Source organism: Centroberyx affinis, unplaced genomic scaffold (genome assembly GCF_046629955.1).
Source record: "Centroberyx affinis isolate AG114_WGS23_722 - 3 ecotype Tasmania unplaced genomic scaffold, CSIRO-AGI_Caff_v1 ptg003464l_1, whole genome shotgun sequence".
NCBI lineage: Eukaryota > Metazoa > Chordata > Actinopteri > Beryciformes > Berycidae > Centroberyx > Centroberyx affinis.
In genome coordinates this window covers 1,519-145,697 of record NW_027281427.1, presented here as the reverse complement: position 1 = coordinate 145,697, position 144,179 = coordinate 1,519, and the positions used below count along the sequence as shown (strand labels likewise).

Below are 144,179 nucleotides of genomic sequence, written 5' to 3'. Positions count from 1 at the left end.
TTCACAACCTGCTCTCCTCTCTCTCTAATGGACTGCTTTCCTATTGGCTGACATTTGTGCCAGCACAGCTTCAATTTGAACTCCATCAACCAGAATCAGAAGGTCAAGTTATTACGCTCCTGAAGTCGTTCATCGCGTTGTGACCGTCAGCTGAATTGTTCCCTCTTTTGCTTTTCCACAGTCTGGAGATGTCAGAAAATTGAGGCCTAAGTAGAAGAGCTGAATCTGAAAGTCTATTTAGCGTTATTTACTTCAAACGAAAAAGTTCAATGCAAGATGAACGCAATTAAGAATCTAGTTCAATTTCAAACAAGTACATTCAACTTTAGATTCAACTTGTGCAATGCAAATTCAACTTTTGATTGCAATGATGAATGCAGTTCAAATTCAAGCTGTGGCGGTGCAAATGTCAGCCCATACGTTCCCCTCGCTGCTTTCTTCTCCCTCTTGGTTCAGACTGCAGCTTAAATCTCCAAACAGCATCTCAAACTGCACTTAGGCTAATTCCCCAGAGAGAAACCCTGCATTACTCTCCCACTTTTTCTCCTCCAACTCCCTTGCTTGCTCTCTCTCTCTCTCTGTCATCATTGCAAAAATAAATCAAAGCTACAATAATTTATGAGCGTTTAGAGTGTGTGTGTGACTGTGACTGTGCCTGTGTGTGTGTGTGTGTGTGTGTGTGTGTAGGGGGTGGGGGACTGATTTTCAGCGAGCACAAGGAGTTTTGAGGAGCGTTAACTCCATTTTACTGTGTGCAGAGAGAAGACAGGAAATGGAGAAATAAAGATTTTGGATTTTCAGTCTCACAGAAAGGAAAGGCTAAAAATCAGGTTACTGAAAATGAATGGATATCACTCAATATGAATTAGGCTGCTGCTCTTGACAGTAATCAAATAATAGTTAGCAAGAGATTTACGAGATCCAAGACAAAAAGCTGTTCACAGTGAGGATCAAAGGCGAAAAGAGGTTTATGCGTCAGTGTTGATAAGATTTCTGCAATTATGGATTGACAGCAAAACGGCAGTGAAAAACCACATGCCACAATCAGTGCGGATCTTAAATTCCCAATCTCCAAACTGCCTTGGAAGAGGATGGAAGTTAATGAGGTTTCTTGTCAACAATGACTTGAGTGCTGCAGCCCGACCTCTGGGCACCTTGAGTGATTCTGCTGCATTCGGCTTAGTGACCTGTATTATTTAAAGGGCCAGGTCATGTATATCAAAACTATTAAACAGGCCTCTCATGCATGTCAGCTTGTGCACAAAACGCTACCAAATCCTGCTTAAAGTACCCGCTGGCTTTGTTACAACAAATGTGAAATGCAATACGACGCCTTCGATTTATTACCCTTGATGAATAATGAAGGCACCAACGAAACAAAATCAAACAAACCATTCTTACGAGTAATATACTGCGCAAACATTAATAATACAAAAACCATTATATCGAACCATGTCAGCACTGATATTCTGCAGACACACAAAGACACACACACACTACACACACACAGGATAGAGAATAAAGTAGGCATTTTTTTGTTGATTTCACTGTTTTATTTATTCAAAATAGGGATAGCATAGAGACAACAACCTGTAGTGACCAGCTGGCTGTCTCATTTTCACCTTTTAACAGTAAATCCATATATAAACATATGATAACTATCCCTAAATTACCCGCTACATCACTAAATACTTCACATTTACCCAATACATTTATCTTTTCCATGCACAGCCCACTGACACTCACCGGCCACCACTCCTGCCATGTAAAGCAGACTTATTCGTAAGATGCCGTGGACCATCTCCAGAGGAACGCCAATCATCAGCTGGAGTAAAGCGTTGAACCCCAGCTGCTCCAAACTGAAGAGAGAGGACAGAAAGACAACAAGTGACGGTGAGGAAGGAGACTTTCCCGTTTATCAGCCTTCATCTGCAGTAATGATCTACTGCCATCCATCCCTTCTACCCGTCTGCATCACTTGCAGCCAGGTCGGGCTCGGTGGGAGGGGGTTTCGTACACTTACCCAACGTGCATGAACATGTAGCTGAAGAAACGCCACACTTGCGCCCGGTGGCCAGGGTGGTAGACGAGGGGACTCTTCATGAAGTCAGGCTGGTAGGTCTGCAGAACCCACTTGTTCAGCATGATGCCATAGCACATGAACACAATGATCTGCGGTGAGAGAGAAACGACACAAAGCCGGAGTCAGTTCTTGCTGACATCACCATCACACGCTCTCACTGCAGATTGCTGTTACAAAAAGTGAAGAGATTGCCCCCGCCAAAACAAAAAATTGTCGTGGTTTATGAAAGACAGACACATGATGTTTTCTTTCTTCATACGCCTCAGTTGTTGACTATTGCACTGCTGGAGACAATTATTGCATGCAGAAAAAGACACATCTGGTCCAATTCCATTAGCTTCTTTTCATAGATAAATGAATCATTGTCTGTATGAATTAAAACGAACGTGAACATTCATTATCATATCCCCATTGTCATTACAGGCCATTCAGTGCCATATGGAAGTATTTTAACAGCACTTGGCTTTCTTCAGAATTATGATGAATTCAGGGGAAATGATGAGGCTTTGTTGAGCAGCAGTAGGTTATATTTACTGTCTAATCCCCAGCCATTCAACTCTGGTCCGCGCAGGCTGCTGTGCTTAGTGGTTTTCTTTTCTCCAAATGAACATAATTGGCCAATTAATGCCACTGTGGTGGCCAGAGCGCTTCCTGACCTTGTTTCCAAGTTTCAAATCAGTGGCGGAAAAAATCCCTGCATGCAGGCTGACTGGAAGTTTCAGCTTGGAGGAATGGCATAAAATGCAGCCACTAAGCCCCTGACCCCCAAATGGGTTACCAGCTCATATCAAGCTAAACTAGAAGGGCACTCGGAGAGTGTAGGCCAGTAGTTTTTCCGTAATCCTGCTAACAGTCAAACAGACAGACAGACAAACAAATGGCACCAAAAACATAACCACCTTGGCGGAGGTAACTAAAAGCGTGTGATCAAAGGCCACAAATGTGTCAGAGGCTGTGTGTCAAAGACTGAGCCAACAGAATAGGCTAAAATCATTTACCAGCACATATGAGGCTCAGCTAAATGTTTGTGATTAGAGGCTACATCTGAACCAATAGGCTGAGTTAGAGGAAGAGACTATACACTACACAAGATTTGTCTAATGATCTACTGAACCTACAACCGCATCTCAGTCTCACCTGGACGATGGTGATGATGGCCATGAAGACAGGCGGGGGACACAGGCGGTTCTGGTGGAAGTACCAGCGCCGGTCTGTCTCGCAGGGCAGGATCTCATAGGCCACATAGCGCACAAAGCGCTTGTACACACCCAGCCCCGTCTCGTCCAGCAGGATCTCCCTCTGCAGCGTGCGGCGGCCATTGGCGATGGCCCGTCGGAAACTGCTGGAGCGCTTGCTGCTCATCTGAGGAGAGGCAGAAAAACAGGAGATTCGTGAGATAAATGTGGAATACTCCTTTGAATTGGTCCAAATGGCCTTCTTCGTCTAAACAGTGTAAAGAAAAAAGAAAAAAAACCTTCAATAAAAATGGCCTTTCAAAACACCAAACCATCATTAAAAATAGTCTTTCTGAAGAATGTTATGAAATCAGCCTGTTGAAAGCAACAAGGACTGAGATGTAGACATGCTAGGCTTTCAAACTACTTGCCCTCTCTCCCAGTTTCAAGAGGGGAGAGAGAAAACAAAGTGTTCTGTTTTCAAAGTGGCAAATATTTAGTCACTGCATTGATTTCATTCAATCAAAACACCAGAGTTTAGAGTTTATTCACTTGCACTTGCAATCAAAATTAAGTCAAATGGAGAGTGAGTGAGAGTACGTGTGTGTGTGCGTGTGCGTGTGCGTGTGTGTGTGTGTGTGCGCGTGTGTGTGTGTGTGTGTTCAAACAGAGAACAAGGGAGAGAAAAATGTGTAGACTGTTATTGAAGGAAATCATTGAGCAGTTTGGTTCATCAGACAGGTCTTAAGTGTAAATTTGAAATTGTTGATGTGAAGTTACAGTGGGTCGTCTGGAATCTGAGAGGGTGCAGGTTATTAGTGTTAGTATTAGTGTTATATGCATGAACTTGTGCACTCAATTGAAAGTACACTTTACAGGGAAAGGGAAGGGATTATAGCTGATGTATGTACATTATTTCTAAATAAAAATAAATATTATTATATATTATTATATTGAAGATGGACAGAACATTTAGCTTGCAGCAGATACATGTCTGATGAGCCAAACCACTGATTGTCCCCCACAATGAAATTGAGGGAAGGACTATGGATCGGCCCCAGTCCGTCTGTCCGTCTGTTCATCATGCACAATATCTCATCTGATTGGCTACTGATTGGCTTTTGATGAAACTTCGGGGAATGATGCGTGCCATTGCTCCATTCCAGCATTTTTAAAAATACACTGATTAGCCTTAGGAGGGCACTACAATGTTTGTTTACTTGTTACTGATTGGCCTATGGGCGCCTGCATCATTCGTGCGGGACGACGTGTTTACTTCTTTTGATGATACCAAGACACTTTTTCATTTTATTTCAGAATAGATGAACATGAATTTTCCAGCTCAATCATGACTCCAAGGAATGTGGTTGATGAAACCTGGCTACTTTCATTTTTTCCCATGGAAAAACGGGTGTTTGTTCGCAGAATTCGTTTTTTGCAACGTCACGTTTTTTTTGGAATGATCCTGTTTCCAGTCAGTTTGAGATCATATATCTGTCAGCGGCTTGAGAATTCAAGGACACACACCTTATTTACCAGAGATGAGCAGATCTCATCATGGCCTGCTGCTGAATTTCTCATCTTACCAATTATATCCATGACTTCCTCCTCAGTAAGTGGATCAAAGCTCAGTAAAGAAGGATAGCTTCTTTTCATATAATCTGAAGGCGAGTCATCAGTGTGACTAATCGCCCCAAACGGGGACGAGCCAACATTCATAAAGTACTGAGTTCACAAGCGTTACCATGACGGTTTATATAAGTTTTACTTTTATCATTAAGTTGTAAGCAGAAAGGTTGAGAATACCTTTTTCTTGTTTCAGGAACAGACTGATAACTTTTCATGTTGTTCTGATATTGTTAATGAACCTTTTAATGAAGTAATTTTTTTGTTATTCTTGGTAAATGGGTGTATTTAGGTAAACTGGCTGGTTGTTAATACATTACCTGTATATTTGTACTTGCATTCACATGTGATGAACCAAGGTTTCAGGTATCCATTAATTTCTTTTTGCATGCACTGGCTAAAGGGAATCATTTATAAATAACAGACAACCATGTGTAGCTAGAAATGACTTATATGATAATTCTACATCACTGATTTTGTAAACTGTTTCTCATGTGGGATCATCAATGTGCATCTTAAAACGATTCAGATTTCTCTTGTTTAACATTTTGCACTCTGACGATCTCTACATTCCCATCGGTTTGATCCAGAGACAAAATATAAAGGAAAACATCTGAAATGTCAATGTACAGAATGTCAGTCTTGAAAACATTATGCAGACATTTGGTAAAAAATATTCTATAATACTATAATAGTTAATTAGAGCAGCAACTGAAACCGGTTTTCTGATTAATGTAGAAATGATTAAGTACTTAGATTTCAAGAAATCTGCTTTGAGTCTCATTTTTGATTAGCCTGACATTAAAGTCACCCAAAACAAAACAAACTCTACTTTCTTTTCCCCTATCTAAGCAAGGCTGCTATTAAAAGTATTAACATTAGATGCATGTGGCGAGTATAAACAACCAATTATCACTTTTTCTGCCACCAAAGGGAGAGCAGGGAGAGAGAGTGATCACCATCAATAGCTAAATTCTCAGTAAACCAGAAATCTTTATTACTGAGAATTTCACACTCCAACTCCAATTAATGACTTCCTGCAATAATGAACAGTATTACTGTTAGTGTGTGTGTGTGTGTGTGTGTGTGTAGGGGGAGATGGGTGACAGTCTCATGTTATCACAGACTCCAGGTTTGCTTAGTGAGCAGAGGCACTGCAGCAGCCTGCAGGGTAGCGTGACCCACTATATTAAACACAATTGATACTTTCTTTAATAGAAGCTTAGGATGAAAAGTACCTTGACGCCATTATTTTGACAGCTGAGGCAAAGCGCTGTCAGGATAACAGCACAAAGAATTCATGCGTCAGACTTCGCACCAAAAATATTGATGTCTGACCAGCTTCTCACAACAGGGATCCTTCACAGTCAATATCTGCGTTTTCTTTACAGACAGCAAGAATGCATGGCTCAGAAGCAACATTCACTTAATAAGGCGATGCCAGATGCCTGATGTCTCCAGTGCAGCTAAAACAATATAGCTGCAACTAGGACAAATGGCTGACTAAGCAATTATCTGTATATCAAACCATATCTTATGATGTGATATGACACTGCATGAAAATGAGTTTCACAGAAAAAAGGGGGGTAAGGGAAGGGAAAGAGGACAGCAGCTGCTACTGTTCAAACCTTATGTATGAGTATCTCATAATCCGAGATGTTGCCAAGACAATATGGCAGCTAACAAAACTGCAGGTCAGACAGTCCCCATGGGCAGTGGGGCCCTCCAGTTAAAGCACACCAACCGTAATTCATTAGCTGGGTGCCGCTGTGTGCAGACTCATTACATGCGGACACTGCAGGGGGCATAGTGAGGGAAACTGTGGGTCAATATCTATAAAGGCTAATGAACAAAACAAACAGGGTGACAGCGAAAGTAAATAAATGAGCAAATGATGAAGAACTAATGAGCAAATTGTTCCACAAATGGAGGAACTTTCTTTTTCTTTTGAAGAAATTGTTCTGGAAACACAGAAATAGTGCTGAGCTGTTGTGGTGTTGCTGAAGTTAGCAGAGCAAGATGCTATAACTACCATAACTACGGGTAATTATGACACTGGTGTTTGAACAATGCGGGTGTGAGGGCCTGTGGCACAGTGATAACCAGAACGAAGCTGAGCTGGGCTGCTGGCTCTCCCATGGATGGAAGGATGCATATTTAGTATGGAAATCAGGCCTAGAAAATGCAATTACACTATACTTGAGGCTGGGAGGAAAAGCAGAAGGAGAGGAGTGGAGGGACATTAGAAGGGAGAGAGGGGAAATTAAGGAGGGAAAATGAGATGCCTGCCTGAGTGAGCTCACTTCACAAACTCTGGAGGCCTCTTTTTGAATATCTTCATCACAGTGTGCTGTTGAATTGACAATCAAAAGGTGGAAGTGTGTGTTTGTGGAAAGAGGAGGTGGAGGAGTGGATAAGAGGTGGAAAAACACAACTGAGTTTTTCCCTCCTCTGTGGGCTTTCTTCTCTAAACGACGACTGTGTTTCTGAATTTGTTTTATCTGTGTTTGCTCACTGGAAACACCTGCTGCCTCTCCACCTTGCACTGTGGGCTTTCCCATTCGAATTCCCCTTCTGAGATTTGCGCTCCTGAACGTTCCCCGGAGACACCGTTAGACACAGTTGTCAGTCCGCTCTGCCTCCTCTGACACGCGGGACTGCCGCCTCTAAAGTGAGTATTAGCAGCCTTTGAAGTGGGGACAGGAGAGAGACGGGAGGCAGACAATAAGGCACATATAAGCAGCCGAACTTGAGAAGACACACTGAGATGAGCTGTGAAGCAGGGTGCGCTGAGAATCACTTCACATCGCGAAACACGTTGGGGGGGGAAACCTCTGACTTGGGCATCGGTAACTGAGGAAGTCCCCTGACGAGGCAACGTCTGCCAGGGAATAATTGATGCTGAGGCTAAGAGCACAAAGAGCTAAAGATAGAATTCCCCTTTAGGGACAGCTGAACGGGCCAAACTGACAGCAGTGTGTGTGTGTGCGTGTGTGTCTCCAACAGCAAGGGTCCATTCTCCTCTTCTTGGAAGCTGCATGTAGCCTTACTGTACATGCTGCTCTCAGCTCTAGTCAATGTCCTTGATGGCTTAATTAGCCTTACCACATGGTCAATACCTTACAGCTGAATACTAATTAGTAAAAAAAATTGGTTCAAAGGCCATTCAGGCGTCAGCACTACAGATACAAACCTTACTTTGGATTATTATAAATTATTCAGATTTTGCTCCGAGTTTATTAACTCCTCAGCTGTTTGAGAGGTGATCTCTCACTCACTCTTTTCCTCCCTGACACACACACACGCACACACACACCAACAACCCTGCAGGCATGACTTCAGAGAGGCCTTGTCATTTATTCATAACGATAACGTGTTTATCGTTACTAAACTGTGCCAATTAACGAAGCTTAGTTAGTGATTCGCCACCACTTCGTTAACAGTGTCAGTGCAGCATTTATTCAGTCAGAAGACCAAAGTGTCTCTCTCTTTCTCTCTCTCTCTCTCTCACATACACACACACATACACACACTCTTACAGCAGAATCCAAATCACTGCGGATCTCAGCCCTGCGTTTGCTGATTCTACCCTGACCCACATTCTCAGGTTCTTTTCTGCCCAAATCCTTTTAAAATGAGAGTCCACCTTTTTCCCTCAGCAGCCCATGGCCACCACCCTCCCTCATGGTTTAATCATTGTAGTCTAAAACCGGAAAAACCTTCACTCCAGGACACTTAAGCAAAGTGCACCAGTTTTAGCCAGCAAACCATTTACAATGGGGAATGCTTTGACTGGACGTTTGTGGTTGCGTGTGTGTCAGTATGCAACAGTGTATGCATGTGTGAGGTGATGTTAATAGGTCAATCTGTGTCTTTGGAGATGGATGAACTGTGGGCAAATAACACGACAAAAAAGACACCACTTGAAACCTTTAGAATACAAAAAATGACTGTGCTGCAGCCACTTAATATCATAAATATCCAGACAGTGGACACATAATACTATCATGGCCATAGGTGTCCTGCAGTCTGTTAACTGGGGCCTTAATCCCAAAAATTTTGCACAAAAATTGAGCACAAAGCAGCACTCTTAAAATCCTCCAACCGGAACAAAGAGAATCCCCACTATAATCTCTAAAATACATCCTCCTCCCCCCCGTATAATTAACCATGGCAGCCATCTTGGATCTCCGTCGAACATTAGCCAAATTACCACCCGGAGGAAAACAATGACACACTTCTTCAATTACACAGTTGGTACATGATAGCATCAGAGCGCTCTCTTTAAAGAAATCGATACGTGCAATTACACACGTAGAAACACACCGGCTCCTTAGGCGGCAACACGGCCCCGGTTTTACCCTCTGCTCGCAGATACACACCAGTCTATCACAGACAGCGTATCGTTCCCCCCAGAGCTCCTGCCAAGTGTGAACTGTCTCGAAGTCAGTCTCCTGCACTGAGACAATGTCTGTGTGTAATTGTGTGGAAATGTGTCACTGGATGTAAAGTCTTGCAGCAGCAGCGTGATGTGTGAGATTTTTGTGTGGAAAGTACTCTCTCTACTGTGGGTTAGTTGTACAATATGAACCTATCCTCCTTGTGAGCGTATGTGTGTGAGTGAGTGCATTAACCAGCGCTCGTGTGCGTATGTGTGTGTTTGTGTGTGTGTGTGTGTGTGTGTGTGTGTGTATATATGTGTGTGCACTTCCCCAAGAGAGGCTTTAGAGGAGCGTTACTTATTCACCCCTCAGGCTGAACTGATGGAGTTCTCTGGCTAGGATCAGCCTGCATGAATAACATGAAAGATGTCAAAAACAGTTCCACATACACACACACCCATAGAATCTGTTGCCTAATGGTGCGATTCAAACACATTTATGCCCACTCAGGTCGAGAGAGGCATCGTGGACCAACTGCTCTAAAACTCACTGAGAGAGAGTGTAGAACAACAAACCAGAGAAGTGCTGCACACACTCGTTAAAGAAACAAATAAGTTGGAATCACAATGGCCTGGGGGCTGAAAGAGTTTTACAGGGCATGGACCTATATTATACACACACATAAACACACTGACACACACACAGACACACACCCTGGATACTGCATACTAGTCCAGAAGCCAGACCTCAAATCAAGATAGACGGCATACTGTGGACACTGGCGATAATATAATGGCAGCGCTGCACTTTCCAAGTAAAAATATCAGTGTCATCTGTCGCATACTAACTATGTAGTCATACCTATAAATCAGCCAGAGAGACAGAGAGAAAGAGAGAGATCTGGATGGAAGAAGGGGCGGCAGACGATAAGAAAATGGGAGAGAGAGAAGAAGAGCAAGGTAGCAAGAGAGGGAGAGAGAGAAAGATGGGTTCGATAAAGAGCAAAGAATAGGGAAATGAGAGAGTGAAGAGAGGGGATTACTGGGAGAGACAAAAGTGAAAACAAGAAAAGTGAGAGAGCGGAAGAGAGAAAGGAGAGGAAGAGAGAGAGCAAGGCCCGGGGGACTCGCTGATGACCTGGTTAAAAATGTCATGCTATATGCGACACGTTCCCCGTGTCGGCCCGCAGCGCGACCCAGAGAGACAGAAAACCTGCGCTCGCAACTGAGCACGCATCACTGGGAGACCAGATTCACATCAACATCTGAATATCATCTAAATTAGTCAGCAAATTTGTACCGGCAGCGCTCATGTGTATGAATGAGAGTCTGTCTGTGTTTCTGTGCACATGGGGAATGTGAGAGTGTGTGTGTCTGTGTGTGTGTGAAAGAGAGCGAGAGAACGAGAGAGAGGTGTGGGGTGGGTGTCTGCAATAGTCTTTGATCAAACGTCTGCATATAGTTAATATATGCAAATTGCATGCATGTATAGAAAGCTGCGTGTGTCTGTGTGTGTGTCTGTGTCTGTGTCTGTGTCTGTGTCTGTGTCTGTGTGTGTGTGTGTGTGTGTGTGTGTGTGCATGGGCATGTGAGTGTGCATGTATGTGTCAGACAAATCTTTAAAATCAGACTTGGGGGTCGATATCTCTGTGAGGTTGGGCGTTCTCAAATTGCCTCAGATTACTGCCTGCTACTACCAATGCTGGGCTAATCGAAGGCAATTTGCATTTGGCTGATGGGCAATGTTAAAAGTGTCTCCCTGATGCCGTCGGAGGTGAGGCACGTTTTTTTTTTCCCGCACCTAACATATGCTCACAAGGAGTTTGGAATCAGAGAGAAGGAAATGAGATCTGAGGGTTCAAAGAGGGGAGGTTCAAAATAAGGGGGTTGATATTATTTGGCTTGACAAAGTGAGAGGTGAAGATGAGGATGCAGTAAAATGAAAATACCACTTCAAGGATGGCGGAGGAAGAGAGTGGTAGAGCTCCAAAAAAGGAGGAGGGATAACGTAAAGGGGAGGCAGCCCTGTGGGAACAGCACCTCGGCAGCGCTTTCTCTTTAGTGGCAGAGACCTCAGGATTTGGACCTGCTTCAAATTGAGTGGCCTTCATTACAAACCACGGGTAGCAGAACACAGGAAGAGAGAGAGAGAGTGAGAGAGAGAGACAGAGCCAGAGAAGAAACGAGCTTAAGGAAGTGAAAATATGCCAGGAATTGCATCGCGTTGAATTAATCACGGTGCTTACACCCGTATGCTGCTAGGAGCGGAGGCAGGCGCTCATCTACCGTCTTGGGGAGAATCAGCCCTTCTCATATAAGGCTCTACATGAATTTATAATGGGAATGCAATTGTAAACACAGATAGGTGAAGAAGCAGTGAATGAATAAAAATTGAAGGACCTGACCTCACTTTCAACGCACAGGCAAAGGACAAAAACATAGCAGAATAGGGTATATAGCAGTATACAGATTATTCTCACGTCTCTCTCGGTATACAGAATATACTCTTGTACAGTATCGGCCTTATTGCCATTGGAACATATAGGATGGCTTTATCAAAGCAGACCCAACTCCCCTCAGTGTTATTCCACCCTAAACTATTACTACAACTTGCATATATTATATATGCAGTAGCATATATAATGTCTTCATGATGAAATATGATTGTATGTGTATCTGTGCGTGTGTGTATGTGTCCAGAATATGTCCAGAAGCAGTTGTGATAATCAAAATTCGTTGTTCTGATATTGTGCCTATCAGCTTGGTTTGGGTGTTTGCTAGTACATTGTTTGCGAGGTTAAGTGTGTGGATTTACTGATAGATTTAACTGGAAAGATTGATCCCGCTTTTGCAGGACTAAAAGACTTCAATGGTCGAGTCAATTTTGCCGTCGTGAAGCGCTGGCTCGGTGTGCAAGAGACAGAGTCAATTCCCTAACCTTTCAGAAATCAAACAAAGGTGTGTGTGTGTGTGTGTGTGTACATTCGGGTCTATGCTTCAAGACATGAAATGCCTTACGTGACTGTCAGTGCATGTGTTTGTTTCTGCTATGTGTGTACTTGTGTGCAAGTGTGTGTGCTGTAGGCCACTGGATGTGTGTGTGTGTCTGTACCGGTTTCCACTCACCAGCTCGATGAGCTCCTGGTAGCACACCTGCCCGTCCTCGTTGCTCTGGACCAGGGCGAACAGCATGTCCAGTTTGGATGGGTCCAGCTGCAGCTCATGGTGCTCCACCAAACTGGTGAAGTTCTCCACTGCGATGAAACCGGTGTTCTCTGGGTCCAGCTGGGAAAACACAACAGTCTCAGAACAGTGGGACGAGAACGGCATAATAGCGGTCCTAATCGTGATGTCGTTTCTCCATTGCATCTTTGTGAAACACACTGTTTTACAAGACTTTTTTTTTCCTGAAGTACACGGCGAACAATAGGCTGCACTGCAGTGATGAGGAATGGTGTCAGTGTGTCCCGCGGGGGAATGCGTCAGTAATCAACTAGGTTCATAGACAGCTGAGAAGTCAACAACAGGAGACACAATAGATACACACGAGGACAATGGAGAGCTCAGTCAAAGACACCGGGATTAATTAAGCAATGTTGCCACCATGATGCAGATGAACAAATTAGACCTGCCTTAAGAAACAGCACCATTCGACCTCATTAAAGGAGCAGGTCTGTCGAAGAAACAGCAGGGTCATTGTTATTGCTGGAGCTGAGAGAAGATGAGCTGACAGGTCTTTCTAATAGTATACGGTGACCTGCCGTTTCCCTGCAGTCAGTTGGAGCAAAAAAAAAAAAAACCTCAACACTAAATTAGGTTGATTTTTTAGTCTTCGTGTCTGAGTGGATGCTTCGTTTGACTGTGTGAGTCCGTCCCCGGCCACATTTGCAGCTCCCAATCAGTGTGGTTTTCATTAATCACCACTCACTCACTGAGACCCACAGCCCCATGGGTTATTACCGCTGATGCCTGCATGCCACTGCTGCTCCTCATAATTGATTTAAGCGGGGGAGTGTCATAAAAAAGCCTGAGTGTAGCGTCTAAAATAGTACCCGGTTAAAATGGGCCGTAAAATATAGGGTGTGTATCTACGTGTGGTTTATGTAATGTGTGTTTTTTGGGGGGCAGTTTCAGAGTTTCAGCATACTTATTACTTCATTTTCGTCCCTTACTTTTTTTTACCTAAATGCAGTTCAATTTCTTTCCAATGGCGCGTTAATTTCTCATGCCAGCTCTCTTTAGTGCATCTGACTGTGTTTGTGGGAGTGTGCCTAAGGACAATCTGGAGCAGTACAAAGAGACCACATGGGAAGAGCCCTTGCCGCCTCTCCTTTTACTGTTTCCTGAATGCTAACACAGCCTCATTAGGCTTTGGATAGTAAACCAACAGCCTCTTGTTGCCCCGGGGGGGAGAGTGGGCTTTCAGATGTTGCGTCAGTCTGGAGTCAGTCGCGCCGGATCATCTTTGCCCATGTCATGAGTCCACGAGATGAATCTGTTGTAAGCCGCCTCAGTCTGGACCCGGTCTGTTCTGACACGGTGACACAAAGGCGCTTCACTGGATGCAGGAGAGCTGCATTAAACTACGCCACGCAGTGTCGGTCTCTACAGCAGGAGCAAGCTCAGAGCTTAAAGCTCTGCTGCTCAACTAAGGAACAAGGAAGATCAATCAGAAAATCTGTTTGGTGTGCGACTATGTGTGTGTGTCTCCCTCTTTGCAGGATGTTTATGTGTGCTGTGGTTTCCTTCTCCCCTATATTGTTCTCAGAGGTGTTTATGGCTGTTTAATTGAACACAAGCATCCCTTTAATTCCATTTAAGCTACTTCTCCCACTGCCTTGATCACTTATTATCTATTTATTAACCTGGGACAGTGTCCTAGAGGTAAGAACTAATGGATTAGTTTCGATGATGCTTCACTCAAGTTGAATGTATGCTTCCCTACTGCTGGTATGTGTAGTGAATAGTTTTTCCTACTTCATGATACTTTTACACTACTATTCTATGTCACAAGGCTCTCAGCAGCACGGAAGGTTACTCAAAGCCAAGGTTAATCAGACATGACCGTATGGTTTTATATGAATACACAACCATTGTTGTCTCTAAGGCATTCACTGGGTTGGAGAAGCGAACATACTGCAAACACTCTTCATATCACGTACATTTTTGAAGTGAGGAGTGTTCACACATCAAGGGCAAAATCCATACAATACTTGAGTGTGCGGTTTGGCGACTGTCCCTACTCATATTCTCTCGCCATTAGATACTGGCACATAAGCACATTTGGTCCATCCCACCCTCACTGTTCCCCACACATCACACACACACACTGTAATCTCTGCTGAATGGCGAGCTCCTGGTTGGCCGGGCCTGGCAGCCACCAACCTCAGAGCGGCTTCCTGAAATGCATCTGAAACCAAACACATGTACGAAAACGAACCAAGAAGGGAAAGAAAATGGGCCCAGGTCTATTTTTAGATAATCCCCTTAACTGTGTGTTCCATGGACGTTTGTTAAAACACGGCCCATTCTTCCCTTGAGGCACACAGAGCGAAGGGTGCTGATACGGCCAACGTTCCCTCAGGATGTGTAGGGCACCGGGATAATACGAGAGGAACAGAGGGGGAGAGAAAGACAAGACTATCACAAAAAAGAGATAGCAAGAGAAGGAAAATGGGAGACAGACAGTGGTAAGGGGGGGGGGTGGAGTATGAAAGAAACGACGAATGGTGAAATTGGAGGAACGGTTGAACGAGGAGAAGGTACACGAAAAGAGAGGTGAGAAGAAGAAGAGACTGTAAACCGGAGAGGAGATAGGCACGAAACGGAGACGCACGGTGCATAAAAATGCCCGGCCACTGTCTGCTATTCTGTGTGCGTGTGTGTGTGTGTGTGTGTGTGTGTGTGTGTGTGTGTCTGCCTAGCCCAGCAGTCTTCTCTCGCAGTCTTCTCTATTCTATCAGAGGGCTGTGACACACTCCACTGCTCTGCATCCACTTGCCACTGAGGGGAGATAGATCAGATTCTAATGTGCTCCTGGCTCGGTCCGGGCTGACAGGGGGAACACAGAGCCACACTGGGGACGTCTGATTACTGTCAGCCTCCATATGTCAGCACATCACCACACATACAGCGGCCCCAGAGATCGCACATACACACGCGGGGCTGTATGGTATGTAGCTGTGCACCATTTACGCAGACACTAGTGTTGACACCGAGCTGTCATACGGTACAGAAAACCATTCGCTTCTTTGCCTGACCTTATTCAGAAAGAACATTACACAGGGGAGACTCTCTGTGGAGAAAACAAGGAGGTGGAGGGATTGGTCCTTGTAGCCAATTAGGATTATCAATTAGCGAGATGAGGTACGCGGAGATGAATGAGTGTTGGCAAGAAGAGGCTGTTTGCGCTTGGGCAGGCTGGTGACGCTCATGAAAGAGGGAGGGAGAGACAGAGAGAGAGAGAGAGAGAGAGAGGGGTGCGGGAGAAGGAGGGGACAGCACTGAAAGGGGCGCAGTTATTGAAGCGATCCAACACTGGCGAGGACGACGCTTTGACAAGCTGCATGCGTTGCCATGGTTACCGGTTGCCTGCGTGTCATCGCTTTCTCGCATTTTCCCTTTTTCTTTTTTTTTCTTCCTTTTTTACGAGGTACTGGTGTTCAAGAGGCAAAGGAAGGAGACAAAAAAAGAAGGGGAGAGAGAGTGGGGGATACAGATGGACGGCAAGAGGATAGACCGATGAAAAAAGAATGAGGCGGTAATAAAAAGATGAAGGCAGGGCTTAGATGTCGGAGGGTGGGTGGGTGCGTGTCTAAGATTATGGATGGAAGGTGGAGGTGTTAAAGGACAGAAAGCAACTGAACTGGGCCGGTTGAGGAGCAAGTGGGAGGAAATGGACAAGAAATAGGGGATTGTGCAGAAAATGAGGAAGAGGAGGAAGAGGAGGAGGAGGAAGAGGAAGTGGAATGCTGACTGCGGGGTAATGATCTCAGTGTTAACCCCCAGGACCTCTATTACCGTCAGCTACTCCGACTGACCCCAGCCCAGGACTGACTTGACTTATCAGTCTCTTCTACAGGGGCGAGGGGGGACCAAACCCTGGCCTGGGTGCAGCCAGTAGATGCTGAAATGGCAGAGCGAGAGGTCTTCTATATGGTGTTGTACCAGGACCGTGTCAACAATATGGACTACTTTAGTGTCCGTAAGCATGACTCTCGAACCTGACTAAGGCCCTGTAGCTGCAGATGGCGATGGCATTTACAGGGCAGAATATTATTTGCATGGCATTGGATATAACCCTTTGAATCATCTCTGCTACCCTCAGGTCCCACTGCTGTTCACCAACAACTGGGCCACTGACTCTAATTATCACATTGCATGTTCTGCCCTACTGCTACCATCACTTACACTTCAACTTTACTACTGTGGCACTGCAAACGTGATGGACGTAAGAAGCAGACAGCCCTCTCTTCAGTACAGGTGGAGATTATTGAAGAGGAGACATCCAAGGAAATTCTCCTTGATGTAAATAATCATCTTACTACATTTCCTGGCGTTTAACCATAGTGCAAACAGCCGGAGGCATTTCTTAAGTGCAGCTGAATGCAAATTGGCATCAGAGAACGATGAAAGGCGAACGTGCATAGGAGCCTTATCCTCTCTGCTTGACATAAATATGTCAGAATAGCATTCAGATCCCCCAGTCCTTATGGGAGAGATATAAATAAGATAGATAAGAACTGTATGACATGGTGGGAGATATTCACAGACTAATGATGGCAGGCCTCAGTGATGGAGTGCTGCCCACCAACGAGTTTTCTTATCAGTGACACTGCTATAGAAAGACAATCAGACAAACTGTGTGTGTGTGTGTGTGTGTGTGCTCTCATCATGAGCGTATGTGTGTGCTGCATAGGCCAGAAATAGCCTGAGCTCAGCATTGCTACCTCCTGCAGACAAAGACTAATAAACTCACTCATGTAGCCACTGTTGCTTTCTTTCTGTCTCTCCCTGCAGCATTTTCATGTGGTTCAATGTGAGCGGGCTGCAACAATACCCCCTCTCCTTTAGACCTGCGGTACTCATGTAAGCCAAGGATGCCCAGTCCTTTTTTTGGCCAAAAAAACCCCCATACTGAGATTGGAAAACTCCGGCATCCCCAAAATGTAAGATACATGTGCCTTTCACATCTATGTTTACAGGATGACTTAAGGAAAAATTAGATCCTGAAGGAGGCAGAAACCACACTGCTGTTCAGTGCTGGACACTGGGGCAGTGATAGCCTAAATGTTAAAGAAGTGGAAGGTCACAGGTTCAAATCCCCAGACCAGCTGTGAAAATGCAAGCAGGGAAAGTGAATGAATAATACTCTCCCCTCCCAAAACAACTACCATTAATATGCCCTTGAGCAAGGCACTAGGCAGCCTCCAGTGTGTGTAACTATATACATCTGAAGCAGGGCAGAGCTGAAAAAGGAGGTGTGGACTGCAAAAGTCTTTCCAGGATAAAAGGTGAGAAAAGCAACAACCATGTTTAGGCAGGCAGCATGGCTTTCACTGTTGCCTCTAAACCGTCTAAAAGCTGTTGGCAGTTCTCACTTCAAATTAACAATCAGACATTATCGTTGTCATTCTTGTCTAATTAGAGAAACCATTTTCAAATCAAAAGCCCCAGTGTGGAAATCCCAACCTGACGGTGGAGAAAGCCTGATGTCAGCCAATGTGAGTGATTTGGTCCAGACTTCAGCTAATGAGGACTGCAGTCTGCTCGTTTATGTTCATGCAAACTGTTGTCTACTGGAACATACTGGCACACACAGAGCAAACCCAACAATCAATAAGACAAGCAGCCATTTACACTGAGGAAATATTGGCTTCATCTCCACTCCAGCCCAAGGTCTTGCTACATAGAAAATGGATATTGACGTGGATGAGTGGGCTTCTTTTGTAACGCATTAAAACTGTGTCTGAGAGGGAATGTATGTATTGTTGAGGTATCACAAACCCAAAACAACAATATGCAGTTATCACCTGAGCACTTTCACTGAAGTGCTCGTACAGTAAATGACTCACCAAGCTTGGCTGCCGCCCCGGAGGTTTCACAGACCGCCGCCGTGACCACAGTGCACCTTCTCACCACATTGAAATTCACTCAACCCACACAGGCTTCCTCCACTTAATAGAAAAAACGCGCACACACATACATTCATAAAAATGCATCTGTGCCTGCTCTGTCTCTCTCTCTCTCTCTCTCTCTCTCTCTCTCTCACACACACACACACATGCACACACGTCTCCCCTAGGCTCTTAAGTCTGTTGATCAATGTGTTGCTGATGGGCCACTCGTGACCCCTCCACCCTGCAGCAGATAATCGATTCCCCCCTCTTGGACAGAATGATTGCCCAATCTATCTGCCAATCAGCCCAAACCCCTATGGGCCAGTTCATCATCAAAAACAGAAGATAGATTAGACAGCCAGGAATTAAATACCAGACATGAAATAGGACTGGAAATATATACACACTCAAACACACACACCTGCACAATCACACACAATCGCATCTGTCTTCAGGGAGCTTGAGCCGAAAATATCTTTTTTGGGTAGAATTTGCCTTCAAATCTAGTTTGGGTATGTTAATTTTGGAGATGGCAGACCAAAGCTAAATTCAGACACAGATTCTGTTGCACTATAAAAATATCTCTCTGGCTAGAGGACTCTTTGAAACCAGATGTGAAAAGGCACTTTTTTTTTCACTGGCCTAAGTATGGCCATCAAACATAGTGTTTGTTCTAGGCAATAATATTCAATGTCAGGGCCCAAAAAGAAGAGAAAGTTCAAAGCCATATAGAAGCTATTTTTCTAGTGGAAAGCCATGACCAGGACTTCTGCCTCGTTGCTAGACCCTCAGAAATGAAGAGCAGTACAATCTTGCAATGTTTGATTCCTGTGAGCCAAAGACTGCAAGACTGGGAATATGGCAAGCAGAGTAAAAACAACTCAAATGACAAGAGAAAAAAAGGAAGATTCAGAGGCACAGATGCACACATACCCCCCCCCCCCCACACACACACACACACACACACACACACACAGACACACAACATTTGCACAAACACACACTAGCAATTACTGCCAAAGATCATGCAACAGCTATGTGACCACTCTTGCTTGGTTGACCATTATCGCAAAGCCTTTCTACTATACAATGATAAAGAATACATCAATTCATCCATCTATCCATCCATCCACACACGCATCCCTCCCTCCCTCCCTCCCTCCCTCCAGGTAAACCATGACAGGATGACCCCCGCCCCCCACCCCTCCTCCTCCTGTGGCTCATGATCTGACCTCACACTCTCGGGGCCCAGATGCCCCCATGATGCTTGTAGGCGTCATGTCGTCTCACAATCTCATTTTGCCCGTGCAAACAGCCCCCGCTATCAATCCTAACATCAGCTCTCACCCCAGCCTCCTGTCTCAATCCCTGGATAGACGGCGAGGTGGCCAGGAGACTGTAACCATAGAAACCTCTGCCGCTGCTCGCTCGCTCGCTCGCTTACCTGCTCTTGTATGAGCTGAAACAGGGAGCTTCTATCCATATACTGGCCAGGGAGTTGAGAGGAGCCGCCGAGGACAAGGGCATAGGGAGGAGCAAGAGAGGGGTGGCGGTGTTGGTAAGGATGGAATGGGGTGGGAGGGATTCGGGTGAGGTAGGAGCTGGTGCCTAAATCGTAGCGTCAGGCCCCTTCATAGCTGCTGCGTCCCCCTTTGCCTTGATGGAGAGAGAAAGCCCCGTGAGCCTGATTCCTGGTGGTCCCTGGTTTTCCTTGCTGGTGGTGTCGCTGGAGTAATTGGTGCTGTGGAGTCTGCGGCGGTGCTGAGTGTGCGGACTGTGTGCAGGCGGGCCGTGACTCTGCTGTGTGCCAGTGCAGCGTGGCGCGGTGGTAAACCCAGCTTCAGCAGACGGCAGGCAGGCAGATCCAGCAGCTCTCATTCACTCTCCTCCTCCTCCTCCTCGCTCTCCTCTATCCCACTGCACTGACTGCTACCTCTCTCTCTCTCTTTCCTCTCTTCACACACACTGCACTGCCTGCATACCAATGAGGCAAGGGAGGGAGGTGGCCTTTCTCCGCCAATCGGAGCCGGGGAAGGAGTGGCCAGTGGCTGCAGCTCCTCTCCTCACTGCAAGGAAGGCATCTCAGGGAGGGAGCAGGGGATGGGCTCCACTGCGGCTGTGCACTTACTACTGGCACAGACCCCCCTGCACACGTCTGGTCTCTTACTCACAGGCACACACACGCACAATTGCACACATTGTAAACACTGAGCAAGCTTCTAATATGTGGGCATACGATGAAAGATGAAATTATAATCATGTAACTATTCTGCTAATTATCAAGTGTTATGTAGTACAAAGTAGATGAATGAGTCAATAGCAAAATTTGTCAAACGGACAATATATTCACGCTACTAATTAAATCAATATTACTGAAGCTCCTAGAAAACTACATATTTTCCTGCTAATTATATGCACAAGCACATTAGCACATTGTATGCACTACTGCACAATCAGGCACATTCCCGCCCCCACCACACAAGCACAAACATAAAATTGAATTAGACTGTTTGGATGGCTCACTGAGCCTCCAATGCGCTCAAATGAATGGCACTGCAAAAACACATTGCCAGAATTCTCCTGTGCACAGTAGTTCATTATAAGTAATACCAGAACAAAGGGCCTTTTATGTTAATCTGATGAAGAGACCGCCGTGCAGAGACCTGAACGCAAGGGTCAGAACGTATGAATTGATTGATGAATAGAACTTGTTACTGTGCGTGTGGGCGGCAGGTAGAAGCTGTGCTTTATTATACTGAGATCCCCCTTCAAGGTGGTACATTTTCTTTACACGCAAATCCGCAGTGACCCCTCCTCTTAAGGACAACGGTGATAGGGAGGGGGTGTGGGGTGTGGTGTGGTGGGGGGACTTAACTCATAAAAAAGTGAAATGGCCTTGAATGCTGTGGAGCTGAAGGGAGGCAGAGCTGCCCCAGCTGTGACCTGGTGATGTTTTGAGCTGAGAGCTCATGGTTGAAGCAGGGATGCTCCCTGTCCCCTGCATTGTTCCAACAGCCTTCCTCAACCTCTGGCTTTGTCACAGTTTTAGTTTAAATACCATGATTACCATGACCATGACCACATGTTTGGACTTCCCTTTTTGTATATGCATGTAGGCTTGTAAATCCTCCTCAATGTGACAACAATGTTAAAAATATCCCGACCGACTCATTATAGCAAGCTTGTGCTTCACTGGCTCCATTTAATGCTGCTGGCTATAGGCTAATTGAAGGCTAATTGGCGGATTTACGTCCTAATGATTGGGAATAAGCCATCTTGAACATGACCTGTCACCTCCCATCATGCCCATTTGACACACACTCTTGCCAAACAAACCCTCAATAATGACCTTCAAAGTCTACGGAAAAGACACGATTTCTCTCTCCTGGTGGAGGGATTGAAGTCACTGCATGGTATTCTTTGTTCAACTGATAATCAATATTAGCAATTCATTTGTTTCCACTACCCTTTGGTTGTGAGCATGACTAGCTCTAAAGCTAATGGAATCTTTCCAAGGTCACTGCTGGAGGATTTTCAATAAGTGAGACAGATTGAAAGCACAGGTTTTCAGCCAAACTGAGATCAGAGTCAACTGTTGCCTTGGTAACCTCAAAAAACTCCTGTCAAACAATGATAGAGAAGGGCCATGAACTAAAAAAATCCAATGCAATAAAAAAGTGGAGACTGCAGAAGATCAAACGCCCCTGCACTGAGGCTGTACTCTCAGTTACAAAAGGCTAACATAGCTTTGTGACCATATGTTAGTCAGAGGAACGAACAGAAGGGCAAAGATATTAAAACTGCGCTGGGCCCTATGGATGACATCAACACAGCGCGTCGTAGTTTGTGGTTGATCTAAAAGGCTTGGCTCTGTTTCGAACGGACTAAAAAAGAAAGTCACACACATTAATACACGTGTAACGCATATTGAATCACACATTATTAGGTTAAAATTTGAAAGCGGCTTTGATGGAGCGGAAAGGCCACTAGAAGCAGGTAAACATCAGTCCCAAATATGTCAATGGGATGGGAGCTAGATTGACAGCCTCACCGCCCTCCACAACAACCTCAATATCACTGTTTCTATTAGATCGCCGATACATATATAGATCGATTATACAGACAGCCGATAGAGCGAGGTAAGCCTCCAGTGAAATACTGTCCTTGCTGCTTGAAGTGTCCCTTATTTTTATTTTATTTATTTATTTATTTATTTATTTAAAAGGGACAATGTACAGTTCAAACATAAATGTCACTATTTGATGCACCATACCAGATTATAGCTGCAAGCTAATTCACATCTGTAGTCCCTTGGCAGGTCAAAGCAAAGGAACAGCCCAAAAGCAAAGGAACAGCCCAAAAGCAAAGGAACAGCCCAAAAGCAAAGGAACAGCCCAAAAGCAAAGGAACAGCCCCTGACTGAATGGTCTCTCTTGAGCCCGACGGAGGCCCTCCATGTTCTATTCACCCGTAGTGGATGGATGCAGACGGCGAGACGGAACGCAGGCAGCCCGCTCGTCCTTAACAAGGCCCGAGAGCATCAGACAAAGCACCGGTCCAGCCCCCGTGTGAGACAGGGGAGAGAATAACGAGGCCTTTCAGGGAGAGAGGAACGCGCATTAATTAGACCGCCAGTCTGCACTCTTGTACACCGGCTTAATGACCTCCAGGTCCATAAGGCAGGTGCTTATTTATTGGCGTTTTCTGTGTGAATAGTTGTGTTTCTGTCGGTGGAACGGATGTTTATGGCCGCGGAGCTGTAAATGCATGCCTTGAAGTGTGTCTTAATTCAGTGTGTGTCTTCATTATACACTGCCTTTAGCATAAGAGGGAGGTGTATGTTGATGTATGTTTGCACAGCAGGGTCCTAATGTACAGTATGTGTGTATGTGTGTGCATGGGTACGAGTGTAGGGATTTGTTTATGTGTATAGTAAGTTCCTTCAACTTTATAGTCTTAGATGCAAGGCATACACGATGCTACACCTTGCAGTAGCTTCTTATTCATTAGACCAATAAGCTGGCCTGTGACTCAGCTCTCACTTGGCTCTCTCCCTGTGAGGGGCAGAAAGGTACAAATTGTGCAAGAGAAACCAATGACCAGTAATTACCTTATATAAACTTAAACCTGGCCGGCATGGTGGCTCAGAGGTTACTGCTGCTGCCTCGTAGGAAGAAAGACACAGGTTTGATTCCCGGTCTGGAGTTTGCATGTTCTCCTCGTTTTCAATTTCCTCGCACCTGTTAATCTGTTAACCGATACAAATATGAGGAGGCAGCTTTCAGCTCTTAACGGCCCAAGGCTCAGGAACACCTTCCCAGAAAGTCTTAGAGCTATTGAAACACTTAGTACTTTTAAAAGAAGAACTTAAACCCCATCTTTTTTATCATCGCCTTTAAGTAGGATTTATTTTCTTTCCTTCCTCTGGTTTCTTATTTTAACTTGCATATCTCTTTTATACATTATGTTGGATTTCATTTTACGTTTTAATAATTTTAACTTGTATGTATCTTTTTATCCACCATGTTGGTTTTAATTTGTGTAGTATTCTGTTGCAATTTTCTCCTGCTTTAAATATGAGAACATAGTCGTGGTTTTACTTACTTACATTCTGTGTATGAAATGTGCCATACAAATAAATGCAGATTGATTGATTGATTTCAAAGACATGTAAGTCAGGTGGACTGGGGACTCTAAATTGCCCAGAAGTATGAATGTGACTGTCTATCTGTGTTAGACCTGAGATGGACTAGTGATCCGTCCAGGGCGTCTCCCTGTCTTCTGTCCAATGCATGCTGGGATAGGCTCCAGACCCCTGCGACCCTGAAAAAGATTAGGTGGGTAGAGAAATTGAATGAATGAGGGAGACACAGGGAGACTGGTGAACAGACCAACGCTAAAAAGAGGAGGGAATGTAATTACAAGCACCTGACCGCCACATTGTGAATTCAAGGGATGATATGGCTGGTAAAGATTATAGGCTGTGTAATACAACTAACACTCAATTTGCTGGATCATAACATTACAGCGTCGCTCTATTCTTCAGAGCTATGTCTCTTAGCTGACCTGCTGTTAATGTTTTGTGAGATAAAGAGACAAGCTGTTTTGGGGGGATTTCTGGAGCCTGTTGGTCTCGGCTGATAATATGAATTAAGATAGATGAGGCTTGACCCTGAAGCCTCTGAATGTCAGGCTGTAGTGATTGTGCAACGGAGGGAATCACCCGTATGATGAAAACGGCAGAAAAACGAATCAGGTCAGTGAATGACACAGTTTTACTCCAAACCGCTCCATTTATAAGATCTCGTGGGGACATAAAAAGGAAGGCGGGAGGGGGCAATGGAGTGAGTTAGAGGAAGGAGATTGAGAAAGGGGGAAGTGAGCAGAGCAAGAGAGGGGATGGCAGAGGGGAATAAATCTGGAGAGATGCAGGGCGGCTGACAGAACATTCAGTCTTAGCCCAGTTCATTGTGGATTAATATCAAATTCTACAAAACTTTACCAAGATTTGGATTCACATGGGAGACACATTTTTCAGCTCCATCTCTGCAATATTCACATCTCACATGGGGCCGGTTTTGTCTGTCAAACATCAAAAAGTGTTTTTGACATTATAGTGTCGCGCCTGCAAGACTTGCTTGATGAGTTGTGTGCAGGCTCATCCTTTCTGAGCAGCCTCCGATGATTGGTTTAGCGGTGGGAGGTAAAGTCGGCTGTTTAAATTGCAATGAGGTTAAAGTTGAAGTGTGGGGAGACCTCTAGTGTCTCAACCTGCTGTTACACACTAAACTGACGGCACTCGTCTTGGCCTACATCCATAGAGGTAAACCACAGAGCAGCTAAGGAGTGTTGACAAACCAGAAACAACATCCCACTTGAATAATCACAGCTCATAGCTCCTGTGCTCTGATTCACATCAGGTTTAGGCTAAAATAACATAATTTGGTGTCTTCACTGCCTGCATTTACTGTTCAGTTTCCACTTTTAAAACTATCTAATCTGGTGCAAACATACATGCTTGTCTCTTGTACCAAGCACATGACTGTAAATTCTCAGTTTCTATACAGGGCCTAATTTCTTACAAAGTGAAAAATCTGTGGATGGTAGATAACAAGATTAGTTATTCATCTTTAGCTGCTGCTGCCCTCTGTTGGTAAAAAACAGCTCCCACCGAGAGACAAGAAGGGACTCCCAGCAAATGACCTCTGGCTAATGGTCTTTGAGATTTGACAATTATTGTGCATTAAAGTCTAGTGACAGCACAGGAATGAAGAACACTATTACCAATCATCACTTGGTAGTTATATTGGAAAGTTTTATCATGACAACAAACTTCAAAGATAGCCAACGATCCAGCAACTCAGAAGCTATGCACTCCAAAAGTAAACAGATACCTGTAATCAAGGCCTCTGTGTCAGTGAAATGGGGAAAATATTGTCTTTCATGGTTGCTATAAGAAGACTTTAACATCAGTTTTATAGTTTTTTTTTATAGTTTTAGTTCCAGCATATCTCACACAAATAACACAATTATGCTGTAGTCCCCCCCTTTATTCAAGGTGCTACATGTAGCATTCTTAACAATACAACTAACACTCACTTATCATTGTCAAATTAATTGTGATACGTTGGTATGATTACTTTAAACAAATGAGACCACGGTCAATACAACTGGTTGCCTCTATCTCACACCAGTGGAATTGTTAGTGCCAGTGTTTCTCAAAATTTAAGGCCACATTTCCCATAAACCCTATTGCTTCCTGTTGCAAAGACTATGTTGCTCTGTTTGCCTTGGAAGAACAGCGCCCTCTTCCTGTTTTGTCACAAAGCAAACTCCTTTTGTGCCATAAAGCAATACAGCAGATTTCCAACTAAATCCGACCCCGTGACACACACGGTGTAAAATGCAGTTTGGAGGCCGCTGACTTTCTCAGCGATGGTCTTGTGCATGTTTCAAGGATTCAAAATTCAAAGATTATTAATTTATAATTAATATTAAGTAATTTACCCAGGTGACGAACAGAATACAAGTACAGAACAAAAGTGGAGGCTGCAAACTGAAAGTTGCTCCCAAGGTTTATGAATTTATTAACATCGATACATGTGATGGTTTGAGCTCTGTATTCTATATCAGATGAACCACAATAAAAAAAAAAAAAATCCAACTGTTTTTGTCTGAAGAATATGGAGCTGAAACATCACATGTATAGGTGTTAATAAGTTCAAACAACTTGGAAGCAATTTATCAGAAACATATTTCTCCAGCCTTTTCGTTTTTTTTCTTAATATTCAATTTTGAAACATATAACGCTTATTGACTGCTTGAGTTGATTTTCCTTGAACAGATCACTAACATCCAAAATCCAACCCTGTCCAAACCGTTTACTCAAAGCGCTATGTCATCTTGTGGCTTGAGAGACAGACAGCACACTGTTGTGTGAAGGCACAACCTACAATAGCCTCAATTAGAGTCATGTCTGCTGGCTTGACTGACAGCTCACAGGTGCCCGAGATTGCATCCAATGAGAAGACTGTCATGCGTGAGGTGGTTTGACAGCTGACATTGTGGAAATAGTTACCTGCTCTAAATACTGAGGTGAGGGGAGGGGTACAGTCGGGGGGTGAGGGAGAGGGGCAGGAGGGGCAAGATATTCACAAAGAGAGCCTTGGTGTGGGGCAAACTGATGGGCTTCTGTTGGCTGGGGCCCCAGACAGACATACTCTGTTCATTGTATGTGTGTGTGTGTGTGTGTGTGTGTGTTGTGCAGCAGTCAGCAGAGCACTTGGCCGCTGACACCTGCTCACACATCCAAGTGTTGTCACAACTGTCAAAACTGAACTGACACACTACCTCAACAGTATGCGCTCACACCATGGCTGGCCTGAGGACAAATATATTAAACTGCTAGTGTCCTGTCCTCACTTTCTATCGCCTCAACACAGTATGGGTCCAATCACCAAGACAAAAACTGTGTGAGTGTAACTGTGTAGTAGGCAACTCCACTAAACGGTGATCAGCTCAATGCCAAAATTTGCATTTTACAATAGTACATTGGAATATACTGGATATCTACTATGATAAGGCTGAGCATGACACACTTGGAAATGTCTTTTACCAGAACCCAATACTTTTCTTTCTTTTCTACTCAAGGTAGTAATGTAGAGATAATGTGAAAATGTATGCTACGACTGAAAGATAAAAAAAATTCAAACAACATAAACATCTAGTTTGAGGAAGGTAAAGATGTTGCACCTTTGTTTTGGGGGTTTTCGTGGGAGTTTTTCCTCGTTCCCATTGAGGATCGAAGGTTTGGGGGTGCCGTCTCATTTATTTTCATAACTGTGCTGTGAAGCCGTTTGAGACTGTAACTGTGATTAAGGACTACACAAAATAACTCCGACTTGGACTAAATTGCCTTACTGACAGAAATCCCATATCATATGCAACTCAAGACCTCATTTTCATGTTAAAGTTGTCTTATTTATGATCTTTTTACTAACGTGATATTAGGTTCCTTTAAGATAGATTAATGGGATTTTGGCATGTACACTGAGATGGACACAAGAATGCTCTAGCATACTATAGTAAAATACTGTAAGTGATTCACTTGTGAATGCCATTCAAGTCCAGTTCCTGAACATTCACTTTAAAAAAAATCATTACCCTCATGCCATCACATGCAAAAATATAAAGGGGTTCACTTTCAATGCACTCTCTCTTCTAATTTTACTGGCAGTAACAGGAGATATTGGACAGGAATAGCTCACTGGAAAGCGCGTCCTCTATGATTTCAAATATACTGTGGTGGCAGAAGGGGGATTCATTTATTTCTTTGAAACCTCAGACACTCTGAATTGGATTTGAATGTCATCTATTAGTGAGACACATATTCTAAACTGTGTATGCTAATGCAAAGTCCACTTAAAATCCAATAGAAAAAGTGTTGAATAGGTTTGACAGCTTTAGAACAATTTTGAAAGGACAGCATTGCTTAAAATCCAAAACTTCAACCAAAAGATGAAATAGAAATAATAACAGTTATGTACAGCTGCAGTCAAAAGTGTGTATACTCCTTTATCTATCCTTCTTTTTTTTTTTTTTCTTTTTTTTTGGGGGGGGGGGGATTTTCTTGCCTTAGATCTACACAAAGTACTCTGTCCTACCAAAGAGCAAACTCTTTATAAAAGTATGTGAAGGCGTACAATGCATACAAATGTAAAACCTTATGTGCAAAAGTGTACACCCTTACTATTTCAAACTGCAGCACTGGCAGATATTTATTCAACATGTTACTAAGAATTCATATTTATGTTGCAGTTATAGGTTTTGACCAATATATTTGCTTAAAAACTGCTCTTGCTCTAATCTAACAGGACTGTAGGGTGCAGGATGGTTTCTAGCTCAGAAAACATAATGTGGAATATCAAGAATTGGACTCTGATGGCACTTGAGGAAGATGTGTAACGTATCAAGGGGGATAAATACTTTTTGGGAAACTGTAAATTTAACTTGTCAAGTGTAAAGAAACCGTAATGTTTCAAAACTGAAAAAGTAATAATCTCATCCAAACTCTGCTGTCTGACCTCCCGTTCAGTCGCCACTTGATTACATCGATATGATCTGATTTGATTTAAGCTTATCTGAGTTTCAAAGCCAAAGCAAACAACTGTTCACAAAGTCTGCAAATTAGAGCAAGTCAGAAAGAAAGCGTTGGATGAAGTACAATGTGATCATGTGCTATATTTGTTCTGGACCCTGAGACAACTGATCCACAGCACTGATACAGAGCACACTGAGGCCTTCAGTAGAGGCATGGTGGATGATGTTACCCAGAATGCTTTGAGGCAAAGGCAGGCCAAGACTTGAGAGGGTTTTAGACAGCTAAAATTACAAGTTGGCATTAGATAAATTTAGATGTTGTAACTTTAAGACTTCTGACACTACGGTTTACTGTCCTCAGTAAATACATGTGGAATATAATTCCTACACCCCATTTATCCAGTTTTAACAAATAAACAAAGCACTGTGTTAAGTGTTATGCAAGCTTAATATCTTTGTACCCGAGATAGCTTACTGGCAGGGCTACAGACAAAATGAGAGCTAGATTTCCATGTGTTGGTAGCAGCAATAAGCTACATTATTACACCAAGAATAGCAAAAAGAAATACCACACTATTACCAAGATTACTCCACTAAAACATTTCCACACTCTTGGGAAAATAAATAAATAAATAAATAAATAAATAAATAAATAAATAAATAAATAAATAAATAAATAAATAAATGAATAAGGAAATAAATAAATAAATAAATACACTTAACACAAATAAATGAAAACTCTTCTACTTAGATCAATACGAATAATAGACTAGTTATACTACCACTAAAAATAAGTGGTAAATAAATTTTATTTATAAAAATTGTTATTTATAAATCCTATATCATCACAGTCACCATCAACACCAACGCACATCCACTCCAACACAACAGACCTGTTGTACTAACCTAAAAATAACACCCGTGAAAAAAATCACACACAAAAAAAGAACAGAAAAAAACAAAAAAACAAAAAACAATGAGGACCTGCTATAGCACAGCAGGCTAAAGCTGCCATTGGACAATTCAAATCCAATCATTAGATCACAGTCAATTACGCCCCAATTAGCAGTCACCTAAATAAATAAATAATAATAATAAAACGTGCGGGTCATAAGGTTACACAAAATTCTGTTAATACCGATGAAACTGTATTGATCCCGGGTGGAGCGGGTGGTTCATTGTGGAGGACATCCCTCTGTCGGCGGAGGAAGGGAGTGGTCTAACCGGGGGAGCGGGGAGTGTTTTGGGTGCTGTTTTTCAGCACCGTTTCCTGGGACACAACTGGCCAAAACACACACACACACACACACACACACACACATACACACACCTCACTTCAGATGGTCGATAACAGTCAAACGGAGAGAAAATAAAATCCATTCTAAAAAAAAATAAAAAATAAAATCCCAAACAGGTCGACGACTGTTCTTACACAGCCCGTAAGAGTCGTCAAACAATAGGCATGTTGCCCATATCATAGCGCCATTACGTGCGTTCAGACAGCGGGCTTTATGCGGCGCACTGGTTCACTAATTCACTCCCTCCCCTCCTCTTTCACTCACTCACTCATTCACCCTTTCATTCACCCCCCCCCCTCCCCTCCCTCCCCCTCCCTTTCACTCACTCATTCACCCCTCCTCCTTTACTCACTCACTCATCCACTCCCTCCCTCTTTTATTCCCTCCCTCATCCTTTCATTCACTCCCTCCCTCTTTCACTCACTTTCATTCCTTCACCCTTTCATTCCCTCCCTCCCTCTCACTCATTCACTCACTCTCCCCCTCCCTCTTTCACTCACCCATTCACTCCCTCCCTCCATTTTACTCAATTGTGCCATTTAAAAAAAAAAGATTTGTTTTGGTTAACTCACTCATTCACTCCTTCCTTCCCTCCCTCCCTTGTATTCACTCATTCACTCCCTCCTTTGCTCACTCACCCACTCAGCCACTAAGTCATCCACCCTCGCTCTCTCTCTCTCACATATACACACTCTCACACACACTCAACAACTCACTATAGAGAGGACACAGAGAGAGAGAGAGGCACTGAGAATTATTATTTTCATCACCATATTGGAACTTAATTTATATTATATACAGGCTACATCCAGCAAAACGGACAGGTGAATAAAAAGGCAGTTAGGTGTAATGATATTTGATGAGCAAGGGCACTTCATGACTTCAGAACGGTCAGCACACAGTACAGGACCATATCTCCCACAAGCAGCCTGGCTTGTGGGAGATATGGTCCTGGCGTTGTTTTACACCATGGGAATAAAATAGATGGGGACAGTGGATTCAACGTCGACTGCCCTGAAAAACTGGAAAACAGCCTATAATTTAGATAACCAATATCACAAAAGTCGGGAAAAGGAGCAATCTAAACAGTGAGGTGACTTTCATAAAGAAATCAAGATGGCGTTGCAATAGGTGGGGATATCAGACAGTAAATAAAATAAAAATAACAATGGAAAATGATTGTAAAGTTTGTTATCTGGGAGATTTTTGTTGCTCTAGACAAACACCGTACCGCCCTCTTGAAAATAGAAGCATGTGCATATCAAACCTGTTATTGACTGTAGTCTGATGCACCAGCTCCTGAACAAAAGAATGCCATCAATGCGCCCTATATTGAAGGAGAGCTTTACTTTGGTCCACACTACAGTCCCACTTACAGCTGGGTCCACACCTGGCCAAACAGCAGCCAGTTACCCCCCTCTCTAGAATATGTTCATACATTTTATTAACTATTATCAGAAATCATGATCTTTGGAGCTGTTGGCAACTTTCCTGACAATGGAGCTCAGTGGCGACTGCCATAGTGACAGTTATAACCATTTCTGTCCAAAAAACACCAAACACAAGAAACCCATCCGCCTCATTACAACCTACACAAATCTATATTATCGACGCAAGCTTCATCCATAACTTAGATACCGTGACATTTAATTTATAGGGGGTTTAACAGTAAATAATCTCGACCACGTCACTCAAAGTCAATGGCCGGGCTGTGTTAGTTGGACAACTGTATCGATGTATTAAAAGCAAAAACGAAATTCTGTACTGATCGAACCACGTGCATCCGTCCGAGTATAGATTCAATTTCGATATGCATTTGCAATTTTGGCGATCGGTTCCGTCTGTTTGGGTCAATTTAACACGAATTGTACAAAATTGTTCACAGCACGCATTACTTCCAGCGGGTTTTCCTGGAATAAAAGTTCTTCCCTGGCAGAGCCGAAGAGGAATAACTGTGTCTCCGTGAAGCCTAATGTGTCTACTATCACCCCATAGTGTTTTGTGGATCAGTACGGCACCGTAGTTTTTATATTTGTCAGAAGTTGGAGGATGAAGAAACACAAACAGGACGGCGCCAGTTCCATGGAGTCTGCTAGATCAGCTGCTGGCAGTTGGTGTTCTCAATCACGTCCGCAGATAGGCTTCATAGGCTCACAGAAGCGCCTGTGGAATAAGACACATTCATATGATCCAGCCTCCTGTGTCAGCGCGTGTGGCAAATTACTAACATCTCATTTTCTCTCAAAACCCGCAAGTTTGGCGTTGTTTGCAAACTCGGACTTTCTCGGGAAAAGCTGTTATTTCTGGACGTGCGTGTATTTCGCCGCTTGTGACGCTCGGCTGTACCAAGTCAGCCACGGATATCTGCACCTATAACAGTTTATTGTTAAAATAACTCAAGAGAAAGTCACTATGGCAGAGACGGCGGCAGCACCAGCGAAAGCCAAAAAGGCAGCCAAGCCCAGGAAATCCGCTGCTCATCCCAAATACTCGGAGATGATCGAGGCAGCCATCAAGAATGATGCCAGCCGGCAGGGAGCGTCCCGTCAGTCCATCCAGAAGTACATCAAGCAGAACTACAAGGTGGGCGACAACTCCGACGTGCAGATCAAACTGGCGCTGAAGCGGATGGTGGCGGCGGAGATTCTGCGCCACACCAAAGGCGTCGGTGCGTCCGGGTCCTTCAAAATGGCCAAAGCCGACGACTCCAAAAAGTTACCCAAGCCGAAGTCACCTGTCAAAGTAAAGAAGGTAGCGAAAGCCCCGAAGCCCAAGAAGGTGGCCAAACCAAAGAAAGTGGTCAAGTCGCCGGTCAAAGCCAAGAAGGCAAAACCCTCAGTGAAGAAAGTGAAAAAGGTCACGAAAAAGCCGGCAGCAGCGAAACCCAAAAAGGCAGCACCGAAGAAAGCCAAGGCAGCGAAGCCCAAGACAAAGTCTGCAAAGAAGACAGCCAAGCCCAAGACCAAGACAGCGAAAAAGGCAGCGAAAAAGAAGTAAAGGACAATATCAGAGAGACTTGATTACAGAAAGTCACTGTAAATACTTTGAGGAAATGTTTTCGTATATGTATTATTTTTGTATGGTCTCATGCGAACTTAAACTGATGTTTTTACCAGTTGTTCCCCTCCATTGCACTATAGCCTAATGATGCTGTAGAAATTTAAGTTACGTAATTGTGAGCATTTTTATTTGACATTAATAATACTGTTACCGTTATTCCTGTCTGATATTTGGATACCTATAGCCTGGGGTCATATAGAAAGAAAAACTGTGTGTGACTCGAATTTGGAACATTGATTAGGCAACTGAACGAATGAATAGTGATTGATAGAGCACGAGGTCATACTGAAACACAAGTGTTTCAATAGTGAGCGTTGTTGAGCCTTCACAACGTATAGACCTGTATAGGCAGTGGACGTCAGCAAGATTTTCCAGAAGGCTCCATAGTTGTCAGTTTGAGCTACATTTTTGTAGAATTTCTCATGTTCCATCGATTCATGATATCAATCAAAACATCCCACTGTGTTGAATCACTTTTAAAGACTGTTTATACTGCAATTCAATAAACCTTTGTCATCTTCTACAAAGTGTGTTTGGCAATTTATTACGCGCACTTTACGCGTGCGTAAACATGAAGTGTTCAAACCATCTCAATGAAATGGGAGGGGGAATTAATGAGTAAAGTTGAACAATAGAAATATATAGATCAGTAATATGGTTCCCTCTGTTTTTTTGGGTTTTTTTTGTTTGTTTTGACAACCTGTTTGTCCAGGGCATTAAAGTGAGTGAGTTATTGCGCGCCTGGATCTTCCATACAAAACACGCCTAGTATGGAAGCGCCAATGAGATTATAGATGTATGTCGCTGAGAGACAGATGTGTACATGCAACACAAAGCTGGTGTCATTTCGGTACAAGTTAAAACATGACAGTCTCCAGCAGTGGAGTATTCTTAATGGAAAGAAAGCGGTGACAAATATTGCTTTGCATGGCTGTTAGTCAGTGTGTGATCCCACTGATAGTGCGGGCGCCAGGTGCCATATGGAAAGTAGTGAGCGATTAGACACCAGGTTATAAAATAACTAGATGCAAGCATTCTCACAATTGCTTAAACAACTAATTTTAGGGGCATTCAAGGGCTTTATAGCAGATGTGCACACTACAAGTTCTGTCTGTTCTTTGGGAGTAAAGTCATACAATTCTGTGAAGTGGCACCTTTGAAAGCCCTCTTCGCTGAGAGCAACTGGAACGCCCAGGTTCAAGTCCCTCATGTGGCAGCAAGCATCTGCCCTGCTGAGGTGTCCTTGAGCAACAGACCCTGAATTCTGCCTAGCTGCAGGGTCGCGTTCCTGTGGCCAAGCCTGACCCCTGACCTCTGACCTCCCTGTGGAGAGGGGGCACAAAGAGAGAAAGTCCCCTCAGGGATCAATTAGAGGATGACAAATTGATTCCCTTGTTTTGAGTGGAAGAGATGGGGCAGCAACAGCTTGCAAAATTCAAACAAAATGCTGTAAGCTACTTTGTTCAATGCCTACATAGTATTGGACAGTATGAGTTGTAAGACACACCCACGCTCACTGTCCTGCCTCCTTTCTCTTACCTGAGGTGCAACACTTCCATCTTGTGGCGGCTTTCAGGAACAGACGTTTCCTCCTGGATCCACTTGGCTGAGACGGCAGCGAGAGACAGAATGTAGTCTAACTGATGAAAGTAAAGATTATACGCAAATTATCTTCTCTACACAGTCATTCACCTATATCATCCTTAAAAACAGCTGTCATTAAATTAGCATTGTAATTAGCTTCTTGTTGATCAAGGTAGAGCACGCAGACTCTAAAGTGTATTACTCTAATAATTAAGGTCACAGTTTGATGCTTTTATATTCCTGTGCAAAAGGATAGTAACTGGTGTTGCGCCAACATAGACTAGTGCAACATTTGCTTAACAAATGTATGCAATTTGCCAGCATAGCACAATCTCCACTTCAATTACACTGTAGAATGCATTACCATTCGCAGAAATGTGGTTTTGTATTCAGTGAATTTCATATACTGTAGTTGCAACATTAATTACACTCCAATCACACAGGTTTCTGCTAGTAACACTAATTTTTTTTAAGCAGTGTCTTATTTGTAACAAGCATTCTGAATATACCACAAGCTAGAAAAAATAAAATAAAACATGTGTGATCAGGCCTCTGAAGTGCGATACCTGGATATAAATGTGGAACATTACTAACAGGACAGAATTCAGTCATAACAAGTTATTCATTTTAAATTTGATGGATGAAGCAAGAGGGAGATGGACAAATTCACCAATTGTCCTCCAACATATCAACACAAAACACAGCATCCACAACATCCTAACACACATACAATCTTCTGGCCAAAAAGTCACTGGTCTGGTCTGTGTTTTATTAAGTAAGCATCTAGTTCAGTTCACTTCCAGTCAGCAATAGCCACAGTTTATAAGTCACAGGAGTTTATCCTGTGAAACAGCAGGTCCCCAGCTGAAATAACCAAAGAAATAAATGATTGTCCCATGTTGGAAATAAAGGAATACAAGGGCAGGTTAATGAGATCAAAGTGTCTGCACACAGGCAGGTGTATGAACATAAAAATAGCACAGACCAACAACCATTTTTGGATTTCTGAAATGAATATATTGATCAATTCCAATTCAATGTCAGAAGGTAAATTCAGGTAAAGCAAAGATAAAATGGGAGCAGATATTTCTTCAGCATTTTGTCATTTTTAAGGTTTGCCTGCCCAGGACAAGACTTAGTTTTGATATGAGAAAATATTTTCTAGTTTTTCTTCTTGCAGATGCATTATAAAAACCTATGCACCTTTCATCTTTCAAATACAAAAGAGCAATTTTTCTTCATGCAAGGAAATACATTTCTCCCTGACAAGCCACCAACACGGCAGATCATTGGGGGACAAACTGCTAAAAACTATATAATCGATCCGATTCTAGCTTCTTAAAATGCTTCATTCATAGGTATAATAGTATGCCCTAAGGGGCAAACAACAGGCTACGGCTATTCTTTGCTGCAAGATGCTCGAGTATTTGGCAATTCAGATCTGAACACCTAATCTCATCTGCGGTGGCTTGGTCAAAGGGAAGACAGTCTTGTTTGCTGAGGAGTTCCAGCAAGTTGTTCGGCAGCGGCCACTCAAGATGTCTGCTGGTGGACTTTGCTGTTGGAGTGTGCGCCTGGTGCCCTCTGAGGCTTGGGCCTGAACAACAGTGATGCCCCGTTTTTAGTCACTTCCCCAAACAATATGGAATATGGACCGTTAAAAATACTTCATGCTGCCCTTTGGTTGCTGATGAGTCTATGGTTCGGTATGATCCTCCATTCACAATTTGGCATTTTTCCCATTTCGCTTAGGAAAGACTGCATATAGAAAAAGCAATGGGCTTGACACAGTGTCTTCCTGCATCTCCTCCCCTTTGATAAAGCACCCGTTCGGACATCAACAGCAGCAGCTCTTCAATCAATGGACCGAGCGCAGGGAGGCTTACTCCTGCTTAGCCCGGTTAGACAGTGTAAGGCAGAGCAAGCTGGGCGGGGCAGAAAGGGGAATATATGATCACTAGCTTCCAATTGCCTTCAGATTATTACCATCAAGTGAGTCGGATAAGGTGAAGAAGCTGAGATGGAACTGAGGACGCTGGAGGGCAGACCGGGAGTCTTTGGGGTAAATAATAAAGTGATATGGAGGCTGTCTAGTGCAGACTGCGGTGGGTCTGGAGCCGGTCCTGGAGGTTTGGTCTTGAAGGCTGCAGGGTGGGTTTGAGGAAAAAGAGAAGTGTGGTCTCTGGACAGTTGGTGGTCAGTCATTTCTGTCTGGCAAAGGCTCTGTAGAGTGCGAAGCCCAGGACTGCAACCACAGCCGAGCCCAACGCCACTCTCAGCCAGAATGATGTGTTGCTCATGTCTGAACCATTCAGGTGTCTGAGGAGGGGAGAAACATCATGAAGGGACAGGCACATAAAAACAGCACACTGTAGCTACTTTCAGTACAATCAATTTATAGTTTCTCAACCCATAAGTTTCCTAGGACTGGAAAACTCATCTTTAAATTTTCCAGGTTTTCAAGGATGCCTGATTTTAGCAAAAAATAGTAGTTGTCAAACCAGAACGTACGGGTACATTGCTGCCCAGGCAAGCTTGGTGTAGATGTTCTTGCTGGTGGAGTCGAGGGAGAGGCTGGAGAAGGGCAGCGGAGGAGGCAGCCGGTGTTTGTAACAGAACTCAGCCGGGGTCATGCCATGGAGCTGCTTCACCTCAGGAAGGTCCGCCTTGGAAGCCACCAACACACATGGGATGTTGCTCTCCATGTAGTGTTGCTAAGAAAAGACACATGATAAAAGAGCAGAGAAATTCAGCTGAGAGAGAAACGGAAGAAAATCTAGGTTACGGTTATCATCTATGGGATGAGGTCTGCCACTGTGCAAAGCCCAGTGAGGATATCTTTGAAGGAAATTGCCTGTGTCATTTAGAGTTAAAGCCCATTTATTTCTGTCTAGGTCTAGTTTACATTTCCCCCAATCATTTTGTAATGTATGCTGTATGTAATTCAATTTTATAACATTTACTTTTTTCAAGTTTAAAGGTAAAGAGAACACACACACAGCATGGTGCAGATTTGTGGTAGGTCTAGATCTATTCATCTAAAAAAATAATAATAATCAGTCACACAACCCTTCTGTTTCATCAGGGTGCCTTTTTTAAAATACACATTTCACGGTGTCAAACCTAACTTGAAATTAACAGCTGTCCCTACTAACTAAAACACCCTAAATAAGAAGACATGAATTTGACAACAAAGTTTGTAAGACGACATGTTTAAGGATTATTTCCTGCCGCAGACTCCCATTTCTAACTGTGGGTGTCAGGTGATTGACAGTAAGCAGAGTGTAACGTAACGCAGCGCTGATACGGAAACACTCAACTCAGGCAAAATTAAATGGCTATAAAACAGAAACTTTGACAAAACCAAATTGAGGCTTTATGTTTACCGTGATGGATTATCTAGCTCGGGCAATTTTCAAGTCTGTGGAAGTTGTTTTTCATGCTATGCAAGAATAAATGGCTTCTTCTGAAGGGAAGAAAACAAGCCCTGATATCTCCAGCTACGCTGACTGTGTGCACACAGCACCAGTTACCGACCTTGTATATACTGGCACAGTAGTCGAAGGAGTGTGGGTCACTGGTGTCGTACATGAGACACGCGACATCACAGGAGGCGTCTGATGCCTTCAGGACCTCCGTCTCCACATCCACCTCATAGAGCTGCAGAGGGAAGAGAGGAGTGTGGCGGTGAGGCTTCGTTTAACTATGATCGTGGTCAAAGCAAAGAGCCAGTGTTGAGGTCAGGGTGGGAGTTACTTACGATAAGATACTTCTCCTGGTTGCTGACTTGGACAGTGTTTATAGTATAGGGAGAGAAGGCACTGCTGGAATTTCCTTTGTTCTGGAGAAAACAGAGAAAAAACAGTCACACCTCACTGTCATTAGTGTTGATGGTGGAGATACTGACAGTGATTAGATGTCACTTGGAGGCAAAAAGCCTGATGCTATCTGTAACAGTAATCTGTAACAGTTTAATACAGCAACGCTTGACATGTTCAGTCCCAGACTAACAGATGGTGCCGTACCACAACGCTGCGGCCCACAAAGGCCTGGAGAAAGGCCGTTTTGCCTGTCCCCCGTGGTCCGATCACCTTGCAGAGAAACACTGAGCGCTGGGTCTGGCCCTTCTCCAGGTCCACCTCTTTCGCCCGTGTCACTGCACATACAAACAAGCACACACGCACACAAAATAAACACCATGCATAAACAGACCGTAACAGAGAGAAAAGAACAAAGAAATGTGCCAAAACAAATAAAAACAAGTACTGATTCAGTGTTTCCTCTAGGATTTTTTTTTAGCAGCGGGGGGAAAGGGTTTTGTTGTACCTGGGTGGTGCGCGCGCGCGTAGTACGCCGGCGGTCGGAGTGAATATCAATAGGTAATTAAAAAAAATGAAATAAAGTGACACTTGACTGCAAAACAAACTTTAGAACATATTACTCCACTCTGCCCTCTCTCCTGCTTCACTCTGCTCTCCTGCTCCACTCGCCTCCACTACTCCTGCCTGTCTACTACTAGAATGAGTAACGATAGATAATTCTCTCACATCACAAATATTTGATCACGCAACCAGTAAGAACATTAAAATATTGTAGTAGCCACCACTAACGTTACATGTTTTAGAACCAGAAGGCATTTCTTTCCCTTCAAAACTTCGGGGCATAGCTGAGAACCTTGAGCCCCTCCCTAGCTAAAGTAACGTTACCTGACTATCTTCCTCATCGACATCAGGCATCTTTCTCTTCTTGGAGAAATATTTTAACAAACTCATCTGAAAATGCAATCAGGAATATCTTAATACATAGCTTATATAAACATCGTTGGCAATTATTTTACCGACGTTTATTTAAGTAATCTACCTTTCTCTCTCTTCTCTTTCTTTTTCTCTTCTTTCTCTCTCTCCCTCTCGCCTTGGCCGGGTGTCGCCACTTCCTGTATCCGTCGTTTCAAATTAAAAGCCCTCTGCAGAGTCGTGTAATTGCGACTTCATGACATTTCATAACGAATTTGTAACGGAAACTCTGTGATTAATAACACTGTAAAGCACTGTAACCAATCACATGCTAAAGCCACCTGGTGGCCAACAGCCAGTCCCCACAACCCTTGTTAAAAGGTATGACTGCACTGCAGGGCTTTCTGGCCTCTCACACATTTATAGTAGGGTCAGCTAAAGGTGATCACCTCCGAGGCAAAGACAGAATTTGTGTGATTAGTGCCAGTGAGACTTATTACATCACACTCTCTAATCCTGCCCTAGTTTGCAGAAATACTGTCCTCAGACTCACTCTAGTTCTCACACAGGTATACGCACAGATAAACGACTACAACTAAACATACACAAGACACACCTCGTCATATCAGCTCTCACACAGACAATAACTGACTAACTTAATCACTATGCTTTTAGTTAATGTTAGCAGGTAACAAGGGCATTATTTTGTCATCCATGAGGGTGGCGCAGCACATTTCATATCATGCATTGCATACATGCACACACACTCATACCCTCCACAACGCTGCCAATTCAAAGTCTACCATTCGTTCACGTGTCACTCCTACCTCAGAGGACATACATGCAAATCTATAGGCCTATAATGGACCAGATTAGACGAGTAATCCTCCTACACAAGACAGTTTAACTATGAGACCGGGATTATTGATTCTAAGGAAGACGTATCCATTGTCCTCGGGAGACTTCCATTCTAATTTAGCTGCTTGTTGACATGAGCTACAACCGGCTGACGTCCATCCACCTTCATCCCTACACATGGGCAGGCACAAATACAAGCACACACAAACACACCAACACACACACACACACACACACACCTGTGACTGCTGCAGTCTGTGACTCCTGCTCAGTGAGGATAGGGTAGCCTAGGTATCCTAGGTACTCCAGGCAACGGTGGATGTCAAGGTATGCAGAGAGCCTGCATATGAAGGCATGGACATACATGTGAGCTTTCAGCAGTGCAGACTAAGGAATAAAACACTCCAATAAAATCGTGCACAAAAAGTGTAAAACCAACGCATGCTTGCAAACAGACAGAGACATTATCAATCGACTAAGATACTTGCGTCCATTGACAAAGGTAGCCTCGGTAAGAGATGTAGCCCTCGTCTGTGGTTGGGACGGCCGTATAAACCTCTGCGCCCCACGGCATGTAGGGAAATGCGCAAAACAGATTCTTCAGCTCTGAGGGGGACAGAGCGGAGTCCTTATCCTGGGAGGGAACACAGGCAACTTCTTCAAAACAAGAAAACCCTTCTCTATGGAACAAGTAGCGTAACAATAATACTGAAAACCTCTATGGTAAATTGCAGACAATTCAAGTACTTGGCTAGAAGAAACTTATTTTCAAATTCCTCTTCATTTGCGCCCTCTTTATTTGTATTGAATATATTTGCATATATTCAATACAAAGTCGTATTTACTCACTGCTACTCACTTCATCGTACTTCTCAAACAGCCGCTGGAGGAACTGGTGACCTAAATGGTTGAGCTCTGTGCTGCAGCCCACAGGAACCCGTAGTCTGACAACATAGAAACTACAATTAGACATTTAAATAACTGGGCATACCTGATTGGTCTGTAGAAAACAAACACACACACAAAGTATACACACACACACACACACACACACACACACACACACACACACACACACACACACAGAGCCACATGTACATGCAGGAGAGACAAGCCAAGTCTGAAATAGATAACTATAAATAATGCAGCATCAGGATCTTTATCTTAGTACTCCCAACTGTTCCAGCAGAACCTACTGAAATAATGTATAGGGTTGCAAAGGGTCGGAAACATTCTGGTAAATTCACAGAAACTTTCTGGAAAATTTCCGTGGGAAGTTACGCTTGGAACTTTTGTAAATTCTACCCGAGTTCAATAGAAAATAGTGAGCTTTCATCTATTTGGAAAATATTAAATTCTAGATGTTGTGGTTAAAACTTCCCCATTTAAGAAATTTGACTGGGAATTCAGTTGAATTGCAACCCTCTGCATGCACTGTACATTCCTCCATCATGTGCAGTGCGCTTTTTCACATGTACAGGTCTTTTTTGGAAGAGGAAAATAGGGAATACATTATTCAACATTCCTGTTTTCTTGTTGTTCAATGAAAGAATCCCATGTAAACAGTCAACTCATTTAATTAAAGTTCATTGCTAAATTGTCGGTTTTTGATTTCTGCTAGAAGGGTTTGCTTATGACAAAGCAAAATGTTTATATTTCTCTCTGCATATGACATGGCAAATACAGCCTGTGCAAATAACCCAGACAAATTTCCCTATTATTCCCGTCAATTACCATACATTCTTGTTAATTCCCATAGAAAGTTTCCACCTCTGAATATTCCCAAAATTTTGCAACCCTACTAATATGTCTCAGTTCAGCAGACAGAGCAGTGCCAGTGGACATACTGTGGGTAAAGGTAGTCATCTGTCAGCTCCAGGGTATCGTCATAACCAAACTTCCTGAGGATCGTCCATGTGGTTTCATGTCGGCCCCTCTGGATAAATAATGTATTAAGGAACAAGAAACCTGAGAAAAAAAACACCAAGAGACAGAATAGCCAACTATTAGTTTAGTGTGGCATTCCAAAACCAGTTTTAATTTGCATGCTCTTGTTCCTGGCTGAGTTTTACCATTGAGGGTCAGGCCGTTGTCCTGTACTCCATCGCTGGTATTCTTCCACACTACCGTCTTCACATCGTCTAAGGCTTGAGGTGCCAGAGGGTTCCCAAAACAAGATTTCTATACAAAACAGATGGATTCTTAATAGAAAACACTCACTCTTTCGTACAATGAACAGCTGAGCAAACACATGATTAGTTGAGTGTTTTTGACCGGCACCTGAAAGCAGTTGAGTTCAGCATCACTGAGGATACGGTCGTTGTCCTGGTCGGAAATGCAGAAGATCCGGCTGAGGGCTCGGACACACGGGGGCTTCAGCTGGAGAACACATCAGAGGACAAAGAAGGAATGATCCAATCCACCAATCATTCGTATCTGTACAAGAGCGGGCCGGAACAAACTGAAAAATGAGCTGCCCCCAAATGGCCTCCTATCGCTAAAAATGTCTGACCTGTTTGTCCTCAGGGTCATAAAGAGGGGCGGTGGGGTGGAGAACTGCCTTCTGGGCGTAGTAAAAGAGCTCTGAAATGTTTTTCAGGTTCTTCGCAGAACACTTGGAAGGGAAAAGAGCAAAAAGAGTATTTCAGTTTTACAATTATCTTGGAAAACTAACAGGCATGCACAGTGTAGTGTGTGTTTATAATTATTTGTGTGTAACCAGGCAACCATGTTTGTGTGTCAGAGGGAAGGCCTGAGTGAGAGGGAAGCTTCACCTCGACACACGTCTCGATCTCAGAGAACTGGTTCATGATGGGTAGGATGGTTTCCATTGAGCTCCCAGAGCGCAGATCTGACTTGTTTCCCACTAGGATGATGGGAACCCTGATACAACAAACAGAGACAATATAAAATAACTGAATAAACACACAAGCACTGCATGCAGACACACATTTTTAGGTGCTTAAAGTCAACGTAGTTTCATTCACTCCAATCATGCGTACCCCTCCACTTCACCTGTGCACCTAGAAAGCACTAACGTCGTCACAAATTTATTTTTGGGCTGTTTAGCTGATGCGCTTATCCAGGGCAACAGTAGAATATGCTTAAATTCCTAGATTTCCAACATTGCACGCAGCCAATAGCAAGTAGTGCAAAGGTCAATGGCACAGTGCCTAGACAACAGCGCAGCCCAGGCAGCACACACCCACGATAAGATTGTGTGGAATCAACAGCTGATACATACTTGTTCCCCTTCTCTGCTTCTCCATTTACTAAAGGTATCCATTTAGTTTTGATCTGAAAGACAAGGGGCAACTTATGACAAGAGTGTAATTTGTTTGCAGTCTTATCTTTATTATGTATCGACTAAATGTGGTGTACTTAGGGTTAGGGTATGTGGATTGAATCCGTGAGACAGTGTAAAGAAGCAGGAGATTCCTACCTTGTCTATCGTGTCCTCGTTGGTGACATCATACACTACACACACCACATTGGCCTGTGTGGGTTGGAGAAAGGACAGTTGGCAAAGACTTAATACAAAGCACACAGAGTTAACAGACTCAATTCAACCCCTTTTAATTAAACCCCTAGTATGCATTACAGTTCTCTAAACCCTAAAGAAACAACAACCCCACTTCAAGATATCTGCAGAAAAAAAAACAACTTACAATCACAGAAGGAAAGTAACTTTTTTTTGTCTACAGTGAATCTCAAAATTAACTTACAACAACCATTATTTTACCGGCCAAATAAAAAAAAAAAAGATCTCCAAAATGGCTGGTAAGGTAGACAAACTCAACAAACACTGTTCAAGATCGTTCAGGCCCAATTTAACCCCTGGCTGCATCTGATTTTAGTTTCTCATCATCTTTCAATGCTCTCATATCGTTTTAAAGTGTGATGATTAGTATGTTTACTAGTGCTGGATGGTATACACACCTTGATGATCTCGTCTTTCAGGACTTCATCAGTCTGCTCAGTCTCTGTTGGGGTTAAGGATAAACATAATCAATCCTGCATCAATCAGAGGACTGAATACTGATGAAGTTGCAGTGTATTAGCCTTCAGGACACGTCACCTGAATAGTCCACTATGTGTGTGGGCACCTTCTCTGGGGTGACATCAGCAGGGATGGTGATCTCTTCAGCTCTGAGGGGAACCTGTGGGAGATCAAAAACCAAATGCTGTTTGAGTAGAACTTTAATTAACCGTTAATTAGACTGGAGCTGCCAGGAACACAAACCCACATTTTACATCTTACAGGAAGTGCAGATGGAATGGCAGAATTTGAGTTTAAAAACAAAATTAAGGCATAACCTAGAATGCCAGGGAATTGCCAGTTTTGGTGGGAATTGCTGCATGAACAGTACAAAGTTTACTTACTACCACACAATACCATGAATACAGTATATGTATAAAAACAAACTGCATTCTATTGTGTAACTGCGATCATAAACATTTGCCTGTAGTTGTCCGTCAGAAAAACCACATGGGTTTGTTGTGAGACAATGAAAAAAAAAAGTTTTGAAGCCACAGTCAAGAACGGGATAAAACATAACTTAAAAAAGTTCAGGAAACTCATAATAGGCATAACTGTTTTAGAAATTTTGCCATCATACCCTGAACAGGCAACAGTAATCTGCAATGACCATGTTGGTGCAAATCCAACATCACCACAAAGAGTATTTTCTATGGAGCTGGAGTGTGGCACACCTTTTCTTCTTTTTTCTCCAAATCCAACATCAACATCAAAGAAAACTAAAATGTCACAAAAAGTGATGTAGTTTACCAACACATTCACTGGTGCTGGGTAAAATATGCAGAAAGTCACATCTCCAAAACAACCTAAAACAAAATTTGAGAGGGCGGAAAAAAGGGCCCAACCCAAATACAGACTATTTATGGAGGAAACTTTTCAACAGATCCATCACTGAGACAGAGCTTAAACTATAGGCGTTGTCTTATCCATTCCTGTAAGAGGGCATTTTGCCAAATGGCAAGGGTTGAACATATGCAAAGGAAAAATGGCACCACCTTTTCCTTAACACTTACATAGGCTTGGGTGAATTTTATTATCTTGCCCACACTAAAGACTACAGAGCTACAATGTGTTTTTGGTACCGCACAAAAAGGAACCATTCAACTGTGTGCTAGAAAGGGATGAATGTAGTAATGATTAGCAATTCTTTGAGCGGTCAACACAGTAAGCAGCAGTTGCTCAGCTACTCTTGACAGTCCTCAAGCTTTCAGGGTGGCAATGTCCTCTAGGAAGTAAACACAGTGGCGCTGCAGTGCTGTACAGACACTTACATGTTCTGGAAACTCCTCTCCAACCAAAGACATGATGAGTGACGTCTTCCCCACCTTGGCTGTTAGGACAGACAATATGAAGAGGATGAGACAGAGAAAGACTTAAGCAAAGGGCCACTCCAGCTGGTAGGGAGAGACAGACCCCTCACCTCAACATAAGCAGACTGAGGTGGACTTATTATTGGACTCTTTCTTCAGCTTAACTATCTCAGGGTTTGGCTTTTGTAGTGCGATTCAGTTTATTGCAGGGGAATATTTTGCCTGTGTGTGCTTTGTCTGACCTCAAAACTACATGCACAGGTTGATTAGGCTTTATTTGATTATGCCCACACACCCCTGATATGGAGTCATGTGGTGCTGATTAACATGGCACAAAGCAAACACTATTTTTAACTCTGTTTTGCAGGCTATTTCTGTTGTATTAAGGAGAAATTTAATTACTGCATTACTTAGGCTATATTAGCTAAATCAAGTGGGTGACTGAGAAGTAGCCTCGGTCCGTGCCATCCTCTTTTCCCCTCACCAAAATGAGCTAATTGAAAACATTTCATTCATGGTGGCATGAATGGTTAGCATAATTTAGCTCACAATGCGGGTGTAAAACCATAGAGCAAACTAAAGAAAAGCTGAACACACAGGAGGCTGACAATCTGACAGCTATTCTTACATTAATGTCAACATAATGCAGCTGCTAGTTAATAGACAGCTGTTAGAAACCTGTCAGTGATCATGCGTGTGTAATTTAACTGTCAATCCGATGAGGCAACAGCATGTTTACAAACTACTCAACGTTCATCACCAAGCATAATTTATTTGGCTGTCTTACTCAGCTAGCATAGTGTGCTAGCTGGTCCTGGTATGCTTCCAGGACATTATTTGGCACAAGTAGGGGTTTGGTGCCAATGGCAATTTTAGTAAACCAAACTAACTTTATCTGATATTATACAGTTAGTGCTGAGGGACTAGTTTTCTATTTTCTACAGCTGTCGCTACAAGTCACCAGAAGTAGTTGAGATAAGTTAACAAGTTAGTAGAAGTCTAGCTACATCCGCTAGCTAACTAATGCTACCGCGTTAGCTTGTGGTTAGCTGCGCCTCATTGGCATGTCAGTAGGAAAGACTTACGCTCCCCCAGTAACAGTATCCTGACGTCTCGTTTCATATTTCTTCTCTTTTTGCGGAACAGATAGACACGCTGTGGTCTTAAAATGCGATTTAACTTTCATTTGAAAGTCAAATTTCTAACACCAAATGTGAGCCCCTCCACAACGCTAGCATCCAAGGTGAAACCATATCGTTCCGGTTCACGGACTGGGAAAACTCGCCCTCTGCTGGACAAAACCGCACATTACGCCACTGGCTGGCTGGGTAACTAGCGCCCCCTGTTGGCTGCGTTAATAAATAACTTATAATCAATAACTTTGGTTAAACATTCACCATAACAATCGTTCTTCAATAGATAATGTATCGGTATACATCTTATTTCAATAAAACATTGTAATTACTTTCAGTTTCATCTTTGGCAGCCCTCAAATAAACACTAATGGATTAAGGAAGATTGTTTTATATGGAAATGTTGCCATTTGGATAAAAGATAGAGATGAGGTAGAGGGCTGGCTCATTTCCAGGTCTGGTACCTATATAAATCTAATAGAAACCTCTCTCTTGTCGACAGCCATGTGGTGATTATTATTATTTCCTTCTGTCAACACAAACAGCATCTTTTAAAATGCTGTGTGAAGTCCACTGCCTGCACCTTTAAGATAGGCCAATAGAGGTCAACATTTCCTTCTGCTCTGAGTGTAGAAACACAGTTAATTTATCTCATTGTGAAGTACACATGGACACACACAGAGATTGCATATGGATTTACCATGAATGAATCCTTTGAAACCTTTTATATTTCTGCAGTATATCTGCAGAATTACCATCTGCCTTATCTACACTTCTGAAAGTCTACAGGCGGAATTAAATGGAGGTACTACCCTCTTTATCTTTATCGTATTTTCACTATTTTATCAAGTTTTATGTGAAGCACTTGGTGCATGTAATTTCTTTGTTGTAAAGCACTTTGAGCTGCATTTCTTGTATGAAAGGTGCTATACAAATAAAGTTAATTATTATTATTATTATTATTATTACCCATTGTTTTGCTTTTCTTGTTTAAAGGTAAAGATAATGGACAGATTGCCCTTTCATACAATATGTAAACCCGCTGAACTAGTTTCAGTGTAGTTGCCCAACTCAAAAACCTTGAGTAGGTTGACCAACACACTATTAATGATGCATGATGACTGAGCTGGTAGGATGCTGCTCTCCCAACTTTATTATTTTAAGGGAAATGACCTGAAATGATATGAAAAATGCAACAGTCATGTCTCACTTGTACAGTACTTCTCCATTAAAAAAGTTTATTCCTGTTTTTTCTTCTATAAAAAGAATATTGCAGCATGCAGTTTCTATTTTCCAAGTTTTTACGAGAAGGCAGTGACAACATGCCCAGAAGTTACTGTAAGGAATTACAGAAATCTGATATTTATGTAGTTTGCCATTTCTCTGGCGATGTTCTGTCACAACTGAGGGGTGATGAGGGTTTTTTTTTATTAGCAGTTTATTACAGTTCTGTCACTGAGTTAAAGTTTTATGTTGTTGTATTTATTTCTAATTGTTTAGAATTTACTTTTGTTGTAGAGTAAGGTGTTTTTCTCTTTGTCTATTAGCAGTTTAGTAGTTCTGTTGTTGAGTTAATAGTTTTATTTTTGTTGTGTTTATTTATAATTGTTTTGTAGTAGTATGTGTTTTGTTTATGATTTCATTACAATCTTGTTGAGTTAAGTTATTTTATAATTATTCATAGTTTGTAAGCATTGAATTTATGATTTAGTAATTACAAGTTTATTAAGTCTGTTTTTTTTTTATGAAGTAGAGAAGATCATGAAAGTGATTTTTAGCTTGCAGTTAAATAACATGGATGAGCAGAAAGTAAAAAACGAAACAGCCCTCATGTAATTACATCATTCTCAGAAGTGGATACATGAGAAACACAATTTAAGCTCTAAACAGTGTGTTGCCAGGTAACTAGTGTTATTTTAGTATGTTTATGTGCTTATCACATTGTCATGCCAGTGTCTTCATTACTGTGCAAGGTTGGCAGCCCAATGCATTTGTCCTTCTGTATTTGCCATGGTTTGTTTTGCCTGCATGATGCAATCTTGCTGCTTTTTTATGAAACTGTCTTTAATTGTTTTCATGGCCATTTATCATCATGCCTGGGGACAGCAGTTGAAAACTAGCTGGGTGGCAAACACTGGCACATGTACAGTAATGTTGATTAATGTGCATTGTCCCTAAAAAAAAAAAAAAAGATAAAATAATGTATTTCACTGCTTTATTAGTTCAATCTTTGTGAAGATATAATCACACCAACACAGCCGACTCTCTTACCATGACTGCATAATTTGAGACAGGAAGGTTGTACCTGATCCATCATTAGTGGAATCTGAAGCGGAAAGTGTTGGTCTTCTCTCAGTAACACAGACTGGAGGTAATGTCAGTGTATACATAATTTCTGAATACTTAAGGGCAAATTACTGAGACTCGCTGACAGAGACTTAGGGAGACTGTCCTCCAACTGTTAAACCCAGATTCAAGTCCCTCAACAGAAAGCATCCAGGCTGCTGAAGTGTCCTTGAGCAAACACTGAACAACTTCAACAATGTCATTCTTTGCCTGCAGCAGCTTACTTTTGTGTGTAACACCTGAGCACAAGCAAACTCTTATCGCACGTTAAGGATTTTAATTTACATGCTCCTTTTTATTCAAAGCCCCCGATCCAGGCCAGAGCAGCCGACAGGGCTCGACTGCATCTCCTGTTTCTACAAAAGTAAGAACACAAATTTTTGCAAGAGGCAGCTTGATGTTCAGGCAGCCTGCTCTACCTGGATTGCCCCAGAGCCTTTATCCCACCCAATGTTATCGAGATGACTGCTAATCAGAGAAGGACAGGGCCACTCTTTGAATTAGTTTGCCATAAGCTGCCTTGAAAGTCCTAACCTCCAAATCCAGACAGACAGACTGAGCCACTGAATTGGATGTTGAAGCAGGTGTGTGCCAAGCTGATAGTCACCTTGGCAAAAATGGAAATTGCTGGGAACACTGTGGACTTAACAAGCTCTGAATACTTACTTTACTCTTGGTCCTAACCCCCTCATCAAAGCCATTTCTTTCCCCAAAACATGAAGACTCTTTCATAGCACCAGAGCTGCTGGTCACAAATATACTAACAGTATAAGGTGAAGATGAAACGCCTTTTACATAAACAAAGGGAAACACAAACGTACAAGCACACAGTCACAAACTGACAATCAACTTAAATGTTACTACTGTGCAACAGCAGAAATGTTCATTCACTCACCAAAACTCACACAATGGTGGTTAACTTGCAGCAAGAAAAAGTAAAAAAAAAAATTCAAAACCATTAGAAATGATTCTTAACACACACAAAATAACCAATTTAATATAAAAGAAAGAAGTGTATTTGAAAGATTTTGAAACCATTCACATGAAACAAAATGACATTCATGTCATAAACAGTGTAGCAAATGTTACAGGAAGCTTCTTCATAAATTAAATCTTTTTTCTAAAAAGTTGTAAAAAAAACAAAAACAAAGTCTATGAACCCATAAAATTACATAAATGTATTAATCAATCCTCTATTAAAAAAAACATTCAGGCATGTGAGCATGGGGACGAACTTGACATTTAGTGCACTTAAGTTATTAAAAACCTTGTTCAGCTGTCAGTCCATATCGAACATTTTTCAGACACAAACCAACTGTGGTTTCTGGTTTGGAAGGTCGTCTAGAGACCCTGCACCTCCCACAGCAGGATCTCATTGTGAGCCACAGTGAAAAGGAGCTTCCCAGACGGAGAGAAGTGACAAGTCTGCAGGGAGTCGCTGTGGTGCAGGAAGTCCTGGAACCGGCCGCTGCTGGACCGGATCAACTTCAGCACTCGCTCTGAAGAAGAGACCAAACACTCTGATGAGAACCAATCACATTTAACAAAGGACTGTCCAGAGAAACTAACTACAAACATGTTCCAAGCTCATTAAATCTCATTAAAGTTACTCATTTATTGGCAAGCATATACTTTATACTGTATAACTGTTAGATTTAATGGTAAACAAAGAAGAGCAGAATGCACCTTTTGATCCCACAGCTATGAGATGAATGTCGGAGAGGCTGAAGCACGTGGCCCAGTGGGGAAGCGCAATCTTCTTTATTACCTGTAGCAGTGAAGGGCAGAGTGTGTAAGATGACACATGCATGTGGATATTCTGTCAACAGCAGCTGCTCTGTGTAGGTGTGAGACATCTTGGTAAAACGATAGAACAGGCAGGCAGGGGGAACGTCAGCTATGGCAGTGGTTCTCAACCTGGGGGTCAGGACACCCAAGGGGGTCGCTAGATAATTTTGGAGGGGTCGCAAGATGATTTATGGAACAGGAAAAAGCATATTTCTGCTATACAAAGTTTTTATCATGTCTATTTTTTCTGATTTTCGTCTAATTTTTGCTTTTTTCTTGTTAAATACTGACTAGTTTCAAGACTCTAGGCCTCCTCTGATAATCAAATGAAACAACCGGAAAAGGGAAAATCATCCTTTGGTTAAACTGTTCACCACTGCAGCCTATGACAGGAGGTTGTGAGTAGGCATTGCTTCCTTTTAAGGGCTCACAAGCAAAAAATGCTGATAACCTCTGAGCTGTGGTACCTGTTTTTTAGCCAGGCTGTAGTAGGACAGCTCTTTCTCCACTCCATAGCCGGTGTAGACCACCAGGCTGGGGTCGGCGGGACAGAAGGCAGCCAGGCTGGGAGGCGGGCCGTCATCCTCCTAATGTGGCAACACAAACAACCAGATGGTCAATGGTCAAATATTTAATCAATAATAACAAACTTTATTTCTATTGCACATTTCCAAAATCCATCTATAGTCATTACTGAGTACTACCAATTAAAACACAGATGGTACCTCAAAATAGGCAGGAGCAGGAAATGTCAGCCAGTCCAGGAGGTCACACTTATCCTTCAACCAATCAGCAGCCCACACACTGACGCGCCTGTCTGCACTGGCAGCCAACCACATCTCGTTTCCTTCCAGTCCAAATTCCTTGTACTAGGGAGGAGAATATAAAATAGCTTCAGACATAAATGTCATAAAATGACAAAAAAAAATGTCAGAAAATGTCATGAGAAGCAATGGAAGCATTTGAGAAAGCTCTTCAATTTTTTTTTCATTTCAATTCATATATGCACCCTTAGTATCACCTAATTTCCATAATTTTGTATTCATTCCGAGGAGGAGCAGAGGAGAGATGATGCAAGTAAATGTCACAGAATGTTTTTTCTATTTGGGTCTTGCAGAAAACAGCAGCACATGTACTGAAGAAGGTTGGAGACGTTTTATGGCATTTCAATTCCCCATTAAAATTACATGGGGTGGAAAGTGGAAGTGCATTTAAAGAGTTCATTTACAAAAAAATATACATGTGTATCCATTATGGAAGAAAGGCATTACCTGAAGTTCATTATTCAGTATCTCTAAAAATATAGCGGATATAAAGTAAAACATTTTTGTCTGGCTATTATTTTTTTAAAAAGTAAATGTCACTTTTTTCAGAGCCTCTCATTTGGAACAAAACTCAACATTTGCTAAAGTAATGATCTAAAGCTTTTACATCTGCCGTTCTCAACACTGTTGGGTAGGTTGTTTGGAATGAATAGAAGAAGAACTGAGTAGTTAGCATGAGCAGCGATAGCCACCATGACTGAACAGACAAAGAAAAGAGCGCCACCTACAGAAACTCAAACTTCATTAACAGAGAGGAAAAAGATGCTGCAGTCCCGCCCCCACACTGTTTGATTGACAGGCGATCTCTGGGAAGCGCAGTGCAGAAACTCCACAGCAATGATCGCTTAGCACAAAAAATAATTCTGACCTGTTTGCTCACACACTGGATGGTGGTGATCGGTGCCCCTTTGTGGTCCCTGATGACACGGACAGTCGTTCCGTTCACCGGGCTGCTGACCGCCACCAGGCCGTTCTGCCCCGCCGAGAGGATCACACGACCTGCAGGGGCCACAACTAGATAAACCTTACCAGCTTTAATGTAATGTGGTCCTTTAATGATCCCCGAAGGAGAAATTTTGAACCTGGGTCGTCCAGTAGAAGGGCGGTCTCCCTCCTCACTATGCAACCCTGCTGCTCCTTTGACCGTTCAACCATTATCATATTAACGTTCTGATATTAAAGGAAAAATCCACCCTAAAACACTTTTAAAAAAACAGCTATTGGCGATGTAGCTTGCATTTCTGGGACCATTTTGTCGTTTGGTGGTGTACTTTTTGGAGTTTGAGAGCAGAAAATTTTTCAGAGATCTAAAACATCAACAGTTAACATCGGGTTTTGGTGTCGGTCCCTCAGAATTAGACCCACCAATTTTAGACCCACCAATTTTCCCCGATGTTCAACAGTCATACAGGGAGAAATCCATCATAGAAGAGGCAGAGAGACCAATTTCTCCACTGACAACAGCCTCAATAGACCAGAATGCAATGCAGCCACAAGACATGTTCCATCTTGAGTAAGGGGCTCAGCTGCGATCATAAACACGCCCCAATGTTCACAAATTCATTGGCTAGATAGCTATATTTAAATGCCCAATGCCCAAGTTAATGCCCGGTCTTTGGGGGTTGTAAAAGGCATTCTGGGTAATGTAGGAAATCACTAGCTGAAGTAGACGAGGCATACTGAGGGAAAGTGGGTACATCAAAAAAATTAAATTACAGCACTTAATCACAACATAACTCCTGGAATGCACAATCACAAATTGATGACATATAACAGTGTAAGAGTAAGAGTATTTGAGTGTGGATTTTTCCTTTAAGTAGTATAATTACTGTAAACAGATACAAATTTCTCTGGACGGTTTGAGTGGACAGTGCTGTCCTCTCTCACCATTAGCAGAGTACTGGATGGCAGTGACAGCCACAGCGTGGGGGTTCAGCTTCATCTCCATCTCTGAGGAGGCAAGCCGGAAGATCCTCAGCGTCCCGTCGCTGTAGCCTGCTGCCACACAGGCACTGCCCTTAGAGGAGCTGAGGACGGGGCTCCAGCACACACAGCCGCAGCCCTGACCAACAGAGGACAGAGGAAGGATGTATTAAGTCATGGTGCACAGATTCCTTATTGAGTGTACCTATTTATGTCATCTTCCCACACACCGCCTCAGTTTTTACATCAGGGCCTCAGTTCCCCACTGAGGCCCTGATGTAAAATTCCATCACGGCACTTTCATGACCTAAACAAGTTATTCCTTCCGGGTTTGTTGATGTTGTTTTTTAGCCCAAAAATATTCTAAAAGGGGTAAACAGGCTGGCTTCCCCTACAGTTGGGCTTGCTGTGGAGAAAAACAGCTGGAAACCACCATCTAATGCAATAAAAGTGTGTGCAATACATTCTGCTAAAAATCCGATATTCCTGACTTTTCCTGTCTGAAGTACACCAATTCCATGATATTCAAGGTATTCCCTGACCAGTGGGAACCCTGTTCATAATGTTTTGCTGAGGATGGACCAGAGGTTAGAGAGGCTGTCTATAACTGAGAAGTCACAAATTCAGTCATCGAAGTTCCTCCTGTTTAAATTGGACTAAACTCCACTAGTCATGTTAAATCTTTCCCTAAAGGACTGATGTGTAGTCTTCACCTGACTGTATTCCCTCACCTGGTTGAGCACCTGGAACTGCACCACCAGCTCGTTGCTGGGGGCCGACCAGACCCTCACACTGCCGTCTTCCCCGCAGGTGGCGAAGTGGCTCTCATCCGGGCTGAACACCACGTCATTCACCTGGACAGCACAGAGGAACACACAAGTACCAAAGATGAAGCCAGTGTGTCCTTGCAGATGATGCCCAGCTTTATCTCCTGCTAAGATCAAAAAATCAATGCAATTTAAATAATTTCATGAACTTTCTTAATGATATAAATACTGGATGGCCCAAACCTCTCTCCAGATAAATGAGAAAAAAAATTGGATAAAGTCTTATTTGGACCCTCTGACTCCATCAAAATTATTGCAAATAACTTGGACGGCTTAGGCACTTGTGTTAAATTTTAGATCAAAAATCTTGGTGTGATAATAATAATAATCATAACTTGTATCGTCTGTATTGCACTCATCTAAAAGCACAGTTTAATAAATGTTTTGCAGGAAGGAATAAAATAGAGAATCATACTCTAAAGCAAGGAATCTCTGTATGTGTGTCCTTCGCATATCTCGAGAACCGTTCGTCCGATCTACTTCACACTTGGCGGGTGTATTGCTGGGGACCCAAGGACATGCAGTGTTGGATTGGACACAAGTTCAATATTAATAAACTTTGAATAAAACAAGTGAACAGCGCTCTGTGCAGCAGCGCAGCTCAAAGCAAGCGACTGATAGCCTACGCCTATTTTGAACGGGCACTGCACTAGTAGTAAAATAAATGAGGATATAAAAATAGATAGACACATTTAAGAGAAAAACAGGTTAAAAGAAAATAAATAGATCAAACAAATGAATGAATACATAAAATAAAATGAGAAAAATTAGATTAAACAACGATGATATGATCAAACAATCAACAAGACTGAAAGTGAGCCAGATCAAAAACAATTACAAGTCTATATAAATATATTTTAGGAAGTGATGTAAAAGATGATACTCCATTAGGTAGCCTTAGTTCCTCACACAATCCCATTTGATCTTTGAGTCAGACCTTTAGTTTGATAAACAAGTCAATTCAGTAGTGAAAGCCAGCTTTTTTTCCTGCTTAGAACCATCTCCAAAATCAAATGTTTTCCCTCGTTCCAATATCTGGGAAAGTCACTCATGCCTTCATCTCCTCCTGTCTGAATTTCTCTTGTAGACAGAGAGTCAGTCTGCCATCAGGCTTCTAACTGGCTCTGAGAAAAGGGACCACACCACCCCTATGCTGGCCTCTCTTCAATGGCTCCCACTGTGCTTCAGAATTGATTGTAAGATTCAACTGATTGTTTTTAAAGCTCTAAATGGGTCGGCCCCAAATTATATTATTGATCTCGTACGTTCCCATTAGGCCCCTAGAAAGCTTCAGTAATTGGTTAAGGGGCTCTTGGATGTTCTGTGGTTGAGGTTGGAGCTTAAGGGGGATTGCATCTTTATGGTTGCTGCCCCTTGACACAACAGCCTCCCGCATTATATCAGGTCTGCCCCCTCCATCGCCTTCAAAACTCATCTCAAAACTCATTTCTATTCTTTAGCCTTTGACTCCGTATGATCTGCCAGTGTGTGTCTGTGTCGATTTGTGCAGGGATTTTTGTACAGCACTTTGGTGATGATGGCTGTTTTAAAGGTGCTTTTTTAATTTAACTTGACCGTGTGATAAAGCTCACATTAATACCTTGGTCTTGTGTCCGCTGACGAGGCGGATGCTGCTGTTGTCCACCCAGTTGATGTACCACAGTGTGCCGGCTGTGGTGCCAACGATGCCCATGTCCATTGTGACATCAAAGGCTGCGCTGACCGTTGTCCCGTCCAGCATTATCTCCTGCTCCAGCACCACCAAGGCCCCACTGATGGACACACAGGAGACCAAAGAGAACAGACTAGTCATTACATGGAGACTCAGGATAAGGATAATACCTACTGTATTTAATATACAAGATACAAACAGGTAAACATTCCTGATGAGGGTGAGAGGATGCCATATTCAACATCCTTAACCAGTTCACATATAACACACCAAAACATATGCAGTTATTCCTCGTGTAGATTGGTGGTATATTTTTCTCTCTGACGTGTAGTGAGGTATTTTTTGCGCCTCACTACAAATGTCCACCAATCCATCAATCAGGCCCAGCAGGGAGTTAAAAAGCACCACAGAGTGTGCAATCATCTATAATTTTACACTTGCGTCCACGGCCCTTATGGTTAGGGTGGCCATCGACATCCTCCACCTTCAGCATTGGTCTTTATATATAACTGCTATAAATACTGACACATCAGATGAGATACCTGAAGAAAAGAAGCTATTGCACAGATGAGACAGCGGAAGGATGTTTACAGAGTATAAGCTGCAGACCTGTTCTCCATGATGGAGACCTCTCCCCCAGGCTTCATGCCCTGCACAGCTTCGATCCCCCACAGCCGCAACCAGCGGGTGTTGCTGCCTGTCAATAAACGGTTCCCTCGACACAGCAGCACACCTGCAGCAAGAAACCACATCAATCCATTTTCTATTTACAGAAATCCGAGACCAAAATGAGCCAAACAAACACTCAAAAAGGAAAGAATATTTTATGCTGTTTTACCAACTGAATTAAAAGCATCCCTTAAATCAATACAAACCACTGAAAGAAAATCATGCGTTGTGGACCAATAACACCATTTTTCTAAAAATATTTATTGACCAAACAGAAAATGACCAGATTCTAGACTCATTTGTACCAATCTCTCCCTCGTCAGCTTCCCAGGTCATGAAGCAGCGCTGTGTGTTGACGTCCCAGGCACAAACATGTCCCCGATTGGTGGCGGTGAACAGAATGGAGTTGGTGTGGTAGCATAGAGCCGTCAGCTCCACATCACCCACCTCCTCTGGTGTATTCACCCTCTGGACCTATAAGGGTGATGGATTGGTCAATGCTAATGTACCAATGCCAATACAATTAGAAGATTGATAAAATTCCATCAACTGACACCATTGCTACCCTCAACTATGTTTCCCTCACTGTAAAAAAAAGGTGACTGTATGCTAAATGAAGGCAATTCAAAAACACAAACTCAAAGTATTAAAATAAATAAAATAACATAATAACATAGAGTAAGACTTAAAATTCAGTAATTGCTGTAATTATTCTTGTAAACTTTGCTTCCCCATCAAAATGCCAATGGTGGTACTTTTAAAGAGGGTATTTGAAATACTCTACTCTGAAACCATTTCCCTGCAGTACATTGTTTGCCGTTTGCCAGGATTATCTGACGTCATCTGGAGCATTAGTATCTGCTAAAACATTGCATGTGTATAATTCTGCAAAATGTTTTTACAAGGAATTACTTATGTGGGCAAGTGTTTATTCTTTGCAAGCTGGCAGTACTAAATATGACATTACAAAAAATATGGTGTACCCAGTATTTTTTCAGTACACCATGCAACACTATTGAATTCTACTTACATTGTGACCATTGACCTACAATTCACTACTAAGTGAGTCCTCAAACGACTCATAAGTTCATCCATCTACGATTCAGTGAGTTTGAAGTGTACCTTGAGGTCCACATCCAGGCCATGGGTGTGGATGAGGCAGAAGAAAGCTCCTTGGCTGCCCACACAGGCCAGCTGGCTGGCCGCTGAGGGGCTGAAGGCTGCGTCGTGGATCGGCCCGGACACACTCACACTGGACAGCAGCTGGAAGGTCCTGCTGCTCCACAGTGCCACCTCGGGGTCAGAGAAGTCTCCTACAGGATGTTGGGAGGCGTCAGCGGTCAGTGTTGGAGGCATTCAATGGAGAACAGCAGTGACATTTGCTGTACTTTAAAGGAGTCAAGAGAACTCGAGTGAATTCTCATGACTGCGCTAATGCGTGGAAGTACGTATGAGAAAAGCGGTTTTGAGAATAAACAAAATTTAGCCCAATTGTTAGATCCTCAGGAACAGTTATTCCAGCTTTACTTTACTAACCAACAGAGAGGAAGAAGAGGTCGTCCCTGGAGAAGGCGAGGCTCTGCACCGTCCCCCTGTGGTAGGAGATGGTATTACGGCAGGCTCCATTCTGGACGTCCCATATGCAAATGAGGCTCCTGGTGCCACTACTGCCGCCTGCTGCTGATGCCACGGTCTGGAGGGGAGACAACACCGACACCGAGCGCCATTCATTTGAATTCATGATCACAGTGGACACAGGATGCAATGTTGGTCCATACAGCCAAGATTTATGACAGTTGCCTACCATGTCATGAATCTCAATGGTTTTAGCGGTTAGGATTTTTGAAGTCAGTTACTTCTAATCCAAACCCATTGTGAGTTAAAAATGAAAATAAATAAATAAATAAACAAATAACAACAAAAAGCAATTAAGCACTAATTTCCTATCAAATTTTGTCAAATATCGTGTATATTTTAATATATTTTCGTGTTTATTTCACAAAAAAAAAAAAATATTGTTAGAAAACATCAGCAGTGCTTTGTGTTGACTTTCAGAAGTATTTTACAAATTAGAGGCATTTTTACCACAGTAGACTCTCACTAGATGAAAGCTTCCCAACCCAATGTGGTTTGAAAAATCACCAAAGGGACCCAAAATCTTACAAGATTGTACTAAGGTAGATATACTGTATCTTATCCCTTCATTCATCATTACACTCACTAAACTCTTGAATGTGGAGCTGAGAGAGGTACCTGTGCATCGTTTGTGACTGCCAGAGTAGAGATCTCCTCAGTGTGGCCCAGCAAGTGTCTCTGATGTCCTGTGTGAAGATACTCCACCACCACCACACAGCCACAGGAGTAGGCAAATAATCCTGCAACAGAATTGAACGTCTGGATAAGCCAAAAGAAACAGATACTGCCTCTTTTGATGAACAGCTGAGATCAGAGATGCAGCTTTACCTCTGTCTGGGCCAAGGTTATTATAGTTTCAGGTTTTTAAGTTTAGTTTTTATTTCCATTTTAGTTTCAGCTTCTTATTCAGAGTGTTTAACAGTTTTAGTTTAGTTTGATGTTTTAGTCATAGTGTTGTAGTTAGTTTTGTTTCCGATGATAACCTTGGTCTGGGCTCCACACCATGTTGCTCCGCCCATTGCCATTGTAGCCAATCACTGCTTTCAGCCTCATGCCCTCCTCCCCTGGCTGGGGAGCTACAGCAGCCTGGATAGCAGATAAATATTAAGAGTGATCTTTCTAAAACACACAACAAACTAATTTATTATATAGGGTTATATAATATATCGATCTATATCATGCTCTTTACCTGATCAAGAGTGGAGGTCTTGAAACGTGGATTAAAGTGCCTGTAACAGTCTGGACGTATTGGCTTGTTCCGTTTCAACTCAACTAAATGTGCCATGAAAATTAAATTAAACAGAAATATCGTGCAAATTAATCACAAAATCTTCACAAATGGAGATATTGTCCATTCATTGTTAGTGCTGAATGGGGTATTTACCATCATCCACTTGACTGGTGTTCAGTGGAGAGGAGTTGGCCAGCTCTGTGACTTTGAGGAAGGAGATAGCAGTTCTGGAGTCAGGAGAAGCTGGCAGGGGGACGGGCGGGGACAACTGGGCATCGTCGCAAAGAGAGAGGGAGCCCAAAGCTGCAGGAGGGAGACAGGAGAGAGCAAAATATAACTGAGCAAGAAAACAAACCTTATCAGTAAGCCCCTGTGTCCACTGGACACCTCTATTTTTAGCTAGTAGCACTAAACGCATTCCTGATGGAAATGCTGCTCATGGCTCTTATTGTTGCCAAGCAACTAGTGAAAACCTGTTTGCGGCTTGGCCTTCTTTTGTTAAGAGCTGAAATATTTCCTCCTTGCCGGCAGGTGAAAAGAAACACGGAGAGAGACACGTGATCGCCTACACCCTCCCAGCCGACAGGAGGGTTGCACAACGACGGGACCGTGGAGCACATCAGGAACTGACAACATCAAATTGGGCAAAAAATAGAAAAAGAAAAAAAATTTGAAATATGTCAAACTTCTGCCGCTTGCCAGTCTAAGTGCTACAAAATATGCAAAGCTCTCAGTGCTTTAAAGAGAGCTTCCTGGTGGATATGTATCCTGTCTGCAGATTAGCCAGATCTGAAAGAATTATTTAATTGTGAGCATCATGAAGCAGTGTCTGAATGTAAACCTCCATAGCATTTGCCAACTCTTACTGTGCTTCCACATTGCGAGCAACATGATCAACAAGTCACTGGAAGTTCATTCATTTCCTAAATAGCTGAGTGACCAGGGAAACTTGGCCGATATGTGTATGGTCAACAAGCTTGTTGGCCAAGAAAAGTTGGCTTTGGCTGAACTTTCTGTGGTCATCAGCCATCAACAGCCACTCAGATTTCTGTGCTTCCTTGTTTCCCCACCGATGTGTCATTGTTTCTTGAACAATAGTTCTTCCTATCAAGTGAAAAATGGATGTGAGGTTGATTACAGCCGTTCAAAGCTTCCCAATTCTCAGTTCAGGAAAAAACATCTTAAAAATGATGCTTGGAGAATGGTTGCATCCATTGTTGGGTTTGACTGTTAGCTCTTCAGTAATTCTTAGGTTTTTTTCTGTATATTTCAATTAATGCTACCTAATTATCACTTGCTAGCTAGCGGTATTAACTCCCTGAAACAATGTAATGTTATGAAAGGCAATACCAAAGCAGCAAAAAATACATGATCTGTATAAATACATATCTAATTTTACTTGGGCATAACTGTTTGCATGAGAACACAGCTGCAATCGGAGCCTCGCTCACCGCCCACAATCGGTCAGATTAGAGCGACCCGTCATCCAAGTAGCTCACAGTGTGAACAAGCAGTTATTCAGTTTCCACGCATTTTCATATAGATAGCAATAGACGAGGTGTGCTGGTGGATTCAATAAAAGTGGAATAAATATCCTCACCGTCTTGGTCAACCCGGTCTATTGCGCTGATGTCCAGCTGTGGCGGCGGTGAGGAGGGGAGGGGCGCCGTCTGTCGAGGCATCCCACTGGACAGCAGCACTCCACTCACTTCAGCTTCTGGTTGAGCTGTCAGTGATACAGGAAAACAAAAGAACCAGCAAATCATTTATTAGTAATCAGACCACTTGTATCAGGTAACATTTTTGTCATTCAGACATTACTGTATGAAATCAATAAAGTGAATTTACCTGATTTGGGAGGCGAGACGTAGCTTACTTTGAGTGGTGAGCTGTGAGTGAAGACAAAACAGAGCACACTGGACATTAAGCACTGAAAACTAACATGTGTGACGAGGTGTAACACACACATCACATCAGAAGAATCAAACACGCAACAGGGATTAGTACCGGCTGTCACTCAGAGAGTCTGCAGGGTGTGCCAGGAAGTCCCAGAGGAATATAGCGTCTCCCACTGAGACCACGCCCAACTGGTCAGGGGTGAAGCTCACCTGGCGGATGGGCTCGCTGTGGCCTATGAACATCTGGTACAGACAGAGCATACAGTATGTTTAAACTTCTACCGACACCATCCCAGAAAAAACACAAACACTGCAGCCAGAACATGAATTCCAATACTAAAACTGCTGAAGACAACATACTTTCTGTGATAAATTTGTTCATATCACATATGAGTCATATGTTGCTCTAAGTTAAAGAGTGTGAAATTGCTGTCTTCACAAGATGTTCATTTCTCTGTTTGTATGTTATAATAAACAAGTTCTGTCTCAGAATATCTTGCATTGGGTTCAATCACAATATTGCCCAGATGCTTACGTGACTCATACTTGGCAAATACACAAGCTAGTGGGATTGACTTGACAGTGCTCATTCCAAAAGATACAAATGAATTCATTGTTTGTCTACCTGCGAGTTGACATCCAGCTGCATGTTGTAATCCCACACTTTCACAGCATTGTGTCCAGCTGTCAGCAGGAATTGAGTGTCCTCACTCACTGCCAGAGATGAACACTGGTGTTTGTGCACCTTGGACACCTGTTAGGAAGGTATACATTCAGCAACAACAAGCACTGTCGAAGTGGAACTCACAAAAAAGCTGTTTATAGAGAGTAACAAAATGCCCACAGAGCATTGTATCTGGTGGAGAAAGATAGCAGTTACAACTATGTCTGTATCATATATGACTTTTTAGAGTGGACTGAACATTCAAGTAATCCACTTTCACAATGTTGACTTCTACACTGTTACCTCTTGAATCCTTGACAAACCACAGACATCCACCAAACAGGAGGCATCACAGGCCTGATTTTTCACAGACAGGGACTCTGAGTTTTCAGTACTAGTAGTAATATTCATAGAGTGAGATTTTTTGCTACTTCAACACGATCAGCTAATGTGTTAAAGTTCAGCGGTGTTACCTCTCGGAGCAGACGGCCTGTCTTGGTGCTAACCCAGAGGATCTTGTTAGCAGAAGTGGCGACCAGCAGGTGTCCAGCGGAGGCCGCAGAGAAGCAGACCTTCAAGGCAGAGTCCAGACTGGTGCTCTCCACGTCCAAGATACTCACATCCACACGGAGTAACTAGAGAGGGACGAGGCAATGGGGACACATTGACAAAAGAACAACAACATGACAAAGCTCAGGCTCAGGTGACAGGGAATCTGCATTTGTGAATATACTTTAAAAGGGAGACTGTTTCAAACTGATTAGTTGGTCTTAGATCGTTTTCACACCTGCGCTTTTAGTCCGGTTAAATCGGACTCTGGTTCGTTTCCCCCCTTGGTGCGATTCGTTTGGGCAGGTGTGAACACAGTAATCGCACTCAGGTGCGGACCAAAACAACCGCACCGAGACCCTTTAGAGGAGGTGGTCTCAGTCCGGTCCCAAACGAACTCTTGAGCGGTTCGTTTGTGGTGGGAATATGATCCGACCTCGATCCGACCCAACTACCAGGTGTACTCAATTTACTCCGCAAGTTTAAGCTAAACGGCTCCTGTAGCCAGGTATAGCCAGGTGTAGCCAGTATAGCATTTTCAAGACGTGTCCTCGAAGTGCATTCGGATTTCTGCTGGTACAGTTTTGCCTGGTATATTGCCCAGATAATTACAACAGTTATGAGCAAATGCCAACTCTGCCGTTGTTTCATGTTGCATAGCAATGTGCACTAGTCCAGAACACAGGACCTTCTTCCTGTATTTACTTTCTTGCTCCCGCCCCAGACACATCTGACCAATAAGCAGAGTGAACGTTCTCACGTTGTTTGTAGTGATGCATTTTGGTTCGCTTGGATTTTTCTCTGTGTGAAAAGAAACCGAACCAAGGGGAAAACGCTACAAGTTTACAAACTCATCAACTGATTCGGACCAGAGCAAACAAACTATAGGTGTGAAAACGCCCTTATAAACATCTAAATGGGTGTGATTTGTGAATTACTTGTTCCTTGTGAAAACCCCCAGAGAGATCATTTCAACAAAGGGTGATAGCTGTCACCACCTGGTCATAACTCCAAGTCAAACCTTGTCTTAAATTAGCTGAGCTAGTACACACCAAAGGGCGTCATGCTGAAAGGTGACAGTGTGTATTATACCTCTTCCAGAGACCGTGCGTCAGCGATGGTGACAATGTACTCCGAGGGCCCGACAAAAGCCAGACAGCGGCTGTCACTGCTCAGTGTGAGAGCGTCTGGAGCGCGCTCAGTGCCTCGGGCCACCACATTACCTAACCAATCAGGGACAGAGAGAATCAAACAAACAGTGCAGCTCAATAGGCACTGCATGATATGCCAATTTATGGCTGCAATTCAAATTGTTCAGCAATACCAGCACTGGTTGAATACTGTCGAGGTGGAAAGCCTAGTTGGCTGAAGTCCACTCACTTAACATGGGCTGGCCTTAGCCAGTTAGTTAGCAAGTGAATCACAAACATCAAGTGTGTTTGTGCGTCAGTCAGTGTGTGTGTGTGTGTGTGTGTGTGTGTGTGTGTGTGTGTGTGTGTGTTTACATACACAGTACTCTGATCACATGGTGGTCCTCCTCAGAGGAGTTGTAGAGTGTAAGAGAGCCCAGGGAGCCAGCGCTGTACATGAACTCTCCATCTGGAGAGAAAGCAAGGCCCACCACTTCTCCTCTGTGCTGCCTTTAATATATATATAAATAAACACACATACATAGACACACAGACACAGACACACGTACACAGAAAACAGTCATTACTACCTCCTGGATGCTGCAAACAGTTGAAAATGAAGTAGTTAAAAAAAGAATTGGATTGATAGCTCTGTGTTCAAAAAAATACTGTAAATCACACCTCCACCTCAACTGTTTACAACATTTTTCCTTTCTAATGCTGAAAACAAAAGACAAAAACACACCTGAATTGGACTAAAGACTAAAGGACTTTTTTTCATAAGGTGAGGTCACTCTAAAAGTCCTTTAACACCAAAAATGGCATTATTTGTTCAATTAGAATTTGCAAATTAGAATTGCAGGGCCTACTGTCTTCTCTTCTCCTATGAAGGTTATGTGGCCAGTTGTCCAAAATCAATTTGCATGGATCAAAAGTGGGTAATCCTGTTTTATTCAGGAAAATGTAATAAATTTGAATGATTTTGCTATTCATGTTAAATTAAGTCTATTATCTACCACAGCAAATTCAATAGAGTGTACATCAGACCCAGATGCCAGCTCCCCCCCCCCTCCATACCATACAGCTTCCAGGTTTTATTGGACGTACTTGTGTTCAGCCAGCAGCTTGGCACTGGAGATGTCGAAGACCCTGACGATGCCAGAGCTGAAGCCGCAGGAGAAGACCTGCTGGCTGGGGTGGAAGGCCACAGAACAGGGGCTGTCCTCCGACATGAAGTCATACAACTGTGCACAGGAGACAACAGGAGGACGGGCATTCTGTTATACTGTATACATGCCAATTTTGAGAAAACAGAGATAATGGCAGTTTCTTCAATTTAAAAATAAATACTTGGGAGTTTTGGGCCAGATGGTAAAATCAGCGCATATTCCTGTAGCACTGATGACTGTTTCAATATTTTACTGTAACACATTTACTGAAAATCTGCAACACTGCATGCTGTGAATCAATATTGTGGTGCTGATTATGACTGAAATGAATGGAATCATTAAGACAACAGGGCACAGACCGGAAATTCACAGCAGTCACAGAGAGCAAATGGGGAGCAATTATGGGCTGCCAGGTCAGTTTCGCCAGCAAATGAGCAGTGTCTTAATAAATCTGTCACTCCATCATCTCTAGAGTATAATTATCTAACAGGGAAGCCATCAGAGAACACTACATTTAGAGGGCAGAGTGTCAAGGTCTGGACATTTTCTACAATGGAAGAGAGAACAAGTACAGATTGTGTACAGTCCCATGACAATGGCATAATTAATTAGCAGTTTATTTGAATGTGATCTCAGCCCTCTGGTTCCCTGTTTGATCTGCTGCCTTAATGTCTCCTATTGTAGTAAGGAGAATAATCTAAATTAATTTGCATACAAGATGAGGATTGTGGGAGTGTGAAAAATCTCAGCTACGATGTGAAGCTTTACAATTAAAGTTACATTTACACAATAATACAGCTTTTACTTGCTTGTACTAATTAGATTCTGAACATACTGTACATGATTTGTAGAACATGATTTTTACCACACTGTGATGAAGTTTGATAGCACATATGTATAGAGGAGTGAAGTGTGGTGATTGCACAGTGGTAAAGAGATGACACACAAGCCGGAAAAAAGTAAAATAACTAATAAATTATATCTTGCTGGACCCAAGCTACTTAGCTGGTTCAATCGACTAAAAGGAGGCGTCTCTTAGAAGGAATTATGAAAGGAATGAAATGACACCTATGAGCCCTATTGAAACATATTGAAAACTAAATACCAAAAATGTTAAAACGGTAGGATTCAGACATAATAAAAGGATAATAACAGTTGCTTGAAACATGTAGTTTTGTATTATATGTTATTGGTTGACCTGATGCAAGGAATCCATATTCCAGATGCGAACGGTGCCATCGCAGGAGGCTGTGGTGAGATGCCGCCGAATGCCGTCCACGCTGAAGCCGAGCACACTGTCTGTGTGCGACCGCATCAGCGTGCTGTAGCCCCGGCTGCTCACATCCAGGTAACCCAGGTTACCAGTGGAGGTGGCTGCCAGAACCTGCAGGCTGTCCGCCGACACCGACACCAGGCTCACAGGCCCCTCGTGTTCTGGAAAACAGTGACATGCGTCTGAGTAATCCTGCACATAGATGGAGGTCTGTGTGAGGGTGTGAGTGAGTGCATACATACAAACCTGCATGTATGGATATGTGCAAATGTGTGATATTATATAAAACCCTGACCAATATATTACGGATTTGCAGTTTCTGTGGTTGCATAATCCTTTAATGTGCACATAGTGAGTTTGGAATTATAAGGTTCTATTATCCACACATTCATGATCTTTGAATGTTACTTCATGCTAAATTGTGTGGTGTCTTTTTTTTACAGAACCTTTGGGGGTTAAATATTTAAAAAGATGGTTAGATACATAACAGTTTTTCCAGCTGGGAAAACAAATCTTCGATGCTCATATCTCAGAACTGCAATCCACCCAGATTGCACTTTATAATCTAAACATCTGATGGAAGTTAATTGATTTCAAATGAGACTATCTGTTGCTGCTGCATAATTCCGTTGCAGATGGATTATGTTGGATTTATTCTACTTAAGCATTGATTATACATCGGTAAATCAAAACAAATGCTTCATTTATAATAGCTGTCTGCAAAGTTTTCCTGATGAAAACATTTCATCAGTGAATCAAAATTGCAACAAAAAAAAATGTTGTAATACTACAATCGATAACCACAAATGAATTTCATCTCATTACCTTTGAGCCATGGTATCCTTGCATGGAGCTCTGCACAGTCTGCAGCAACATTCAGATTAAGTTGTGATTCCGGCGTGAAATGCCAGTGGATGAGCTTTGATCCCTTTCATGTGTGCATCCAACACTTTGATAGCTAGTCTGTGTTCAAACAGTCTCTGCACATCCAGATAAAATATTTTCATCAAACAAGCTTGGTAGTGGTGTGTCAGTTTTACTAGATCAGCAAGGACAGCTGAGCTATGTACCTGTACAGCCAATGATGTCACATTAAGTAACAGTGACCTTCATGAGGGCAAATACCATTCAATTTAAGAATTTAAAATGTTGATGGTTCTCAAAATTTTTCAGAGTTGAAAAAGAGAGAGATCCGCACACCAAATAGCTCCCGAATAAAGGACTTTTATTTTTGCGTGACGTTTCGAGCACAAGGCTCTTCTCTCTGGTGAGATGGTGTGCGGATCTCTCTTTTTTTCAACTCTGCAAGGTATTTTTTGATCCAGCACCCACCCTATTTGGTATTGGGATGTGCGTGTCTTTTTTACTATTTCTCAAAATTTTTCAGCCAGCCTGTGATCAAAACCGCTCTGATCACAGACATTTTCAGTGGCATTTCCCCTTAAAGTAAGATTGCCTCTGACATCTTTTTTTAATCTTAAGAGGAATCTCTAGATTCCCCAAATATTGATGTGATCGTTTGTGATGTGATGCGATCGTTGTGATGTGAACGTTTTTTTGAAAACCGTGGTCAGTATCAAAAAAGGCAGGGGAAAAAGTTATCTCCTGAAAACCTAGAAAGATATCATCTATGCACAAAGTCTTGATTTTATCCCTGCTTGTAGTGAAGGAGTGACAGGCAGCGTTAGTTTGCTGCTGCTAAATGTTATGCCGACTCTGTTGTCCCTACCAGCCTCCAGGAAGACGGCAGAGAAATCGAGGGGCCAGAGCCGCAGGAAGCCGTCCTCAGAGCCTGTGGCACAGAATGACGGCGACACACTGATGCTGTTGATGGCAATGCCTGGACCTGAGACCAACAGAAACACACACACGTCCAGAACTCTTGATAACGTCTTTACAGTTTATTTCATTTGTTTATGTGTGTGTTGATGCATGTCTCTGTGTTTTTAAATTTCTCTCTTTTCTTTGCTACTTTTCTTTGGTTTAAATCCATTCTACCCCATCCCTCCACTAGACCACTAACCAAGACTTTCTCTCTCTCAACTCATTTCAGACCCACCTGTGTTAAATGTCCATTTCTCCCTGCGGTGTGTGTGTTGTTGTTGTGCGGGCAGCAGCCTCCTGACATTTTTAATACCCACTCTGCTGTAGTCAATCTCCAGGATATGGCCACTCCGACTGCTGGCAAATCTATGGGAGCAGAGGAAAAAAGATTCAGAATAGATTCACACTTCTTCCAACAAAGTAAACCCTGATGGTTTCAGTGAGAGAAGGATGCACCCTGTAATCAGGTTGATTTGCTGACTCACAGTGTGCGATCATCAAGCTGCTGGTCGGCAGAGTTTCCCTCCTCGAAGGCCACATCGGTGAAGTCCAGAGAGTGATACTCGCCCAGGTTGACTGGACAGGAGCGCAGGCCTCCGTTCCGCACTCGCCACAGACGGACATTGTCGCGACCGCATGACACCATCCTGAAAATGGATACCAATACACACACACACACACACACACACACACACACACCACAAGTTTTAATAATCTATACCATCATTTATCCTCATTATAATTGAAGGCTGAAATAATGTGATATTAGCAAAATAAACTAAGATGGAACTTCAATAATCCCTGCTGGGAAGTTGAAGATAAAGATATAGTGTCTGTCATGCTAATATAATATAACTGCATATAATGCAGTATACACATCTTTGAATTTACAGCATATATGCAGTGTGAGCAAAATGTGCACCGTTGGCTCTGCACATTATTAAATACACAGAGCAGATGTGTAAGTGTCATCAACATTAGCCATTTACATTATCAGATCTACAGATGGAAGAACATACAGTATGAACAGAAATGTGTCCAGACGTGCATGTAAACTATTATATTAGCTATTCACATTATCATATCTACACAAAAATTACAAATAAAGAGCAAGGGAGGGTACCTTGTATCATCAAAGAAGGCAACCTTCAGGGTGTGGATGTCCACATCTGTGTGTGCTTTGGCTAAGACGGTCACCTCTCCTCCTTTACTGACATTTAAAGTGTTCCACACCACCACCATCTGTGAAAGGTTGAGTTAGGACACCAGAGAGACACAGTCAGCCCACAGCCTCACTGACTCACACACTCCAAATGGCAGAGATTAACCCATAGAACGCAATCAGCGGTGAAAATAACTATACCATAAGTAGCATAGCAATGGCCAATTTGAATGATAACTAGATCAGACAAGTGTTGACAGATTGTGTTGTTATAGCATCTTTCATCGTTCCATCAATACCCAAGGCTCTCTGATTCCTCTACAGATTTTGAATGCGGCTAGAGTGGATTGTTTTCATCCACACAATGTTAGGAAAACAGGCCCTCGAATTTCCACTATGAAAAATGAGTATTTGCGGTCCTTACCGTTTTACTGTGGCTGTCTTTGCCCACACCACAGAGAACACCACCGCTGAATGAAAAGCTTTGAGAGACAGAGAAGAAAAAAAAGACAAAATTAGTGAATGAGAGAGGTCAAAGCTGGCTTAGCTCTCAATATCTATAAAACAAAATGAACTGTGTGTTTGGCTGTGTGTATATGTGTGTGTGTAGTTGATCACCTCAGAGAAGACAATGAATGAGCATGAGTCCTGAACATGGCCAGGCAGTTTCCTTTATGGTAGTTCCACACTCGAACTACACTGTGGTTGCCAGTTTGTGCCGAGGCCAGCACAGTTGTGTTGCCATTGAATGCTAGTGCAGACACCTACAGTGAAAACACACATGAAAACAGACACTGGGGCTTGATATTAAATTTGCTGAAATACCAAACACAACGAGAAAAAACTAGGTTACTGCCAATAAACAAGATGTGCAGCTTCATTTGAAGGCAAAGAATTCTGTGCATCACCAGAATATCTTGTTTAGGAGGCTGCCAGAATCACGTTTCGCTCCGATAACAAAATTTTAAAATAAGCACCCGGGTGCAATTTTACAATAAATTGTGCCATCCTACACATTGAAAGGCATTTTGCTACAGGGTAAGCACAACACATCACATCACATATACTGTATACCTTATCAGTGTGTCCGATGAAGAATCTCTGCTGGCTAGAGGACATATTCATAGAGATGATGATGGCGTGACAGGGATACACCACTGCATCACCAGATTTGGTCCACAAGGCCTAGAGTGAAGAAAATTAAACTGTTAGACTTCTATCAACCTCCTTGCTATTTGTTAGGTGTATCTCTATTAGAACATACACATTTGGTGGTGGCTCCTCCAAAGCCGATGATTCGGTTGAGCCTGAGAATGGGGTCTGGAAGCAGCTTCTAACAAGGCAAATAGAAAACGCAAGTAAATGCAAAAATGTTGTAACATAAGCTCTTACACAAATTATGTCCCGACAACTGTTCTATCTCCCTCTGTTGTTCTCATCTCCTCTTACCTGCTGTTTGGTTTTCTTGGTTGACGACAGATGGACAGGGTGTGAAACTGCAGTGCACACAATCTAGAAATATAAAAAAGAACAACAGAATAACTGTAAAACACTGAACACTGTAAAAAGCCGCATTGAGTCAAGGACATACTTGAGCACAACATTGACACTGAAGCACAATACTGAACATGGTATGCAAAAAGAGCGTAAAGTAGTGTAGAATGGATTTCCTTATGCCATTAAGTGTGGTTGAGTGAGTGTGTAATATCTAGCATTGAAATGCAAGCAGTGTAAAATCCAGTCAGGATGAAACTTCACCTCGTCTTCCTCACTTCCCTCCCTGTGGCTGCTGAGGTCATCCTCCGGGTGCACGTACACGTGTACACCTCCGTCATCAGCACCGCAGGGCGGCCTGGATGTCAATCGGTGTGAAGCGGAGCCTGCTGACTCCCGCTGGTGTTGGTCATCACTGTGGCAAGGCCAGTCCTCGTTGGAGGCTTTTCCATTCTGGATGGTGGAGACTACACCCAGCGCGGGTATGTTGGTCACCAGCGGGGTTCGACTCCTCGGGAGCTGAGGGCACAGAACAGCATGTCGGGTAAAACTGAGAGAAGCAGAGCAGCCTGCAACAGAAAACTCTAGCATACACCCTCTGTCATACTTTTACAGACAAAATCGTGCTCACTGAAATCGCAGAGGCTCCATATAAGATGCTAAATGTACAAAGTTAGCAGTTCTAGGGTAAACATCAGACTTACTGATTTTGGGGTGGTGATCTGCTGGATGAGGGACACACGGTCCTGCACTGGTTTGCTGATGTTGACACAGCGAGGCTCCTCTCTCATGGGGATTTTTTGGGTTGGGACACACCCTGGGAAAGACAAACAGTATATACAGTACCAGGATCAGGATTAACTCATTAGTTCATATGAAGTGATTGGTAATTTTTAAGAGTTCCAATTGGCTCTCATTCATTTATTTTGATAAAGAATAATCTAAAAAAAAGGTATGAATGGTATTAAAAAATGTATACAAGCATAACATAGGCCAAAGTGTATGACAAAATAAAAGTTGGTAAAAAATTGGAACTTCTAGTACAAAGTAGAGATGGAGCACATGTAAATGAGCACTGACTTCAACACTACTTCAATAAAATATATAGTCTATTTGTGGGAGAATATACCTTTAAAAATATGAATAGCGTAAACGCACTGAAGAGCAAGCTCACTGAACATTCTGTAATTCATGTGTACAGGAAAATTATTAGCAATATATGTAAAATATATTAAAAAGGTATTGAGGAGAGAAATCATAGCACATGTCCCACAAGAATCTGCACAGTTTAAAGTATGATGATGAGGTTGGGTGAGCAGTGTGTTATTTCACGTACCAGACACAGGGTTGGGACAGTCTTTCTGAATGGAGTCAAAAGGTAGCTTTGCTCCTTCTGAGGGAAACCTGTTGGAAAGGGACAATAATAATGTTTATAATAATAATAATAGTAAGTGTAATTGTGTGACACAGTAGTTACCTGCAGTGTTTCAAATCACTAATGTAGGCTGTAGATGTGGAAAATGACATACCAACAACAGGTATTTTCAGCCAGTGAATCTGATTGGTCAAAAGCATTTTCTAACTGTGCGTAGGATCCATACTAAAAGTGTACGTACGCACAAAAGCCGAAAATGGTGTGTGCCAAAAAAAACACAGACTTATAAAACCGTGCGTACGCACACCTGCAGGCAATTTTCCCTTTATAAATCACAGTCCACCTGGAAATGTGCACATGTGGATCAGCCTCATATCCTGCCCTCTACACGCCCAAATTCAACCATAAATGGTCAATGCAAAGCACCACATGAATGTTGATGCATATAAATGAGCCTGCTGTTACGGTGAATCATGGCAACTACTGAGAGGAAGACGAAGAAAAGGAATTTTTCTGACACAGAAATCGAGGTGCTTGTGGGTGAGGTGGAGGTCAGAAAGCACATATTGTTTGGTAGCCACAGCAGCGGGGTCACAAATAAAAGAAAATGCAGCGAGTGGCAACACGTTGCTGCTGCAGTTAATGCAGTGAGTGCGACAGACAGGACAGTACCAGAAATAAAAAAAAAAAGTGGTCAGATCTGAAGTTGGAGGCAAAAAAAGAATTCCCACCCTGGGATGTCATTTGAAGATGGAAGTTTGATAGGTGAACACAATTTTTTTATTTATGTCGGTTTTGTTATGGTGAACTTGGCCTGCATTATGATTAGGACTGATAATGAGGATAATATGGTGTGTAACCATTGTGCGAGAGCTGTCACTGGCTTAATTTCCAGACTTTGCTAATTTACACAATCCATGTGCAGGTGGTGAAGATGTGCCGGGTGAGGTGGCTGGAGAAGGCAGAGTGTGTGTGGCAGCCACCGCAGTGTCTCCAGTGCGCTCTGTGAGCCTGACAGCACAGTCGTGTTTACTGCAGCGATTTTACACACAAAAACTATATAACAACTAAAATCGTACTTGGTGATATGCACAGTATTAGAAGATATTATTAAGAACTATTGACGCTCTGTTCTGCAATTCTTTAATGCTATTTGATATAATCTTGGATTTCTACAACCGATGATGATAAGTTCATCAGTTAGTTACCATACAGTCCAGCCCTCTCCTCTGCGCTCTGGGGGTGGGGAATGTGATGGTGAGAAACCGCTGATGAAATATTGAGCAGACTTTGATTTAAGATTTGAGCTGGCTTATATCTTTTCAAATTGAAAGGTGCTTATGGAATAGTTATGGCTCACTACAAGCGCACGTACAAATAACACTGCTGGTTTGAATGTTTATGATAACGTGGATCTATAATTAACGTTTGATATTAAGTGAAATTAAATGTGTGAGAGGCATCATTATGCAATCTGGCTTAAATTCACCACCTCACCATCTGCGTCGCCAATTTCCCCTGTCTCCAAAATATTCGTACGCATGGGTCAGAGTTTACGTACAGGTGCGCACATTCTCCCGTCAAGTTTGTTTTTATAGATCACAACTTTTGCGTGCGAAGTGGCGTACGCCTCTTTCAGGCCCCGTTTTGTGCGTACGCAACGGTTATAAATGAGACCCCTGGTAATTACTATATATGCTTTATTGGTTGCTATGCCAACTCTTGTGGTAACCAGGGAGCTAGTAGGCAATCTTTCATGGTTTCTCCTGTGGTTTTTTTTAATTCTGATGTATCGATACATTCTACTCAACTATATATCGCATATCTGTATACTCTACTCTGAATAACAGAAAAGTTACACTGCATTACTGTCATACCCATAATCAGGGTAAAGAACACCGCTGCCTTCTTAGGTATAACTGCAATATTTAAAAGGAAAAATCCACCCTCGGATACTCTTACACTGTTACATATCATCAATTTGTGATATACATATTATGTTGTGATGAGGTGTTGTAATGTTTTTGGTGTACCCATTTTCCTTTAACCGGCCTCATATACATCTACTTCAGTGATTTCCTACATTTCCCAGAATGCCTTTTGACAACCCCCAGAGAATGGGCGTGAACTTGCTGCTGTGGGTTATACATGCAGGTAGAGAGAGCAATAGCAATAGCGATAATGACAGTGGAGCTATTGAGGCTAATGTCAGTGTAGAAAATTGGAATCTGCCTCTTTTATAATGGATTTTTCCCTGTATGACTGTTGAACATCGGTGAGTCTAGAAAGAAGCCTTTGTTCTTGTTGTTTCTGAGGGACTGACACCTAAACCAGATATTTACCACTGATGTTTTAGATGGCTGAAAACATTTCTGCTATCAAACTCCATTGTAGCTGTGCTGGAAATATCTCAAAGTAGCACCAAGCCAGCCACTTCTGGTGGCCAGTTATCCATGGGAATGAGAGAAATACACCACTAAACCACAAAATGTTTCCAAAAATGCAACGTACATCACCAAGAGCTCTTTTTTTTAACAGTGTTACAATGTTTTAGGATGGATTTTTCCTTTAGCACTATGCTGATTCTGTTCCCAGGTCAGGTCACCCCACCTGATGTAATCGTAGAGGTCGTGCCAGCAGGTTCCCTTGGCCACGGGGAAGGACATGTCCCGGGGCATGGGACCTGTACCCTGAGAGGAGGCCAGGCCCATCAGCTTGGCTTCACTGAAGGACACTCCTGTTGAAAGAGAGAGGACAGGAGCAGGAGATGAAAATAACTTTTGAGAGGGAAAGAGGAAAAAAACCCACTTTAATTCAAAAAGAGATAACAAACCTTGGCCTAATGAGCAACTGTACCAGTCCAGCATGCACAAAGAGGACAGTATACTCAGAAATCTGAGGACACACCTGGGTGAAATGAGTCTGCCCTCATGGTACTGACATCCTGAATGGCTCGTTACGTAAATGTGTTTTCTTTCTATTGAAAGATATTGAGTGCTCTCAAATGACATGAAAAAATAAAATATAAAAGAAGGTTAGCCCTTTTCTAACTACTGAGATTAAACATTCTGTGAAACAAATCAATTTTGTTCAAGAAATTCAAATGTTTTCCAAAGAAAAGCAGTAGTTTGGTCCTTCAATTATTGAATGGTTTGAATAAATAGAGGGGTATGATTGACAGGCACTCCTTAGAGCTCCAATAATGGCGCTATTTACTCAATTTCATGAAATTGAAAAGCCCTGTCTTATGTTTTTCTCTCTCACACACTGGAGTGCTTTTTTAAAGGACAGCACTGGTACAATTTTGATTTTGGCTCATTACCAACATCGCCTCAAACAAGTAGAAAACCACTGGTGACTTTCACAAACACACACACACAATTTACATCTTCCCTCTGTGTCCCCAGCCACGTGGTACAAGTCACTGGCTCCAATATATTTCAAACAGCATCAAACACAGCTTCACAAAGGGTGGAGAGACAGCGCCAGTATTGGACGACAGTGTTTATAGCCTTGGTCACAGTTTGGTTGGAGCTAGTCTCACCAGGATCTAGCAGCAGGTCACTGGTGAACATGTTTTTCACCGCCATGTTGGCACAAAGCTTGACGCTCTTCAGGTGACTGTGGCAGCGGCTGAGGTAGACAGAGAGGGTGTACTGCAGATCCATCATCAGACAGGTCCAACGCACCATAGAGGGGGCTGGACCCACCAGATCTGCTCCCACAAACATAAATAGTATCAGAACAGTACCAAGAGATGCAAGATTATTTGGATATAAGTTCTACTTGACTATCTTTACATTAGCTGAACAATTATATACCCACAAATCAATTTGGGCTCATGAATAACAAGGAAGTGTATGTTTTACCATGTCTGGCTGACTTGGCTGTGCTTTCATAGACAGAATCCTTCGCAGCTCCGCACAGGAAAGGAAACTGCAGCCACGTGGCTGTGGACTTGAACTCCTTGAACATGTTGGAAAAGGAGATACGGACCACTTGACCCTCCTGCACAGCACAACACAGAGAGAGAAAGATAAAATGTAGCTTACAATCTAGAAAATACCTCTTTACTTTTTAAATCAGACTTAGAGCTCTAACTATATGGCATTCATAATTATAATAGATTGGACTGTTAAAAACATTCCCTGACTAAGCCTATTTCTGGGGTTTTGTTTTGATTATCTGTTAACATGTCAACATCTATCTTATTGTGCGTAAAATTATCCCTTTCATGTACAAATTAGGACCTCAAGAAAGGGACTTAAAATGTTTGAACATATTTCAGTGGTACTGTTTAATTTGACTAATTGTAGACTAATTGCTCCCTGTGCTGAATTTCAATCAGATTAAAATTAATTGAAATTAATTAATTAATTAAAGAGACGCACTTTGAAATGGCAAAATTACATAAAAAGCTAATAAGGCAGAGCTTTGGATGAGACTACTGGTGGATTAAAAACAAATTAACTCCTGTGACATAACATGAGTGGCACCACAAGAAGTTAGCAACTTGGTCAAAAAAATATGTTAGCTTCATTATCCAGGCTACTTAGTAATGAAATCATGAGTCTAAGACACTTAGATTAATTTCCTTAAAATAAAAACAATGACATTTCTACCCAGTGACTAGTGCATAAAGTAACGTTTTTGACATCAGTTGAGATTGCAGCACAGGAACCATCTATTGGACTAACTATTGGACAGGGGGAAGCATGTGGGAAAGGCCAATTTGAGCAGGATACATCAAAGCTAATAATCCTAAAGAGCTGTCATTTTACTAACCGCTACCACTGAAAGGCATTAGCACCCAGCTGCCGCAGATGCCATTCCCTTATTAGAATGAAAATGGTTTAGCTGCCTTTCTAACCAATTCGGTTACGGATTCTTTTAACTAGGGCAATCAACTGCATGTTTTTTAGTGATATTTCCTGGATGTCTGTACCATACTCTTAACTACTGTGAGAGACATCTGATTAATATCCTCTAGAATTTGAATGCCACAGCCAGGATCACTGTGATGCACTCCAAGGTCTAACCCATCTCACTTCATTATCATCACGACAGCAACCGGAAAGAAATTCCATTCAGTTTTTGTATTTCAAACATGTTTGGCATGTCAGGGACTGGGCTCAATGGCAGAAGCAGCAACCCAATTAATGACCACTTAACCAACACCGCTGAAAAAAAAGCATACCATGGGTTTTATTACACAAATACATAGTGTGCCAGGGTTTATCAAATCAGACCAGGTCCACATCAGTACCTCTGCAGCAACATCAAGGTGGACCACAAAGTATTTGCCAGGAGTGGGTCTGAAGAGGAGGTAGAAATGTCGCCCTGTTAGTCCCAGGGAATGATTACTGCTTTTGGGTACAAGGATGTAGTTGCTGGCTGGAACAGGCCCCCTGATCCGGAACACTGAACACTTCAGTGTCTTGTCCTGGTGGGATACATGGAGAGTGGAGATAACGAAAAAATGCTCTTTAATTGGTCTGAATGTTTTTTAATATTGTTTAAATGCCACAATTTGCAAGTTACCGTGTATGTTGACACATCCCCCTCTTTTGTTGACTTTTTCCAATCTTCAACTCTCACATGTTTGAATATGTTGACATATGGATGCTGCCAAACTGCAAAGATACAGGGTTCAGCAGATGGTTATGGTAACAACTAGGACTTTCACTGTTGGTAAACACAGCTAGCTTTGCTAAAGTAGGTCTAACTTCATTGCTGTATAATTTGGTGTGTCATTAACCAAGCAACTTTAACGTTAATGTTACCTCTGGAGGCCATCGATGAAGAATGTTGCATACAGTAAATCCACCTGTTGATGTCTCAATCGTGTTGCCAACTTTTGGCAAAGATCAGCACAACGCCAGCAGCTGGTGCTCTAATGTTACTAGAATTAGCCAAATAAAGCTAAGACAGATAGCTTACTCTAATCGCTATGGAAATGGGAAAGCTCCTTCTCCGTGATTAAAACAGTAAACATATCTTGTTTTACGTCATTATGAATTGCCATGGTATTTCCTCCCGGACACCAAGTAAACAACAGCTTTGCTTTGACATAATGGGAGCCTCGCTTGCTTGTATCCTCACAACTCCCGCTCCAGCCACCGCGGTTTCCAACGACAACACGTCGTTCTTAACGTCAGTACGTTCCGTGGGGCTTCTGGGTAATGAAGTTCATAGAACAAATGAAACGGGGGAGGTCTCATTTTCCATAAATGCCACCTGTAATGCCTACATTAAAATAAAAATATGTAACGTGAAGGTCTGGGTCGTTAGAGCGGTGAGTGTGGGTGGCGGTAATACACCTTTTAAATTGTTTATCAACCGCCTTTAAACAAAACTGAAGAAGAAGAAAAAGAGCCGTGAGGGTGCAGTCGGGAGTGTTCGGCTTGTTGATTCCTCGCCTGACTGCACTCGGCTACTCTCGTCTATTTTCCAGGCGTACAGGTAGTCTTCTCAAACGAGCTCAATATGGCATTTTTGGCGTAGACCTAAGGGCATATATAAATCAACAAGAAAAAAACGTTATAAAGAAATTAACGTAGGCCTATATCTGTCTTCTAGATTAAATGTGCAGTAAGCGCATTTCTCATGACTACTTGTTTTTGTTTACTACATTTAATTAGTTTTCCATATCAAACACTTGGATGATAACTAAATCTTCCCATACACTTTTGTTACTGACCCATCCCACATACACATCATGCAATGTAATTCAAGCATTAAGAGAATCCATGAACAATGAAAACAATAATTAAATAAAAACAAAAACAATAATTTTCAGAGATCATTTCTGGTATTTATTCAAAGAATATCAAGTCTTACATGATAACAATTCATTATTCACAATTTTACATATTCACAACATACCACATGGAATCTTAAAAATGTACAGTCAATGCAAGAATATATTCAGTCTGAATCCATATTTACAACATGTGGCGGTAACTCCACAGGGTCTTGAAGGTGTATGAGGAACGACACCTGCAAGGCCATAGACGACTCTCCGGTCCCACCTCGATCCACGCGCTGCAGGATGCTGTCTCTCGTTATCACCGAGGGACAGAGCAGCAGGGAGGTGTCGGGCGGAGAGGGAGTCAACTGAACTTGACGCCTAAATGTCAGTGAAATGTCAGGAGTGGGAGAGCCATCAGACAGGGCCCTGGTCGGCGTGCCATAGGATCTGTTGCGCTCCGGCACCGTGGTGATGGAGAAAGTGTCTACTCTGGAGTCGGACACGGTTAGTCACTGTCCACAGCACACCATCTCCACCTCTATCCTCCAGCTGCGCAGCTTCCTCTTCAGCTCTGTCCTCACCTGCACCCAGAGTGGAAGTCAGCCAGGTTAGCGTTAACTGCCCGAGAAATAGCCATTTAACATGTAACGTAATGCTTTCTCCAGTTGCCTGTCTGAAAATTGATTAAAAAGTCAAAAGTAAATTGATTGAGGTATTAGAATTCAGGATGCCTACTCAAGGTAATCGCATCACTGTTAGAAATGAGTGATGCAGGTCAAACAGAGAAACAAACACAATTACAAAGGATTTAGACGCCATAACTCAGACCACAGGAGAAAAATTGATGACTAAAACAAGAAATTCTGTGATTTATGGTCTTTTATTTCAAATGCCCCATCCTTAATTGATTGGTATTGCTGCAAGTCTGCACTGACAATCCTAAAGGTGTGTCTCCTGCAGCTGAATATACTATAGATTGTCTCTTCACCAGCATTTTTAACAATCCACACTAATGTAGCCTATACATGAAGCCAGTTTTTACAATCAAACGTCCATTAGATTCAGGGCGATGTGTATTGCCTCTCACATATACTGTGGCTGCTAAATGTGATTAATTACTACCTGGGAAGCTGGAAGTGAGTATATGAAATGAGAGAACAAACCTCTTTATTGGCGTAGCAGTAGAGCACAGCCACCAGAAAGCCCTGCAGAGAGGCCAAGGTTCAAGAAAAGGTTTGGTTTAGTTTGAGTTCAGTGCTCAGTATTAGCTGTGCATGGGGACAGTAGAATCCTTTCATCCATACTCACATTGTATAATAATTCCTGACATATCAGCAATAGCATGCAATCGCTATCGTACCTGAAATGAATTGAGGAAGAGGGTGAAGAAGACTTTGATGTAGCGCAGAATGCCGGTAGTCTGCTCGTCTGTAGCGAAGACGAATATGACCTCATGAATCCCAAACAGAGGAATGAGGGTGAGGGTCGCCTTGGCGAGCCTAACAGGACACAGGGAACAGTGAAGCATTTTGTCACATTTGTTTTCCTTCTCCGGGCACATTTTCCATTTGTAACCTCTCTCTATCACATTAATTTTTCTTGTTACGTCTTCCTTCCCCTTCCTGCCACAATCCAATACTTTTTTTTTCTGAGAAAGTCGGACTCATGACCTTGGCTAAGCAAATCTATCTTATCATATTTGACATTCTTACCATTATTTTTTGAGACAACTTACCGAAGCTTGTAATCAGGGTAACCATTGTGGTTGCTCGCTCGTAATTTGGAGAGAATGACCTTCAGGATCTTCATGAAAATCAGCAGGTTGATCTGTTAATAAGAAAATAACAAAATGTGACCTGCTGCATTCCAGGTAAGTATGCAACCAAACATTGAGTAGACAATTTGCATAAGTGGCAGCGGCTATCCTCACCAGTGAAGCAAAAAGAATTGGGAAGCGGATGATCCACCAGTAGTTCATGTTCTCATTTACAGCCCAACACCTATAGGAATACAAGGTGTTGTTATTATCCACCCCTGTCCAAACTGAATCACAATCAACACACACACACACACATGCATACACACACACTTACTCCTTATTTTCTTTCAATAGCTTCATCACTACCCAAGGTATCACAAACAGAAGTGGGGTTCCTGAGAAACAGAGTCAGTAAAGATCACAAAATTCAGTGTTGCTGTTGCTTTCAAAACAAACTTAATGAAACTTAAAGGATAAGGCTGGTGTTTTTTAATGAAACAAATCCTATGAAAATAGCAAAATCAGCAATGATTTTGTTTTGCCAACAAATCTCGTCCATGTAGCCGGTGCCCAATAAAGCCATGTGTCAGCAGCCATAGAACTCCATTGTATTAAAAAAACGATTAAAAACACGTCAAAGAGCCATGCCGTTGCTCTGGGCAACACATTTCATCATCGTGATGCACCAGGCCAGCCGACCTTTTCCTCAAACAACTTAATAAGCTGGCTGTAAACACTTTGCGATTGCAGGAAAGTAGTTCCGTAGCACCAAAAATAGTCCCTGGCGTACTGAAGAATTTGTTCCCATTTGAATTTGATTTGGTAATAACTACAACAGCCTGACTTTTCGTGGTAACAGTTAGCGATTTTTAAAATTGAAACTATGTCTTTGTGAGCTGTATTTCAAGGTTTTTAGCTTAAAATTGGAGCCAATGACTTCCGGGTTGACGGCTAAAAACGGTACGTGGGAAGTCAGAAAGTAACGGGAGTAGAGCAAACGCATTGTTGATTTTGTTATTTTCATAGGTTGTTATTTGTTGACGGTAAGCAATGCATTAAAAAACACCAGCCTTATCCTTTAATGTCATGAAACTTACCCCAGCCAAGGCAGATGTAAGGCAAGTATTTGTTGTTCTCAGTGAACACTGAGGCAATAAGCACAGAGTACAAGTAAATTGCTTCTCCAAAGAACCAATAGTGATTGGCCAGAACACAGTATTGCATCATCACCTGGGCTATCCTGCAGCCAATAGCAGCCTGGGAGGGACGGACATGAAGAACCACTTGTTACAAAAGGCTGATAATCAAATATATGATATGCTACACTGTTCAATCTATTCTTTGCATCTTTAATTTGTCTGATTGTGATTATGATGATTATGAATGCGTTAATAATGGCGTATAAAAAAAACATTTCTACGATGGAAATTCATTATCATTTTTTGCTATTTTTTGCTTTTCCTTATGAAATACTGAATAGTTTTTGGTCTCTAGGCCTCTTCTGATACTAAATCAAATGAAAAAACCTGAAGAGGGAAAATCATTCTTTGGTTGAACTGTTCACCACCATATGCAGCCTGTGATGGGGGCCTTAAATAGGAAATGTCCCTCCAGATTACATCAGCAGTAATCACTGCACTTCAAGTCTAAGGCCCACCTGGTGACTGAGCATCTCACTCAGATCGGCCTGCTTCATGATTTCCCGGCCCCAGTGGCGCTCTAGCATGGTGTCCTTCACGATGACGGACACCGCTCGCAGGATGAAGGACATGAAGAGGTTAGCGTGGATGTAGTTCCTGGTGCAATGCAGTTTCCTGTCAGCGGACAAAAAAGACTTCTTAGTGTTTTGTGCGTTGAGGCGTTTTAAATTTATGGCTATTTATTCTTATTCTTCTGCTGTTTTTCACCATGTTGTGCTTCTTTGTTATTCAGATTCTGTTATGCAATCCAGGACCAGGCTCATCTGTGCTAGTCATCTTGATTTTGTTGTTGTTGTTGTTTCTGCCTTTCTTTTGTTTCTTTTTGAGATGTTTTTGTAAGCCTGTTGTTTTTGTCTGACTTGCATGAATTGATAATTTGCACTTCTTGTTTCTGTGTTTTTATTATTGTGTCATTGTCTCATCACTCCTTTCATTGCTTCACTTCGATATTTTATTTATAATAGCTTGTTTTGTACAATACTTCATTGTTCTGAATTCTAAGCATCTTGGCAATGCTAGGGTTCCTGATCCTGATGATCATACAATAATATTGCCAAATGCAGGTTTCCTTTTTAAAGTGATTCAGTTTTCATTAATGCCCGTTGATCTTCTCAGCACTTACACTGTGCAACATGTTATCAGATTGTCTTTCAATCTGCATCTTTCAGTGACACTTATCATCAAAGAGGAAGTGGCTGAGAGAAGAAAAAGTCAAGTGGACTCTGGGCGGTTCGCAGCCAATTATTATCTTTTGAGGAATGCATGAGGGGAATTTGTCACATAGAGCAGTTACCTGATACTCAGAAGAATAATAAGTGCCGTTATGAGAGTGAAGAGGGACAAGGAATATCCGACTGTGTATAACATCCTGAAGCTCACCATCAGTTGTTTGAACCACAGCTGCAAAGACAAATCCACAGCAATCACCTTGGGAAACTCAAACCTAAGAAATTCTCTCCATTAAAAGCATTTGTCATCTTACAAATATAATGACAGTGAGTGAACATAGAACGAGAACTACAGCAACCAGACCTGGGTCAAATAGTATTTACAAATTATATTTGTCAGTTTAACCTTGGAACAGATGAGTGGGTTTTACCACATCAGGATAATCCAGACAGTGTTCGGTGAGTTGCTTAATGAAAAATCCATTGGCAATGTACCTTGCATTTCTGGGAACATTTTGTTGTTTGGTGATAACTTGCCAAATCAAAATCAAAGAACTAAGGCTTCTGTCTCGACTCACCATTTAGCACCAATGTTCAACAATCATACAGGGAGAAATCCATCGTAGAAGATGCAGAGATACCAATTTCTCCACTGACAGTAGCCTCAATAGACCAGAATGCAATGCAGCCACATGATATTTGTGTGTTTGCGTGTTTGAGTCACGACTGTGACTCTCGACTGGAAATACTCTCGCTCTCTTGCTCTTCCTAAGCTATCGTTCTCTCCACCTGCATGTATAACCTACAACTGAAGGTAAAAAGTTCAGGTATTATTCTCTGGGGGTTGTCGAAAGGCATTCTGGGAAATGTAAGAAATCACTAACTGAAGTAGAAGTCGACAAGGCAGGTTGAGGGAAAGTGGGTACACCAAAAAAGTAAATTACACTTCATCACAAAATAACTCCTGGAATGCACTGAACATCACAGATTGATGGTATAAAGTATCCAAGGGTGGATCTTTCCTTTCATCAGAAAAAGTATACAACTTTCAAATGGTTTCAAATGGTTTCCTGCGATACTGCATTTCCTACAAAAACTATTTGACTCAGGTCTGACAACAATGCCGACTATTTTCCGCACGGCAGCAAATTGCTTCTGATATGGCAAATAAAAGAATCTAATTCTCTCAGTAGACAAAGCGCCTGTCTGAGTGTTTGAGTAAATGAGAAGCGTGGGGTTGCATGCTAATTAACCCCTGGGGCTTCAGAAATGTTTGTTGTCGTACCTCCTGAGATGCCACCTCCTTCTCCTCCTCACACTGGGTCATGTCCCTCCACACCTGCCCGCTCTCCTCCCTCACCCACAGGCCGTCAGCGCTGCACCGCCGACGCACAACACCCTGGGACACTGGGCAAGAAACATTCATTCATTCATTTACCCACTTATTCCTATTCAGGTTCACGGCAGGCTGGAGCCTATCCCAGCATGCACTGGGTGCACTGGTACACTACCAGTCACAAGTTTGGGCACACCACATTTTTCTCTATTTTTACTATTTTCCACATTTTAGAATAATAGTAAAGACATCAAAACTATGAAATAACACAAATGGAATTATGCAGCGACCAAAAAACTAAATCTTATATTTTAGATTCTTTAAAGTAGCCGCCCTTTGCCTTGATGGAAAGGCAAAGGCTTTGGACAGAAATTCATACATAGGCATCAACTTCACTGTTTATATTTGTGTAAGAAACAACTTTCAAGCATTTAAGCATAAGCCTTTAGATCAAAATGGCTTTAAGATAATGGAAAACATTTGACTTTTGACTGGCAGACTCACACACAATCAGGTTCCTCTCCCAATTGATCGGCTTGCCAAACAAAAACAAATTGACAAGGGAGGAGGAAGCATCGACAACAACAACACTGTGACATTTCTCTGTGTTATATTGTCAAAACAAGTTCGAGTGAATTCGATAAAAGTGTGATTCACCTTTGTCGAACCATGGCAGGTAGTAGGGGCACGAAATGTTGACAACAGTGTCGGCGGGAGTGTCAGGCCAGCAGGCGTATCTGTCAAATGTCCTGTTACAGAACAAGCCTTCAAGAAAGGTAAACACTGAAAATGTAGTGTTGTAAGTTTACGCAGGAGGAGAGAAAAATACAACAACAAAAGAACAGATTTAGCCTATACACATACTTATTCTGCAGTTTTAATTCTGTTCTGTTTCCTCTCCTTTAGCCACCTCTTGCCACATTCCCCTTTGAAAACCAAACTGATGACTGAATACTAAACACGTGACGTTTCTCCATACCTTGAGGGAAAGGCTCATATTGGATCATTTTGGAACAGTCTTCTTTATACTGGACCCACTTCCGATAAGTCTCCTCTAGGACTTTGCCACTGGCCATCTCAAACTGTCAGGGGATTTAAAACAATATTTTACTGCGTCTTCATCATTACATCCAATATTTCCAGCCACTATTACATCCAATATTTCATTCAGTATTTTTGTCGAAAGAACTTGCTGAAGAAGTCGAGTTGCATGCAACCTTCACTGTCAAAGCTAAACGTTAGACTTGTCCTACTATTGAAAGGAAAAAACAAGGTAAATACTGTATTCCACCAATACTAACCTTTGACAGTTTGAGAAGCAGCAGGCAGATGAATGCCATTATATCTGATGTCCTGTCCATCACTGCAGACTTGTGCTTCTGTATGGGTAAGGTTGAAAGGAGGAAAGAGGATATGAAAGAGTAGGCTGTAAGTGATGTGTCGAGGAAGTGTGTGCCAGATTCACAGCTAAAAGCCATTTGAGGTTGTGTGTATTCACACTTCCATTGATATGTCTAGTCTGTGCAACTGCAAGAGTGCTGGCTGTTCATGAAAGTTCAAAACGGAAATGGTTATTTGTGTAAAGTCTTCAAATGTTCAAATGTGCTTCTTGCTGCACATGCATCAAGGGAAAAGATCTTATCCCTTGATCATTCAGAAGAGATGAATCATTATCCATTAACCACCTCCCAATTAGGTCTCCCACCCACGTCAGGACACCTAAACACTGATTGTGAACATTTTAATCCATGCTATTAAACAAACTGCAATGCCCATTCTAAATATAGTATTCAGTGTTTAGGTCTCCTACCCACTTAAGGGGTAAAATAAGTGCTAAGCACAAAACACTTTAATCCAAGGCTCTCTCAACAGGCCGCAATGCCCACACAATTTCTAAATATGTTCTTTTAAATTGAATAATTTCACCCAAATTACTGGCTCGCAATCTAATTCTATAATAGCATGGAACTTGAAAAGCCTCTCGCTTGCTTATTTGGTTAATTATTATTTAGTTATTGTTTTCCATCTCTCTCTCTCTCTCTTTCTCTCTCTCTTTCTCTCTCTCTCTCTCTCTTTGTCTTTCTCTCTCTCATGACCACACACAAACACCAGAGTCAGTGCCAATTCAAGTTCTACTGACTAATGCAAGCAAACAGAAACTAAAATGTGTAATAAAAAAAAAAAAAAAAAAAAGCTTATTCTCAATCATTGGTCACCAAATCAACAATGACAAGCTCTTTACTCTGCTTACATTTTCCCTATTATTTAAATTCTGAAATTCCACTTTTTTTGGGAATACACAGCCCAGTTTTAGACCAAGCAGTAAATTCATTATTACATATTTATTACATATATCAAAAATATGCACCAGAGAAGTACAATAAGAACAAGATAATGCTTTGTTTTTGTCATTTACCCCAGAAGACATAGTCTACGATGTCTACTAAACTTTCACTTTTAAACCTGATGTAGTCTAATTTTAGTCTAGACACCTATAACCATTTAGACGTCTTTTAAACTGCTAATCAACATAAAATTGCTCAGTCAGTGTGATTTGTTTGTCCCTACTCCTTGGAGGTGTTGGTAGGCAATCACTTGCTTGATGAGCATATGTATAATTCAAGTCAATCATTAGGAGAGAATGTTTAATAATCCAAAGTCTGGCATTCCTTACTGAATTTGTAATGTGTGAGGAATGACAGGAACATGCTATTCTAGCACCGATTGCTTATAGGTCCTCTTTCAGCTGGAGTGTGTCTTCAGGTGGCCTAATCCTTACCATGGGAGCTGCCTGGATGAGGCAGATAAGAGAATGATGCAAAGCTCTGAGCCGGACCAGCTGAGGCAACACTTAAATACGGCTAGTCTTACATACACCCTGACAAATCTGGAGATAGGCAAATGAAAAATCTCTGGCAAAAGATATTAAGTTTAGTTTCTGTTGATGGAACAGATTACCATTATCTTTATAAAGATTATATTGTTTGTTTTCTTGGCCATTTTCGGTCAGTCAAAATAGAGTGTGGCCATGAGGCAGTGTAAATAACCCATGGCAGCTGGATGACATATTTCGATGACATATTTTGTTTAGTCATTAATTTTTAGATTGTTATGACAAACATTATGGGTTGGGAGTTCTGCCTGTGGTGGTGCTGTGCCACACTCCAGTCCTGCTGTTAGGGTTATCCTCCAGACCCTCCTATGCTGGGAGCGTATCAATCAGCGGACCAGACTCAGGGTCCTGGGGCCCAGTGCTCTGCGGTGGCCCCCCTCCAGGCTCTCTGCACCGCCTGACACCAGGTATCAAGAGACTGACAAAACACTGATTTGTTTTCCTTCTCCTGGCAGGTAGCAGCTGACAGTCACTGCCTGTGGCACTTGAAGGAATGAGACCATACTGAGCTAAAGTCTCTCAGGTTTGGAAACTGGCACACATGGCAAGACACTCCAAATGTTGAACAACCCAGGCTCCACTGTCCCATGTGGAGCTTCCCCCTCCCTGCTAGACATGATGCCTGTTGATGGCAGGAACATTACCTGGTGCAGTCTAGATGGAAAATGGAAGAAAGGCTAATGTCACTGTGAAATGTCATTATGCAAATCCAATGACGTGTTTTTACCACACTGACTACGCAATGTTCATATTATGAAAATTCACAGCATACATGTTGGTGTTAGACCAATGTATCAGGACAATATTGGCCTTTTATTAAATATTGGATATCCGCGAGACATGTCTTCCACTACTGATATGATTTTCCATTATCATTTGAAGCACTGGGTCACCCTGCCTTCAGCAGCTATTAACCTACCTAAAATAGGGCTTCAATAGCTTTAGTGTCCTGCGACGGTCTAAATGCTGTTTCCCACCTTGACAAAATTCTGGAGGAAACACTGAATCCTTATGAAAATCGTCAAATTTAAAGATACTGAATAAATATTAGTATCGGCCTTCAAAAACCGATATCAGATGAACCCTAATACATGTGTTGTACCAGCAAAGATCTCATGATGATATTGAACTCTCACTCCTGCCTTCAGGGAAGAACTGGGAAAATATCATGCAGAGGGAATTCATCCAGTTGTTTAACAGACTATTGCTGCTTTCTGAGCCACATGCATAATGAAATGCCGGTTGAAATATGATTCACAGCAAAGCCATTTGGGGTCACGGCTGCCGGTTTGGAGTGTTCAGTTTGTTTTCTACAGGCTCATTGGCCCCTCAATTCAGTTCATCATGTTACAAGCACCTGCACCCTCCCCCAGCCAGGAGGATATTTAGGCTTACAGGGCTTCAGGCAAGGAAAGATATAAGTAATGGTATAATGGTATAATGGTAACAGACAATTTGCAAACCTGGCTCTAATGCTTGAGAAAACCATCTACCAGTAGACCAACAAGATAAACAAGATGAACTGGTTTGAACAGGTTTGAAATTGACAATTTATTATATTATATTATATTATATATGCATGCACGCACATACACACACACACACACACATACACACACACTTGTAGTCAGGCACTTGCTACCTACAGTGACTGAAAGAAAAAGGAAACTGAATATAATTTAGCCAAACGAGCTTGAATAGCTCAATCTACCTGCAGGAAACCACTACCAACTATAATTAACACAGTTGCCAGTGTGAAAGACTTCTTTTGAGGCACTTCCCTTCTAGCTGCTCTTCTCCTGCAGTAGACTAGATCTTAATACACGATATATATGTGGCAACTCCAACAGTAGTAGCCTATAGTGAGACGGATATATCCCACAGACAGGGCAAATTCGATCATTGGCACACTCAGAGGTCGTTAATAAACAAACGTGATCTGAAACTAAATTTGTTGCGGATCTGTTTTTAAACTGCAAGAAGAAATCTGTACAACAAGGGTTTCTAGAAACAATTGAGATACAATAAAACAAACGTAACAAAGTGGTCATACAGTGTTAACTAACCCTCTTAAACATCTTAAATGAATGTTTTTCAAGGCAGCGTCATTAGTTATTAACTAACCGTGCATAGTTTTCTAATTGCAGTATTACACTTCCAACAGGTTAATTGGCTATGGGTTAACTTCTGACAGTAGAAATTTTAATAATACTAGCCTACAATAAGCTTTTGCAAATACATACTATAGCTATACTGCTAGAAGAATTTGGGCCGTAATAGATAGCTGTTCATTTTAATTCCACATTCATGATCACTTCAGCACAACCTAATATTAATGATAATGTTGATGATAAGTAATATTGATTATTTCCCATCACAGGGACAAGCGATATTTGTTTGCCGGCATAAAAGTAAAACTCACCATTGAATATTAATTAAGTTATTATTTTACTTACAACATGCTGAAGAATGTCCACTGGCATTTTTTTCCTTCCCAAAATGAATACAATGGCGTTTTGGAATTAAACCCTTGAACTATCTACATCTACACAAAACTGTTAAACAGACAAGTAGACTGCCATCCACATGCAAGCCCCCCCCCCAAAAAAACAAACAAACAAACAGCTTCCACTTCAAGGTAAATTAAATGAAAAACCTACTGTCAGAGATGAGGTGTGGAGCTGCTCTGCGCTGCTGAATGCGTGACAGTCTGCACCTGTAGCTGTGTGTCTGCACGGACCACCGCCAAGCTGAGGCTCTCACCAAAACCATTCAAAGTGGGTCTGAATAGACCTCGATTATAGGCTAGGTAGCCTAATAATCCTTTCCATTCTGTTTGTCTATGTTAAGCCATTTGCGGTCTGTGATTGCGATGTGTCTTCGTCGTCTTGCCTACACTACAGGGAAGAAATAACAAACCCGCTTCAGTAGGCTACTAGTGGATTGATTTCGTATCGCTAGCTTTTCAAACAAAACTTCACGGGATTTAAAAAAAAAAAAAATGAAACTACGCTAACCAACAAGTAGCCTAACGTACCGATGTCTCATAATGAGCGCAGATCACAGTTTGTGATCTTATTATCTCAAACCACAAGCGTCCATTGATTCTTCAGGGAAGTTGGCAGGCTGTATCAGTGTACTACTTGCCATTTATTAAGCGCATTTCCCCCACGATAATGTGTGCAGTGACACAATTTGTGACACAACACCTGCAGTGGCCTTTCACTCGCAGCACAGCGTGCGCTCGATTTGGATGACGAGCATGCAGTAGATAGATAGGCGCACTAATCAGTTAATTTTTGTAGGACTTGGTGATGGAGAGCTTGTTGACCGACCCTCTACAACAGGGAAGGACAATCATGCGACAATCATGCCCATTAGCTTTAAATATCCTTGCCAGTCTCTTACTATAATAACGCCTCATTTCGCAGGACTGTTGTCACTAGTATAATGCCTTGATAGGTCATCCTCTGAGTCTTTTGTAATCACCAAATCTTTCCATTATACCTTATCAAAACCCTCATTCAATATTATCTATTATTAAACAAAAGATCAGGCTAATAACTAAATTAATTAATGCAATCAGGTAAATAACGGCAAGTGGGTGAAATCAGTTTGAAAGTTGTTGCAGGAGCTGAATCGAGCACAAAAAGCACACAATTTGTTGTGCACATTTTATTTACTTGCGGGCACGTGTAAATTACTTTATTGACACAAATTATGAAATTGTGTGCACAAAGTAATGCAAAAAAAAGGCACCAATCAACCAAAACAATATGTGAACAATATGCATCTTGTGCACTGGAAATGATTAAAACAAGGGCATGAGATCTATTTTGTGTATAGGCTAAATTATGTTGTAGCCTAAAATATTATTTTTCTCTCTTCTGAGGTTACTCCCGGTCTCCAGATGGTCCATATGCAAATCTGAAAGCAGCTGGTAGCTACCAAAACTTTTTACAATTCCAGTTTTTTAGGCTTTTCACAGGTTGCAGTAGTTATCCTTAGCAAGAGCAACTGTCTGCCAGCCTCTCTCTCTCTCTCTCTCTCTCTCTCTCTCTCTCTCTCTATCTATCTATCTCTCTCTCTCTCTCTCTCTATCTATCTCTCTCTCGAATTCAAATTCAAGTCTTCTTTATTGACATGACAGAAATGATCTATGTTGTCAAAGCATTTGCAAAGAATAAAGTAAAATAAATAATGGATAATGGACTCTCTCTCTCTCTCTCCCCTCTCTCTCTCTCTCTCTCTCTCTCTCTCTCTCTCTCTGGCCATTAGAGAACCCACTTCATGTTTTGAAGGACAGTGCCAGTGTATTACGATGTCATTTAGAGACTTGCAAACTAAGTGGCTCACACTATCAGCCCTCCATTTTATGTGCTAATGAATTTATTTCTGTACTGAATAGCAGCTGGCTTTGTTTACCTTGAAAAGCGGTGTTCTGTCTAAGTATTGGTTAGGGTTGTTTTCACTTGGCAGAGTGAAATGATGAGGCCCTTTGGCTTTGCTGGCCTGATACGTATTGAGAACTTCAGAAAACTTGACTGTAGTGTAGTTTCTCTTACTCTCTGAATGCAGATGTGAGCCTCAGGTGGATGTTCCCACTGATGTAGATACAGAGTCTGACAGAACAGTCTTCATCAAGGCTGTGGTCCAATTGATGGTGATGACTTTTAAATCTCATATCTCGTCTATTTAATCTCAGTGGATATTCAGACACCAGGCCTGCTGTTAGTCTCTTTTACCAAGCAGAGGAGGATAACTGATAGTTCAGGTGGGATCACAGGTAAAGTGGAAACTTAACACTGCTCAATGACATTCCTAGACTCCTTAATTCTCAGAGTGAGCGGCTCTTTCTTTCCTATTTTTCCATGGCATCAATTTAGAATCAAAACGGTGAAACTTAGCCGGGTATTGAAGTACTGAAGTCAAGGTTTTCATATTATGACAGTATGAGCTGAACTGAAGCTTAATCTACTGTTGCACTTTTTGTAAGATTGTCTGTATAAGAGCGGCAGCTAATTGGCTAAAATTTGAGAAGTAAAAAACTCCCGAACACTGTCTTCATTTACAATGTTTCGGCCAAGGACCTTCGTCAGGCAAATCATGAAGTCACAGTGGAATCTATATTATGTCAAGGCCTACAATTGGCCAATCACATCCCATTACTGATGGGGTATGCAAGTGAACACAGTGTTCAGGAGTTTTTTTTTACTTCCCTCTTCCTCCTATGAACCTGTCACTAAGACTGCCCTTCAGGTGGGCAGAAGATTTCTATGTTCATAAATGTCTAAAATGTAAAATATGATGTAAATCAATCACTGAATCAAATGAGGATCCAAAGGATTAGAAAGTCAGCAAAATAGAACCGCAACTTCTTTTTCAGAAGTGTTGAATGCATTAATATTGGACAATTTTTTGGCTTTGGATTTTTTTGTGGTTACTTTACACAACTAATGTGACTGAAAAAGTGGCAATGACAGTGAATTCACCCCTTTATATTGGCCTGGCTTCTGGCTATTCAGCTTTCAGTGTCAGACTCGGGAGTAAAGGCCTGTGAGACCGGCAGGCGTGAGATGTGTTTGTTTTGTGCAGTAAAAGTGGAGCTCTTTCTCTCAGACGATACCACCTGTGCATTTCCACAAGAAATGAATTCCTCGCCAGGCCTCTGCAGAGTAATGAGACTGAGAAGGCCCCAAGCACAGCCACTGGGCAGGTTTTGGTATGTATTTCACCGTGCTGGTTTTGATTTGATTCTTTCATCCTGCAGTCTGTCTTTGTGGTGTCATTCCTCAGTATCGACCTCGCTTTATTCATTGTCTTAATGAAGTGGAAAACTGAAAAGAGACTGGGCTGTCCACTCCGCATGATAATTATGGCTTTTATTCTTGATCCAAGTAAGTGTGGAGAAGACCAGGGACTTGCTGAATAATGTAGTGTGTGGTGAGGCTGGTCTGGAGGCAAAGAAAGAAACAGAAGCAGGAGCTGGAGAGGAATGAGCAGAGTCTCCAGATGCTGCAAAGTGTCGGGTCAGGTTACAGCCTGGATTGATGGTTGGCAGCTAGCGGAGAACAGGAATTTCCTAAGGGGCCAATTTTCCTGTGACCTCTCACTAGAAACTTTTGGGTGAATTTGTTTGCAAAATAATTGATCATTTTTTCATTAAGAGCCTCCTCTGATCATCATGCTGAAAAATGTAGTTAAAACACCTGCTGCCCCCCTTACCTCTAACACCACCATCACTAACAGCTTCCAGGGCCACCTGACTCTTAATACCACAAAGAAACGGTACACTGAAGTCAAATTACATCTGTTGCCAGTGAGAATGACATGGTGTTAAGAATTTGTAGTTCAAATTTCCCCAGCGTCACGGCCAAACAGCAAAGCTTAGACTGAATGACAGGGCAATACGTTTCTATTTGAAACTTGCCACTTATTGCAAATCCTAAAGTGATTTTATATAGCAAGGTACTCATGTATTCGGATTATAGGACAATACCTGGGCACCGGCCTGCATCGAAAGCACTGTAGTTCATGAAACTCCAGAAACTGCCAGAAAGTCCCTGACAACATAATAAGGATTTTGCACCTTGTAAAAATGTGGATAAATTCATTACAACCTGGAAAGAATGTGAAGACATTTAACTGTAAACTAAACTGAGGGGATTTCTTAAATTTTGAGATGAACATTGTTATCCCACCATGCATAGCAATAGCCACCAGAAAAAAAGTTGTTGATGTGTAAGTTTTGCCCGCAGTACTGTATGTCCTCAGCTTTTAGCAATATGAAAGTTTCTGTCTCAGGAGTATTTCAAGTATTTGAACAGAAACTGGGATTGGAGTGTAATGATGCGGATGCTAACAGTTTCAAAATTGATTGCAAAACGGCTTTAGATTGTACGGCTGGAATACTTCCTAAACGATAAAATTCAACTCTGAGTCCCATTTTGTCTTTTTTTTTAATCTCAACTGCCAATAAAACCTTGAACAAAGGAACCTTATAATGGTCAACATAAGGAGCAATAGATTGTGCTATAAATACTCAGCTCCCACTACATGGAACACACTACAAATATGATTTAAAACTGACTGATTTCCTTTGGTGAATTCTCTTCTATTATGAAGGCTCTAGAAAGTAACTATTGGACAATGTTTCTGCACTGTTTAAATTATGTACTTTATTAATGTACTCTATTAATCTTGATTTTATTTATTTGTGCTGCTTACCTAAGTAAGCATAGTCCTTCATTCTGTACTCTTGGCCAGGTCTCTCTTACATTTGTAATCTCAATGAGATTTACCTAGTTAAATAAAGATTAAATAAAAAATAAAAAAAATAGCTTTGCCTGTCTTTCTCTTTCAATCTTTCTCAGGAGATTCAAGCTCAGGAAGTTCAGGAGTTTTTATTTATTTTTTTAAATATATATAGATATTTTTGCTTTTATTAGATAGTTGAAGGTAAAGAGAGACAGGGAAGAGTATGGAGAGAGAGGGGGGTGACAGAAGGTCCCAGGCTGGATTCAAACCCAGGCTGTCGCAGTTACATGGTATGTGAGGGTCGTCACATAAGTGAACCACCAGGACGTCCTGAGCCAGGTGAGGTTTAAGGTATCTGTTTGTGTCTGTGTGTGTGTTTTTGTATGTATCAGAGAGAGAGAGGGGTTAGGGGCTGGGACAATTTGATGTAGATCAGTTTGCGAGACAAACACACACACACACACGCACACTGAATCACACTCCTTGCACTCACAGCCAAGCAATAATCACACCAACTCAACCTTCTGTGATTTCACACCCTCACTGTGTTTTTTCCTGTGGTGAAAGATGGAGGACTCTCAAAAGACATTTCAGGTCCTTTAAACCGTGGCCCACTGGAAATGCCATCAAGGCAGGCAGGTACACAGAGAATGTCCAGAGCACTGTTTCAACTGTTACCAAACCATCATTACCAGCACCGTGCTTTGTGGCAGGGAAGGTGTGAGACAGGCGATGAACTGTGCCCAGTTTCCACCAGACATAGTGCTTTGGATTGCAGCTGAAGAGTTTCATTTTCCTTTCATCACGGAATGCTTTCATGTGCCTTTTTGCAAACTCCAGGCTGCTCTCGTTTGCCTTTTCATGTCCCGTCACCTACATGGTACAAGGGAGACGATGTCATCATGTGTGCGTGTCTGTCTGTCCGATAGCCGCATTTTTGTGAAGACAAAGACAAGAAAAGTACTTGATACCACCGGTTCCCCCTATAGAGTAAATGATCGGATTAGATTTTAGAGTAACTTCCTGCATACATTTGCATATAAATTAGGGGAAAACTGTTTTTCCCCCCCGCAATTTATTGGAGAAAAAACAGTGACATTGTTTTTTGTTTTCTGTGGAAAAACTGATTTTCTTGAAACTACCATAACTCCTTAAGATAGAGTTGAGTTTAGTACTGCCTACGTGTTATGAAGTATGTTGACATGGAAATATTTGCTAATTAATGCAATACTTCCTTTAATTAGTGGCCTCATTAGCACAACTGGTTATATTTTATATGATGATGATTATGGTGGAAGATTAGGCCTCTTGTTTCAGGAGTGGCTTCCTTCTGGCCGCTCAGCTCATACAGCTCAGATGAAGTGCTGCACTGACTGTTGCTTTCCAGCAAGATCTTCCATCACAGCCAACAAACTCTGTAGTTGTGTTAGAGTCGTCCTCGGGTTCAAGGTCTCCTCCCTGCCCAAGGTGCTTCTGCCTGGTTGATCGGTTTGGACGGATGAGCAGCTCTAGGAAAAGTCTGGGCTGTTGCATGTTTTTTCCATTTCCTACTGATGAGCTTACTGTGCTCTTCTAAACTCCCAACACTTTAGAAATTGTTTTATAGCTCCCAGATCTTCACAGTTCTGTCTTTTAATTTTACACACAGCTTCCTGGACTTCATGGTAGAGTTTCGGCTCTCACATGTTGTTGTCATCTGTAGGACTAAATAGACATTAGTGTTTTGTCCTGAATCATGTCCAGTCAGTTGAATTGGCTACAGGTGGACTCCAATCAAGTTGTAGAGACATCTCAAGGACATTCAAGGGGCGCATTTGAATGCACTTTAACTCAATTTGTGTCACTGCAAAGATGTTAAGTCCAGGTCAAATCCAAATCCTCTATCTAATGACATGAGGCTCTGCTGTACAGTCCAATAACATTTCCCCAGTGTCACTGTCTGACCGCTTGAAAAATAAATCTAAAAACATGTTTTCACTTTGTGTAGATTGTTGACAAAAAAATCTCAATCCATTTTGAATTCAGGCTGCAGCACCACAACTGCAGAAAACCCAAGAGGTTTGAATGCAATCTGAAGGCATTGTACTTCCAGCAAATGAAATGGAATGAGAAATTTAAAGCAAAATGACAAACGAAATGAAACACAAACTGGATCTCTGTTTTGAAGGATGGCAGGATGAGAAAATGTTCCACACGATTACAGCTGGGGCCAAATGGTGCTACTCATGGTATGAATTTTGAATCCCAGTGTAGTGTCCTGTTTAATTTGACGGATCATCTACAGCCTGTATGACTAGTACACAGCCAATGCAGCCAGGGGACCAAAACTTTTTATTAAACCAGGGCCAAGCAAAACATTTAAAAGACAGAACATTTAGTGTTTGCATACCAGCATTTTCTAAAAGCCCTAAACCAAAGTTCAATATTACAGATAGTCAGAAGTGCTTTAGTACCTAAGCTATTACTGGGAAATTAAGTTTCCCAAATCATATTGACTGAATATTTGTTCTGCTAAGCCTGCATGTGGAAGATGTATTGATGTTATGAAATTACATACAAAGGTCTGAGTGCCATGTGAATGTATTCAAAATATTAATAATAATCATTATTATTAACAATAAAAATAAACTGTATTTATATAGTACTTACAGTATCTAGAAGCTAGAGATACAGGAATGTTACTCTGGGTTAGGTTAAGTTTCGACAAGTCATACAACTAGTTAGGCTCAGGCTAAATTTAAGCAACAGAGTTAGGTTAAGGTAGAGGTTGAGGCTAGATAAGGTAAAGTTTAGGCAAGAACAGTGATTAGGATTATTATTATTCGTATACTCTCAGGTTCTCGTTGTGAGAGGAACTAAAGCCCCTGGCACACTAGAGGATTATCAGGCCGATTAACACATATATGGAAAGCCAATCAGGAGGGGAAACCGGACCTGAGCCTTGATCGAGACTGATAGTCCACACAGATTATCTGGTAGTGTGAGGAGTTTACAGATTCAGTCTTATCCACCCTGGTTGTCTCGCCGCTTGATCGTATCAGACATGTTTGATATTTATGCATGGGCATCACAGATTCATTTCAAGAGCAGAGGCCGCCAACAGCCAATGAGAGCCCAGTTGACAGTGCGGTGAGGCCGAAGAGTTAAATTAAAAACCTATGCTAATGATAATGCAGGGAAGAGGGGAACTCTTGTTGACTGGGTGTCTCCAGCCACAGCTTTACTCAATTCTCTTTTTGTGTTTTTTCTTTGTTGGTGTTTTTTTAGTGCATATTAATGCATGTTACGTTAACGTACATATTACAAATTGATTCATGTTGGATCACACGAGTTCACACAAGATTAAAGATCCGGACATACGCGATGTTTAAGGAGTCAGCAGGATCATTTTATATATTGTTATATATAATGTTATATTGTTCATATATTGTGTCATGGTCTAGTGTGACCATATTTAAGACCGAGAAGAGACTCTCTCTCATCCTTTATTCTGTGATAAATATCTTTAGATTTAGACTGGCTGCACTATGGCCTTTGCCTGATATCAGACAGACTTGTCAACTCGTTACACTCCATTTCCATCTTCAGTCTGACATTGCCTCCACTCTAACCGATTTCCGTGGGGGAGGGGGTTCGATTTTCCCTAACCAATCACTAGAGACCAACGTAGCCGCCTGAATCTTCACGTCATTTTAAGTCGACACTAATGCGTAGCCGTGACAACACCAGAGACGGTTCAGAAAGTATAGAGCATCTTTGACAACACGGAGCGGAGTAAAAACAAAGTACGACGACTTTTAATCGATTTAGAACAGCCTCGATAGCAGGCATATCTTGTCTATAATAGCGGTCGCCATTGTTGTTATTACTCCTCCTTGGTTCCGGCGCACAGCTTGACAACGCTTGACAACAGCTTGACAACGGCGTTAGTCCCGCCCTTGGCGCTGATTGGCTAATCATTAGTCCCCCCCGGCGCTCATTGGACCGGTCGATTTTTCAACCGAGAGAAACCGCTGTTTCATGTCACGATGCCAGACCAGAAGCAGTCAACTTGGTGGAGTGGGCAGATTCAAAGGTCTGGACCCAGGCAACTATGGCCTTAGATAGAACTGTTAATTGCGAACTAAACAGACTCATTAAAACTCTGACTTTGTTTACTTTGAAAGACACTACAAAGTTGGTAAAGCTGCATTGCACATTGAAGAAGTTTTCCCATCAGTGACTCAACACCATCATTTATCATTAATTTCATTCAATTAGGAGCGAAAGGGCACTTTTCTCTTTAGGCTGATAAGACAAGTGTATTGTAACTCTTGCCTAGTGCAGCTTTAAGTACCTTGATGCTCGTCAACTCACATTTTCACAACAACTCACATGTCAACTGATCCTTTGAGACAAATGGAATTATTTATTGTAAAAAATAAATGTGAATAAATATATTAAAGTAGCGTAATAATAGTTGTTACAGTGGTATATTTTCAGTGCCCTTGTATGCCTGCCGATAGCATTGCACTTTAAATAAATTACATATTTAACATCTACATCAAATAAATACTGTTATTTCTGTGCTATGAGCCTCTCAGTACGAGATGAAGATAAGCTGTGTTTTCCTGGGTCAGATGTCGACCACGCAGCCTGGAGAGTTCGCTCTGATGGCGTCGGATATGACCTTCGCCCCAGACTCCCCGATGCCATTTCCCTGCAAACTACAGAGCAAGTTACATGAGCAAAATGACACATATCTACACTGACTCACTAACACACACACACACACCATCACTGTCATCATCACCATCATCATCATCATCATCATCATATGAACTCCCAAACTTTGATACAGTAAACTTACTGTAAGTAGGTAAAGTTACTAGATATGAGACGATCTGGAGGAGGGGCAGATAAACTCACTTCATGTAGGTCAGTTGATGGTTGCCTTTCAAGGCCGTTGCAATGAATATGGCTCCATCCATACCAAGAGAATTCTCCTGCAGACTGTGCACACACACACACACACACACACACACACACGTACTTATTTACTTATTTATATAGGCTTAGTCCTTCATCACAAGCATGTCTCAAAGAACCCAGATCTATTGTGCAAAGAAAACAATGCAATGAAATAACACATAAAATGTTATCTTCACATAATATATTGCACTATTTGTATTGTAAATCTATTTTTATTGCTACCTTTTCATAATCGGGTCACTCCACCAAATTAAAGTCACAATGCATCCGTATTTTAACAGCATCTTCCTTCCTTAATGTGATGTACGTCCTATTGAAACAGGATATTGGGGCAGAATGGATGATCCCAAAAGCAGTGGGACATCAGTTAGGGAGAGACAGGCAGTTTGATCTGATGGGAGGGGCGGGATTGTTCAAAAATCTGTGATGGTTTTTTGGTTGTGGTTATTTATTGTGTACCTCCTGGTAAAAAAGTATTTTTTCATTTCAGTGTTACTTTATGTATTTTCCTTCACAAGACCTTGGTAGATTCAACTGGCACAGTGTCCAAGCAGCCAGCACATGTATGCTATTGTATGTTTGCTATGGTAACCCACATTCTGCAGTGGATGAGTATTGATTTGTTTTTCCTTTACATTTTGTTTGCAAGGTTTGAGTCAGTATTTGTGTCTCCCAGAGCAACAGATGTTTCATTCTCGAAAACCTGTGTAAATTGTGTTTTCCAGGGTAGAGTAAAATGACACACAGGAATGTCACATAATTTTAAAAATGCCACATAGCCAGTCATTGTTAACATGCTGCCAACTCTGCTCTCAAAATAAGTCTGCTTTACCGGTCAGTCAAATCAATATTCACTAATGGAACAAAGACCTAAGCTAGTGCAGTGATCGACCCTCACTGTCCATGGCAAGGCAAGTTCTAATGCTTTCTGCACTGGGCTCAGACTGCGACTCAGATTGTGGGATGCAGATCATGATAAGATCGCTGTGGGGACTCACTTCAAAGATTTGAGGCTTCTGTTGTTTTTCAAGGCATTGGCCAAAGCCTTGGCTCCCTCCATCCCCACAGCGTTTCCTCGAAGGCTGAAAAACACAGTGGAAAAAGTGTGCTAACATCAAGGACAAAATACAGCATTAGGTGAGGTACATAAATGACTAAATATGTTCTAACATTAACATTAGAGAAATGCAACAGGCATTAAGATTAGGGACAAAAAGCAATGTCAGAGCAGAATAAAATGTAGCCTTGGGCAGGATGTATTCTCCTGCAGCCAGATTTTTCTCCTCATTTCATTTCACCTCATTTTAGTGCCAGAGCTGGACGCAATCTCAAGAAATGTTTCTTCTCAGGGTCTGGGAAAATAACTGACAGCTCCTGAATGAGCTGCTTAGTGTTAGCTCCGTAGCGGGAAAAGCGGTACATAGAGGTATATTTTTGTTGAGAGTCATAGAATCACAGCAGCTACAGGTAGACAGACGAGAGAGCAATTTCTGCAGCTGGGGACAGGCAAATTGAAGAGTTGCAGAGAAAGAGAGTGCAAGGGATTAAAATGTCTGATTTACTGATTGATCAATCCCATTTATTTTGACTGGGGAAATACTGTATTCTCTTTTTCAAGACAGCCACATGAGCAAGTTTTAAAAAAAAAAAGAATAACCCAATTCTACAAGATACAAATAAGCTTCTCAGTAAGAATGAAATTGTAAGGGAAGGAGAACAAGAAAAAAGCAAAGTAACACCCAAATATATAAAAAAGAGACAAATTAAATGAAATAATAATCCATCACACATCTACAAGGCAGACAAATGAGACAGTTTTTTTCCACATAGAGTAACAGAAGGACTGAACCTTGATAAGACAGATGTTCTCAATGTGAATCCTCCAGATCCACAGCCTGCTGGTTTTCACTGTGGCCATCTAATTAGGGACTATTTTGCAATTGCAATTATCCACCAGCACTCTAGGAGCTGATGACCAGCAGGAGTGAGAACCACTGGTTTAAGATAAGGCAGGATGGAATTGAATGTCCAGGTTTTGGTTGTTTTATGTGGACCAGTGTCAAATAAGAACAGGATCATCAAGCAGAAGAGAGAGCTTGAACTCACTCTAGTGTCTGTAGGGTTTGGTTGATCAGTAGAGCCTCTGCCATTGCAACGGCTCCGCTGCTGCCTGCTGAAACTCCCTGCAGGCTGGAGAGACACAAACCATCAACCACACATGAAAACATGACATGAATTCATATAGACAGATTTTGGTCAATCTCGATTTTTCTGTCATTTGTATGCAAATTAGATACTAACCATAACGTATGCAGCGATGCATTGGTTTTCAGGGCTTCAGCGAGAACAATGACACCTTCGTTCCCGATCGTATTCTCCTGCAGACTTCAGTGAGGAGTGGAGGCAAACACACACACACACACACACACACACACACACACATACACACACACACCATGACCACACTAAGCAACAAAATTGCTGTGTGATTGCAATTTCACATAACTATTAAGGGACTGACATAACCACGATCAATCAATATTATTCTGTAACTAGTCATTTGCTGGCACTAATGTTTATTGCGGCAAGCCTCAACAGAATACAGCCTTGAAAATTTGGGGAGATCAATTTAACGCAGGGGGGAGGTGTGACAGGGGGCCGAAGCAAAGATACAAAGGTGAGAGAAATGAGGACAGATAATGGGGAAATGCATGGAGTAATGAAACAGACAATGGTAGAAGTTTCAGGTATTGGTCTTACTCCAAGAGCTGCATTGTGGAATTGGAGAGCAGCGCATGGGCCAAAGCTTTAGTGGCAGAAGACTTGATGAAATTCCACTGTAGACTGGTGAAAAAAAGAAGACAGGTACATCAGGTTATAGAGCAAATCTGTGTTTATTTATATGCTGTATTACATGCTGTAAAAACTTTCTGTCACAGGCATGAGCGGTAAATGCAGGGAAACACTGGCAGTGAAAGTGTCTTGTCCTGTAATGGTGTGGTCTATTTACTGGAGGATTAATCTAATCATCTCTAGAAGGACTACAGGTAGGTGACATTGTAATTACTTCTGCATTGCAAAAAAAATCGAGAATCTTGAATCACGCTAGTGGAGTGATCTGCTTTATTTCAAGATATTGTCACCTTTTTGTAACAAGTGAAACTATATTGGAAACAAATGAAATCATCTCACTCTATGACAAAAAGAAACACGATTTTACAACTCAATACTAAATACTAAATACAAATGGCTTTTCAAGATTGACTTTCTTGCAGTGTGATGACCTTAACATGAAATTAGTAAATTTCTTGATGGGAGCGGTGCCTTCCGAAACAAGGAGAACAATACCCAATCAATATGAATTGTTAACCATGCCAAGGTTTTCTCAATAACAAGATGAAATATCAGAGCATTTATTTGAGATTCAGAAACTGTGTTAGACAGTGTTTTCCACTGCCATAAAAATAATGGACATAGATGATCACTGAAAATCACAATATTAATTATAAGGAATGGCTTTTATGTCTGGGTGCACTCAAACCACACCAAACCATTACACTGCTGCCATATCACTGAGGGGAGACATTATTCTAATGTTACAATTACAATTTACAATTTCACATTTGGCAGACGCTTTTATCCAAAGCGACTTACACATGAGTGTGTAATGTTTCCTTATTCCGATCATGTATGCGTGTGTGTGTGTGTGTGTGTGTGTGTGTGTGTGCATGTGTGCTTTGGAAGTCTGACTTACTGTAAAGAGGTGAGACCTTGATTAACCCTGATTGCACCAGCTATAGCTTGAACCCCTTCATCATGCAGCAGGTTGGCTGTGAGACTGGGATGCACACACACACACACACACACAGTACATGCAATCATACACAGAGAAAAAGAAAGAACGGTTACTAAACACACAGAGAAAAAGAGAGAACGGTTACCAAACACACAGTGTGTATCATTTAAGTTACATGTATTTTAATGTGTGTTGATGCTTTCTCAATATTTTCTGCTTTTATGTCAATAAAGCACTTGAATTTAAAATCTGAAAATTGAACTGCGTTGACACAGCAACACTTGGGGTTGGAAACTTTAGCCCAAAGATTGCACAGGCTATCACTTCAACACATAGGGTGAGTGATAGACCTAACTGTTATCAATCTTGGGAACAGCAACCAATAGAATGGCTTGAATTTAGCAGGGAAGTTAGCCAGCTTACTAGTTAGTGATAATGGACCAAATATATTAAAATATGAACCTATATCCCTCTTAATCCTTGAAATCCATTTGTTTCTAACATGTTTAATCAGTGAAATGACAATGTTTTACAGTATGCAACAGTAGGTCAGAGCTGCAGGTAGTTTCAAAATAGACAGCTGACTTGAGAATATAGACAACATAAAGGAAATAATCATCAGTTCAAGGCAACTCTCCAAAGAGGCTCAGAGTTCATATCTCACAGGGTTTGCAGGGTTTTTCCAACAGCAATAGCCCTGAGTGGCATACTCTGGGGGAGTGACATAATTCGAACAGCAGGATATTTCTACGCCTCTGTGTGGTACTGTATGTGGTCTTGACTGCCATTAATGAGGTGACTCACTCCAGATCCTGCAGAGAGCTGTTTTCATGGAGGGCGCGGGCCATGTCCTTTGCCCCCTCCACCCCAATTGAGTTCTCTCTTAGACTGATCAGAGGACAAAGAAATAATGTGGAGAAAAAGAGAACAGGAATTACTCTGACCTTTCCAACAACTTCAATAAGTAATTCTCATTGATGAAAATTATACTTCAAAATGCCTGTAAGAAATGCATCACCATATTTGACTAGTATTTACCTACATGTAGCATGTATAAGAGTAGGAGTGCAGATCTACGATTAGTTACGCATTTCCTAAATCATAAATCACCACAAGCTAAAACTGAGCAGCTTGATAAACACGAGCAAATGTACTGGTTAAGCCGGAAAGTTTAATCAGTTTTTTTTTTATTCATATAGAGAAAACAGGAGCTGGCACCACATGCTCTTTGGAATGAGAGAAACAGATCAGTTGTGTCAAAATATTCTCATAAGAGCCCATATATTACATTTTCATATATATATATCTTATATTTTCATAAATATTTGGGTTGGCTAATAGGAGATCATCTGGAAATTACAGGAAAGTTATCAAGGTGAAAGAAGCATTTAGGTGTCATACTCACTTCAAGGAGACAAGGCCGCGGTTCAGCCTCAGTGCTTTGGTTAACGCTGTCATTCCCCTGTTGCTGATTGAATTACTCTGAAGGCTGCCAACCAAAAATTTTAGAAAGTTTAAGCAATTAAATAAATGTTTCAGCTAGCTGTTGTGCTCTTGTGGAACTAAAAAAAAGCATATATGCAGTCAATACAGCATGAGCAACACGACAAACTACTTTATATCTACACAGTATGTGAAGGTGTAATAAGGCACCCTGTTAAAGCACATAAGCTGTGCACTGTTGGAAGGTGACAGATGTATTGTGTTTATCCTTGTGCTGTGTGGAGGCTACAATGCACTCCTATTGACAAAATACTGACTGCAGAGAGAAGAGAGTGTGGTTGACAGTCAGAGCCTCGGCCAAAGCTACTGTTCCTTTGTCCCCGAGCTGATTACTACAAAGGCTGTGGACGAGAAAAACATTGATGAAAACAGGAAGAAAAATAAAGTAATTGGTTTGCTAAAACGGCACATGGTTTTCAATTACAGTTTCTATGGTAACCCAGGACATTAGTTGAGGTGTTTTTAAAATGAAGCCTTTGGAGTACACAGATTACAGCAAGAAATGACAAGAATTTTATAGATTCCTTGAACTAAGCAGAAAGTTCTATAATAACCAGCTTTTACAAAACAGAAACACTGTGGAAAAAATAAAATAAAATAGAAAAATAAAAAAATGATGTGGTATTTTGATTCCAGTAATCCATAAATCAATTTTAACAAAAGTTTGCATTATTTTACCACCTCAACTGTTTTTTTGATAAATATGTACAATATATGACATTGTCAATATCAGTAGGGTGAATTGATAAATTGTTTAGTTACATCAGCTCTGTAAGAGTCCGGTTTGTCTTCAGTGCATCAGCAATCCTTTTAGCCCCATCCGCTCCAATCGAATTCTTCTGTACACTGAATCATCAAATGCACACAATAGGTAAGAAAAACACAATGATGATTCCTCCCTCTAAGCCTGAACACACATATACACTCAGTCAGCACATGCAACAAACACAAGCCAAAGGCAGACACAGTTTGTGGTTGGTCGGCTACTCACTTCAGAGAGACAAGCTTGCGGTTGGATTGCAGAACCTCAGCCAGCGCTCGAGCACCTTCCTCCTCAATGGAGTTATTCTGGAAGCTGAGGAGTGATGAGAGAACATCATCAAACACACCAACCCTAAGTGCTACTCTGGCATTTGCAGGGGAATTGAATGTATAGAGCCTGTAATGTTGCTGTTGCACTCACTTGATTGAAACCAAGGCTTGGTTCATTTTGAGGGCCTCTGCCAGGAACTTCGCTCCTTTAGAGCCAATGCTGTTGTTGCGGAGACTAAAGCACAGATATCTGGTTACATGATGCGCAGTTTCATTGCTTAAATCTACACAAGACATCATTTTTATGTAAAAGTATAAATGTCTTAGCAGCCTAAATCACAAAGTGGGGCTGCAATAGAGAAGAGTGTCCCATCCCTCTCTAATTGAGACACCGTAGATTCGCCCTCTTTGCCCAAAAGGAATTCTGGAGTAGGGTATGGACACTTCTCCCAGCAAGTTACAAATAAAAATTTGAAAGCGAAATACAAAACTGTCTCCTAAACAGCAGTGAGCAGCGCTCCGTCCAGAGAAAGCTGGACTCATGTTAGATCTTTTTCCTCTCTTGCCTCTTTGGTTTCCTTTGGTAAAAAGCATCACAGACCGGCCAGGTTGTGTGCAGTTTATTGATGTTACGGTATATGATTTTCATGAGTTTACATGAAGTTCACATTTTTCAATTAACCTACCTCTCGCTGCCTAGTGTAGCTTTAAGCAGTTTACTTGAATAACATTTCAAATCACCAAGATGAGTGTTGCTATCCAATTTAGTTTCAAGTAATTGGTTCTGAAATGTATTATGTAACATTATTTATAGTTTTCTTAACTAATGAATACCAGCAATGAACTAACTAACTTTAACTTCAGCACTGAATACTATTAATCTGCTGTCAATACAAATAAAAACATTTGAAAATACAATGTTGTGGCAATTCAGTTCATTCAGCTGTAATCAATCATAGATCAAATAGTAACAAACAGATCTCACTCAAGCGTGGTCAAGGTCCGGTTGACCAAGAGGGCACGACTGAGGGCTTTGGCACCTTTGTTGCTGATGGCATTCTCTGCTAAACTGGAGGATGAAGAAAAGAGGCTACATTCACATGGTGTAAAATATTCATCCTCATCACATTCTCATCATCATCACCACACCACTCCACGAAGCCGCATGGTAATCAATGAGTGTCTTTCACCCTTGTAATCAACAAAGAACTGATTATGTCTGAGACTGCAACTCAAACATAATTAAGAGTTGTTACCAATTATGGGAGCAATCAAGGAAGTTCTTTTGATACAGCAGCCCAGTACTGTTCTGTTGTAAAATCTCCTTCATATGATGCTTAACCTGAATAGCCTCTGTGTTTTCATGGTAACTGAGTTGAAAAACATGTGTAATCTCACCTTATTCTCTGGATATGGCAGTCTTTGGCACTCAGTAAGCTTCCCAGCAATTCCATGACATCATCTTTGAAGTGATTGTTCTCTAGCCTGCAAAATAGATAACACATACTTTTCACCATTGAAAAGATACATTTTTATACAGTATATAAAATTTGCATCTTTATCCTGTCAGTTTGTGTTTTATTTGACGACAGTGCTTTGCTTAGTTATTTGAAGAGCTGACCTTAGGTAGCTGCAGTACAGGAGCTGTGGGAGCAAACATTTGACTGTAGCGTAGTTCAGACAAGCTGTTAAGTTGGTCTCTTCACTGCACTCTGGAGACACATGAAGCAGATAGCCCAGCACAACACAGTGGGCACGTGTCAACTTCCCAGCTAGGGTACCAAGGCGCAAGTCGTCCTCTACACTCCGCAACAGTTCTGTATGTTGCAGCTCCTGTAAACAGTAGGCTAGGTTGACGGCTCGCAGGGACACCACGGTGCCCCCGCCACCCAAGAGCCCTTGTAGAAATCCTGCTGCCCACGCCTTCTGGCTACCATCGTCTTTACCAAGGGCCAACAGCCCAGCGAGAGGTTTCACTGCCGCTGGACACAACAAGCCTGTCAGGAAGCGCACAAACACATCCAAGTGACCATCTTCGGCTTGTTGTGAGTGCTGCAAGGCACTTCTGAAGTGGTTCTGGAAGCCGATTTTGGGCCAAGACATGGCGCTCTCTGAGAACAAGTCAAAGATGGCCCGCTTAGAGGCGACATGGTAGAATGTAGCTGCCAGAAACTCCTGTATGGTCAAATGAGTGAACCGGTATGCTGTGTATACGGCTGACTCCTCACGAACAAGAACTCCAGTACCAAGACTGCTCTGAGTTGATGGTAGATCTATTCCATAGGCCCTGAAGTCCTGCTCACTAAAAGTGTACTTGTGCTTGAGGAGCCCATAGAATGCCAACCGTCCAAGATTCCCCATCAGTTTCCGATTGCTCCCATGGAGCTGCTCCATCTTTACAGGCTCCCTGCCTCTTGGTTCACCTGCTTCTGCTTTCATGGAACAAAAGTGGGCATAGAGCTCAGTACAAGTCCTTGGCAGGTTGTCCTGCATGTCACTCTGCAAGAGGTACCTCAGAGTATCAGCCACTATCCAGCAAATGCATGGTACATAGGACATCACCATTAAGATCTTATGGGACTCTAAGTGTGCCCATATTTTACTAGCAAAATCCCTCTCAGAGAAGTAGTGGTTTAGGAAGACCTGGATGTCCTTAGGGCTGAAGCCTGGGATCTCAGTCACCCTGTCAACCAATCCTCCAGGTATGAGCGAGGCCACTCTTGGCCTGGAGGTCACCCACACTGTTACCTCAGGGAGCAGATTCCCTCGGATGATGTTGGTGACTAAGTCATCAATGGACACTTCTTTCTTGGGGTCATTGCAGGACACTGCATCAGAGAAATTTAAAGAACAACGGAATTCATCCAAACCATCTAATATTAGCAATGTCCGACAAGAGCTGTTCAGGACCAGACTAAGGTCTGTTAAATGTGGAAAAGCCAGCTTCACCAGCCTCTCCGCTGAAAGCTTCTCCATTGAGTTCAGCTCACAAAAGGTGAAAGGCAAGACAAAGCTCACATCTGTACAGATGGCCCCTTGGCTCCACTGTCTGATGAAGTGCCGGACCCAGGTACTCTTGCCAATACCAGCCACCCCCACTGTGAGGGAGACCCTGGGAGGCAAGCTGACCCGGGTCAGGGGCTCCAAGAGTTTGGTCAGGCCCAGCTGTCTGACATGATTTCTCCTCCCTCCCCGGGTGGCTTCCACCTGCATCAGGTCATGTTCCTTTTGCTGGAGATCAGACAGTCCATCGACAAGAAGCAAGTTTCTAGAGGAGATGTTCAGTTTGGGGCAGCTGAAAGAATCACTGTCTCTCTGTAGGTCATATCGCTGTAGTAGCACCTCTTTGTGCTCCTTCACCATGGGGTCTGCAAACAAGATAAATTGACTTAAATTGACTCATACTCAGGAATGAGGGAAATTATCAGGTTTTTCATTTTTTGATGACCAAGAAGTTTTGATGTCTGAACCACTTGTTGAGAGCAAATTGTTCTCCACCCATTTACAACAGCCACTGGAGTATAAATCCCGAATCCAAGTTCCTTACCATGCTTTTTGATTAACTGGGACACCTGAGAATCTGAGCTCTCTATGAAGCCTCGGAGGGCATCAGAGCCTTGAGGGTCCTTGCTGGTGAGGATGGTTGTGAGCATGTGAACCTGGTCTTGCAGCTGCCCTTCTGCCTTGATCTGGGTCTCCTCAGCTGCGCTCAACACATCCAGCTTTCTCAAGTGTGATAACATCCCCTCCAGGAATGGGGTGGTAATGAAGCGTTGCAGCTGGTCCTGATGCTTGTGGATCCAGCCAATATCTGAGCCAAAACAAAAAGGAGAGAAAACTCACAATAATGATTCATGTAATGATTAATGAGTAATAACAATTAATGAATAATGATTTGCTTGGCCCAGAATGATACTTTTTGTTGAAGGACAAATCTAACTGGAGGTTCCTTCCCATACATTTTCTGTGATATGTATTTCAAGTGAAAGAATTTCATAATTGCCATGTGACTTTATTTTCACAAGGAGAGTGGGCAGTCCTCTCCTAATATGTGATTTTTTTTTTTATTTAGAGACAGTAGCTTAGAGACAGAAGGCTGAAAGGAAAGAAGGTTCTGGCATTATTGACAAGACATAATCAGGCATAACAAGAAAAGAAAATGACCTTACCATCTTTTTCCCCTTTTGTGGAGAGACAGCAGGATGTAGACTGGAGATCCACATAGCAGTCGTCTTGCCATGTGATGCGCTTGCTTCGGTCCAAGATAGAATCGTAATGTGCCCTCCTCTCCATGAAAAAGTGTGATAATTCTTGCCCAGATATGTTCCTGTTTGTGTCTACACATGATATGAAATAACATAATTTACACAAGGTGAAACTACATGACAGGCTGTGATGAAGGGAGGTGAAGGAAAAAAAACTGAAGGCTCCACACCTTCAAAAACCTGGTTGTATTATTGTAAGTGACTGCATTAATTGACTTTGGCTCTGAGTTCATACACATTCAGTAATAGACCTAACTGTCAGTCATTTTAGCTCATTGAACTCACTATATTGCTTGTTTGCAGAAACATTATTATTACTGAGCTGAATCTTGACTGGCAGTTTTGACTGGTGTATCTACAAAATGGCAAGCATAATGCAATTCTTCAGGCAACCCCCCCCCCCCCCCCCAGTTACTTATTTAGCATATAATGTCTGCTGGAAAACAGATATGATTGATCATCCAAATGAGATGCAGAGTAAAGAGCTATCCATTCTAAAGCTTTCACTGAAGATGTGAAGGTCTATTTTGAATTTTAATGAGACGGGGTTTGGTAAACAGTAGCTGAATATTCTGCTTTCTGCATATGTTGTGAGAATTTAAACTCCTGTGGGTGTCTTTTGGGGATCTCACATCACATTTCATATCATATCAACAAACTTGCAGTTAAAGTGCTGCAAACACATATATGCATTCTAAACGTGGTTGAGGTTTTCACTGAGAAAAGAGCAAATGGCAATTGCTTCCTGTATGGTCTGCTGTTGATCAAGCAAGCTCTCACAAAGGAAGCTGATTCAAAAAATGCCCCAAAAACCAAACTTCAGTGCATGATGTGCTTGAGACAGCTTGTTGGCTTCCGCTGTTAAGTTTAGAGATAGTCTCAAAGCCAAGAACACTTCAAAACAAACTAACATTACCATAGGAACAGGGTGGTGCGTGTATATAACAGTGAGTGTTAAAATGATAAACATCCAGCAACTACAAAATCTCTAATCTGTGAAATTACATAGTAATAATAATAAACGTCATCATCATTGGCAAAACAGCTATCAATCAAAATGACAAACTGCACAAGATGCAAGTAGACTGACATTGTACTGTGCATAGAAGGAAGGATGACAGGTTAGCAAAAAAAATAGACTGATATAATAGGCTGATAATGGAGTCATGTACTGTACTCTGTATGTGTTTCTGCAAAATGATTGAACATCTATTTAAGACCTGGAACAGGTGCACTCAAATCAGTCTTGGAAAGTTCGAGCACTCTCACTAGCCTATGTGGCAGGAGCAATTTAGAAAACGCAGCTGCCAGAGTTAATAATTCAAAGTTCAGTGCACAGTAAAGTCAAGTTTATTTATAAAGCCCTTCGACCTCAAAGGACCTCACAGAGAACAAGCCTACCTAGATCTAACTAATCAATAATCAATCACAAAAAAATGATGCAATGCAGTATGCAGCAAAATACAACACAAGGAAACAAAACAAAGTTGAAAACACATAACAGGCCTATCTAACCCACCAAGCCTAACCTAACCTGCACCACCAACCTTAGACCCTCAGTGAAGACCAGGAAAAACTCCCAAGAAAACCTTACTAGGACAAAAAACATGGAATCCTACAACAGGTGCTGGACAGAAGGACAGAACAATGAAATGGACAGTAACAATGAGACATGAAGAAATCAGATGAGACAAAGAGAAACACAAGGCAGAAAGATGGGACTGAGGCAAAGACTCTCTGAATGTTTAGTGGTTTTCAAAGGTTTACTCACCATGGGATTGTTGGAGTTTGTAGGTGCCAAAGGGTGAAAGATGTTACGACCATATTTCAATGGCAGCAGACTCTGTGGTACTGAAAACCCGGGTGAGGATGAGCGTGCGATGAACCTGATCACTGCAGTGCTGCGGCTGGTGTAACTGTGTCATGCTGCATCTCTTTCCTGTCTATCTTGTCTTCCTTCCTGTGTTGTGGCTAGCAGGTTTTGACACCCTATACTGAAAGAAGAAGCTTTTGCTTCGTCTTTGGTATGGTATTATATTGGGCCTTCAGTCTCTTCCGTTTAGACAGCTACTCAACTGAAACCTCGAGATGCATCTGGTCTTGCACCACAGCTGTATGCATGATTACTGGTGTTAACACTACCCAAAGAGAAGTATGAAGTGCTACTAGTGCTACTAAATATAGAGACAGATAATATTTGATGGGAAATAGGGGGTGATAAATATAAGAAAATGGTAAAGAGCAAAGATAGGGAATCTAAGTCTAAGTGAATGCTAGCAGAAAGAGATACTGCCAAATGTACACTGCTTTGTAGACAGACTACAAGGGTATTCATACTTGAAGAATACAGCGGTTTCAATTTTGTTTTTTTAAATGACACTCACTGCTGCTCGCTACCACTTACTGTTATCACACAATGGATCACAGTAGTGTAGGCCCACTTAGAGTACAATACTGTGCAGTGAATGTGCTTGATCTGCTCTTATACGCCCAAGCACAATCAACTACAAAGGTACTTTGTGAAAACTATATTTCCTGACAACAGTGGAGGGAGGACGTAACTTTTTGGGAATTGATTTCAAGTCTCTCTGACTCTGTTTTTAAGGATCGCATTGTCGCTCGCTTGTTCGCTCCGTTCACCACTTTATGGTCATGTGGGTGAAAGTGGGCCGCAGGGAGTTAAGATTGCAGACTTGAGTTTGATTCCCGCCAGAGAATCCACAAAATTGTTGTGAGGCTGTTTTGTAGACTCTTAGTCTTGTTTACTCAGTGGACAGGGAAACAAGGGGAGAGGAGCGAGGGATGGAAATGGAAGAAAAGAGAAGCACAGAACAATCAGGGAGAGAGAGACAGGATACACAAAAGAAAAGAAACTGTAACTTCATTGCACTTCTGCAGAAGTATTTTATTTGAAACTTGCCACACGTGGAAAACATTGGAAAAAATTGGAATGAAAACACGGGAGAGAAAGCTTGATTCATGCCCTGTTGATGCAATGTTTTTAGATAAGAAATTCTTCATTCTTCCCTCAGTAACATTCTTCCCTCAATATGTTGTCAAAATTGGGATGTCAACATTATTAGTATTTTACTAACAATGGAAATGTATTCATTATCTCATCCCCAGGGGTTGAATGAAGAGCTTTCTGTCCAATATTTTCTGTGACATGTTATATGCAATTGCTTTGTGCAGGCCATGAATATTTATATACATAGACTTAACTACCCAAAATACGTTTTATGAGGTTCTAGTTTTCCTTCTACTGGTGTCTCTTTTATAGAAGGAGGCGAATGCTGCTGTTCCTGAACTGCAGAGACCCTGAATTTCTGACTGTGACTTCAAGAATTTACATTCTTCTCAAATATATTTTTTCTATGCTTTTGGAGGAAAGGATTATTTCTTGGTGTTCACCAGTGTGTGGGCAGGACGGAATCATTTCACATTTTACTGGAATCACCATCAATATTATTTAGGGACTGATTTTAAGCGCAACAGCCTCCTTCTACTTTCTGATTAAAACTTCATACCTGACCTTGAAAAGTGTAGTGAAATGTACCGTTTTACTAAAAACCCGCAAGACAAAGTAGTTTTAAATTACATTTCATGAAGATGTGATTTCAAGAGGGAAAAAGAAAGCCATTTTATGTGCTCAATTAGAAAGCTAAAAATAAAAAATATCACAAGATTTTGCTTCATGTTCAGTGGCCGGTTTGACATCTCATCTTTAAGGACTTTTTCTTCCAGTTTTACATGATACATGATTTGATACAGCAATTCTACTTTTCTGAAAGGAACAAAATTGATTTGAAATGTGATGGTAACTTTGCATGATTTATACTGTATTAGGAAATGTCTGTTCCTGTTTCTCACTGAGTTGTATTGAGGACGGAAATCATCTCACCTGGGTAACAGAAAATAGAAGGAATTTAAATTCTGTGTGCCTTGGCAGATGTGATGTACAGTTACAGTACAAAGTAAGAGGAGCACTGATAGTATTAAACATTAAGTGTCCTAGCATAATCACTTGTTTTATGGCACTTTGTCTCAGCTTTTTTGAGGTTTTATAAAATCAACCTCCATTTTTAGAATGCATTAAAAAGTGGAATCAAAATAAATTAACCAATCAAAATTGGTCTCATTTTGCTCTGATTTTGAACCCAGCTATTTTCTGTTTTTCTCTCCATTTCAACAGATTGGTGACAAATGCATCAAAGTCCCCACCTGAGAAAACCAACATCATACTCAATATATTTACACGTAAGGCTGCACCAGAAATGGCTGTGCTTTCCCTCTAATAAATGAGGCATCAGTTGACCAAATAACAAACAAGTAAAGGCACAGTAGAGGTTTGCGAGCCACTAAGAACACAAGTGGAATAACATAAAATAGTACTGATTTTCCTTAACACTGGTCAATCTCTCATTTAAAAAAAAAAAAAGAACTACACTTCATTTAATATCAAGAAATCGCTTCGTCCTCAACATCAGTCTCTCACATCCCTTTCTAAATTTTCAGTCAAGAAAATGTAAACAGTTTGCTTTAAGTAAGCATACAGAAGTGGTTACAAACACGCATCACAAGTTAACTAAACACATTCACATTTAGAAGACAATCAAGCACTTTGAGTGAGTATAGTCTATAATGGACTTCTACTGTCACACACAGAAGAACAGCAGGAAAAAAGGCAGGAAGTCAACCAGTTTGAAGAATAAACAAATATCGCCTTGGTTACATAGGCTATTATTAAAAGACAGTGCAATACCAAAAAACTTGATGTAGGAAAGGTCATTTAAATGGACAAAAATTCCTGCATAAATCAAAAGCATGGTAACGCCATTTTGGATTTAAAGGCTTTCACCACAATAACATAAACATGATGTCAATAAAATGTTATTTTTGCATACAAATGACCCATTAGGACTTTACTTCTCAAGTATTAAAAAGCTTCCCTTAGATATTCCAGCTTGTTTAAAAGTAGCATTTGAAGTAACCAGCACTTTTCATTGGCACAGGTTCTACACTGACCTAGGTTCACTTTTTACAACTATAAAAATCTGTTTATACTTTGTGTTTTCAATTTCTCACATCCCCCTCGTGCACTGCATGAACTGAGGTCTGAAAAGTTGCCCTAGGTGCCATGAAACATTACACGTCAAATACCACATTGTTGGCCACGTTGTTAACCGACGGCTCGCTTTGAACAGTAACAGTGTTATCCCCAAGGAGACAGAAGACCTTGTGGCGGCGCTCGATTCAAAACAACGACACAATCAGTCACATACAGTTTAAAAGTAACTCCTAATTATCTCTGTCAGTCACTCTCTCCTGAGTCCTCCCACACACACAAACACTTACAGACACAAACACGCCGACTCGAGGCCTGGATTATAGTTCTGACAGTCCCTCCGCATGTTCGTTTAGCTCCATGGAGTAATAGTCCAGAGGACGCCTGGGAATGAAAACAAAAATATTAGCACACACACACACACACACACACACACACACACACACACACACACACACACAATCAATTAAGTAGTAACACCTCAGGAATCAATAGTCAAATACACAGTGATTAAACCATAGTTTCCTCGCTCGGGTCCTCTTACACTATTGTAATTTACTTTTTTGGTGTCCCCTCAACCTGCCTTCTCTACCTCTATTTCAGTCAGTGATTTCCTACATTTTCCAGAATGCCTTTCAACAACCCCCAGAGAATGTGTCTGAACTTGTTCAGTTCAGCTGTGGGTTATGAGTGTAGGTGGAGAGAGCGACAGGGAGGGAAAGTGACAAATTGCACCATCTGGTTGATGCGTTCATTTTCCCCCAGGGGGATTTTGAATAAGTGATTATAAATTAGTAACAGCTTGAAGTTTCATATGTCAGACATTTTGTGACACCAAGGCACATCAGCTATCAATGAGATGAAACAACATAATCTTTTGTAAAGGCATAACAGTGTACAGATACTGAAGGGAGAGCAAGCAATCAAGATGGTGCAGTGCTGCTCCCATAGATCTGATACCGATATAGATATAGATATAGATATAGATAGCTGTAGATATTACACGTGTCCATAGGACAATAAGCAAAAACAGCTAATGGATATGGGCATCTTTGCCGATCTGAATTTCTAAACACAATGCTGCTGGAGTGGACTGTGGCAGTGACATCCTCACTGTGACAGGCTTTGTAGTCCGTTTTGGAATAGTCTCAATAAAAACTATAGTGTTGCATTTTAATGCCACCAGATCATCTGAAACACTGAGATAATGATCAGTTTCACAGAGAAAAGAGGCATAAACGCATCTTATGTTGTGTAATATGAAATGTGCAAACCATCCAATTAATTCCAGTGTTGAACGCAAACAGCAAACAACATGACGACTTTCCCTCCCTATAGTTATAGCGAGAGCATTATGCACTATTGAAGCTACTATTGGTGGAGAAATTGTTATCTCTTCTACAATGGATTTCATACTGATATTTTGATATTTAGGGGTCCAAGCACGTAGTGCTGGGAACCCTATTGTTTTTGTTCGGATTATTATTACTCCGCTTCTTCTTCTTCTTCTTCTGCCCTAAAAGTATCTGGATCTCAGAAACCGTAAGAGCTATAGCAACCAAACTTGTCAGATACGTCGAAAGTCTCAGCCGCTACCCCATTTCTGCCTAACTAGATTTTCTGCCATTTTGAATTTTGTCCAAAACTGTTTTTTCGCTACTACTCCTACAAATTTTGTCCAATCGTCATAGCATGTCTGGACTGTCCTGCACAAAAGTTATTGAGCAGTTTTTTGATATTCAACACCGTTTTCATATAATCGACTTGCAAAGTTTGGTCAACTGTTGTGGGTGGGGCCTATTTCACAAAAATCGCCATAACTCAGGAACGCGTTGTCCTATGGTAACCAAACTTGGTACAAATGTGCAGGTATGTACTCTGAGCGAATATACAAAAATTGGTGTCATTTCACCTATAGGGGGCGATATAGCAACATTTCAAATTTTAAAAGGCCATAACTCGGTGACTGTAGATCATAGGAACAAAATTCCTTGATTGCTGGATTCCTTGGGCCAAGTCGCATCTATCCATATAAGCCACTCCCATTTCAGCCCACAAGGTTTTCCACCATGTTGAATTTTGTCCAAAACAGTTTTTTCGCCTCTTCTCCTACATATTTTGTCCAATCTTCACCAATTTTCGCTCACAGCATGTCTGGACTGTCCTGCACAAAAGTTATCGAGCAGTTTTTTGATAGTCCATACCGTTTTGCTACAACTGGCTTTCAAAATTTGTAGGCAAGGCCTAATATACAAAAATTGCCATAAGTCAGGAAGTTGTTGGCCTACCTTAAACAAATTTGGTACATATGTGCACAGGTCAACTCTGAGGTAGCATGCAACATTTGGTGGTATTGTAACCATAGTTGACCATAGTTAAAATACTCTAAGGCTCTAAATAGCCTATAGCTTGGAGAGTCTCATAACTTGGCCCTATTTTTTGGTGTTCCCTCGACAGCCATCCTGTGGACTCAGTAGCTTAATGGTTAATGCATAGGTCTGCAATGCAAAAGATCACAGGTTCAAATCCCGTGGGTATCGCTATCACATCACACCACTAAGCTTGTGATAACTAAGCGTAATGTCTTAAGTTTCTAATCTTTGGACAAATGACCGTATGAAAAGATTAATTTGACAGAAGTCACGGGCCAACACAAAAGCCGGTGTTAGACTGCATGTCCGAACTGCACAACGTCAGTTTTTGTGTGTGTCTTTCTACCTTCTGTAATGTTTTATCTATCTGTCTGTCTTATCAAATTGTGCTTGGACCCCTCAATCGCCGCTTGCGGCTATATTTTTTATTAAATTTATACATACTCATATTTATACATAGCACACATTTCTAATTTAGTAATCTATATTTAAGTAAGCAATTTTGACTGCTAGTAACATCTGTATGCAACTCTAAGTAAGTTAAGTAACTAAACTCCAAGTAACTTCAGTAACAACTGTAACTTAATCCATACATGTTTCTAATCCATACTCCTTTTGATTAATTTGTGCCTTTTGTAGCCCACCAGAGAATGCTCTTTAAAACGCCTAACAAAATAATCAAAGGATTCATTACTGTGGATCAGGAAAGAATAAAAGTAAATCCCTGGGCTTAGTGAACAAGTAAAAGAACTAAATCTTTACTATGAGACCTGCGACAACGGAGCTAAATGAGCTGCATTATAGATTCTTCCAAGTTCAATTTCACACGACTTTGGTTTTCAACATCCTGCTCAGCACAACCTAACAGTCTAAAGAGGCATTAGTAGGAGTCAGCAAATAACAAATTTCATTAATTCGGCTTCCTGAGCATTTCGAGCAACACAACAAGGAATGTGTAATTAAATGCTGTTGCCAGGGTGCAGAGAGAGAGATAGAAATATAACAACGGCGCTTTTAGTGTGCACAGGTAGCACAGCAGAGAGAGGGGAAGAGAGAAGAAGACAGAGAGCAAGAGCGTCCTCACCTCTTCCTGTAGAAATATGTAAAAAGAGCAGCTCCTAGTCCCAGCAGCAGGAGCACACCTGCTACCAGCCCTATCTGCAACCCCAGGGCAGACGCTAGAGAAACAAAAATAATAATTCAGTTACACTAGAACACTAGAACAGAAAGATTTAAATACAAGGTGGCAATTCAAACTCCTTGGTGAAACTTGGGTAAGTGACAAAAATAGTGTGTCATCTTGTACTTCTCTGGTTCATATTTTTGATATTTACAGCTGTTTATGCACTGTTTAAATATATAATATAATATAATATAATATAATAAGTTATGTCCATTGACATGTTTGTGTTTTCCCCATACATATTTTTATCTCACAGCTTAAGTGAGAAACAACCTGTGCAAGAAAGAGGGGGAATAAATGCAAGAGTGCCTTCAAGTTCAGGTAATTATAGCTCACACTTTGAGTGCTGCAAGCTAATGGTTCCCCCGGGGTAAACTAATGGTTCAATCTTTTCCCATAATTAAAGGTGATGAATGATTGCTAGTTCTTCCAGATTTTCTTCTTTATGTTAACCTTTTAACCTTGTGGTCGTCCTAATCAAATTAAATTTAAAAAAAAAAGATGTTTTATATCGAATGTATAGTTTTATGATTATTTGTCCCTTACTCAAATGAAAAATCTCCCATAACTTCAGAAGTAAGTGTTAGCAGCTATGAAGACTGATTGAATGCAAGGTTTTCAGTCCATTGTATGGGTCACCCAGCTTGATTCCGGTTTGCCTTTGGTACTTTACACACTATGATTGCTCTTTGTCAAAAATCCTGTCCATCTTTTGAGTGAGGCCAAAAATAGAGGGTACAAGGTCTGTTATTCAAGAAGAAGTCATTCAAGAAGGTTTTCATTTGATTCGGAAGCATGGCAGACTCAGAAGCATTCAGAATCACCACTTTGTGGAAAAGTAGTGATTATGTGACTTTTCTTTGTCTTTGTTTTCAGTGTTGAAAAGAGTGTGAAGCGATGGCACTGGCTCTACTACTGAGGGCAGACTGAGGTGCAGTTAACCTATCAGAATATACATTAACACATGAGATTCAATGGAAGCTTCATATCTCTGCAATATGTAGCTTGTGGTTGTGAATTTGTGTGTTCTTCATTTTGTTTGACGGCATTCGCCTGTTTCTCACTCATTTACACCTGGTATTAAAATGCGATCTGCATCTGGATATGCTATCCACATAATGAACAATCTGGCCCCGGCCTTTCATTTCTATGCATTCTGTCCAAACTGTGATCAGCGGGGAAGTGGCGAGTCTGTCTATTGTCAACAAAAACAACAACATGGCAGGTGTAGGGACACCAGGAGTGACGTTACTGTACTTTCCTTTGCCGTGGAATGGCTCGTCTTCTACGACTGACATTTCTACCTGTGATGATGTCGTTTCTACCCCATGGGCGGATACTTTCTCACTGTTACGAACACACTGTATGGATTGCATTTGCACCTGGCTGACTTTGGCTGAGACTAGGGATGCCCCGATAACGTTTTTTGCCGCCGATCGTCTATAAGCCATATCTGCCATACCGATCGGCCATACCGATAGTTTTTTTGTTTTGTTATAGCAGCTGGTAGGCTATAGCAGTATTATAGGTCAAACAGTTTCCATTTTACATACATTTCATCCATCAAATTGAGTCCTGGTTAAAAAGTATCCACATTTTCTTTTTTTCTATCTCAATATTTACTTGATCATTATGTAAACAAAACCATGTGCATTCTAGGTAGCGCAACATGATTTAGTGAGATAACCGAAGCACAAGACTGTTGCCACTTGCCTGTGTTGTTGAGTCGAGTTAAATAAATGGAGACACCCTCCGAAGATATATATCCGTTTCAGTCTTTGTTTTTGTATAAATGAATGTTCGTAAGAGAGAGAGAAATGAGACTTTGCCTCTCCGCTGTTAGGGTCTCGACCGTCGTCCAGTTCAGAACCGCGGACAGCCGTGCAGAGTGCAGACCATTATGTAAACAAACGCACATGGCATGCGATGAATTGATGCATTAAATAAGCATTAATTAAATGAGGGGAAGTAGCGGGCGTGACGGACTGCGACGTTACTGGTTGTCCATGAAGATTTGTGTTTTTAATTAACATCCACACCGCCGACATGTTGAGGTGAGTTAGCATGTGACAATGACGCCAACTCCGCTGAGAAATGGCTCACGTGTTTTGCGCCATTGATCGGTTTTTGCAATCGGCGACTATTAAAGCATTATCGGAATTCTCCGATCTCATATTTATACTGAATATCGGCCGATTCCGATTGCTGGCCGAGCGATCGCGGCATCCCTAGCTGAGACCCAATCACAATGCGAGCCAGACTACCTCTACAGGTGGTCTGGCAGATCTGATCACAATCCAGTCACAAAGTGTGCAGTATGTTTTATTATCTTCTATACGGGGTCATTTTGACACATCTGGGAGATAGCTGAAGGCTGCAGGGCAGCATGTTCAGTTTTATTCAGTGTGCCTCAAGACCCAGTATTGAGATGGTTTAACATGCTGCTTTTTCACAGTAGAGTACAGACTGTGTGTGCAGTGTCTTCCAGCTAGCTGATTAGTATCGGTTTTCTTTTTCAGTCTCCTTCAGCGCTTCACTGGTCTATGAAGCTCAACATGTGACACCCAGGTACCCAGGTGTTTTAAGCATGAATTGACTGTTTAATATATGCCTTGTGCTGTTAAGTTGGTGACATGTGTTGAGAGGGAGCTGACCTGTGCGTAATTGTTGGTTGGTGGAGGGAGCGGAGCAGATGTCTCCCTGGGCAGGGGAAGGATGCATGTGGGACGTCTGGAGGATGAGGGCCTTCTGATGGTCCGACAGCGCCTGGATGTTCCCCCACACTCGCAGCCACCCGGACACACAGGAGAAGTTTGCTCCTGGAACACATACAGACAAACAATGTTTAATTATCTATGTAGCTGAGAGTCTAGGACCTTACATCTTAAACACCACTTTTGCTGATTGGTACAGTAAGTAAAAGTAAATAAGTAAAAGTATATAGCTATATAGTTTATATAGCAACTTGTGAAAAACACAGTTTACACAGGGCTTCACAAAGAGAGAATAAAAAGAAAGAAAAAAAAAGACATAAAAGGACACATGGTCGTGAACACCAGCCCTTAAAAGCTATCTTAAAATAAAACAACCATACACATACATAAAGTAAAACATATGCAACATCACAAAATTTACAAACCCAATTATGATAAAGAGGCCAAACCTATAAAAATACACACAAAAAATCATACATACACACAAATCATAACCAAATCCAAAGAAGAAACCATACAACAAAAGGCCAGCCTATAAAAGTGGAGTAGATGTTTGTATTCCAATACGGAAGATGTGAGTTTAAATCCAAAGAAGTCGATTATGGCAGTTATTTACTGTATATGAGGCAAGTCAGAGGGCAGTGAGGATAGCAGAGAAGCCGAGCCTGAGCCCTTCTAAGACTAAATCACTCCTTTAGCCGAGGATAACCTTCCCTGACCTCTAAGTGGTTGGTTTACAATATGGGAATCCCATGTGACTTTCTACTGATTTTGATTTAGTGTGTGTGAGCTCATGCTCTTCTGTGTCTCACCCTGTAGGTAGAGGGCAGAGATGCCGCAGTGACACCTCTGCTCCAGGTAGTCGGCCACCTCCATCACCCTCTTCCCCTGGATCAGACCACTGCAATCTGGGGCAAACAAACAAGAGACTATCAATGTTAATCAAGGCATACATGATAATATATAATATAATATAATATAAATATACTGTGTTTGACATGATTTTTGACTATGTCGATCTTGTATTTATAAGAAGACAAGTGACAAAAAAACTTGATTGTTCCGTTTTACCAATAATTATAAGAGTTAGTTGTTGGAGTTTCCTCTTCATTGCTATAATTTTCTAATGTGTGTATGCAATGTGTCTACTTCCAGAATATTTTAATTACAGAGCCATATTTCATCCTGTGCCATGTTCAACTGATGCCACTAGATTTGGTAATTTTACAATGGCTTACTTCCTGCATGCTCTTGCCAATCACTGGACAGGGGTCCCAGGCATAGGTCAATATGGCTTGAGAAGGCGGAGCTTGGGCAGAGGTTGGTGCTGTGAGGCGTGGGGGAAGAGCTTGTCCAGGAGGAGGGGCTCCTCACTTCGCAGCATGAACAGCGGCTGAGTGAAACAGGACCATCTTCCACGGACCTGCAAACACACACACCGACGCATGCATTCATTAACGAAAGAAATCTATGGCATTTACATTCCCTAATAAACTGAAAGATTGAGCAGAAATTTAAGTGTGTTAAGCGGGTTATGACCTTACCCCGGTTAAGATAATCAGATAAAGGTGTTTACATTATTACTGTGCATGTAAACATACTCACTGACTGATGCTGCTGAGTTCATTCTGTCTTTACCTGAGAGCCGGAATCACTTGTCTCCCCCTGGTGGCAGAAAGAGAGGAGAGCAACTGCTGGTTTTCACTGAACACAAGCACATCTCTAAGACTGGAGTTGGTCAGGCCGGTGCCGGCTCTGCACACACTGAACAGGTCATAGCACAGAACGACTGCTCCCCGCACTGGAACTGTGGAGCCTTCTGGGAAGGCCTGATCTGTGCAGGAGTGAGAGGGGGGAAAGGAGCATGAGAGGAAGACGATGGGACGGGCAAAAGAGCGAGAAAAGTAAGAGATAACAGGGGAAAGTGAGAGAATATGGGAGAGAGATTGGTATTAAGGAGGAGAGACCAATTAAAACAATAGTTAATTCCTGCGCAACCAGGTGTGCCCCTGCCCTCACCTGCCCCAGTGACGTTTCCAACGATGTAGAATCCATTCTGGTCGGTGGATCCGGTCAGAGGGAGGGCCATGGTCGTCCCGCTACGTCCCTGGTCAAACACAGCCAGCACCAGCCCCCGCAGGGCCGTCATGGGCGGTCCGAGCAGCTCCACAAAGGCCCTCTGCTGGCTGTGATTGGTCCAGTGGCCACTAGCCACCTCACTGATGACAACACCCTCCGGGGCTGGAGGGGGACGGGGGCAGCTGTTCTCCCTCAGAGGGGTGGGTGGAGCCACCTGTATTGATTAACACATACACTTACACTACATACACTTACAGTGTTTTGTTTTTACAGCAGTGTGGCTCAATCCATCAACTTGAGTACACAATGCCATAATCAATTAATTGCAACAATAGTGGATGTTGGTGACAGTTGAATTTTACAAAATAGATAGTTCCTGTCCTCAGTTCTGATTGGCTGAGTCACATTGAAAGTCATTGTAAAACACCCAATAAGGATATGTGTCCACATTACTGTTAATTTAAATATTAATGCACTGACTGAAAATCACCACTTGTACTTTTACTCAGGTGTTATTAAGCAATCACTTTGTTTAGCTGATGTTCAAGAACTATAGTGCTTGGCTGAAGAATAACACTTAATTATTGTTATTCAATTATTGTTGATTAAACAGATTTAAGATTTAACGGACATTGTGTGTTTACAACAGTGCTTTTCTGTCATTTTATAAAAGCTCAGCTTCGGATCATGCCAAACAACCTCTGAGCTGTTCTGAAATACTTTAAAAGCACGGCCTCTCATGGCTTATTGCTTAAATTTCAACTTGCAACTCTGCAGTCCACTCACGGCAAAAGCAGACAGGTCAGCGGGGTACAGGCCTCCACAGCGGCTGAGGGCCTCATCACCCAGAAGAGCCTCCGGATCCTCCAGCAGGGGCAGCTGTCCAGGGGTCAGAGCGTCACTAAGCTCCTGAGCCTCTTTATCTGAGCCTCTCTGCCGGTACACCACCGCATCCAGCAGGCCGCGGGTGGGGATCCCTGCCTGCACGGCCGAGGGCGGGCCGAAGGGGCTGCGGTAGAGCGCCACAGCGTCCGGTCCGTTCTGAATGGTGTTGGGGGGCAGGCGGAGCGACGGGGCCGGCACCAGCCTGTCACTGCCCAGCAGAAAGTAGCCCTTGGCAGTGGTGAAGTGTCCGCTGAGGCTGATCTCACGGTAGGGTTTGTTGTTGTGGCCGCTGAACAGCAGCAGCCAGATGCCCTGCAGGGAGACGCGGCGACCCGACGGGTGCCACAGCTCTATGTACTCGCCGTCCTCAGCCGAGCCCGGTGTGTCGGTGTTCAGCTCGTTGATCAGGAAGTCACTGTGACCCCAGGGAGGGAGGTGAGGCGGCGCGTCTGTTCCTCCTGGGTTCACTAAAGCATGACAGGTAGGGATTTATACTTTCAACTTTTATAAATATGAGAGTCGTCAAGCACATTCAAACACTCACCAATGCTGTGAGGGCAAATCTTGGGCCAGGGGCACTGGTTGGGTTGGCCCGGGGTTTGAGGAGCCTCCCAGAAGACACCAGGGTCTCTGGCCCAGGTGGCCACACCACAGCGACTGATATAGAAGCCTCCCTCCTTCAAACTGCAAAAATAAAGAGGACATTAAAGAAATAAACCTGCTCCAATTTGACGCTTGGATTGAAGAGTTATAATAATACAAATGTTTGGTGTTAAATATCTTAGGAGACCCATCTGTTGTATATATATGCTGCAATAAAACTGGTACGGTCTTTAAACATCTGAGATCAGAAGAGCGGGATACACTAAACTATCAGAGGTATCTTGCCTGGCACTGAGCTGGTAGGGCTGTCTGCCTGGGATGAGTGTCTCTGTGAGGTTGGCGCTGGGCCGGTCGCCTGGCCCCGCAAACACAAATGCGTCCAAAGGCTGCGTCTGGCTCAGTGGACTGCCCACTGGGAAGTCTGAGGCTCTGCCACTGTAAACAGCCACTGCCCCAGACTCATCTCCTGAGAAGAAAACATCACAGGACAGATCAGCTTCATTTCTGTTCTACCAAGGACACTGGAGCTTTAGTGGCAGTTAATGCAAGTCTACCAAAACATGTTGAAACTCTGCAGTGCTTCCTCAAATAAGAGTGTCACTTTCTTGAACTTATGAGCAGGTAGAGAGCTAATCCAATAGTTCACTAGTCTGCCAATACTGACACATGTAGCATCTTATTAATAAGATCAAATTTTACCCTAAAATGCCTTTGTTCACCAAGAAAGGCTTGTGTTACTTAAGGATGACTAGACCACAACAAGAATTACAACAGTGGGGTAAGAAGGAGCTGAAACAGAGGTGGGGACTTGAGTCACCTGACTTGGACATACTGAGTCATAATTTTAATTACTTGAGACTCAACTTGATGCATGAAGAGAATACTTGAGACTTGACTTGACTTGGGTTCTGGTGACTCTGACTTGTACTTTGATGACTTGAAAAGGTTTCTAAAGTCTTGACAAAAGATCTTGTGATTGTGTAAACGACTTAGATTGAAAGTGATGAGGTTTGAGACGACTGAAATTTATTGAAGTTGAAAAAAAGATTATATAAATCAAACTCATGATGCGCTTACCAAGTTTTTATCCTATTAAAACAATATTGCATTGAAAGGTCCTAGATATTTAGTTTTCTTTGAGAGATTAAATTGATGCTGGACTCTATTTGTTCTGACTTGACTTGGTGTTCTACATTTAGACTTGAGACTTGATTTGAGACTTGTGCCTCAATGCTTGAGACTGACTTGGGACTCGAGCAAAGTTGAGATAATGAGCCCCCGCAGCCCACTGACCTTTCATATAGTTCTTCTCAATGGTGATGGAGGCCATGCCACTCCTGGATGTGTTCACATCCACACTCACACTGACCCTGTCCGTTTTCCCATCCACCACCACCAGCACCACGGGACCCGCAGCAGGGGCCTCCGTCAGCTCCACAAACCCATCCACCTGCCCTCCTCCCAGCCTCAGCTCGCTAATCAGTGGGACGGCAGCTGGAGAGGCAGGAGGGGTGCAGTTGTTCCTCTGTCCCGGGGAGGGCAAGGCCACCTGAAAGCCCCAGCGATCTTCAGACAGCAGGCACCTCTCGATGGACTCGTCCCCCTCGTGGGCCGCCTCGTCCTCAACGAACGCCGGCTCCCCGGGGGTCAGGGTTTCAGCAAGGACCTCCGCGCCCCCCAAACGCCGCGTCATGTACACGACGGCGTCCACCAGCCCAATGGCTGTGGCGTTCATCTTCTCCCCGTAGCGAGCGGCAGACGTGTGGTAGATGGCGATGGCGTCCGGGCCGTTCTGGACCGTGTTGGGCGGGAGGAGGATAGCCGGTTTGGGCAGCAGGTCCATGGAGCCCACCAGGAAGAAGCCCTGGTCGTCCGTGCTGTGGCCCTTCAGGTCCAGCACCTTGTAGGCTATGTTTCCATTTCCATTATAGAACACAAGGGTATAGGCATCTAGAGAAGCCCTTTGTCCGCTGGTGTGATACAGCTCCACAAACTCGGTGGTGTCCAGCTTCGGGTTGTCGGCGTTGACCTCGCTGATGATGAGGCAGGGGTCACCGCTGACTAACACCACCAGGGAAAAAGATAGACTGACGACATAGGAGAAACTGACCGCCATGATTCACAGCTTCTCCTGGACACTAGTGAGGCAGCTTCTGCAAAAAAATTAAATGGGGAAATGAGAGAAGCACTTCTCAAACGACCACCAGTTGCATTTCTCTGTAAAATAAAGTAACTAAAGGACTAGTGTAATACTGTGGTTTTACTTATAGGATAACTGGACAAAATCTGAGCCACAGAAGGGATTACTGAAGGAGAACAAGCAGGTTTAAACTGAAGGCTTCACAACATAGGAGACTCCCTAGGGGAAAACAGCGTTGTATAATGAATGAGTCTTTCTGACTCTCTGTCATAAACTTTTTTTATTCTATTCATGGTGATATTGGGTATGCACGTCTTCTGCATGAGTCACGTAATGTTGCGAAATGGGAAACTTTACATGAGGGTGCAAAAAAAAGACTTGTACGTCATCCCTATTCAGTGAATGAATAGATGCTAATACATTCACATTTGATTTAATGGCAACGTTAAAAAAGGACTGATATTCTCGTTTGAAAAGATTAAACATAGGCTACAATTTTCTGAATCTAACTTACAATTATACTGCAGTATTCCTGAGTCATCCAAAATCTGCACAACTTAACGGTATAAAATTTACGACATGTCTTCAAGAAGATGTAGCCAACGTTACTTTGCACGACAAACACTTCAATGTAAAACCCTTTTTGGGGCAGAACAGGCGTTTTAAGATGCAAAGAAAATCTGTGGAGTTAAATTTTTGGCCTGGAAATTATCTCCCATCTAAAAACCACAGCAGTTATTCCGGTCACGGTAACGGTAGGCTGCTAGCGTACATCTTCCCGACGCAAACGGTTGTCAGTTAATTCGTATCAGTGCCGCACACTGTTGCAAAAGCGACGTGACTTACGGTATTTTCCTCGATGCCCGTCGGCCAGGTGTCGCCTCCTGCGACGTCGAAATCGGTCAATGAAGCGTATATCCGCCACAGTCCTCGGAAATAATATTTGGGAAAGTTAGTTTCCTGCCCTCCGCCGCTCCCAGCCTCGTCGGGTCCTTCATTGACAAAGCAGCACTTTCTCCCCCCGGAGGAGTGTGGGCGGTCAGAGGGGGATGATGCTGGTGTCTGTACTGCTGCGGAGCATACCAGGCGAAAAACAACCAGTAAACCCATAAAAAGGCAGGGGTTCTCCTACTTTTTCATGTCACACACTTCCAAACGTACACGTATTACACCCAAACAAACCCTCATTTGACAAGACTTTGATTTTTGTTGTGAGCCATGATTTAGAAAATATAGGCTAGTCATAAAACTGCACTTGGGTAGATAACAGTTGAGAGAGGAAAATCTCTAATTTGTATACACTATTTCCTAATGTTTGCTTTTAGTGCATGAAATAAGTTGTGCAATTAAAATATGTTTCATTTTGCAGAGGGCCCTCAAGGACCCTTTCAAGGACCTCAGGGGGGCCCCGGACCCCACTTTGGAAACCATATACTATACAATTATCAGAGCAAAAGTCTCTAAAAAGTCCCTATAGGAATATTATATGCATGTTGTATACCATAGGAGATAAAAATATATATATATATATATATATAAAATAAACACCATGAACTAGGATAAGCTCACTATAAATTCACTATAGAGTACCACCGACACACTAAGTCTATATGAATATTATATAATAGTGATACCATAGGAGATAATAGAAAACATAAAGTACAATAATGTCACTATAAACTCACTACTGAGTAGCACAAACACACTATAAGTCCCTACAGAAGCATCACTGTAAAACATTATAGAGATTTTTCATTAGAGCTCAGCAGCTATTTATCTAAACTGTTTTTGCTCATTTGAGTTCTTTTTTTCTTTTTTTTTTTTAACCATGGCTGCTAATAGCCTACATTTCCTGGAAGAACGTCTTTATCTCCAAGGCCTTGATTTATGCCTCTCCTGAGAATTTACGAGGAATGCGTAACAAACCTTTCAATATGTGCCACACACAGCAAGCTTTAAACACTACAAGGTTACTATGAAAAAGTTTAAATACAAAATAGTCAACATCAATCCTTTGGCAAACTAACCCTCTTTTTCACAGACATGTTGCAGCTGAGCTTCCATTAGAAATATGTAATGTGAATATAGGTGAAAAAGAATAGTGACATTTTCCCAGCATTCATCATGTGGTTCATATGATGACTTGGAGCCACAGCAAATCTGCCTAGAAACACATATTAGGCTTTAAGTTTCATTTCAGATTTCTCTAGCACCAGAAGCCTGATTCCACTCCAAAATACAGACTTATGACTGGTCAGTGGTCAGGGAATTTCCAATATTTTGTACATTTTGTAACATTTTGCAAAAGGTTGGAATTTTATTATTGTTATTTGTGAACAAGATTTTAGATTTTGAGAACTAGTTAGGCCCGGGCCTCACTGGAGTTCCCCTACTTTCTTCTCTTATAGGGCTCTTGTGCTTGTTTTTAATTGTTTGTTTTAACTCTCTTTCGTATTGCACAGTGTCCTTGGATTCCTTGAAAGGCGCTTTAAATAGAATGTATTATTATTATAGAAAGGTTGAATTCAAACTGTTTCATGGATGGATGAAGATGTTCAGAATTTTTGGCTTCATGTGTCAACAAAATTGAATTGAACTGAACTGAACTGAACTGAACTGAACTGAACTGAATTGAACTGAACTGAATTACATTCAAAAAGTACTGGGTATGGATTAAAGTACTTGATTCTTGTAGTCTGACTGTATAATTCAAGCATTAGTTAGTAACATGTAATATGTCTGAATGGCTATTTGAATGGCTGTCATTGACATTAAATAGATGAGTGAATGTGGTACGTGAGAACTCTTTAGTAGCGGCTAAGTGGTATCTTTCAACTATAGCTGACAGTTCATTTAAATACCTAAATTAGAGTTAATATGTGATAGATAAGATGCCTCTCTCTCGCTGAGGAGCAGAAAAGAAAGAGCCGAACGCAGAGTTGTGAACAACCACAGAAAAGGAACTGAAAATGTTGCACTTGGGCTTTCATTGAAAGAAATGTGAATGAAAGAGCTTCCTTCGAGGACCAAGTGTCAACAGAAATCGACAAGATCTGTGTGAGCAGCTCATTTATAGTTGCTCACACAGTTTGTTCATATAAAAGACAAAGATCATATCACCCTTCAGCATCTTTAGATTGATTACCTGTTAGTTTTAGAATTGATTCTAAGATCAAGAGGTGATCCGACTTTTAACATCAGGCTTCCTCGATCTCCAGCTACATCAGTATCACCTTTAAAATCACTTTGTAACACTCACATACAATATAGACCTGCTTTTATGTCTTTACCAGCCTGCCTTTACCAACTTTTTATGTTGTTCTTTTGTTTCGTGCTTAATTAACTGTTGATTTTCTTTTTTCTTTTAATTCACTCCTTTATAAAGTGCTTTGTAACTGTTTTTAAAGGTCATATACATATACTTCTACTTCTTCTTCTTCTTCTTCTTCTTCTTCTTCTTCTTCTTCTTCTTCTTATTCCTCTATTATTGGGTGTTCATAGTATGCCTTTCAAGTGAAAGTTAAGAACTAGATTAGAAGGTTCTGATATGTGCGAGCTTTAATGTTTCTGAGCCTGGGGATATTTGCTCTCCATCAAACAACTCTCACCTCACCTTATATATTGTCATTTAGACCCATAGGGGTGAGGCATAGAGGCAAAAAGTCACAGTCTGTATGTTTTTAGTAATTTCACACACAGAGTCCATTTTTGAGGTTAGAGTTGCTACTCGTGAGTAAACTCTATAGGGAAGTGAGGAGATGTCTGATGAGTAGCAGGGGTTAGAAAAAGGCACAAAATGAACTTACAAATGTACTCACTAATAGGAAGTGAACACAAGGGAAACTGTGGTGTATCAGAATTAGAAAAGTGACAAATTACATATGGCAGCATGTTAACTATATTCCATGAAAAGGAGATTTGAGCTTGACCTACCCCCACACCTTAGCTTTTAAAATCAGGCATCTGTTATTTTGCTACTTTATCATGACCAACCAAACTCCTAATACAGTAAAACTAGGCAAGAGTATGTAACATGTGGTGTAATGACATAGAGGCACTGGATGATTTTGACTTATTACCCCTTCACACCACCAGATGGCCCTATAAGCTTGGAAGTGTGTGTGAACTGAGGCACAATAGGTCTTATGCATGGGCTTGTGGACAATTTGGCTTTGTGAGAGTAAAGAATCTAGATTCTGTTTAAAGGTCTTTTGAGTTCAGACGGAGGACCTGAATTATGGATTGTACAGCTTTTCTATTACTTCTCTGTGTGTTTTTAAAAAAAAACATAAGCAACAGAGAAGAATAAAAAAAATCTTTGGGGTTTTTTTTATAAGAGAATATCTATCATGTTTCCCATGCTGGCCTCAGTGTAGGAGACTGGCAGGATCATCCCCTCTGCCTCTCTCACTGGACCTGCTGTCTGGAGATCTACTCGAAAAATGAGCAACAGTTTCATTTTACTATTCCCACTGAGCACTAGATGTGATTTCACCACTGCGTTTATCCTTTAGCCCAGTTTTAGACCAAGCAATAAATACATTATTACATATTTAAACAATGTATAACAGCTGTAACTATCAAAAATATGCACCAGAGAAGTTCATCTGTTCAAGAAAATGTTTTATTTTTTTCATATATCCCAGAAGATGTAGACGTCCAATAAACTTTCTTTTTAAACCCATGTAGCCTCATTTTATCCTATACAGCTATAACCATTTAGATGTATTTTAAATGGCTAATCAACATAAAATTGCTCAGTGGGTTATTTCACTCAGTAGACATTAGCATATACCTTGTTACAAAATCTGATCAAATAGGGCTCAGTGGGGGCTTGACATGAAAAAATAAGGGAACGTCTCATCTACAGTTACATGCTGTTTATCTGCCATAAATGCAAAACCAGTGGAAGTGGCATCATGTCTCTACAGTATATACCATGTTCTGTTTAGGCCCCATATGTGTCTGTCTGGGCCTGAGCCATCTAATTAGCACTTCACATTCACCACACTAGTCTGACAGATAAGGCGAGGTGGGGGCTTTACTAACACAGAGTAAAAAAAGACTGAGGAAGGACCGGAAGCGAAACTGGAAGTGTCAAACACATTGACTGTGATTCCATTGTGTTGCTGCCAAAACTTAAATTAAACTGTCAACTGGGGAAAATGAGCAAAAATGCCTCCCATAACTGAAGTTCCCCGGGGTGAAACTGTTTATAGGTGATTCTGACTCAAGTCTGCCTGTACAGGAAGGCCAACTTCTGATACTCTCCGGTGTATACGTGTGGTGTTATTTGACGAGAGCAGGTAGTGTTTGTTGCAAACATCAGATTTTGACATAGAAAAAAGGTCAATTGAAATGTTAATGGTGTACAAATTTGTTTTTGGTGCACGAGAAGTTTGGCACTGGAGTGCACGCAGGTCTTTGAGCAGTTCAATTGAATTCCTGTCAAAACGCTGCTCGCTTTTCAAGAGTCAACAGCTCATTGACACGGTGGTTCATTTGGCTGACTTTCTTTGATGACTCACTATTTTGCTGCTGTTGCATCTGATGCATCACTGGTACCTACGGGTAGTGGGAAAATACTAGGTTACATAATATGGCAAGATGGAGCGCTTGTTGTAACCAAGGAGATCAATTTAATTACCTTGAAGATTTAACACAGGCTATCCATCGACTAGAATCATTAGTAAGTGAATTGGAGTTTCATTTTATACTTGGAAGTAATTGAAGTGAAAGTGAATTGACCTCAACCCCAGCTGGCAGAGTATTGATCAACAACGACATACAGTAGCTTTGTTTAATACATCAAGTGAAGTCAATTTAAGAAAATGGATCCAGTTTCTTCTGCCATGGAGTTCTGCATGTCAAACTACTGGGTTACCCAGTTGAGACATTTACATACAGTAGCTGATAATTGCATAGCTGTTCATTACAATTGCAGCTTTTTGAGGCTACCTGCGAGCCCCCTGAACTCCCTGTTCCTATAATTAAGCGTGTCATGTATCAGGAGAAGCCATTCAATTCAGTGCGTAAATGCAACCAACTCAGCATAATAAAATAGGATGCACATTTTCTCTGAGCCGGATGTGCTGTTGTGTCACTTTGATCACAGTGAGACTGTGACCAGAGTGTCTTGGTGTGAGTGTTGACTCATTTGGTGCAAGTGAAGACAGTGAGCGTCATCCCTGAATCATCACATGGATTTCGGCAGCAGCAGCAGGCTTGGGAGAACATATGCACCCGTTGGGAGTATCTGACCAACTGCTAGACAATACAGATCAAATAACTGGCATGGTCAAATAACAGCTCATAACACTATACCCTACAGTCCATGTGGTATAAACTATCCAAGTCGAAAACTTACACATAGCAATGTAGGAATCTCACCATTCATACTGAAGCATGTGTTGGACTCCAGATCCATCAACCTCAGGGGAAATTTGTTATCAATTTGCACATTCGAAATTTGTCTCTTTCACAAATCCCTCCTGAATACAGACCACTGCAGAATACAAATCACTGTTAACTTAATTTGAAGGATTACATGCTCTTCCATGAGCTGAGAAAATTCTACAACTCTTGTCCTTATGAATCTCTTTTCAAAACTCATTGGATAAACATAAAACGGCATGGTGGTCAAGAACAAAAAAGGCAGTTTTCTTTGCTCCTGATTCAATTCAACATTTGGGAGATACAAGGTTTTCACCTGACAGCGACTAAATATCCATTTCTTCAAAGAGGTCACAGAAAGAATACACTCTCCCAAAGGCACCGAGAATGAAATCAGCAACCTTTCTGTTATTATTCAGTCTTTGTACTGCTAAGCCAACCTGCCACTGTGGGCAACCTGGCCCTTGGCAACCAGGGTCTTGGCAACCAGGGTCTTGGCAACCAGGGTCTTGGCAACCTGGCCTGATATCATTGACCATCACTGATCTACAAACAGCCAATGATCAATGGTCTTTTTGGTCGTTCCCTTTTTCGTACAGCATATAAATACACAACACCCTTTCTGCAACTATAGCACTAGAAATTGCTTTTCATGCAGTTGACCCTGATAGCTTCCCAGGTGTACCTCAAGCTAATTTTTCACTTCATTAGCCTGGACAGAAGAACTGGGCCATTTTGAGGACAGAGGAGGTTTGTGTATCTGCCATAGGAAAGTGTGGAACAGTGCAGTGTGATGCTGCAGGAGAGGGAGGCCGTGTGAACTGGTTCAAGGGCTGCGAAGGATTTGTTCACTACTGTTCTCACAAGCACAATGACAATGAATTATGTGATAAGAAAGAGCAGCAATGCATCACACAGAGTCACGTGTGTCTGTGTGTGTGTGTGTGTGTGTGTGTGTGTGGATATGTGTGTGTGTGTTCAGAGGTACGTTAATATGTGTGTCGATACTGGTGTGCGTATGTGAGTGCATGCACGTGTAAGGTCCACCCAGGGGGTGATGCCAGGGTTTGACATTGATAAATGATGAGGGAAGGTCTGTGTTCTCTCTCCCTCTCTCTCTCTCTCTCTCTCTCTCCCTCTGTTTCTCTCCCTCTCTCCCCCTCTCTCTCTCTGTCTCACACACACACAGGCACAGAAGAAGCTTTCTACGGCTTCTCCTTATTCACCAACGCACCCAAAGAACCTCATCAGCATTCAACACGCATCACCAGCTCACTGCATCCAATCACGTGAGCTTACCATACATGTGTGTGTGTGTGTGTGTGTGTGTGTGTGTCTGTGTACGTAAGCGTGTGTGTGTGTGACTGAGGGAGACTGGTAGCGACAGGCAGGGAGAATCCCTTTGTATTGCCTCTGAATCCCCAAGGTCATGTATAGAGACTCGTGCACAGATCCGAGACGGGCATCAAGTGTGAAGCAGAGATGATATTCCAGGTCAGTGGGTGGGATTAGGACTGCTGTGTTGCATTTAGGTTAATGGCAGCGAAGGCATCAAGAATGTGCTTCTGACCGACCAGATGTGTGTTGGATTATTGATCTTAAGTGGCGTTTCACTGTGCGATCATCTCCCTTCTCATCACCAGCCGACCAAACCCTCCCCGGCTCAGTCTGATCTTGTTTTGGTGATGTTAACTTATTCCCACATAATCTGAGGGATAATCCGAAAGGGTTAACTGCTCAGAGGGGATGAGAGGTGCGAGCGGGAGCTTGGCCACAAGTCGATTTCTCCGAGAGATTGCACTCATGTTTGATACCCAGTTCCCATGGCAACCAGCGACTGTGGCGTACCTGACCTACATATGTGCTGTATGTACACAAACACGCGCTAACCATCTGTTATCGGCGCTTTGTACACCGGCTCGTGGGGAGTTTCACTGGCTGCTGAGCGAACGTCTATCAGAGCTTCAAGTGCAGACAGGAGAGCGAGGAGCTGGCTTCACCATTTTGGAGAAGAAACCGAGAAACAGCGTCAACAAAGACTGCAAGCTTTACTGAGACAAACAGCCAAAACAACATATACACTGTAAACACATGGGCAGCATTTCCAGCAAATGCATTTGAAAAACCCATTTAATTGCATTTGTGTATTTTGTTATTTGCATTTTGCAGGTGACAATAAATCTGTGTAACTTGTGACAAGATGATTTTTAAAAATGCCAAAAATATTTCTTATTAAAAAAATATATATATATATAAATATAATATATAAAATAGCATTTATATAAAAAAAGGACTTTACAGAGCCACTTGAACAGCTCAGTGGTTTGATAGTAAGCTGATGAGACTATTTAGTGTTAAAAAACAAACAACCTTTAGGATTTTACTATTCTCTAAAGCCTCTGGTTAGACCAGTGGAAGACATGGAGCTACTGTATGCACAAATTAGACTCAAAGGGCGGGTGTTACAGGATTTCCTGTTGAAGTGACATCAGCTACTGTCTGTGTTATAGTGTTCATGTCTGCAAACGTTCAAGACGTGTAATCAAAACCTCAGATATATGTTAAAACTTCCCACACAAATACAGGCACATTCTCAATAAGACATTTGACAGTTAACATACTGTATCTTCCTGTTTTGTCAATTGCCTTTTTAGAGACAACTTGTTTATGCTTGAATGTTTAAAAATCAGTGATTGAAGATGTAATTTCAGTATTTTGAAAATACAAAATACATAATGAAATATTTCCTTAAATATGAATTCCTTATATTCATCAATTTATAATAATCATTTTTTAAATATATATATTTATTGGACTATTTATTATTATGCATTTTGAGGTATTTTTGCCCATGTCTGACTGTAAATTGTTTTTGTGAGATCATCCATGACGTCATTCAGAAAACAGAGTGGACTCTGCTGATAGATTATCAATAACTGATAAATGAGAGTGTGGACATTGAATTGAAGCCAAGCGCAAGTTAAAGTGTCAGGATTTATTGCCAGATAGGTCTGTATTGTATAGCTGTCATGATGATTGAGGATCCATACTTTTTCATGACACTTACATACGTCATGTGAATGAGATATTTTGAAGTTGAACATGGGACTCCTTGATGTAGAGGGACATGGCTCTTGCATCTCTCATCTTATCTGTCTCTACTGTTTTATCAAATAAAGTCAAAATACCTTAAATCATCTAAAAAATAATGGGTAGGTAGAATGATAGATATTCCAGGAAGGGATGAAAGAAACTGAAAAATTTCCCAATTTCATAGAATTCCCAAATACATAGAAAGGACAGACTTTGGGAAAACAAAGACACCACAGTCATAGTATTGCATAATGGTTCTCAACCTCGGGGTCGGGACCACCCAGGGTGTCACAAGATAATTTTGGGGGGTCGCAAGATGATTTATGAGATAGAAAAAAACACACAACTATACAATTTTATTATCATGTCTATTTTTGTCTAAGTTTTGCTTTTTTCATACTGAATAGTTTTAAACTTCGTTTCAAGGGGTCAAGAGCCAAAAAGGTTGAGAGACACTTGGAGATCCATTACTGAGGATCCAGGTGCAGCTGGGGGTCTGAAGCAGCTTGGGACCCCTCTGCCCTCTCACTTGCCCCCTTTCTCTCCATTTTCGTTATTTTTCAAGATGTTCTCTCTCTCTCTCTCTCCTGGGTGCTCTGAAATCCAAAATAGCTGTTACCTTTCCTTCCTCTTCTTCTCGCTCTTTCCCACTCTCCTCCTTTCCCCTCCAAGTTTCATCGATTCTGCCTAGACAGGGCAGGGGACAGCGGTCCCCTGTGGGGCATGCTGGGTAATAAATCTAATTCCTGTCTACATGTGGAGGCTCATGGGAAAGTTCTGGCCCACTTTTCACCCAGACAAATATATCCACGAAATGGAGGAAAGTGGGCCAAAAAGTGGCATAGAGGTGCACCTGAATAAGTGTGTTTGCTAAAAGGCAACAGATTCTTTTATCCCAATTAGGGCTCTGCCACCAAGTAGAACTTTCTGACAGCAATGACATTAATATTTGTAAATATACTGTCACTGTTATTTGGCTTCGACACTGAGGACTTGCTTCTCTATTTCAGCAAGACTAGATTTCTTTATTGCAGCAGGCAAGAATGCCACGTTAATGCAGAATAAGTTTGCCAGACACTAAAAATAGGATTATGAGAGAACATTGTTGAACTTTTTCCGTGATTCATTTTCCTGTGAAACCATCAGAATAATGCTCATGATCTCATTTCCAATACAAGACAGAGAAGTTGATTTAAGGTTGCCATGGAGTATGAAGGAGGAAGCCTACTTTATGTTAGTGTGTCATGCTTGCAGCACAGCGTGATTTCATTACATGCATAATACATAACTGTTATGTCAGCTGTGAGTGGCAGCATCCTGGTTTTTCATGTGTTGTAGAACAGATACGCTAAAAGTATTCAAAAAAATTAATTAATAAAAGGATTTGTATGTCATAAGACCATTCCATAACTTGATGAAAAATCGGACTTCAGCATTTCCGGCTGCTATAAAAGAAAGCCTGCACCAGGAGAAGGTATTATTGGCTAAAGAGCTGTTCCTAACCTGACAATTTCTAAGGAGAATATGCCACCTGTGACTCACATCCTGCCCAGTAAAGTGTGAGTGAAACACGCTAATGATGCCTCTGCCAGCGTCTCGGCTGCACTTCTGTTTTACACACCTTCCCCATCCGGGTCTGAGAACAGAAATAAAGGAAATGTCAAAGCTGAGGATGAAGCTCATTTTAATACAGCACATTACCTCACCTCACCCTCGACTCAGACAATCGGCTCAGAGAAAACTGCTTCCACAAGGTTCATGAACTCTGAAGGAGACCTTCAAATTCTCTTTGTCCCTCTTGGTGAATTTGGCCCACACCATTGTTTTTAAATTGAATTATGTGTCACCAGATCTTCAAAATACTCTCCCTCTTCTCTACGGGTCCTTTGACTTTCTTCCACAATAATCCTCTAAGATTTCTAAGATCTCTTATTTGCACAAAGCATCGGGAAGTGAGAATAAATAAGTCCATTGTATCTCTCCAAGGACAAAATATGTGAAAATACAAGTGTCAGACCAGCATCTATTAGCAGCTGGTGCACTGAGAATTGGGCCAGGAGAATAATAATCATGCTACTTAGCTTACTTTAATATTACTGAAGCCTGTGGAAGACTGCTAGTGACAGCCGAGGCCTGTTTTTTATTTATTTATTTATTTATTGTACATTTTGTTTGTTATCCCAGCATTGTTTACGTCTAATTCCCAAGTACAGTCCCCTCTTGTCTCCATGACAGGTTTGTGAGAAAACCAGTACTGTTTGTGTCGCACTTACATATCCACATTTAGCAAAACGACTGTCTGGCAGTACTGTACAAACTATGTTGTACGAAGCCATGTGAGAATATCACAATGGAGCTGAAAGTGCACTTTAGGGGACACTAAAGTGAAATGGCCTTGTCAGGTTCAGTTGTGTAGCAGTGGAGTGTGCTGCGAACAGTGGAAACACTCATTAATTTTCAACAGCAGGTTGCTAACAGTCGGACACAAAGCACAGCAGCTGCAAGTAAAAAGAGGTGTTCACAGTTATTCTGGATGCTGTACACAGAGTCTGCATTTTGTCTATAGAGACCTAGCTCACTTAATCAAGGCTTAGATTATATGAAGGATATGCAAAAACAAAAAAAGTGAGATGTAAGCACATGTGGTTACGGTGCAGTTTCTGTGGGAGGGGAGTGTGACGCTTCTCATGTGAGCCTGTTCCACCAATGGAAGAACAGGTCTCATGTCTCAAAACGTGTTGCATTGTACATGAGACTCTTATGCTGTTATGTATATACAGATGTGTATTTTTGTGTATATATATATACAGTATGTGCATATGTGTATATGTACACTGTACGTGTGTATGTGGGCATGTATGTATATGCAGCGTGTGTGTGTATACAGTATGTGTATGTGTACATATATACATATATATTTGTGTATGGGTATGTTTATATGTGCGCATGTATGTACAGTAGGCCTATGTATGTATGAATGTATGTATGTATGTACAGTATATCTGTGTGTATGTATGTAGGATGTACGTGTATGTACAGTATATGTATGTACTTTTGTATATGTGCATGTATATGTATACATATAGATATTTGTGTATATTTTACTATTTTTTATTTAGCTTTTATTCTATATTTTCTCTCTTGTACAGGTACAGGTGCTCTATAAAGAAAGATTTACTTACTTACTTAACTATTAAGCAAAATATGGACAACAGATACATATATACAAATACATAAAAAGTATAAAAATCCAAATAATTATACTTCCCACAGATGGCAAGACACATTTCTCAGCCTGGTGCAAGTTCACAGACGGAGCGACGATAGATTTGTATCGCCGTCCCTTCAGGCCGTTACTGCCCATCCTCACCTTTCCTGTCTCCTCTTCCAGGAAGGTGGTTTTATACCTTGTGCATTTCAGCTGCGTGAAGTCCCGGGAATCTTTCTGCCTGAATGCTTTATAATAATTAAAAAGGAAATTTATAGACTGGAGAGCAACCATTTTTGAGGGTTCGTTAATTTTTAATGGTTTCCCCGAATTGGAATGGGGGGAAATTATGTAAGCTAATGCATCACACTTTGCATGTCACACAGCAATAACAATATTAGGTCTACTCTACTCAGAGGTCCTGTCCACGGTACTTTAGTGGCTCGAAACAAAATCAATTGCCTTGTGTGAATAGGTAATTTCTCTCCCTATAGAACGTTACCACTGCATAGAGACCCATACCTTACTCTGCATGAGAATACCCCCTAATGACATAATACAGCCAAAACTACTGAGCCTTCCTCCATGTCATTTTTCAACGAAATGCTGGGAACAAACACTCATGTTTTCATTTTAGGCACAGTTCATTTCCCCCCAGCTGCCCACGGGAGGCTGTTTCTGTTGGCATGAAGGCTACAGACACAAGGCTGTGCGTGCTGATACACTATGCATGAGGAGCTACCACAATTAGCCTGGAAAGCCTTCCTTCCCCAAAGTGCCTTATTTTTTTTTCACTCTTTCATCTCTCCATTTGCGGCATGAGCGAGCTATTTTTGACTTCCTCACTAGTGAGGGGCACATTGGAAAAAAAACAAAATAAATGAAGACACCTCCTTTGTCGGCCACAAAGGGAGTCTTTTGTATTTTCACTCGGAGCTGAAGGCGAGCTGGTTGACTTGGCACCCAGATCAATCACGTCAGAACGTCTCCTTTCATTTAGTAGCTCTTCCTCCGTGCCGAGTCACATTGTTTCCCCCGCAATTGTCTTTGTTTTCGTCCTGAGACGCTTTGACAGTTGAGGAGATATGCCATCTCACTTGGAAGTACATTGTGATTAATAGGTATCGCTGGACTGGAGTGCATTCTGCATGCCTAAATAGAGGATTTGTAGAAAAACACAGATGCAAACATGTGGTGTTCTCACACATATGCATAGAAACACTCATGCATAGACACACACACACACACACACACACACACACACACACACACACACACACATAGGCCACTAGAGAGAGAGAGAGAGAGAGAACATATAGCCTACTAATTTTTCTCTTCGAGCATTTATGTGCGTCACCATTTGTTATGGAAAAATCCTGTTGGATTCTCCTACCATCAAAGCAAGCACCTCATGCAATAAGTACTTTATGAACATAAAGAGAAAGCTCTTGTTTCACAGCCCTCTGCTCAAATCCCTCACCATCAACACATGCAATCCTTTCACACAATTCCTCCTCTTTAAAGGTTTTGCAGAGACATTTTGAAAAGTCTGTAGGCATCCAATTATTCTGGTGAAAAAAGAAAACTGAGTACATGTGTTGTGTCTTTTCTTTTGCAGATTTATTTTTTCACTCTGGACTTCAGTTGCTGCACATCCCGTATGCATCTCTTACACCACCTCAAGTCTTGAATGCTGAGGAGACTAATTAACGTCATCAACTCATTATTAATTGATTGGTTGTGGGGAAAACATGACACCCTCTCAAAAGCTAGATTTGACAGCTGAGGAAAGTGGGATTCATAACAAATATTGATTGCAAAACGAGCGCATCCAATTCAGCCTCCAAAACCACCCGGGATCACCCAAGTATCTTTTATACATGAAAACTTGAAGGTTACAATGGTATTCCCTCAACGAGACTCTCGCCCCGTGGCTCCAGGCGGTAAGCAGAGAGGAATCGATTGTAAGCCCAAGCCTAGTGATCCGATGACAGGAGTCCTGATTGGTCGCCGCCCTGGGAATAAAGCTCTCTGCTGTGGCTGGGATTGGCTGCCGTGGGGTGCGCTAAAAATGATCACAGCAGATTTAAGAAGTTCAAGAGTGTTTTTTTTTAAATGCACAGAGCTGGGGCTACAAGGTCACCAGCTCGTAAGCCGCACCTTTTTACACGTCCGCATATTCAATCACCGCTGCCTAATGAGTTGTACAAATTTAATCATGTAAAAAGGTCGTTAAGTTCGCCACTGGATCCTCATTACAGTGTGAGAGGGAAGTGAGCTCATCTCTTCATTGTCAGCCATACTGAGTCTTCTCCATGAACGCTACGAAGCAGGTGACTCACAACTACAATAGAACCTGACTCCAAAAATTGATGGGCACATTATCCCGTCATCATCTCTATTCTCCACGGTCTCCATGGTGCGCGTGTGTTGTTATGAATCATATGGTTACACACACAGGAGGAGGGTAGTGTACGAGATCTTTTAACTAGATTTTTTGTTCGCTTTTACATTCCCTGCCCCTCTGTCATTGGCCATTTTAATGTAATTAATTTAATTTAATTATCTGTGCAGACAGTTGTGTCACGATCCAGAATGGAAATTACATCATGACTGCCATGTTTTTCTGTCACCGCCTGTAGTGAAAGTTGTTTCCGCATACAGTATGTCTTGGTGATAAATATTTTTTAAAATAGTTCAGCAGGATGTCTGTTTTTTATTCTACTGACTTGTTTGTGTGCTGTACATGTTTTGTTCAACAAACCATCATCTCCAAACCTTTCCCAACACCTCTGCTGTTTATTCACTAAAATGGCAATGTCCCTTGGTGAACACAAACTGTTTGCTGTGTGTGTGTGTGTGTGTGTGTGTTGAGGTGCTTGTGTGCATGAGTGTTTTCATGCACAAAATCATTTTTTCATGCCAAAATAAATCCATATAATTAGCGTTTCCCCCGGAATTTTATTCTTGTTTAGGGTGGAAAAGCCTCTGACAACATTTAGACCATCACAGGACAACAAAACTCTTCAGAATAATGAAATAAATTATAGTTAGCAGCTCCTTAAGGCAAGGTGAACCATCTGGTCGGAATGGGATTTTACAGAATGTTTTTGTCTAGCTGTGATCAGAGAGGACCCTCCATTATATTGGAGCTGAACTGGTCGATATCCGATATTCAATAAAAGGCTGTCATCGTCCCAGTATATCGGCAAACCGATATATCGGTCTAGCCCTAATGTGTATATTTAGAAGTGTTTATTCGCACACGTGCAAATGGGTGTCCGTGCCCTTGATCCAGTTCCATCCTCAGCGGGGATCATCACCTCCCTGCAGCTCCGCCCCTCCTCTCATCAGGTCTGAGTGCGGTCCAAGCGGCCTCGGCGGGCCGGGCCGAGGAAAGTGGGTCAGACAGACAGCGATAGGCGGCGGACGGCGAAGAGGGACAGAGACCACGGAGACACACAGCTGGCCTCGGTCCGCTGCTCCGACACGCAGACACAGACTCCCTCTCCTGCTCGGCGCATCAGGGAAATCAATCGTCCGGAAGAATAACACTGAGCTGCTGGATGAAGATCTGATGTTCCCGGGGGAGGAGAGGGGCGCTGGGAGACGGGCTGTATGTATCTTTTAATCATCAAAACCCTCTTTTGTCGCACGAGCTGACAAAATCAATCAGTTCATTCAAATCGCACACAACCTGCATTCGCTATTGCGTAATGCCAATATTGACATTACCACATTTGAAGTGATACATAGCCCCCCCATCACGTCAGCCTATATGTAATCTCTACAGACATGTGTGTTTCCATCACATATGTCCTGATTATATTTATAGTAGCGTGTCAGAACCAGTGCCAGGACCAAGTCTGCCAAGGACAGATGGCACTTTCTCTGTAAGCCACAGCTTTTTAATAAAGAGGAGGGAAGAATGAGGGAGAAAGGATGGAGGCTGAGAGGCTAAAAAGAGCAAGAGATAGAGAATATATATTTGGTATGTATGCAACCAAATGAATCGGAACATTGTTGAGCAATGGAAAAAATAGCTTCCCCCAGAGTTTTGAG

General features: G+C 41.9%; 7 protein-coding genes across 15 annotated transcripts; 1 reads left to right on the top strand and 6 right to left on the bottom strand.

The window, feature by feature from the left end:
- Window positions 1–1,746: 1,746 nt before the first annotated feature.
- Window positions 1,747–19,867, bottom strand: LOC139661143 (rhomboid-related protein 1-like; the record flags this gene model as incomplete). The annotated part of the gene is made up of 5 exons (XM_071539504.1): window positions 19,829–19,867; window positions 12,392–12,550; window positions 3,221–3,445; window positions 2,024–2,172; window positions 1,747–1,859 (listed from the first exon to the last, which is right to left on the bottom strand). Coding segments are annotated over exons 1-5 (685 nt in total), but the record flags the coding sequence as incomplete, so codon positions are not given.
- A 12,602-nt stretch (window positions 19,868–32,469) lies between these two features.
- On the top strand, window positions 32,470–33,880 carry h1-0 (H1.0 linker histone). Its single transcript, XM_071539505.1, has one exon. The coding sequence runs from the start codon at window positions 32,694–32,696 to the stop codon at window positions 33,276–33,278; it is 585 nt and encodes a 194-aa protein (XP_071395606.1). The 5' UTR covers window positions 32,470–32,693; the 3' UTR covers window positions 33,279–33,880.
- A 3,200-nt stretch (window positions 33,881–37,080) lies between these two features.
- Window positions 37,081–47,123, bottom strand: rhot2 (ras homolog family member T2). Of its 9 annotated transcripts, none has more exons than XM_071539508.1 (19): window positions 46,951–47,123; window positions 45,827–45,885; window positions 44,595–44,676; window positions 44,456–44,499; window positions 43,959–44,012; window positions 43,761–43,813; window positions 43,291–43,399; window positions 43,029–43,130; window positions 42,797–42,895; window positions 42,589–42,697; window positions 42,364–42,484; window positions 41,376–41,460; window positions 41,005–41,150; window positions 40,756–40,856; window positions 38,933–39,081; window positions 38,686–38,766; window positions 38,463–38,585; window positions 37,427–37,639; window positions 37,081–37,300 (listed from the first exon to the last, which is right to left on the bottom strand). In XM_071539508.1, exons 1-19 carry the CDS (start codon window positions 46,985–46,987, stop codon window positions 37,127–37,129), a joined length of 1,941 nt encoding a protein of 646 aa, XP_071395609.1. In that variant the 5' UTR covers window positions 46,988–47,123; the 3' UTR covers window positions 37,081–37,126. The 9 variants fall into 9 exon arrangements, with proteins under 9 accessions (XP_071395609.1, XP_071395614.1, XP_071395610.1 ...); XM_071539513.1 differs by having other exon boundaries at window positions 37,081–37,244; window positions 37,437–37,639; window positions 38,686–38,749; window positions 38,937–39,081; XM_071539509.1 differs by having other exon boundaries at window positions 38,686–38,746; window positions 38,937–39,081.
- Window positions 47,124–50,444: 3,321 nt separating this feature from the next.
- wdr90 (WD repeat domain 90) lies at window positions 50,445–78,247 on the bottom strand. The gene is made up of 42 exons (XM_071539506.1): window positions 78,235–78,247; window positions 77,993–78,084; window positions 77,718–77,894; window positions 76,321–76,459; window positions 75,996–76,166; window positions 75,062–75,188; window positions 72,413–72,480; window positions 71,829–71,893; window positions 71,341–71,595; window positions 70,847–70,912; window positions 70,657–70,767; window positions 70,201–70,346; window positions 70,007–70,064; window positions 69,544–69,662; window positions 68,906–69,067; window positions 68,656–68,786; window positions 68,326–68,442; window positions 66,522–66,757; window positions 65,262–65,398; window positions 64,534–64,664; window positions 64,117–64,247; window positions 62,949–63,110; window positions 62,437–62,565; window positions 61,921–62,054; window positions 61,762–61,802; window positions 61,514–61,627; window positions 60,067–60,216; window positions 59,872–59,954; window positions 59,666–59,768; window positions 59,301–59,422; window positions 58,584–58,740; window positions 58,170–58,360; window positions 57,353–57,521; window positions 56,988–57,111; window positions 56,307–56,478; window positions 54,611–54,733; window positions 53,844–54,018; window positions 52,825–52,955; window positions 51,858–52,001; window positions 51,600–51,716; window positions 51,031–51,112; window positions 50,445–50,843 (listed from the first exon to the last, which is right to left on the bottom strand). The coding sequence occupies exons 1-42, from the start codon at window positions 78,245–78,247 to the stop codon at window positions 50,686–50,688; spliced, it is 5,433 nt and encodes a 1,810-aa protein (XP_071395607.1). The 3' UTR covers window positions 50,445–50,685.
- Window positions 78,248–79,361: 1,114 nt separating this feature from the next.
- LOC139661146 (glucagon receptor-like) lies at window positions 79,362–90,285 on the bottom strand. Its single transcript, XM_071539507.1, has 14 exons — window positions 90,219–90,285; window positions 85,967–86,044; window positions 85,645–85,747; window positions 85,323–85,430; window positions 84,615–84,736; window positions 83,455–83,561; window positions 82,619–82,775; window positions 82,059–82,218; window positions 81,296–81,356; window positions 81,133–81,202; window positions 80,938–81,029; window positions 80,563–80,701; window positions 80,366–80,407; window positions 79,362–79,783 (listed from the first exon to the last, which is right to left on the bottom strand). Exons 2-14 carry the CDS (start codon window positions 86,024–86,026, stop codon window positions 79,712–79,714), a joined length of 1,293 nt encoding a protein of 430 aa, XP_071395608.1. The 5' UTR covers window positions 86,027–86,044; window positions 90,219–90,285; the 3' UTR covers window positions 79,362–79,711.
- Window positions 90,286–99,202: 8,917 nt separating this feature from the next.
- Window positions 99,203–112,273, bottom strand: nlrc3 (NLR family, CARD domain containing 3). Its single transcript, XM_071539503.1, has 19 exons — window positions 112,154–112,273; window positions 110,287–110,454; window positions 109,665–109,928; window positions 107,739–109,485; window positions 107,516–107,602; window positions 107,103–107,186; window positions 106,269–106,352; window positions 106,077–106,160; window positions 105,848–105,931; window positions 105,343–105,426; window positions 104,988–105,071; window positions 104,387–104,470; window positions 103,541–103,624; window positions 102,547–102,630; window positions 102,088–102,171; window positions 101,893–101,976; window positions 100,785–100,868; window positions 99,724–99,807; window positions 99,203–99,521 (listed from the first exon to the last, which is right to left on the bottom strand). The coding sequence occupies exons 2-19, from the start codon at window positions 110,408–110,410 to the stop codon at window positions 99,431–99,433; spliced, it is 3,405 nt and encodes a 1,134-aa protein (XP_071395604.1). The 5' UTR covers window positions 110,411–110,454; window positions 112,154–112,273; the 3' UTR covers window positions 99,203–99,430.
- Window positions 112,274–113,302: 1,029 nt separating this feature from the next.
- LOC139661141 (uncharacterized) lies at window positions 113,303–128,410 on the bottom strand. Its single transcript, XM_071539501.1, has 12 exons — window positions 128,270–128,410; window positions 126,577–127,436; window positions 125,569–125,749; window positions 125,225–125,364; window positions 124,582–125,147; window positions 123,736–124,009; window positions 123,355–123,550; window positions 122,955–123,139; window positions 122,529–122,624; window positions 121,657–121,821; window positions 118,904–118,997; window positions 113,303–115,831 (listed from the first exon to the last, which is right to left on the bottom strand). Exons 2-12 carry the CDS (start codon window positions 127,397–127,399, stop codon window positions 115,768–115,770), a joined length of 2,784 nt encoding a protein of 927 aa, XP_071395602.1. The 5' UTR covers window positions 127,400–127,436; window positions 128,270–128,410; the 3' UTR covers window positions 113,303–115,767.
- Window positions 128,411–144,179: the final 15,769 nt, after the last annotated feature.

Coding starts and splice junctions, on each gene's coding strand:
- h1-0 (XM_071539505.1), top strand. CDS start 32,694: ATGGCAGAGACGGCGGCAGCACCAGCGAAAGCCAAAAAGGCAGCCAAG.
- rhot2 (XM_071539508.1), bottom strand. CDS start 46,987: ATGAAACGAGACGTCAGGATACTGTTACTGGGGGAGC. Junction 42,485..42,588: donor CAACGGCCTGACCCTCAATG/GTAAAACTCAGC, acceptor TTTTTTTCTCAG/GTTTCTTGTTCCTTAATACA. Junction 41,151..41,375: donor TGTTTGAGAAGTACGATGAA/GTGAGTAGCAGT, acceptor GTTCCCTCCCAG/GATAAGGACTCCGCTCTGTC.
- wdr90 (XM_071539506.1), bottom strand. Junction 71,596..71,828: donor GTGTCAACATCAGCAAACCA/GTGCAGGACCGT, acceptor CTGTGCCCTCAG/CTCCCGAGGAGTCGAACCCC. Junction 70,913..71,340: donor AGGGAAGTGAGGAAGACGAG/GTGAAGTTTCAT, acceptor CCTTGTTAGAAG/CTGCTTCCAGACCCCATTCT.
- LOC139661146 (XM_071539507.1), bottom strand. CDS start 86,026: ATGGACAGGACATCAGATATAATGGCATTCATCTGCCTGCTGCTTCTC. Junction 85,431..85,644: donor ATATGAGCCTTTCCCTCAAG/GTATGGAGAAAC, acceptor CCTTTCTTGAAG/GCTTGTTCTGTAACAGGACA. Junction 82,776..83,454: donor ATTATTCTTCTGAGTATCAG/GTAACTGCTCTA, acceptor GTCCGCTGACAG/GAAACTGCATTGCACCAGGA.
- nlrc3 (XM_071539503.1), bottom strand. CDS start 110,410: ATGGAGAGGAGGGCACATTACGATTCTATCTTGGACCGAAGCAAGCGC. Junction 103,625..104,386: donor AGCTCTCTGCAGGATCTGGA/GTGAGTCACCTC, acceptor TGTGCATCCCAG/TCTCACAGCCAACCTGCTGC. Junction 102,631..103,540: donor CAAGGTCTCACCTCTTTACA/GTAAGTCAGACT, acceptor TTTTTTCACCAG/TCTACAGTGGAATTTCATCA.
- LOC139661141 (XM_071539501.1), bottom strand. CDS start 127,399: ATGGCGGTCAGTTTCTCCTATGTCGTCAGTCTATCTTTTTCCCTGGTG. Junction 123,140..123,354: donor CAAGTGATTCCGGCTCTCAG/GTAAAGACAGAA, acceptor GTGTGTTTGCAG/GTCCGTGGAAGATGGTCCTG. Junction 122,625..122,954: donor TTGGCAAGAGCATGCAGGAA/GTAAGCCATTGT, acceptor TGTTTGCCCCAG/ATTGCAGTGGTCTGATCCAG.